Source organism: Myotis nattereri, assembly GCF_964212035.1.
Source record: "Myotis nattereri genome assembly, chromosome: 2".
Lineage (NCBI taxonomy): Eukaryota > Metazoa > Chordata > Mammalia > Chiroptera > Vespertilionidae > Myotis > Myotis nattereri.
The window spans coordinates 165,008,621-165,147,463 of NC_138076.1; the positions used below are offsets into that span (position 1 = coordinate 165,008,621).

The 138,843-nt window shown below is 44.0% G+C and overlaps 1 protein-coding gene and 1 pseudogene across 2 annotated transcripts; one reads left to right on the forward strand and one right to left on the reverse strand.

Moving 5' to 3' along the window:
- Positions 1-16,987: 16,987 nt before the first annotated feature.
- Positions 16,988-95,780, reverse strand: SLC4A8 (solute carrier family 4 member 8). Its single transcript, XM_081082614.1, has 25 exons — positions 95,568-95,780; positions 80,899-80,980; positions 69,578-69,745; positions 68,952-69,087; positions 67,128-67,288; positions 64,118-64,306; positions 62,826-62,917; positions 61,786-61,943; positions 60,838-60,925; positions 59,696-59,842; positions 58,786-58,886; positions 52,178-52,352; positions 51,444-51,577; positions 50,098-50,343; positions 46,399-46,504; positions 45,388-45,549; positions 43,193-43,306; positions 35,297-35,458; positions 34,306-34,557; positions 30,773-30,841; positions 29,466-29,639; positions 26,304-26,441; positions 21,861-21,952; positions 19,679-19,774; positions 16,988-18,585 (listed from the first exon to the last, which is right to left on the reverse strand). The coding sequence occupies exons 1-25, from the start codon at positions 95,610-95,612 to the stop codon at positions 18,573-18,575; spliced, it is 3,300 nt and encodes a 1,099-aa protein (XP_080938740.1). The 5' UTR covers positions 95,613-95,780; the 3' UTR covers positions 16,988-18,572.
- An 18,382-nt stretch (positions 95,781-114,162) lies between these two features.
- Positions 114,163-114,753, forward strand: LOC308513929 (high mobility group protein B1-like; annotated as a pseudogene). Its single transcript has one exon. The product of its transcript is annotated as a high mobility group protein B1-like (transcript).
- Positions 114,754-138,843: the final 24,090 nt, after the last annotated feature.

Genomic DNA, 138,843 nt, shown 5'->3' on the forward strand with positions numbered 1-138,843 from the left:
GCTTGGCATACATTCCTAGCAGTGATGCAGCTGATTGGCACAGGAGGTAGCTGGAGTCCCTCCCCCTTGTCAAGTGGCCCTAAGCTGGGGACACCGAGGGAGAGAAGGTCCGTAGATAAATATGTTACTATTGCAAGGGGGAAACCCTCTGGGTAAGTGTAGGGAAAAAGCACTCAATACAATGACTTCTCCTATCAATGTATCCGTTACCTATTGCCACTCATAAACCACCCAAAAATTAGTAGCAGAAAACATCAACAGTTTATCATTTCTTACCATTCTGTGGGTAGAGAGGGCAATTCTTACGTGGTCTCTCCTGGCCTCACTCGTGCCGCTGCTTTGAGGCGGAGTGGTGCAGAGCGGCCTCACTTGTGTCTGGGGCCTGGGCTAGGGCAGGGATGTCCACGGCCCCGGCCTCTCCATGGCGCTCCTGTCCTGGACGTCTCAGCATGGTGGTCCCCGGCAGAAGCCCAAGAGGGCCAGAGTGGGAGCCGCTAGGTCCTGAGCCTTGCTTGGAAGTCATACATCCCCACCGCCAGGGTCTACTGGCCAAAGCAAATCGAAAGGGCAGCCCAGACTCAATAAGCTCCGTCCCTTGATAGGAAGGAAGAACAGCAAAGAGTGTGCGGCTGTTTTTAATCCACCACGTGATGTGGGGGAAAGTAGCCTTCCCAGGTGGCAGGTCTGCTACACTGGGTTCAACAAAAGCCTCTCCGGAAAGAACAGGGCCAAGCAGCCAAATAACAAACACGGAGCAGCCCTGAGCACCCCAGAGGCACAGACGGGCGGGGCACGAGAAAGCCGGAGACAGTCCGCCCTGAGTGCAATCCCGGCTCTGCTGATTTCGTGCTGTGCAACCTTGGAAAAGTTACTTAACCTTTCTGACCACCTTCTCCCCTTTCACAGAGAGAAAATATTGATTTTCCAGTGCTGCTGTGAAGAATAACATAATCTGTGAGACACACTGTTTGGCACATAGTAGGAACTCAATAAACGTTAGTTTCCCTTTCCCTTGACCCTTACCTGCGACTCAGACGATCACTTGGTTCTTTTTATTTCTCAAACATTTTTATTTATTTAGCATGTATCATGATTAAAACAAAGTTGGGAAGAGGGGGAAAGAGAGGAAAGAAAAGGGAAGTCGGGACCATATCCCCATTTTGCAACTAACAAGGCAAGTTACTACCCACTGAGAGTGAGGGCTGGGCCGCAGACCTTCTGGCTTCGCATGCAAGCCAAGCCTCTGCATCTACCACCTCTGCCTAGCCACCTTTAAAAATAAAAAACCTTTTTATTGCTTTCAGAGAGGAAGGGAGAGGGAGAGAGAGATAGAAACATCAACGATGAGAGAGAATCATGGGTCAGCTGCCTCCTGCACACCCCACACTGAGGATCCAGCCGTGGACTCGAACCGTGACCTCCTGGCTCATGGGTCAATGCTCATCCACTGAGCCACGCCGGCCGGGCCAATCAGCCACCTTTTGAGAGTGGGGTGGGCTGCGGTGTGGAGGCCCAAAGGCATCTCATCTCCCCCAAGCACATTTGCCCTGGGCCTGTTTTTAGTAGGCCACTCCATGTGCACTGTTTCTGTTGGGTTCACTCTCCAGTGGTCTCGGTTGGCTGTTTGTCTTGCCTGTGTGGTGCTATGATGATTCCTACGGGTAGAGAACAGGTTGGGGGACTTTCTCAGGTCAGCTGCCGGGAAACCTTCCCCCGGGGATGAGATCGGGCTCCGCTGCTGCAGCTAATAGGAAATGATGCCGTGGGGCTGGCCATCTGTCAGCCAGAGAGAGGAGGAGAGGGGCCCAGGAGCTCACTCATGCCCAGTCTTTTTACGAACAAGAACTTAGGGTGTACATATGTGTATTATATATGTTACTAGATATATGTCAGTGTGTGTGTGTGTGTGTGTGTGTGTGTGTGTGTGTGTGTGTGTGTGTAAAGGTGATCCAGGTCCAGATTAAGTATCTCCACATCACAGCTTTCAAACTTTTGACTGGAACACCTACTATATCTATCTATCTATCTATCTATCTATCTATCTATCTATCTATCTATCTATCTATCTAATAAGCAAAGTGTCCCCTCAGGAGTTTGACCAGGAGACCGGGAGTTCGATCACTCGCTATGACATGTGCTGACCACCAGGGGACGGCGCAGAATGAAGGAAGGCCCAGCCAGCAGCCAGATCTGCTGTGATCGCAGGCCAAGCCAAGGGACCAGGGACCCTACCTGAGCAAGAATTTCGTGCACCGGGTCTCTAGTAAGAAATATTGCTTATGTTGTACACACATACATCTTTGAAACAAACATTTCCCAAAACAACATCCTGTACTACACACAGTGCATTCTGACGTTTTCTGTCCTATTCCATTTCCTTTTTTACATGCTGTCCCCACCCCACTAATAAGCCTCTCCCTGGGACTCTGCTCCTAGTGACCTGCTCCCCAACTTCGCCTCCCACTAAGCCCTGCCTATTCCCAAGCGCTGTCTCTCCCACCTGGAGCACTCATTGTGCAGGTGCTGCAGTAGCCCACTCCCTCCATCTATTCAGGTCTCTGCCCAAACAGTACCCACCCCAGAAAGGCACTCCCTGGCTACCCAGTCTGAAGTCACATCCCCCAGAATCCTGTCATTCTCCGTCCCTTTCCCTGCTTTCTATAGCTCCGTGGCACTGATCACAGCCTGATATTATGTCACATATATTTGCTGTGTATTTGTGTGTTGTCTTTCTCCCTGACTAGAAAGTCAGCCCCATCAAACATGGACTTGATCTGCTTTTGCTCTGCTGTGTCCTGCCTGGACCACAGCAGCCAGTTTTAAAAATCCTGTGTGTTTCCAGATGCAAGAAGAGATCGCATGGCTCAACATGCATATTCTTGCTTTCCTCCCTTAATTATTGACCCAAGCCCAGCTTCCGTGATCTCTTGCATTCTTGCCGAGTTCTCGGCAGCCCTGCAGTGACCAGGCCCTTCAGCTCCTACCCCACCAGTGTGTGCTCAGCTTTTATTGAACAACCGGCTTCTCTTTGCTTCCACCTGGCTGCTCCTCCAGACTTCGCAGCAATCTCTTTTATTTCCGACAAGAATCTGAGAAGAAGGAAAGGAAGAGGAGGGAGAGAAGGAAGGGAGGAGAACGACAATGCATCAGCCTTCTCCATCACCATTTCTCTTGCAATGAAGCATGTCACACTGGCCCTCAGACTTCTGTAGGGCTGGCTCACTTCAGCTCCCCTGGCTTTGGCATTCTCTCCTGATGTCTGAATTGTCTCTGCATTAAATAACGTAAGAGTTCTCTTTAACTATAACTACCTTCTGTAGCTCAGTGTTTTCTGACTAGACACAAACTGCTTCTACCTCGTGAAGGGCTGTATGTTTCTCTCCCTCCTGGCCATTTTGGGGGGAGGGGTACTAGTAGTTTCCTCATAATTAAGGGCTTTCAAAAGGGGATTTGATCGTTAACTAGCAAAGACAAGGTACATGGTGTATTAATGGCTATGTAAAAGGGGAAAGAGGAGAATATGTATTCGGTTTTTGTTTGTAAATGCAGAAGAGACTCGGAAAATGTACATAAGAAATAAATAACAGTGGGTCCCTCTGGAAGGTCCCTGGGGAACAGGAACACTTTTCAGTTATCTCTTGCAAGCATTTAATCAGCCATTTAATTTTGAGCTGTTGGCCCAGGGGGTGAACAGGAAGGTAAGTTTAAGTTGTGTTTCGGAGGAGGAAACAGCTCATCCACGGGTTAGGAGGTGACGACTGTGATGTCATCAAGAGTGTAACTAAGGGGATGGATGAAACTGGCCTTTGATACTCAGGCCATTTAAGAAACTTTGTAAGCTCCAGGGACGCCTACCTTTATTATATCCAATCTGTCACAGTGCACTCACATCCCACAATAAACATAATTTTGCCCTGAACATTTGAAAGGATTTTTATAATTTTATTTTGGAATTTTTTTTAATATATTTTATTGATTTTTTACAGAGAGGAAGGGAGAGAGATAGAGAGTTAGAAACATCGATGAGAGAGAAACATCGATCAGCTGCCTCCTGCACATCTCCTCCTGGGGATGTGCCCGCAACCCAGGTACATGCCCTTGACCGGAATCGGACCTGGGACCTTTCAGTCCGCAGGCCGACGCTCTATCCACTGAGCCAAACCGGTTTCGGCTATTTTGGAATTTTTTTGGCTCTGAATAATATTTAATTTGCAATTGGCTACGATTTCTCAGAAGTCACCGTCTCTACTCGGGAATTCTTATGAAGTGGGGAAATCTAACCCACAAATCCTTTTCAAACGGAATGACTATCAAAGCTAAACTTTGTGATTAATGAAGCTGACATAATGTTAGGTTCTGCTGACATTTAATTATTTATTACTTTTGCTTTCTTCTCAGTTCTACACAAGATGAAACGCCCCTTCGATAAGTGTCCCCACCTTTCCTTTTGGAATCTCTACCCCCGGGTGAGTGGGTCCTTAGTTCCCTCCGACCTCCCTCCAATGCCCCAACCTTATCTTCAAAAGTGTCTCATGCTCAACTCTCTCCTCCTTCATCCTCTTCCCTTCTTCCATTTCTCATCTTTTTTGCCGCCTAATACCCCATGTCATCAGGACCCCTGAGCTCTGGGTTCTGCTAATCTGCTAATGCCCAAGTGGCCAATGGCTCACAGTTCAGGCAGCGTGTTCACATCTTTTCAGTTACATTTTAATTGGGTCTTTCCAGAGATGCATGAGTTCAACGGTCTCTCTTTAATGATGTAAACTTAGGGTTTGGTTGTAGGGGACATTTCTGGGGAGGTGCAAAATCCTTCCGGAGTAAAGGTCAAGAAAAAAATGATTTTCCTTTGTGTGCTCACTAATTAGTTGGGGAGATAACATGTACTGTGTGCCCGTGACATACGACAGACAGCACCATCCGGGAGGTATACAGGAAGGGCTGTGAAAGCTCACATTAAGGAACTTGCTTTTAACGGCAAGCATCCAGAGGGGGCTTCCTGGAAGAGGTGACGTTTAACTTGGAGCCTGAGGAAGAGTAGGATTTGTGTGGGATTTTGGAAGCCTCCTGCCTTGGGTTCTCTCTCCTGACACTGTTCACGAGTCATCCCAGTAGAGGGCAGGCTGAGCCAAGATGGGATGGGAAGTTCATTGCTCGGCCAAGTTTCATGTTGGTCTCAGCACAGTCAGAACTGTCTGGACAGCTTTCTGGGCTTCCTAAGAAGGGGAGTCCTCTCTGTGTGAATTTTGAAGTTATTTGCTCCGAGTCTGGGCTCCAGATTTACTCCTTTGTCTTTGCCTGGAATCGATATTGAGTTTGTGTTCACCATGGTTCAGGGCGGTCTGATGCCTGGTGCCACCTCTCCTTGGGCACTAGCAATGCCCTGTTAGAGAGGCTGGGCCAGGCAGGTTTGGGCAGTCCAGGATGGGGGAGGGGAGAGGCCGGCTTTCCTCCCCGCCCCTCATTTTGTCCCCTTTCTCTAAAGAACTGTGAGCAGGGCGTCAGACAGACAGCACCAGCCGGAGGTGCACAGGAAGGGCTGGAGAGCTCACATTAAGGAAGTAGGTTTAGTGCTACCCATGCCTCTCTGTCTCAGGTTGGATGACACAGAGTCAGTCACAGTGGTCTACAAGGAAACATTCCCATGACACTCAGTGGGAGGGGAAGGCAGAATAAGGAAATGCTTGATTCAGGCGCAGTCCCAGCCTTGGCCTGATCCTGCAGGGGGCGCTGAGTGTAACTGGTAGCAGGGGATGGTCCCGCCTGGGCCAGGACTGACTGCGCTTTCTCGCTCCTGCCCCATCAGTCCCTCCGTCCATCACTGGCTCCGACTGCCCCAGAGGGACGTAAACTTGCAAGCACTTCCAGTTCTTGGTGTATCTGGGTGAAGTGGCTCTGGTGGTCCATGGTTTTTGTTTGTTTGTTTGTTTGTTTGTTTTTATGGATTTTACAGAGAGACCAAGGGAGAGAGAGAGAAACCTCGATTTGCTGTTCCACTTATTTATGCATTCATTGGTTGATTCTTGTATGTGCCCTGACTGGGGATGGAACCCACAACCTTGGCGTATCAGGACGATGATCTAGCCCCGTGGTCAGCAAACCATGGCTCGCGAGCCACATGCGGCTCCTTGGCCCCTTGAGTGTGGCTCTTCCACAAAACACCATGTGCGGGCATGCATGTACAGAGCTATTGAAACTTCGTGGCCCATGCACAGAAGTCGGTATTTTGTGGAAGAGCCACGCTCAAGGGGCCAAAGAGCCGCATGTGGCTTGCAAGCCGCAGTTTGCCGACCACTGGTCTAGCCAGTTGAGCTACCCGGCCAGGGCCTGGCAGCCCATGTCTTATCCTTTGAAGACAGTTGCTGACAGGAGCCTTTAGGAGGGAACACACAGGAGCTGCAGGATGGACACAGCTGGTGACCGGGACCCAAGGGGGTCAGGGAGCAGCACCAACAGTGTTTGCTACTCTCTCCAAGGGCCCTTCTATCTGTCCAGTCTCCAGGAGACCAAAGCCTCTGTCCCTCAGGCAGTGGCTGTGTGGTCGGGCAGCAGACGGTAGGCTGCAGGCTTCATGGCTGTGGAGGAAGGGGAATCAGTTCTGCACTTGCCATCAGGGTCCCCACAACCGTTGAGTGCTGCCAGGGAGCCCCTCCTGGTGGGCTGAGCGTTCAGCCTCCCCAGGTGATGACGATCTGGGGTCCAGCCACTGGGAGACAGCAGACGTAGGGAACGAGAAAGAAAACAGAAGTTGTTGAGGCTTGTGGGTGCAGGAAGGAAAATATACTCGGGGTCTTGTTAGAGGAGATCGCAAATCAACATCTCACTTGGGAAGGGGGAGGCCACGAAGAGTAACGTAGCGCTACAATCTCAGGGTCAGCGAAGTGTGGGCAGGGGACGGGCAGGAGGATATTGGTGACCAGCGTCACGGAGGTGGGAGAGGAGGTCTGGGGAGGCCTGCGAAGGATCAATGCACTCGCCTTCCCATGGGGCACAGACAGTAGCAGGGGGTGGGAGCAGCTGGGAAGAGTCAGTGGGGGGAAAGGGAGACATGTGATACTTCAAACAATAAAGAATTTAAATAAAATAATAAAATAAAATATACTTTGAGCCCAGCCAGTGTGGCTCAGTGGTTGAGCATCAACCTATGAACCTGGAGATTGTGGTTTAATTCCCGGTCAGGGCACATGGCTGGGTTGGGGGCTCGATCCCCAGTAGGGGACGTGCAGGAGGCAGCCGATGGATGATTCTCTCTCATCATTGATGTTTCTATCTCTCTCTTCCTGTCCCTTCTCTGAAATCAATAAAAATATATTAAACATAAATAAAATATACTTTGAAATAAATTGGCAATAAAGTACACTGTTTTCCTAGGTTCTGTGAGCCACTTTAGCAAGTTACCAAACCAGAGGAAGGGTCATGAGAACCTCCAGTTTGTAGCCAAGTTGCTCTCTAATAAACTTCTCTGTGGATATGGGATGATTTTCCCAAAAAATAAAGAAATCCCCCACAATGTGGGCACGAAATTTCTGAATTTCAAACTATTTCTCCAAGTTCCTATTTCTCCTGAAGTGCACCTGCACTGTGCTCGAACAGCAGGTCAAACCCTGACAGTCAGAGCTCTCTCTTTCTCTTCTCAATGTTGGGGTGTCTGGAGGAGCCCCCAGCCCAGCATGGCCTCTGCCACTCTCTCCAGACTGGGGAAACATTGTGCTTCCTGGTAAGGGTTCTGCTTGAGTCCTTGGGGGCTGATGAGAAATCTGGGTTACCCCTGCCTGTTTGGAGGGAGGTGCTGCTCAGGGAGGGGCAAGCTTCTCAACTCAACCAAAACCAGGAGGTCCCAAACCGAGACCCAGGGCAGCAAAATGAGCATGCCCATCCCCTGTGGGGGAGTATCCGCTGGTCCATCTGGGGAAAGCAGCCAGTCAATTGTATCAGGAGCCTTAAGAATTGCCATGCTTTTTTTTTTTTTTTTTTTTTTAATATGATGGGGGAAGTTTTTTGTTTGTTTTTTTAATATATTTTTTATTGATTTCAAACAGGAAGGAAGAGGGAGAGATAAAAACATCGATGAGAGAGAATCATGGATCAGCTGCCTCCTGCATGTCCCCCACTGGGGATCGAGCCCGCAACCCAGGCATGTGCCCTTGACTAGAATCGAACCTGGGACCCTTCAGTCTACAGGCCTATGTTCTATCCACTGAGCCAAACCGGCCAGGGCTGCCATGCTCTTTATGTCCATAATCCCCATTAGGACTAAAGAAGTAGTGTGACATGCAGAAAACACATATGCACAAACATGTCTGTCACTGTGTTGATAATAATGGGCAAAAAATTAGGCACAACATGTACCTTCAACAATAGGAAACTAGTTAAATGTCATACCATATCCCTTGGTAGGATGCTATCCAGTCGTTAATAATGATGCTTGTAATGACTTCTCCAGGACATGATAGTGGTAAAAAAAATTGATTCAAATGGTAGTAACGTGATTTTAGTAATGCGAAAAAGAAACATGCTCAGAAAAAGACTGGAAGGATATCCCAAAATGTTAGCAAAGGTGGATTACAGATTTATATTGCTGTGTCTTCTTTTCATATTGTGGTAAGCAGAATTCTCAGCTGTCTGTGACTCCTCCCCCCTGTATTCACACCTGGGTGTAATCCCTTCTCCTTGAGTCTGGGAGGAACCTCTGAGACTAGAAGCAAGTGCTTCTAACCCATAGACAACAGCAAAGCTGGTGGGATGTCACCCCGTGACTATGGTACATTACATGGCAAAGGTGAAGGAATTTTCAGGTATAAATTTGGCCAGTCAGTGGCTCTAAGTTCATCAGAAGGGGTTGTCCCGGGTGGGCCTGACGTCATCAGGCAAGCTGGCTGAGAGAGGCCTAGGGGTCAGAGACTCTCTCCTGCTGACCTTGAAGCAGCAGTCGTGTTTGCAGTGGAGGCAAGTAGCCTCTGGGAGCCCAAGGCCACAGCCACAAGGCACTGAATTCTCCCAACAACTTGAAGGATCTGGGAAGAGAAGCCGGAGCCCTGTGAGAGGCCCTGAGCAGAGGACCCTGCTCGGCCCCAGAGACTGTGAGTTCATAAGTGTGTTGTTTAAGTCCCTAAGGTTGTAGTCATTTGTGACAGACCATTGCAAAACCAATACATTTAAACTTCTATGTAACTTCATAACTTTCTGTGCCTCCTTATATCTGTAATAGAGCTATAAAATACATCTTTCTGCAATGCTAGGAATGTTCCACTCTGCTGTCCAGTACACTGGCCACTAGCCACGCGTGGCTATGGAGCACTCGAAATGCAGCTGGTGAGACTAAGGAACTGAATTTTTACATTTAAGAAAGTTAAGTTTAAATAGCCACATGTGGCTAGTGGGTAGCATATTTGACAACACGATTCTATAATTTATTTTTATAATTTTTAAAAATCTGACCCCTGAGACTAACTGCTGGTAGAAGTCCACTTTGCAAGGGTGTGACAGTGTACGGACCGCGACAGGAGGCAATGAGGGACAGCGCTGACTGCTGTGGCCTGAGGGCTCTTATCGCTGAAAGTGAACAACTGCCCTCAAGACAGTCTCAAGGGTCAGCTAAGATGCTACATGCAAAAAGGCTGCGCTGGAGAAAGAACAGCCGCTTAGTCTCCTCCAGTTTGGGACAAACGGATTGAAGAGGAGCTGCTTTCTGGGGAACTTCAGTGCTTTCTGACCCGATGGTGCAGGCAGAGGAGAGGCTCCAGTCCCCCCTCCCCCCGAGTCCTGAGGGTCTGTTCCTCGGGCTTTGCTTGATTCCAGCTCAGGGGCCCTGTGCTTCTCACTCTAAGGCGCCGGCAGATCCCTTTCTTTCTGGCTGTACTCGTCTGGCTGAGGACAGGAGGGTTCTGGCCTCTCCCCCAATGGAATCACACCCCTCGAAGGTCCTGGGGAGCTGGGCTGGGGTGGCGAGCGTCTCTTCCTATGTGTGCAGGCTCTGAGGGTGAGAAGGCAGTAGGATACCGAGTGGAAAAAGCATACTTAGTGTTATGAAATACTTTCATATTCGGATAGTGAGCACCGGTTAAAAGGCTTGCCTTTTCTGGAGGCTCCGGGAGGTAAATGAATGTAGTTGAAGGAGAAAAGGATTTTGGAGTTATATCTGCTACCGAATAGCTTGTGTGATCTTGGAAGAATTACTTAGCATCTCTGAGCCCATTTCTTCGTCTATAAAATAGGAATAACTGTACCTACAATACACTACTCCATAAAAGGTATGTTTCATTTGAGACTATGTATAGCACAACAGCATCCATATACCCCATCCAATTCCAATCCCTGGTGAGGCTGAGTGTAGGAGGTAGATGAGAGAGGAGCTGGAGCAGGAGAGGGCATGCACGGTGGGGGGTTAATATGAGAGGCACCAGGGAGCCCTGGGGCCAGGGGAGCCCTGGGGGAGAATGAGTTCCATAGTGTTCTCTGAGGTATGACTCTTCTCTGCATATCTATCCTGCGCAAGGGGGGCGGGGATGGATGAGAAGGAGCCAGTGGGCAGGATGAGGGTTGAAGATGTGGGGAGGGGCTGTGTTAGAGGAATAGAGAGAAGGATGAGACCGGATGCAGGTAGATGATTAGCTTTCATCACCTCCCCGCAAAGCTGGAAAGAGAGCTGTAGCGAGCCATTTCTCACGTGGACAACGGAAGGCTACTGGGCCGGGGGGCAGAGCAGGGGAGACAAGTCTCTCCCTCTGCAGGTGTTCATTTCCACCTTTCCTGGTTGGGACGCTGCCAGTGGGACGAATTCCAGTTCCAGGGATTTGATCCGCAAGGTCATAGTGTTGTCTGGGGTGTGGCTTTCTCTACAGTAACATGATGCAGGTTCCCTCCAGTTGGATTTTTCCAATAACTCATTAAAGGCCCGCTGCTCAGCGAGACCCTGCTGCTGCCACCTCCATCACTCAGTACATGCACGCTGTGCCAGTCTACTCTGTCCTGGGCCAGGAAAGGCACTGCTTGTGTCCTTTATGGAACCTTTTCTTAAAACCTAGCTCCGTGTCACCTGGCACCCATGCAACCCAAAGACCAAGTCCCAGAGCAGGGGACTCGATGGGCGGGGCTCTCATCACCTTTTTGGCCTTGGAGCAGACCACAGCGTCCCCCTCGCTTTTTCTTCCGCGCACCCACTGTGTGCTCCCTCCACTCGACTCAGACATCTGTTCCCCACCCGCTCCTTCACCACCCTCCCAGCTCCCCTCCTGCCCCAGGCGATGTGGTCTGTCTGCACACCCTCCGGTCCCTGGCACCTGCAGCTTTCCTGGCAGGCGGCCCCTGTGCCCAGCGAGCATCTCCAGTGCTGGACGCTCTCTGGCTTCCGAGGCAGCAAGTCCCCATAGACAAGTCTTGGACAGCGCTGGGCTCAGTTCCCAGCATGAGCCCCATCTGCCTCCTAAGAGGATACCTCGGTCCCAGTCATGCCCTCTGGAGCACCATAAGCAAGTTCACTCCATTTACATGCAGCTTTTCTCTCAGACGGTGACGTCACAGTGATGTTCACTCATGCGTCCCCCCCACCCAGTCCCTTTCCTTTCGTCCCCCTCCTCTGCCCTTCCCTCCATCCCAGGGACCTGTGGGCCTGCTTCAGTTTTCTCCTCTCCCAGTTCTTCCTCACTGCCGCCAGGTGAATGTCTCCCAAACAGCAACAAGCACCCTCTCCCTATGGACAGTGGCCTGGACAGTGCTCACGACCTAACCTGGCATTTAAGGTCGTCTTTCTTCTGCCTCTACTGTTATATGCAATTGCTTCCTCATACGGAGTCACTAGCTCAAGCAAACCAGTGGCATCCACTGGCATCAGAACTTCCCACCAGGGCTTCGACTCTGGGGTCCAGTCTCTAGCCTTTGTTCTCCCTCCTCCATCCTGTGTGGTCCTTGGAGGGCTGTCCACGGGGGCTCTGAAAGGATCTCCTCCAGCTGCAGAACCCAGTCCTCGGCGCTGGGTTTTGCAAACACTGTCTGTTTTTGACGAGTCCAGTTGTAGGTTCTCAGAAAACTGCTTTATTCCCCCACACCCTTTGTAGGTGGGCGCTCCAACTATGAGTTCTGAGAACAATGGTGTGATAAAGCCAGCTGCCAGGGCTCCCAGTCTCTTCCCCATTTTCTCCAAATGTTCCTCCTAACGGCATGCGTCGCGGCATGCGTCGGGCTTGTTCTGCCTGCAGCCTGTGCAGACCACTCAGAGCGCACACCTGCGGTCTGACCAGTGTCGGTGCTGGGAAACCGTGTTCCCTGGGCCAAGGGATGCAGAGGGGTGCAGTGGTTATGATGAAACAATGTGCCGCTGGCAGTGACGTACTCAGGTTCCCAGATGTGATTAGTGCTCGAGTTCTTTACGTCTTAACAATGAGTCCTCAAGTTCTTTGGAGAAAACTCTTCCAGGATTGCTCGGGGGTGGTCACTACCTCCCTTGGCCATTCATTTTTTAAAAATGGTGTCACCCTGGCTGGTGTGGGTCAGTTAGTCGGAGTGTTGTCCCACACACTAAAAGGTGACAGATTCAATTCCTGGTCAGGGCACATACCTAGGTTGCAGGTTTGATCCCTAATCCCAACCCTAACCCCAAATTCCAGTGACAGCAAATTTTTAAAATCTGAATTTCTAAGCAGTGGAGAGTTCTTAAATATTAGCAATTCTTCTCATCAGCCTGGTGGCATCTCCAAAATGGGCTTTCTTTTCATACCGTCCTGTCCCCCTACCCAAACGTAAGTCTAAGCGATCCATGGCTCTGCCCCCAGGAGGCCCATGCCCCTCCCAAGGCCCATTCCACAGACACCCCACATCTTCCCCTCACCCATTTCAGACTCTTCTTCACAAGTTCTGAAGTTGGTCAGCATTGACTCAGCCCCTTGGCCGACGCAAAGAACACCACAGGTGTGAGCAGTTTACACAGACTTTATTTTTCGCCCACTGAGCACAGGACAATCTGAGCAGGCCTAGGCGTTGCGTCACCTCCCCTGGTTCCCAGACAGACTGTGAGACTTGGTGGTAAGGGAGAGGGGTCCTAGTCCTGCCACAGATTGCTGTGGGGTTATCACAACGACATATGATTCCTGGTTCTATTTACACCATGGAGTGTAGAGAGGGTACATTTCTTACACTAAAAATATATACTTTGAAATCTCTAAAACAAAAATATCTCTATCTCTACATGAAACCTACTAGAAAGAACATAGAAAACAGGGAAATGTACCAGCACCTCAAGTTGTCCCCTCCCATGGGAAGGTTGCTCTGCTCTCCACCCGACACCCTTAGTTTGGGAGGGCAGCCGTATCTGACCTCAGACAGACAAATACAGGTAAACAAGAGGAAGGCTTGTCATCTTGGAGGAGTGAACAGGGGAGAAAGGAGTGAGGAGGAGGATTTTGGCCTCTTGCAAAAGGAGTAATTGCACATTCAGTTTGGTACTTCTGTTTCCAACATTATTGCATGTGTGAGAAACCTGTGTGTTGGCGTCAATTGCAAACCTGCTAAGAGAAGCCCTAGCTCTGCTGATTTCGGCTGGGCTCAGAACAGTGCCGTGGGTGGGTTCTCTCTCTCAGGAAATATTAATGCCATCAGCTAGAAGACAAAGCTCTGTATTCTCCGGAGCCGAAAGTGGGTTAGGTTAAAGAAGAGTGTTGTTCCTTTTCAGAAGGATTAGAAACCATTCCATTCCCTTTGAGCACAGAATCTCCTACAAGAATTATGCCTATAGATGAATCATTCCACCTTCTGGGTTTTCCTAGATTTTCCTACTGAAAAGATTCACAGAATTCTCCTTCCCTCTTTTCATGTTTCAAGCGGTGATGGATAGCATGACTCCTTATCTCTTTTGGTTATGAAATAAGCCTCCTTTCTAGTAAAGAAATGTTAACTGAGTCAACTGTCCATTGATGTAAGAGACCAAGGATACCAAGAATCAAAGAAAAGCCACGGATGGGTAACCAAGTTGATTTAGTATTATCCTAATACGCCAAGGTTGTGGGCTCGATCCCTGGTCAGCGCACTTACAAGAAGCAACCAATGAATGCATACATAAGTGGAACAACAAATGGAGGGTTTTCTCTTTCTCTCGCTCTCTCTTACCCTTCCTCTCTCTCTAGAATCAATCAATAAAATCTTTTAAAAAAAGTCATAAAGAATTGGTTTAGTAGAAAAATCACTTCTATTTGGTTTTAGAATGTCTTTTTCTATTTATACTGAAATATGGATGAGCCTGAAAGCTTGAGAATCCATAATCCCTCATCCTAAATAAGAAAAATAACCATAATGTCCCCTATGCAAGAAGCCCCAAACCTCCTCGCCTCTCACCAGCCCCAAAACTGGTGGTGGTTTTTAGAACTTCTTACCAAGAACTTCTTTGCAAGGAGAACTTGAAAGACTGAGGAAAAGGCATAAAGGAGAGGAAAGGACGCTTGAAGAGGTGAGTTAGTACAAGGGGTAGAACTTGGATGAGCTGGCCAGCCACAGCGGCAGGAAGGCATCCTACCTCAAGGGAGGCGCGACAGCTAGGAAGAACGTTCCCTGCAGGGTTGCTGAATGTCCGGCCAGGTGTGACTTGGAAACCTGAGAAGTCCAAGGAAAATGCAGTAACTAACTAGCAAACACTGGCGAGGTCCCAGGAGAAGGTGCTAACTCTCTTACAAAAGAAGTTTAGTGAAGCTGGTAAAGTAGCAGAGAGAACTTCCTGGACAGTACATCTGACGCACGCACGTTCTAAGGAAAGCTAGGGGACCCGGGGTCAAGTCTCCTCCCGTGCTTCAGGAAATCGTGGTGTCTCAGAACATGGACACTGAAAACAATAGAGAAGATCAGGGAGAACTGCTGGCTCCTCTACTAAAAGGAGAGTCTGGAGCTGAGCAGGTGGAAAGTAAAGTAGAGCTGGGGATTGTCTGTCTGGGATGACTAAAAACCACAGATTCCTAGAATCACAGACCTCTTGAAGGTCACAGTGGTCATAGCCTGGGACATCAACCAAGCCTGAGACTTAGCACATACCAGATTTTATCAAACATTTATGACTGGCCAGTGAGGCTCAGTTGGTTAAGCATCGTCCTGTGTCCCTGTCAGGGCACATGCCCAGGTTGCAGGTTCTGTCCCTGTTTGGGGTGTGTGCAGGAGGCAACCAATATGTTTCTCTCTTGCATCAATGTTTCTTTTCCTCTTTCTCCCTCTCCTTTCCTCTCTCTCTAAAATCAGCAGAAACATATTTTAAAAAAACATTTTTTTAATAATTTAAAAGCCAGTCACATCCCAAAGAGAAATAGCAAATGTTCACACCGTCTTTTGGAAATGTATGGCTCAGTACCCCTCTATCCTAAAGGCAAAGTTCTCTGAATAAGGAGACAGGGATAGGAGCTGTATGTGATAAAGACCAGATCTCCTGATTATTCCATCATCAGAAGTCTGAAATCATATATAGCCTCAAAAAGCTAGCCTGCATTTTATGCAACCAAACGCATTTGGCAACTTCATAGCATATTTCTGCTGGTCTGCACCTTCTCTCCAGACCCTCCCTAGAAGTCATGGGCTAGGAAGTAGCACACCGTCTTAGCAATGCCAATTCTTCCTTCCCCCTTAGAACCAAGATTCCACTCGTTATCACTTTCTTAAATCCTGGGCCTCTGTACGACCAGCCCACTGGTCTACCAACACTCAACTGAAATCTGCCCTTGTCATAAAAGAGGTGACTGCTTCTCTGGCCCAAACACCTGGACACAGGATTCATCTACCTACGTGCCTTGCTTCCCAACCCAAGTCAGTTTCTCAACTTTTTCTACAGACTAACCAGTCTATGTTTGTCCTCGAGCTATTCTAGTGGAGACGTCTGAGAGGGGAATCCATAGATGGGGGAATGATCATATTATTTTGATATCCCCACAGATTAGGTGCACAGGCTGACTAATAGCAGCAATGAAAGTTTATGGATAAGCACATATGCATATGCACACACACACATACACACACACACACATATGCTGCAGCTGCTGCTTCACCTCCACTCCCAGTTTCCTATTCTACACACAGCCCAGCTTGACTCTGCCACCCCAGTCACCAGCCAGACCTGAGCAAGGAAGCAGCCAGGACTAAGATTGAGTGTTTGGTGGAGCAGAGAAACAGAAGAGTGATGTAGCAGAAATGAGTCTGGCTATTGTCTGAGAAAAATCTAGTGGCCTACAAGTATTGGCACAGCCTGCGAAAGCAGCTAGAGTTCCTAAGGCGCAGTAATCTGGGAGGGTCTGGTTTGGGACTCCAAAGTGCACATGTGGTCCTGTCACTGCTCTGCACAGTTAACAAAGGCAGCTTCCCTACTCTGAGGAAGCCTAGCAGACACCAAGTCTCGCCAGACACCAGTGTATTAGAAGAGAGATTTTTCTGAGTGATATTGTCACCCAGTTTCATTGCACGAAGGGCTTTTCCCTGTTACATTTCTTACAACCACGCTGAGGCTAGGGAATAGGTGAAGCAGTCGCCAACTTCCCTACGCAGAGGTGGCAGGTGAAGATGGGAGGGGCAAGATGGAGGGACAGGTAGGCAGGCGTGTTCTCCGAAAACAAAGGTGAATAAGAAGGCAGCTCAAGGAAGCAGCAGAGAGGAACAGGGTGAGCTAGCAGGAAAGCTTTTCCCTCCGACAGGTTGCCTTTTGACTTTTCTATGTTAGGTAGGTCGATGTAAATGGGCACAATTACTACATTTATCCTAAATAACACAATGTGAAGCGATGGCCCACAAAGATTTTAATGCCCGTGTAGTTCAAAGAATTTCTATTCCTGTCTGCACCACGTGAAAGGAAGTCGAGGCTTCCTTGTAAGTAGAAAATCAGAAAAACCAGGAACAATTCCCACAACTCAAAGGGATATCATTTTAGCATTTGAAAGCAGCATGCCGTTCAGTCGACAGATCACACATATTGCTTATTTATAGCAGGCGTCCATTCGGAGTGGATGGTGTCCATCCTATGCCAGTTGTTAAATATTTTGAAAATCATCTGTGTAGTAAAATAACTGTGGCTCTAAGAGTTAGGAAAATATGAAAGAATTGCAGGATTCCTTTAATATCAAAGGTCCTTAGAGTAAGCCTAGAATACACTATTATATTTAAAAGTCTAAGGAATGCAAAATTCCATTAAGGTATGTAGCCAATGCTTCACCTATGGAAAGGCGAGCACACTGAGGGAACATCCCATTATACAAACATTTTCCAGGATGGAAAACTAATATGATCAGATTCCTTGGGTGCTGACATGCTTGCTAGTCACATTCTGTGCACAAAAGAAGGGAAGATCTATACACACTGGAGCCCAAACCATTGATATTCACTGCAACAGAGAAGAGAAAAAACTATAAATGTAGTTGTAAACTAAATAAAAGATTAATTTTACCTCTTACAGTTCATTTCCCAATGTGGCTTTTTAGATCTGAGAGCCAGAACATTTGTCAACCAACAGAAATCCATGATGATGAAGAAACCACGCGGCTAAAGGTAACTTGGGTCCATTGAGTTGATGGCGGTTCACTACTAAGGCAGCTAAGGAGACATTACATAAGCACTTGGCTATCTCCAGGAATGCAATCAAATGTGTTCTCAAGAGAGAGTAGCAAGATATGGATGTTTCTACAACATGGCCAATAGAAACACCTTCTCTCCTCTCCACTCACAAACTATTATCAAACCTTTCCCAGACATTTAGAAAGCAGACACTAGGACACATTTTCAGCTTAGGAAGTCCTTCCTAGTGTCTACACTAAATCTTTCTATAGCAATTTAGGTTTAGTCTCTAACTCTATCCTCAGTGAAACCAAGAGAAGCTACTCACCCTCACTTCTCATTATTGATTTTCTCCCAAGCCTTTTCCTGTCTAAGCTAAACAACTCCAATGTCCTTCTTGGCTCTTTCATCACCCAAGGTTCTTGCTGAGTTATGCAAACTGCTGCTAGGGAACAATGGAGGTGCACCCAGGGCAGAGGCGTCTTCTGCCTGCAGTGGTGGGCACTGCCAATGCCCAGGCCGCTGACTCCTGGTAGCCAACCCTCCTGACAGCCTCTGACCAGCATCCCCCAGAGCAGACATTCCAACCAAGGCCCAGGGCTGCCTAGGAGCCCACAGATACTATGGGATTAGAGAGCCTTCCCTTTTCTCTCTGCTCTGCTCCCACTTCCCTACTCCATCCTTTAGGAAAAGGAACCTCATTAACAGAATCCTCAATGGCAGCACAGATCCATCTGGCTTGGCAGGCCAGCAGAGAGTTTCGGAGAAGATGGCAGGAAGATGGGAAGCTGAGTCTTCAATAGTGGCAGTTTTGACGAGAAAGAGAAGGAAGAGGAGAAGTACCAACAGGAGGTGGTCTTCTGCTTCCATGTTTCCATCTGGCTGCTGGCATCGGGGGAGCTGGATGCCCTCCCACACACACCATGAATAACTGAATGCTTCGGCATGGCTTGGACGTGACCAAGGACAGGGCCAGACTTGGTCTTGCTTCTTCTCTGAGAAATTTGCCATCTTCTCTGTAACCAGAACTTCCCTGAGGCATCTTATGGTCCAAATCTTCCATCCGGCAAAGACTTCTAGTTCAAGAGACTGAATAAAAGTGTTACAATTAGACAAAAAGGGAACACATGAGTCATTCCTGCTTTTAACACAATACTTTTGAAGATGTCACCACAATTTGGATCTGGCTATATTTTAAGTCCATTTACAAGTAGACTAATTCTCAACTAAAAATAACCATATGCGTTATACATTTCAACAGCTGCCTGGATTTTCCTCTGAAGGAAACAAATTCTACATTTCACCCACATTCAGCACAGATTTATTTTAACCCACTCGATGAAGAAATAACCAGATTCTCCCCAGAGCAGCCTTCTGAGTGCAGTAGTCCGTACTATTCCCATTTTCCTGCCCAGTAAACTGAGAGCCAGAAACAGTGGCCTGCCAGATTGCACATGGAAAAATAACTAAGCCAGGTCTCCTCCTTGCTACCCTACTGCTTTGTTTTTTATTGACTAGAAAAGTTAATAAAACCTAAGAGCTTCCCATCAGTTATCTGCCTACTTAAACCTAAATGGTGTTTGGACTAAATCATTCCATTTGGGTGCATAGCCTACCTCACTGTAGGCAAAGACACCTCAAGACCGTCCAGTTTCTCCATTAACCTGATAAAATTTGATCTATGCTACTGGCAAATGATACACAGAGTTTAGTTTCCAAAATAAGAAAGCAGCTGCACTTCAACATTTTAAAATCTTTACTTGGCAATAATTCTCATTATGGAATTGTATCAATACTATCAACACTATCTAAATATTTTAGCAATTTCCCAATTTGTGTGGTTGCAGTAACCAGAGAAATGCTCTATAGATTTTGAAATGGGGACTAGAAAGAAGACTAAGGGAACTAAATAGATAAAGCAAACTCACAACCCCAAATAACTCCATCCTGACTTTGGACCTGTATAAGTGGTCAGCTCAAAACAGCTTATCTGTTCAACTAGTTAGAAAACATTTTTACTTTCTTAGGCTTACAGTCATTCTCGTGGGGTTAGTAGCAATCCTAGAAGGGATATTTGTTTGACAAATTCAATTTTACGAATAAAATACCTTTTACTTGCAACATGATTGCTATTTTTAAAAGCCAGAAATAAATAAAAATCAGCAATTATAGTTCTCTTTACCTCTTTTCCTTTGTATTTCCAGGATTCATACTGAGAGCTTTCCAGACTGTGGTTTTAGGCATTTCATCAGATATATTAATCTCAGAGGGGTCACATCTGAAATGAATACTTAGGACAGTAAATGTCAGACATACAAATAAGACATACATCTCAGTCTATAATGACCACCCCTCCCCCCACTAAAGGGAATTTAGGTCTGAAGGAGCTCAGCGAACAGCTCTTAGGAGGACTGGGATCCAGATGGTCGGGATGTAGAGAAGCACGGTGACCTAGAAGGTGCTGGCTGCTGAGGGCTGAGCTGATGTGCCAGGTGTTGGCCAGTCCTACCCCCCACCCCCCGCCCCAGTTCTGCACTCCTTCGAGAGGCCCCTCTGGGGAAGCTGATCTCGGTGCTATAATGCCAATGGTGGTAGCATCAGCTCCCACTTACTGAGCGCTGGCTGTACCAGCCACAGGGCTAAGCACACTTCATTCATTTTCTCACTTACTTGGCCAAATGTTTTTCATTTGTAGTTAACAAAGGACTTTTATATTATCTTAACTGTCACAGATTCGGAGATTATTAACATCCTTATTTGAAGGTACAGAAACCAAAGCTCTCAGCGCTAGTTGACCATCCAAGGTCAAATGTCAGTTAGCGGAGAATCAGGACCTTGAATCCAGTCCTTGGTTTCCTAGAACCCCAGAGTACTGTGAAGTTTCTACAAGCCAAATGGCCTCCTTTCAAAAGGCCAAGAGAGCAGGCAGTATCCTAATAAAGGAAGAACACTGCTCCTACTTTGCTGCCAAAGAATTCAAAGCCCATGGCTCCTTCTAGAACAACCTTCTAGAAAGTTTATTAAGGTCCAAAGACTCCATTCTTCTGGAATCAGTAAAAAAAAGTCAAACTCATAGTAACAGAGAGTAGAACAGTGATTACAAGAGGCTGGGAGAGGGGGGAAAGGGAAGATGTTGATTAAAGAGTGCCAACTTTCAGTTATAAGATAAATAAATTCTGAAGACCTATGAACATCATGGTGACCATAGTTAATTATAATGCATTGTACATTTGAAATGTGCTAAGAAAGTGGATCTCAAGTATTCTCAACACACAAAAAAGAATGCTAACTACAGGAGGTGATGCATATGTTATTAGTTTGATTGTAGTAATCATTTCACAATATATACATATATCAAAATATTACACTGTATATCTTAAATATGTACTATTTTTATTTGTCAAAAATAAATATATTTTAAAAATTTAAATGTTCAAAGAAAAGACTTTCCTCACTTCCCCCTCTGTATAAACCACAATGAATCCAATGATTCAGCAATAAATTATCCAGGATCTAGATGACCCAGATCCCCTCTCTTCCTTTTCTGCCCCTTCTTGACCTCTGGGCCTCTTTCAGCTGCGCCTCTCTTCCAGAGTGGAGACAAAATGCCAGGAGCGAAACCACAAATGGACCCACTTAGCTTCCTGTGACTTGCGGTGAGCAATAGCTTCAATAGAGAAAGGGGCTGATATCACTGGGCATTTCTGTGACCCCAGTTCAGTTCATGGGAGTGTAAATGTCACGAGCCAAGCTGGAATGGGCTGTTTCTGCCCATCCCAAAAGGCTCCCTAACTGTGGGAAGTTCATGCCCACCAGGCTGAGAACTCTCTGAAAACAGAGACCACATCCTATTCATCTTTGAAAAGTAGCTGAGGAAGGCAGAAGAAACACTGGATTGAGGAGTACAAAGACCAGGGTTTGAATCTTAAACTTCCTACTTAGCAGCATTGTGACCTTGGGCAAATTACCTAAGACCCTCCAAGCCCCGCCTTCTTCACTGTGCTAATGTGGACCAAGAGGCTCATAGCAGAAGGTTGTTGTGAAGACTAAATGAGAGCACACGGTAAGTCTTGTAGCACCGTCCTGGCACAGAGGAGATCTCTGTGCACGGGCTCCCCCAGCTCTAGCCTCCCTGTGATTCCCAGCACTAGTCTAGTGCGTCACACATGGCAGGTACTCTGTAAGCCGTGAAAGGAAAAGGTGTTTTCACATTTTCAAACAGGGAGGCAGGCTGAGTGTTGGCTTTTCATGCCAGCAACTACAACTGTGACCCCACCCGACACACACACACACACACACACACACACACACAGAGCCAGAACATTTACAGAACAATCAAAACAGCCAACATCTTGTTTTTTTACCTGAAACTGTTGTTCTTTCCAGTACTACTTAGTAACTTCCTGCTCTCTAAGGGGAACTTGTCTCTCTCCATTTCTATCATTTTCTCAGCCTCCTGGAAGAAAAGAAGACATTATTATGTCTTGTAAAGTAAAAGTATCAAGTAATACTATACGTCTACACCAGTCCATCTTTTTCTATCACTGTAATTTATACCTATTTTTTCTCACATTTACTATAAAAAAGGTATAATTATGTTCTTTCCTACACTTGACTCATCACAAAAAGAGAGACAACTAAATATTTATATCTATGGAATAGTATTTTTTTAAAAATCCTGACTCTGAGGATTTAAACTATCAATTTCCTAGAAACAGAGGGGACAAACAAACATGTTAAATGACACCAAGGACACATTTAATAAAATCTAAATGGTGGGGAACCCTATAGGTCAAAGATCCAATTTCTTCAACAAAAATTAGAAAGGATAGAAGGGTAACTCCTAAAGAGATTTAAGAAAAATATCAACCAATTGCAATATATGGATCATATTTAGATCCTGATTCAAACATATCTATATATATAAAAGCCTAAGCAACCGTTATGACCGGTTGACTGGTCGCTATGACACCCACTGACCACCAGGGGGCAGGTGCTCAATGCAGGAGCTGCCCCCTGGTGGTCAGTGTGCTCCCATAGCCAACCTCCTGCCATTGACAACCTCCTGCAGTCCCTCCCTCTGGCTGGCTGGCCCCGATAGGGACTGGGTGAAATGGCCCCAATGGCTGGCCAGGCCAAAGGACCCCACCCATGCACGAATTTGTGCACCAGGCCTCTAGTTATTAAAATAATAATAAGGCAGTTGGGAGAAATATATACTGAATATTCTTTCTACTTTTGTATATGTTTAAAATGTTCCATAATAAAATGTTTTCTTACAATTTAATACAAAGGAAATAATTATAGAGAAAAATGTGTACAAAGATGTTTAATTAGTCTAATTAATAAAACTTAAAACAATTATAAACTTTAACAAAGGAAGAATGCAGGTTTGAGAGGAAAATCAAGGGATGCCTTTTGGATATTAAGTATAAGGTGGCTAGTAAACATTATATTCTTACATTACAAAAATTCTTTATAAATTATTTTTAAAACCAAATCAAATGAAGAAAATGAAGATTTCACCCCAAAATTTCATGTTAGCATTCAACATTTATGGTCATTTCTTTATGTTCTCTTTAAATCCTTAACATAGTTTTCATATAAGTGTAATAATTGTATATTTCTGGGGAGGGGAGACTATTATATATTCTGATTTCCCCCCTTATCTTGATTTTATGACATTCTCATGTTTCTGTGTGTCCACACAGAACATATATTTGATTCTTTTTTGTGGTTGTTAATCCTTACCCGAAGATATATATTATTAGATAATAATATAATAGAATACTAGAGACCCGGTGCACAAATTTGTGCACTGGTGGGATCCAGCTGGCCCACCCCCAATGGGGAAATCGAGGGCGGGCTGGCTGGAGCGAGGGGCCGTGGGCAGGGCCAGTCGGGGCGAGGGGTCTCAAGCAATTTGCCGGCCAGCCCTGACCCCGATCGGGGTTGGGGGAGCCCCCTCAGGGGCAGGGCCAGCTGGGGGGGGGGGGGCATGGGTGGTTTGCCAGTCAGCTCAGCCCCAAATTGGGGTGGGGGTTCCCGCTCAGGGGCAGGGCCGGCTGGGGCGAGGGGCTGCAGGCGTCCTCGTCGTTCTGTTGTTCAGTCGATCTGCATATTACACTTTTATTATATAAGGATTATGCAGCCATTAAAAGAATAAATAGGAACCCTTATTTGTGTGCTCAGTGGTTAGGGCATCAGCCCGCACAATGAAGGGTCACAGGTTCGATTCCTAGTCAAGGGGACATATCTGGGGTTGCAGGTTCGATTCCCAGCCCCAGTTGGGGCGCATGCAGGAGGCAATCAATTGATGTTTGTGTGTGTGTGTGTGTGTGTGTGTGTGTGTGTGTGTGTGTGTCTCTCCTTCCACTCTCTCTAAAAATTAATGGAAAAAATATCCTCGGGTAAGGATTAACAACCACAAAAAAAGAATCAAATATATGTACTGTGTGGACACACAGAAACATGAGAATGTCATAAAATCAAGATAAGGGGGGAAATCAGAATATATAATAGTCCCCCCTCCCCAGAAATATACAATTATTACACTTATATGAAAACTATGTTAAGGATTTAAAGAGAACATAAAGAAATGACCATAAATGTTGAATGCTAACATGAAATTTTGGGGTGAAATCTTCATTTTCTTCATTTGATTTGGTTTTAAAAATAATTTATAAAGAATTTTTGTAAAGCAAGAATATAATGTTTACTAGCCACCGTATACTTAATATCCAAAAGGCATCCCTTGATTTTCCTCTCAAACCTGCTATTTCTAGGTCTTCCCCATCTTAATAAATAGCACAGCCATTCATCTAATTGTTCCTCCAAAAATCTAAGTCTTGTCCTTCATTCCTCTCTCACCCATCCTCACTATAATTAGCAAAACCTGTCAGCTCTATCTTCAAAATAAGTCCCCAATCCAGCCATTTTCACCAACTCTCCCTTAGCTAGCCTAAGCCAGTGGTCGGCAAACTGCAGCTCGCGAGCCATATGTGGCTCTTTGGCCCCTTGAGTGTGGCTCTTCCACAAAATACTGACTTCTGCGCGTGGGCCACGAAGTTTCAATCGCACCGTATGTGCGTGCCGGTACAGTGATACCAAGGACACATTTAATAAAATATCGACTAAATCAGGATCTAAATATGATCCACATATTGCAATTGGTGATATATAGCCAAAGGAAATGAAATCACTATCTTGAAGTGATAGCTGTACCCCATGTCTATTGCAGCATTATTTATAATAGCTAAGATATGGAAACAACCTAAGTGCCCATCAATGGATGAGTGGATAAAGGTTATACTCACACACACTGGAATATTAACTAGCCATAAAAAGGAAATCCTGCCATTTGTAACAATGTGAATGAATCTTGAGGGCATTATGCTAAGTGAAATAAGTCAGACAGAGAAAGACAAATACTGTATAATCTCACTTATATGTGGAATATAAAAAACCTGGAGTCATAGCAACAGAACACATTGGTGGTTACCAGGGGTTGGAGGTGGGGTAGGGGAAATGGGTGAAGGTAGTCAAAGTGTACAGAATTTCAGTTATAAGATGAATAAATTTTTCTGGGGATATAATGTACAGCATGATGACTATATTTAACAATATGTAAAAACTGTATATTTGAAAATTGCTGAGAGAGTAGATTTAAAAGTTCTTACCACAAAAAATAATTGTTACTATATGATAGATGTATTAACTAATGCTATTGTGGCAGTCATTTTGCAATGTATACATATAGCAAATCATTATACAGTACTAGAGGCCCGGTGCACGACATTCGTGCACTCGGGGGGATCCCTCAGCCCAGCCTGTGCACTCTCGCACTCTGGGACCCCTTGGGGGATGTCCGCCTGCTGGCTTCAGGCGGACATCCCCCCAAGGGGTCCTTAGCACTGCGGCGGAGGCGGGGGTGTGGCGCTCGCCAGTCATAAGCTGGCTCTGGCTGAGCGCACTGACCACGAGGGGGCAGCTGCTGCGTTGCACGTCTGCCCTTGGTGGTCAGTGAGCATCATAGTGACCAGTCATTCCACCATTCAGTTGATTTGCATATTAGGGTTTTATTATATAGGATACTATAAACTTATGCAATGCTATATGTCAATTATATATCAATAAAAGTGGAAAAAATACAAGATTTTAAAAATTCAAGGTATTTTTTAAAAGTCCTTTTAAAAGGCTTTGCCAAGGACACTATTTCAGGCACTAACTGTACTTGGAAACACTTTGCCATTCATTCAGTTCTTGGTCTGATGTTTTCATTTTCATTTTGTTACATATCCTTTCTTTGCATGTAGAGTCCACTGATTGAGGGTCTATTATGTGGGTGGCAGATGCCAAGAGCTGAGGGAAATGAGGAAGGACAGAAAGTCCTATGCAAGTTAACTTTGCATGGTGCCAACCACAACATCATCTGCAATTAGGTACATAAAAAATACTCTCAGAAAACAATGGGTTTTGTATACTTGTCAAATTAGACCTTTGGGGGAGAACATGACCCATTAGACCTGATATAAGAGCAGATTCTATGTTCATATTCTAAATGTGAACCTGGTGAATAGACTAGATAAACAAAGAAAAAAACAACTGGTTATCCAATCCAAAAATGAAGGACAGACAGGGACAAGAGTCCTTAATCCTTTCTCAGCTGAGAACAGCTCTGGAGGAATCTTCCCAGCTCCTAAATCTGACACTTGGGATTCCAGACATGCTGACTTTTCATGGGTCCCTGCCCATGTCCTGTAATGTGAGGCTGCCCCAAGGTGTACAGTTGGTGCAAGAACCCTGACCTCTTCCTCCTTGGCCTTCTGTTTGGCATCATCCAACTTCTTCTTTTTGCTTTCAGGCATGAGATCATCTAACCAGCTCAGCTCTCGCTTCGAGAAACAGAGATCCATGACTTTCCTGACAAAGACCAAGGCCAAAACCTGAAGAAAAGTTAAGGAAGTGAATTAAAGGGACTCATTTACTTCCTGGAGTTAAAAGCACAATCTTATTTTCACAGCTGAATAGGGCATTTCATGCAAAATCAAACTCATAATAATCATTATAGTTGCCTTTTATTGACTGCCCTCTTTGTACCAGAACTAAGGTAAGTGTTTGATATACACTATTTTACTTAACTTTCAGAAGTGTCTGAAGTGGTAGATATGCACTATTTTGAGCCACTGGGAGAGAGGAATAGGTTGGAGAGCAATTAATTTAATTCCCTCATTAAAAAGAGAAAACTCTTCATTTGCAGATGGCCCTAAGACCTACTTTCCCTGACTTCGCAGGAAGGGCAGCAGGGAAGCATGGGGAACACGGCCACAGTGGGTCCAGCACAGCCCAAGCATGCTCACCATGGGTGAGGGGACCTTGAAGGACTATCTGGATCCCTCCAATCCTTTGCCTATGTATTTTCCCCACAAATCCTTGCTTTATGCTCTGCATCATGGATCTGTAGTGGTTTTTATCTTTGTGCTCTGGTCTGGTCTAATACTCATTTTATAAATGGAAAAGTGAGGCCCAGGGAGAGAAAGTAACTTGCCTAAAATCTGATGGCTGATCGCCCTAATAGAAACAGCTCAGGGTGCCTCATTAGCTGCTCCATTTTTCCCCATAAGGGCCTCTTCAGCCAAAGGAGAGCAAATAGCCCAGAATGACCTGCCTGGATTGAATGAGGTTCACCAGCTACCTCTGGTGGATGGACAAAGAATGAGGCAAATCGAGCTTATGAAATTCAACCACATTTCTCCTGAATTTCTGCGACTACTTTCCTAATCGATCCAAAATTGATAGTATCCCTTCCAGGAGTTGTCAGGAATTTGCTACTTTTTTTAACCAAACACTCAACCCCTGAACATAACACCCAAATGCAGAACCCTACAGATATTCTGGCAAAATTGAGAAGCCCATCAGGAGACGATATATCTAGGAGCTTAGAGAAAAAGAAACCCCCCTCCAGTTTCCTAGCCCTTGAATATTCTCCCAGTAAGACAGAGTTCAAAAGTACCTAAACAAGTACCAAACATTGCCTTTTCTCTCTAGAGGTCCACCCTTTAATTAACTTTCAAACAGCCCACTGAATTCTCAGCTTCCTCATGACACAGAGGGAGCCAGAGAGAAGGCATCAAGAGGAGGCGATGAAACAGTCAGGTGGCAAGAATTTCATCACCACTCTAGATTTAGAAAACAGCTTGTCACCTGTTGCTCCACACACAGTTCCCAAGACTGTCCCAGTTACTTAGTGTTAGAACAACCTCTTCCTATCTCCCAGTGGCTCAAAACAGTGCATTTCTACCACTTTAGAAACTTCTAATTGCATTAAATTATAAATTGGAACTCTACTGCTTTGAAGTAATATGCAAATTATTGCAAACATTAAGAATCCTTTCCATGTGCCCTAACCGGTTTGGCTCAGTGGATAGAGCGTCGGCCTGCAGACTCGAGGGTCCCGGGTTCGATTCCAATCAAGGGCATGTACCTTGGTTGCGGGCACATCCCCAGTGGGGGGTGTGCAGGAGGCAGCTGATCTATGTTTCTCTCTCATCGATGTTTCTAACTCTCTATTCCTCTCCCTTCCTCTCTGTTAAAAAATCAATAACATTTTTTTTTTAAATAAAGAACCCTTTCCATGTCAGATTCACACAAAAAAGTAAGGAAGGTGGAGGGAAGAAGGAAGAAACAACAGGCAGACTGGTAACCTGGAAAATAAACCTGGCAAACTGTTGCACACATGTACCCACACCTCAAGGTCCCCAAAATGATGCTGCTCCTACAAAGACCAACCAAAACATAAAACCTCACCATCAATAGGTATTATTATCCAGATTTTATAAAGAACTCCTAAAAAACAAACAACCCAATTAAAAAAATTGGTAAATAACTTGAATAGGCATTTCTCCAAATAAAATATACAAATAGTCAATAAGCACATGAAAAGATGCCAACATCACTAGACATTAGGGAAATACAAATAAAAACTACAATGAGATACCACTTCACACCCATTAAGATGGCTGTTATTTTTTTAAAATGTATTTTTATTGATTTTAGAGATGAAGGGAGAGGGAGAGATAGAAACATCAATGATGAAAGAGAATCATTAATCGGCTGCCTCCTGCATGTCCCCCTCCCCCTCACTGGGGATCGAACCAGCAATGTGCCCGTGACCAGAATCGAACCTGGAACCCTTCAGTCCACAGGCCGACATTCTATGCACTGAGCTAAACCAACTAAGGCAGGATGGCTGTTATTAAAAAAAAAAAAATCCCCAAAACAGAAAATAAATGTTGGCAAAGATGTGGGAAAATAAAATCCTGTGCACTCCTGGTAGAAATGTTAAATTATGCAACCATTTCATGACAGGTCCTCAAAAAGTTAAAAATGGAAGTACCATATGACCCAGAAATCCCACTTCTTGGTATTTACCCAAAAGAACTGAAAGCAGGGACACAAACAAGCGTTTGTTTCGTTATCATTATTCACATAGTCAAAGTACTGCTCACAATAGCCAAACGGTGGAAGCAATCCAAGTGTCTGTTGATAAATGAATAGATAAATAAAATGTGGTCTATATCATAATGGAATACTATTCATTTTTTAAAAAGGAAGGAAATTCTGACACATGTTACAACATGGATGAATCTTGAAGACATTATAAACGAAATAAACAAATTACACAAGGACAAATACTACAGGATTTCACTCATATGAGGTACCTAGAGTTATATTTTGCCCAAAGCCAAATGCAGAGACAGAAAGTAGAGTGGTGGTTACCAAGGGCTAGTGGGAGAAAGGAATGGGGAGTTATTGTTTCATGGTACAGAGTTTCCGTTGTGCAAGATGAAAAAAGTTATGGAGGTGTATGGTGGCACTGTAAATGTACTTAAAAATTAAGACGGTAATTTGTATGTTATGTATATTTTATCACACATTTAAAAATAAGTAATAATCTTTTAAAAACTCACCATCATTGGAAAGACAATGGCAGCTGGAGATGCCTTGATGACCCACAGCAGGACCAGGCAGGTGAGCTGGATGAGGGTGAAGAGGTGCACTTTGCGTAGCGGCACGTGCCGGAGGTAAATGAAATCTGGCTGATGCTTTGCAGGCATCCCGAAGAGCTTCAGCCGATCAAAGAACTGAAAGAAGAGGACTGGCATTTATTTTCAGGAGGTTTCTCTGGGTCAGAAACTTCTTAGGCAAATTCCAGTCTCTTACGTCACCTGCTCTGAAGGCAGGCAATAGCCATTTCCACTGGACAGAAATGGAAACCGAGTCTCGGAATAGGCAATTTGGCCAAGGTTGGTAAATGACAGTGTCAAATTTAAAATTCATCTTTTTCAATTCTAGGTTCAAATTCCTTTTTCCTACCCCACACGGTGGCTCTTGAGAAAGCTCTTTCTCGGGGAGTGTTGAAAATAAAATAAGGCAATTGCATCTTTCTATTATCAAAACCAAATCTCTTCCTGGCTATTGGAGGAGTTTGGAGATTCTCATTATTATTTCTAGTAAAAATATAAAATGAAACCTCATAACATTCTGGATATAGAAAGTATGACTATTTTTATCTTATAAAATGAAAAAAGGGCCCAGAGAGATTAAATAACCTGTCCACAGTCATATTACAATTCAGTATATTAAAAAAAACCACTGGACATTCCATAAAACAAAGAGGAACCAGCCACCAATAGTAGTAGCAGCTAAGTCATTATATCATCTGCGGTAATCAGTGGCAAGCTCCGGAGTTTCTCTGTTCAAAGGACTCGGGGATTAGCTAATAGATGGGAAACGGCAGAGTGTGCCAGGAAGTACTATTTGCTTACCTGGAGCAGCTCCCACTATGCCCCAATCTCTTTACAAAGTGCCCCAGTTAAACCCCTCTCTCACACTTTAGCCTGGCACTAAAACTAGCACTGTCCATGTGTGGTTCTTGACCAACCTTTTATATCTAAGTTTACCAGCACCTGACCAAGCACCTATTATTTAATGTGTGCCTAATAATTGTTGAAAACTATAACAAATGATTGGAACCATGACATCAAGCCAGGCTACTCTGTAAGTTCCAGTACCCTCATGCCAACATGGTTGTATTTTGCCCAAAGTCCAAAGAAATGTCTAAAATAGCTTAACCAGCAAGACTAGGGAAAGGTTTCTCAAGAACTAATTTGTGCTGGAGCTGTCCTGGCCCGCCCTGGACCGCCCCCCACCCCCCCAGGTCAGGACAAGTGAGCTCACAGTGAGAAGACGGTGTCCTGGCTGCGCCATACAGTACCTGAATTCCCTGCAGTGAAGAGACGCCCATGTAGAGGAAGACTCCATAGAGTACCGGCATCGGGATGAACTGCACACAAAGGGCAGAGAGACCAGAGATTACACTTGGTATCAGCACACTCAAGACTATAACAACTTTTAAGTCTCCAAGGGGGAAGTAAAGTCATAAAATCACAACATCAACAACACATTCGTTTCTGCTGCCTTTTCATGATGTAGAAGTAGAGGCAAAACAAGCTGCCTATGATAAAAACTCTTGTTCTGAAATGAAATGATTACACATAAGTATAATATGGTCCTGGTTAAATCATGGGCCTCATGTCTTACCCGTATTTAGCTCTTTCTCCTCTGTGGGGATGGAGACACACACACACACACACACACACACACACACACACAACTTTATTTTTTTCACTAGTGTGAGAGGAAAAGTATATTTTTTTCATTTTTTAAATGTTATTTTTTAATAGTTGACATTCAATATTATTTTATATTAGTTTCAGGTTTACAGAATAGTGGTTAGACAATTATATAATTTATGAAGTGATCCCCTTGATAATTTTACTACCCACCTGGCACCATATATAGCAGTGATGGCGAACCTATGACACGCGTGTCAGAGGTGACACGCGAACTCATTTTTTTGGTTGATTTTTCTTTGTTAAATGGCATTTAAATATATAAAATAAATATCAAAAATATAAGTCTTTGTTTTACTATGGTTGCAAAGATCAAAAAATTTCTATATGTGACACGGCACCAGAGTTAAGTTAGGGTTTTTCAAAATGGTGACACGCCGAGCTCAAGAGGTTCGCCATCACTGATATATAGCATATATAGTTATACAATATTATTGGCTATATTCCCTATGCTGTACTTTTATATCCCCGTGACTATTTTGTAACTACCATTTAGTAGTTCCTAATCCCTTCAGCTTTTTCTCCTTGCCCTCTCCAACCTCCACCCATCTGGCAATGCTCAGTTTATTCTCTGTATCTATGAGTCTATTTCTGTTTCATTTGCTCATTTATTTTGTTCTTTAGATTCTATATATATAAGTGAAATCATGTCATATTAGTCTTTCTCTGTCCGACTTATTTTGCTTAGCATAATACGCTTTAGGTTCATCTCTGCTGTTGCAAATGGTAAGATTTCATTCATTGTTATGGCCAAGAAAGATTCATTTATATATATGTCCCACCACTTTTTTATCCACTCATCTATTGATGGGCATTGGGTTGCTTCTATATCTTAGCTATTGTAAATAACACTGCCATGAAATAGGAGAGCATATATCTTTTCACATAAGTGTTTAGAGTTTTTCAAATATATACCCAGAAGTGGAGTCACTGGGACATTAGGCAGTTTCAGATTTACTTTTTTGAGGACACTCCATACTGTTGTCCACAGTTGCTGCACCAACCTACATTCCCGCCAACATTGTAAGAGGGTTCCCTTTTCTCCACATCCTCACCAATATTTGTTGTTTGTTTATTTACTGATGATAGCCAGTCTGATAGGTGTGAAGTGGTATCCCATTGTGGTTTTAATTTGCATTTCCCTGATGATCAGTGCATTGAGCATTTTTTCATATGTCTGTCTAAAAAGGACATACAGATCCATTTTTAATTGGATTGTTGTTGGGGTTTTTTTTTGGTGTTGAGTTTTATGAGTTCTTTGTAAATTTTGAATATTAACCCTTTATGGTATGTATCATTTGTCAATATCTTTTTCCATTCAGTAGGTTGTCTTTTCATTTTGTTAATCGTTTTCTTTATTGTGTAAAAACTTTTTAGTTTGATGTAGTCCCATTTGTTTTTTTTCTTTTGTTTCCTTTGTCTGAGAAGATATATCAGAAAAAGTATTAGGAAGAGAAATGTCAGAGTGTTTGCTGCCTATTGTTTCTTCTGGGAGCTTGATGGTTTTGAGTCTTACATTTAAGTCTCTCATCCATTTTGAGTTTATTCTTGTATATGGTGTAAGAAGGTGGTCTACTTTCATTTTTTGCTTGTATCTGTCCAATGATACCAGTACCATTTATTGAATAGATTGCCTTTACCCCATTGTATATGTATTTTTTGTAAATATGTTTATTGATTTTAGAGAGAGAGAAAGTGAAAGGGAGGGAGAGAGAGAGAGAGAGAGAGAAAGGGAGGGAGGGAGGAAGGAAAGGAGGGAGGGAGAGAACTATTGATTGGCTGCCTCCTACAAGTCCCTTACTGGGGATTGAGCCCACACCCCAGGCATGTGCCCTGAATGGGAATCAAACCAGTGATCTTTCGGTCCATGGGACGACCCTCAACCAACTGAGCCACACTGGTCAGGACCCCATTGTATATTCTTGCCTCCTTTGTAATATATTAACCATATAGGAGTAGGTTTATTTATGGACTCTCTCTTCTGTTCCACTGATCTATATGTCTGTTTTTATACCAGTACCATGCTGTTTTGATTACTATAGTCTTGAAATATAGTTTGATGTCAAGTAGCATGATAACTCCAACTTTGTTCTCCTTTCTCAAGGTTGCTGTGGCTATTTCAGGGCTTTTTGTAGTTTCATATAAATTTTTGGATTATTTGTTCTAGTTCTGTGAAAAATGCCATTGTTATTTTGATAGGGATTGCACAGAATCTATAGATTGCTTTGGGCAGTGTGAACATTTTAACAATGTTAATTCTTCCTACCCTAGAGCGCCACCAAATGTTTCCATTTATTTGTATCTTCTTCAATGTCTTATAATTTTCCAAGGACAGGTCTTTTACTTTCTTGGTTAAATTTACTCCTAAGTATTTTTTTTTATGCAATTGTAAATGGGATTGTTTTCTTAATTTCTCTTTCTGATAGTTCATTATTGGACACACACATCCCTCTTTTATACAACTGATACCTCTTATTTTATTTTTTATTACAGTTTGCATTCAACACGTTGTATTAGCTTCAGGTATATAGCACAGCACATAAACATTTATATAGGTTACAAAGTGTTCTTTCTGATAATTCAAGTGCCTACCTGCACTATAAATAGTTACATATAATTCTTTCCCACCTAAGAGCCTCACTAGACTGCTGTTCTCCCTTTCCCCCATGCCATCTCCCACTGTCCATCTCACCTTAATTGCCATCTCCTTAGAGACACTAACTAAAAAACAGTACCCCTGCAATTCTATCTAGCACCATAGACCACTATATATTTCCTTTTATCACTTATATTCTCTAATTATTATGTTTGCTTTCTTTTAGTTTTTATTTAAGATTTTTAAAAATTGATTTTTAGAGAGAAAGGAAGGGAGATAGAGAAACATCCATGTAAGAGCAAAACATTGATGGGCTGTACGCTGACTGGGAATCAAACTGGCAACCTTTCAGTGCACAGTCCTACAGCCAACCACCTGAGCCACCTGGCCAGGGCTTGTTTGTTTTCTTAATTAACTTTCCTAACCACATCTTATGTACCTTACCCAATTAGAATATGATCTTCCTTATTTTCAAAACAGGCACTCAATATATTACCTAATAAGTAAATGAATGATTACCTTTAATATAGTCGTCATGAAGACTGAGCAGCCCATCAGCACAAAAATCATAAGGCCTGTCACTCTCTGTTCTCGGATGCCCAAGAACTTGGGCTGTTCTCCAGGAGCGGAGCACTCAGATTCCAGTTTGAGGCTGTTCACATGTGTGATGGACAGGACAGTTGCAGCCACAAACCAGGGCAGGCCCATGATGGAGCAGACACCCAACATGATGGCCACCATTAGCAGGTCCAGGTGGTAACCACAGCCTTTCTGTAGGGAAACAGAGTCTCCATCACCATCAGTCGGGCATAGAACAGTGAGCTAAGAGTATTCCAGCCCCTTCTGGTTTGGAGGGAACAGAGGAAAAAAGGGAAACTTTAGCTTGTCCAAAGCATGCCAATATCCATTCTTTATGCAAGTGCTCTCACACACTCAAATATTCTTTTCTTGGAAGAGTAACCAGAGATCAAGCCACATCTTGACCATTCTAGATGGTAGACATTATAGGGGTTGAAGATAAATGTCCTTATTGGGTTCCAGATCCTTGCTAAATTTGCGTTGCCTACTCTAAGTAAGGAAAGTACAGAGATGAACACATTAAGCCTCTCACTAATACATACATTGGAACTTAGGTTTAGTCTAGAAACACCAGTAATGGACAGCAATGAGAGAATACCTGCCTCTAGGAAACAGTGGACCAAGTCCTGACCTGAACCTCAGGAAGATGAGCCTGACCCAGAGCATGTGGCTAAATAAGGACCACTAGGAACTCTGCCAGCCCAGCTTCCCCACAGGTTTGAAAAGAGAGTAGTGGAGCCCAAGCTTCTTTTGTATCATACCATTTGGCTCCACTCTAGGGATGGTAAACCCCTAGAAACCTCTTATGAGATCCTTCCATGACTTCTTTTATCCAGGTTCTACAGTTCCTGGTCTAAATAGTTTACCCTAAATTTTTTTTAAAAATGTAATAGAATGCCATTAATCCTTTTAGGTCAGAATTTCTTGTTACCTTGAGCTTGTGTTCTTTCCTGTTAATGATAACAGCTGTGATCTGCTGGTCCATGAATATTAAGATAGTGCAGAGTAGAGCTGGGATAATTGCAGCTATCACAGTCCACCAGGGATTGGGGCCAATGGGACTAATAATCCACCCTCGATCATCCCTTGTTGGCTAAAGGAAAAAACAAGGTTTTATTTTTAAATTTAAAGTTAACTATAATCATTAGGGCAAAACAGGTCAAACTGAACCACAATATCTACAACTCTTTTATTCCTGAATAAGAATCCTTTAAAAAAAATAATAATAAGGCATTAATACAGAAACTCTTTTTTTTTTTTTTTTAGTATAAGCTCTATATGCTTGAAAGACAGATTTGTACACATTTCCCTTACCCGGTTCTCTTTACCTACATGCATATATGCTTCCTTATCTTCAGTTACACTCAAGGCGTTCTATATGATTCTATTTAAAGCCAGCCTCTCCAATTCTGCATCTGATTCCCAGGCCTCATACTTAAGAATTCTAACTTTCGTTTTGCCACACTCTTGGTTCTTCATTTTTTCCTTTCTACCAAAGCACTCCACTCAGACATAATTACTTTATAACTAGAGGCCCAATGCACAAAACTTGTGCATGGGTAAGGTCCCTAGGCCTGGCCGGCGATCAGGGCCGATCTGTGGGGTGACCAGCGGGATGATTGGGCCCCCGCCTTGGCCAACCTAGTGCAGGCCACTTGCCGGCCCTGCCCCCTGCCGCTGCCGCCAGTCCCCTCCCTCTGTGGGGGCGACCAGCAGGGCAACCAGGGAGTGGGGGCACCCACTGGCACCCGCCTTGGCTGGCCTGGGGCCTGCAGGCTGGGAGCAGCTCCTGTGTTGAGCGTTTTCCCCCTGGTGGTCAGTGAGCATCATAGCAACCGGTCATTCCACCAGTCGTTCGGCTGTTCAATTTGCATATTGGGCTTTTATTATATAGGAGGATGTCTAATACTTAAAGAAAACTCTCATCTGTTCCTCATGCATACTCCAGAAACTACCCCATCATTGTGTTCTACTCTGCAATATTGTAGTGTACAGCAACTCTTTAGGAAATCTATGACCTTAATCAGAGTCGATCCTCAATTATCAACTTCTTATGGAATACTCAATAGTTCCTCACTTCCTTCTCCTACTCTCCAAACCCCTATGTATAGAGAAAACAAATTTATCTCAATGTTAACCCAAGTAAAATATAATTAACAAAAAAAATTTTTGTCCAGTATAATTTAATAATTTCTAACAATAAACATAAATAACTTTGACTCTCTTCCTCCTGAAGCCATATAATGTATGTCTACAGGACAAATAAAGGCAAAGTAGAGCCAGTTGCACAGAATCTCATGGACTTAGCTTAGAATGGGTTAGGGGCCTTCTCCCATCAGCATTGAAACAGGAGCCCGGGCATAAACTTGAGAGAGGAACCTAATGAGGAGACAGAAGGAAGCTAGGTAGTCAAGAATTGTGATCATGGTGGTGGGGAGGAAGTAGAACCAGGAACCCAGCTAGGTGGAGTTACTAAGGCACCCCAACTGGGCAGGGAAGGAAGGGTGCACTTGGGAGACATGAGCTTTAAAATGTATGAATGTTGCTAAGACAGGCAACTTGCAGATAACCAATCACAAGACAATGAGGCCTATAACCAATCCCAAGGATATTATCATGGCAGAATTATTTGAAAGGACCAATCAGGAGCTAGCAAGGCTGTAAACTGTATCCACACCCTAAATTAAAAAGCGCTTGCTTCTTTCTCTCTTCTCTCTGGTGTGCTGGGTCCCAGGGGGATGCTTCCCTATGCCCATGTGGCTTATGGCCATGTGGGGCTCTACACATGGGTTAATATACTTTAACACCTGGCTATAATATGTAAAGGAAGTTCTGGACACTGGTCTGCTCCTGGAACTCTAGCTGCACCTTTTCCAGGACTGGCTTCTCTCAATAAACTTTGCTTCCATTAACCGTTTTAGTCTGCGAATCCATTCTTTGGTTTTATGATACAACTAACTCAGACTCAAACACCCTACAATTTGGTTTCACTAAGACTGCTGAATCTGGGTACTTGTTTGACCCTTCTAATGCCCCTGTAAGACCACACTGTTCATAAATCTTATTTGGGTGTTCATGGCATACCTAAACTCTCCTAGAACCTCAACCTGCCTCCCCCTTCCAAAGTACTCTGAGGAGGAAAAGTTCACCTTGTTTGGCTAAGCAGTAATCCTATATAATAAAAGGCTAATATGCAAATAGACCGAAAGGTAGAACAACTGGAACAACCAAACCACTGGTTGCTATGATGTGCGCTGGCCACCAGGGGGCGTGTGTGGAACATGGCAGGCATTGGTAGTGGCAGGATGGTAGAGCAGATGAGCGGGAATGCCAGACCAAGGCGAGCGCTGTTCGCTGTCATCGGGGCTAGCCTCTGGTGGTTCCTGAAAATTCTTTGCTCCCCCTTGCCATGGTCTCGCCTGGTGCTTGCACCCACTGCCAGCGCTGGCCTCACTTGCACCTGCAGCCAGCACTGGAGCCGCCGCTCGCACCCACTGCCAGTTCCTGGCACTGGTCCCGATCACTCAGCACCATCAGTAGGTGCAAGTGGTGGCTGCCAGCCCGAATCGCCCCTAAGGTCTTCTCCACCTCCCCACCTCCCTGCTCCTGAGGGGCGATCAGGGCAGCAGCTGCCACACACACCCGCTGCTGGCACCAGCCCCAATCGCTCCGCGCCAACAGTGGGTTCGAACGGGGTGGCGCTGTCAGCATGTGGGAGCAGCGGCAGCAGGAGCGGGGCTGCCGGCAGATAGGAGACCAGGGGCCACGGCAGGAGGGCCCAGGTGGGGGCATGGAGGATGGACCGAGACCTGCCCATGTGCCTACCACAGCCTTGCAGCCCACAGTTCCTTTCAAGGTTCATGAATTCGTGCACTGGGCCTCTAGTGGAGTATAAAGGCCCAGGATACAAACTGGCCCAGAACTGACCCAAACTCAACAAACCCAAGACTGTTATAGCTAAGTATTTGGTTCCATATTTGGTCATGACTCTAGGATTCAAAGACTCTTCAATGATGTCACCAAGTCCCAAATTATAAATGGGTTAGATTATAAAAGTTTACAAAATCTTTTAGTCTCCTTAATAATGTTCTAAGTGGTAACTAAATTGTCAGGCCAACACAAAAACTTATTAAACTCTGACTGACATTAAGCCATTAGTAATAGTACTAACCTACAGATTGGGTCTTGGGGGCTATGTGAAGTAATAGGAAAGGGAAAAAGAAAGAATATTTCCTCTCTGGTTCCTGAAAGCAAGGCCTGCCAATGAACATTTTCTTTGATATTCTTCCATTTCCCTTTCTCATCTTTCTTCCATCTCCCAGAGACCTTCTTCCCAGATGTCCCAGGAATTCAGTGCCTTCTGACTATATTAAGCCTACCCATCAGGGAACCACTTCAAGGACTATTTAATGCTCCCAAATTACTTATTTTTATGCAAAATTCATTCCTCCTGCAGAGTTGACCTGAGCTAGGTAAGAGGGAGAGGTAACTGAAAAAGTGAGAATGACATATTATTGGAAGTATTACAGTTTTAAAGAGGGTGTTTTTTAATCCAAAAATTTCTAACTGGTGACATTTCAGCAAATTTACCAAAATACAATATAAAAATTTCAGGCCTACTTTAGGCAGAGAAAGGGGAGACAAAGGCCATTATAAGTCAAAGACTTCCTTTATTCCTATCTTCCTTTTCCTCCCCATCCTCTCATTATATGATTCTTCTCCAGTCACTGAGTATAGCCAGGTTTTTTTCTCCTCTCCACCTTGTGGGGATCTATGGAGCTGAGTTCAGCTTTTCCATCTTCTCTATTTACTTAGTCAGTGTCCCCAAACAGAATTAGATTTGCAGTCCCACATATTGATCATTTACTTTATTTTTTATATAGGTGTTTGGGAAAATATTATAGATTATAGAGAGTTATGCAAACAATGAAATAGGGTTGAAGACATGTCATGGTTACTCTGGCAGAAGCCCTAGGCTGTGGATGAGGCACCTTCGCTAGCTCACCTCCTCACCTGGCAAGATCCGTTAGGGTAGGACTAAGTCCTACATTTACCTTTCTCACCCTTCCCAGTGGCCTCATACAGTTGGTGCTCAATGAAAATGCCATTAACCAGACTTGTGCCAGAGACCCACATTTCCACACTAACTGGTATGCATTAATGTAAATGTGCACATTCTAGTGATTTAAACCTTAACATTAAAAACAGTTAAGTGGCAGACTTCTGGTCAAGATGGCAGCATAGGGAAATGTGGTACTTGTATCCTCCCACAACCACATCCAAATTACAACTAAACTATAGAACAACCATCATTCAGACCACCTGGAATCTAGCTGAATGGAAGTCCTAAAACTAGGGATTTAAAGAAGGCACATCAAAACTGGTAGGAAGGGCAGAGATGATGAGTGGGCTAGTGCAACACCCACGTGTGGAAAATGAACATCAGAAGGGACATCTTGGTTGTGGAGGAACACCCTGAGGAGTGAGGGGTTCCAGCCTCACACCTGGCCCCCAGTGTGAGGGTTCTGGAGCTGAGAAATTCCCATAATATCTGGCTGTAAAAATCAGCAGGAATTGAGTTGAGTGAGATGAAGGGCTGCTGGAGTCCCAGGCAGTTCCGCTTAAAGGGCCTGGGCACACACTTACTCTGACTCACTCTTCTGAACTCCAGCACTGGGATAGCAGCTCAAAAGGCACCAGGGACATTAGGGGAGGAACTGAGTGTCTGCCATCAGGCTGAGAATTGGGGGCACAACTTTCTCTCAGACAAAAGTTCTGGCAAATGCCATTGTTCCTTTGATGAGCCCTTCCCCAACAGAGCCAGCAAGTAAGCACCATATTTGAGACTCCATCAACCTGGCTATCACTGTTTGCCCTGCCATGGAAATTCCTTGCGACCCCACCTCACCAAACTTTTAGGCACAGCCAAGCTGTTTCCAGTGCCTTTCCATATGAATGACATGTCTTGGCTTGTGCTTCAGACTTTCCCAAAATATCTCAAACAAATAGCATTTGGCCTCAGTGTGCCCCATACCTCTCCCTAAGTGGCCCCAGGCCCCAGGCCACCATGGTTCACAGCTTGGTCTCTCTTGGGCTGTGGTTCTCAGCTTGGCCTCTCCTGGGCACCTCCAAGCCCAGCACAAGTAGCACCCAGTTGCAGATTGCTTGGTAGCTAAAGCCAGGTGACCCTGGGCAGAACACAGGCAGGGGCTGACCTTGGCCTGCATCTTCCAGTAGTCCCCAAAGCTAACCCACCTGGTAGACATCTTCAGACCAGGTCAAAATACCACTCAACCAGCTTCACGGGGGCAAACTCAGTGGGCACCAGAGCCCCACTGAAATAAGTCCTGCTCTGTGAGGTGGGCCCCTGCACAGCTGATCCTCCACAATAACTGGTGGGCCCAGCCAGTCCTTGCAGCAGATTGGTGTGGGGGTAAATCCCTCCCATTGGTATGCTAACTGTAATCAAGGCTCAACTACAACAGGAGGATGTACACAGCCCACATTGGCGGGGGGTGGGGGGTGGAACGCAACTGGAGTGCTCAGCTTGGGTGATCAGGTAGGCTGTGTCACTAAACTGTACAGGACACCTACTATATTAGGCCACTCTACCAAGCCTGGGAGACATAGAAGCTCTACCTAATACATAGCAACATACACATGGAGGCTGCCAAAATGAGGAGACAAAGAACACATCCCAAATGAAAGAACAGAACAAAACTCCAGAAAAAGAACGAAACAAAACAGTGACAAGCAATCTACTAGATGCAGAGTTCAATATACTACTTATAAGGATGCCCAATGAGCTTAGGGAAGGAGTAGCTGAACTTAGAGAGAACATCAACAGTATTAAAAAGGATGTGAAAACCATAAAAAAGAACGAGAAATGAAGGATACACTAACGGAAATGCAGAATATTACAGGGAATCAACAGTAGAGTAGATGAAGCTGAAAATCAAATCAGCAATTTGGAATATAAGGAAGCAAAAAAACAACAACAACACACACACAAAAACACCCAATCAGAAGAGCAAAAAGAATTTAAAAAAATGAAGATAGTGTAAGGAGCCTTTGGAAAACCTTCAAGCATTCCAATATTCACACCATGAAAGTACCAGAAAGAGAAGAAAGCAAAAAATGGAAAACCTATTTGAAAAAATAATGACAGAAAACTACCCTAACCCAGTGAAGGAAATAGACATATAAGTCCAGGAAGTACTAAAAGTTCCAAACAAGATGAACCCAAAAAGGCCACACCAAGACACATCATAATTAAAATGCAAAACGTTAAAGACAAAGAGAAAATCTTAAAAGCAGCAAGAGGAAAGCAGTTAGTTACTTACAAGGTAGCTCCCATAAGACTGCCAGCTGATTTCTCAACAGAAACTTTGCAAGCCAGAAGGGATTGGCAATAAATATTCAAAGTGATGAAAAACAAGGACCTACAACAAGATTACTCTATCCTGCAAAGCTATAATTTAGAATCAAAGAACATATAAAGAACTTTCCCACCCAGTCACTGTGGCTCAGTTGGTTGAGCACCTTCCCATGAACCAGGAGATCACAGTTCAATTCCAGTCAGGGCACATGCCCAGGTTGTGGGCTCGATTCCTAATAGGGGTCGTGCAGGAGGTAGCCAATTAATGTTTATTTCTCATCAATGTTTCTATCTCTCTATCTCTCTCCCTTCCTCTCTCTGAAATCAATAAAGCCATATTTAAAAAAAAATTTTTTTAAAAGAACTTCCCAGACAAAGAAAAGCTAAAGGACTTCATCACCAGCAAACCAGTATTACATGAAATGTTAAAGCGTTTTCTTTAAGAAAAAGAAAGGAAAAAAAGATAAAAAACATAAACAATAAAATGGCAATAAATGCATATCTATTAACAAATGAATCTAAAAAATAAATGAAGAAGCAAAACAGAAACAGACTCATAGATACAGAGAACATTTTGATGGCTGCCAGATAGGAGAGGAGTTGGGAGGATGGGTGAAAAAAGATGAAGGGATTAAAAAGTACAAATTGGTTATTACAGCAGAGTCATGGGGATGTAAAGTACAGCATAGAGAATATAGTTAATATCCTAATAACTATGTATGATGTCAGATGGGTACTAGATTTATCGGGATGATCACTTAGTAAGTTATATAATGTCTAATCACTGGGATGTATACCTAAAACTAATATAATATTGTATGTCAACTATAATAAAAAATGAACAAAATAAACTGGTGTACAAAATAGATCCAGAAGCATGAAAGCATGGAACAGACTGACGAATCTCAGAGGAAAGGCGGGGAGGAGGGGTGGGGTGGGGGGTGGGGGTGGGTGGGGGCGGGCAGGGGGGGTGGAGGGGGCTGGGGGAGGCGGGCGGGGGGGCGGGTGGTGGTTGGGGGGAGGAAAGAGATTAACCAAAGAATTTATATGCCTATAAGCATAACGCTTAAACACAGACAATAGTGCCATAGGCCTGGGGGTGTGGAGGGTAGAGGGAGTCAATGGGGGGAAAAGGGGAACATCTGAAATACTTTCAACAATAAAGGTAAATTTTAAAATAAATTAATTTAAAAATAAAAACAGTTGAGTTGCATTAATGATAATAAAAAATACTTTTTGTTCATTAAATGAACTGAGGCTTGCTCCTTTCTGACTTGAACTTAGCCAAGCCTGACAAGCTCCCTTTTCTAAAAGTAAGGCATAAAGAGCACGGTTCATAGAGGACTGAAAAACTCAGGATTTGGAGTATGGAAAGAGGCCTTTGAAATTAACTCCAAAGCAGATCCTATGAAATTACATGAGGCACCAAGTACCCTGAGATCTGTTTACCTTGAACACACTTGGAACTTGAAGTTTTGGGGATGGGACTCCAATCAAAAAATCAATAATCACCATTGTGAAGATTGTGAGGAAAACGGCAAAGTCACTCACCATGGAGCGGACCTGGCATGCAAAAGAATTAGAAAAGTGCTTTAGTAGGTTGAATGCAGTAGAAAAGTATTTAATATTGCAAAAGTTTTAAAAATCCTGAGGAGAATGCTTTAATTTTATACTTGAATTAATACAAGCATATTTAAATAACAGGAATATGTTAATATGCCCAAGTTAATGTCTCCACCAAAACCCTGAAATGGTTGCTCATTTCACTGAGTTAAAAACCCAAAAGGCCCTCTTGGCCTATGAGGCCCGCACTCACTGGCATCATTACCTCTCTGAACCCAGCTCCTAATGCTCTCTGCTTGCTCACTCTGCTCCAGCACACAGACCTCCCTGTTGTTTCTTAAACATGCCAGACTCACTCCCACTTACTCATCCTTCTATCTCGAATTTTTTTCTCCAGTAATCTCTTGGGTCGCTCCCTTACCTCCTTTATGTTCACCCAAATACAACCTTCATGAGATCTTCTTTGATGACCCTACTTAAAATTGGTTGCCACCTGCCTCCCCAGCTCTTCCTATACTCCTTTCCTGCTTTATTTTTCTCCATAGCATTTATCACCGTTTTTTCCTAAGAGGACTAACCCACTTCATAGTTTAGTGTAGCTTTAATAAATACAATGTGCCTGAAATGCTCAGTGCCTGTCTTAAGCTAAACTTCCAACAGAAATAGAGCAAAATATATCTCAGCCATGTTTAACATCACTACTACCTGAACCTGACTTTGCTTTCCTTTGAAACCTGAGTTTTCCAGCTCCCCCTCCCTGGTTTTGTTAGTTCTCCTCTGAATGTTACATAAATTCTCTGAACATGTAGCTGTCCCCACCATGAAGCCCATCTTGACCATCCTGGGGCCCAGTGACTCTTCTCTCCTCTGAACTCCTATGGCACTTACATCCAACTCTTTACTACTGTCTCATATGACCTGGTTGTTTCATATGTTTCCACTTCCTATCCAATCTTTTGCATCCCCTACAGCACTTAACCACACCTGAGCTGGTAGTCAGTACATAACTGCCATTTGTTCACTATTTGTCCAGACTGGAAACAATGACCCAGAGCATATCTAGGATGTATCTCCTTAATTACTGTGTAGATCCACTGAAGTCTAAGAATGTTTTAGTGATGTAGGTGTAAATATCCAATCAACTGACCCCTTTCCCTATTCATACATCCTGCCCTGCAAACGTGCCTGGTTGAAACCTCACAGAAAAACCACCAATTCCTCCTGATTCAAGCTCCTTTTCAAAGCAATAGCCCCTTCAGCCACTCTAAACTTGGCCTATAATTCTGTCCTGCCATAACTGGGCATGACAAACAGTGTCAGCTGCATCAGGGAGAGCTTGTTGAGGCTTCAAACAGTCAGGCAAACCAAGTCAGGAGCGTTCTCACTGCTGGAGTCAATTTAACAAGTGATTTCACAAGCTATTACAAGAGCCATTCCTGAGAGGAGACTTTGGGACCCCCTACCTAATCCAAAGCAATCATCCCAATTAATTACATTAAGTAGCCAGCCCTATTTATTTCTATTGCATTCTAGAAATACAACTTAATAGCATTCCAGAAATGAGACTTAGTAGCTGTTAGAGAACACTACTCCATCTTAAACTCACCTGTGCTTTTAAATCAAAAATCTTTTACATATATTAACTCCTCATTCCACACCACACATTTATGAAAGGGGCTGTTGGTCATTAGAAGAAGAGATGCTGCAGTGTGGCTCATCAGGACATTTAGAACTCTCCACCTGCCACTCTACTCAGCAAGCAGCATGGAGGCTGAGATGAGGCTGTTATATTAGAACTAGAAGCCTGGTGCATGACATTTGTGCACTGGGGGGGGGGGGTTCCTCCACCCGGCCTGAACCCTCTCACAGTCTGGGACCCCTGGGGGGATGTCTGCCTGGGCTTCTGGCTGAGTGGGGGAGCGCACTGACCACCAGGAGGTAGCTCCTGCATTGAGCATCTGCCCCCTGCTGCTAAGTACATGTCATAGCGACCTGTCGTTCCACCATTCTGTCAATTTGCATATTAGCCTTTTATTATATAGGATTCTAACACAAAAGAAATGTATGAACATGCTACTTACTCTGGTTGGGAAATAGCGGCTTGTCTTAAATGTCTTTAAGGTGCTTGAAAGGATGAAGGTGGTGAAGAAGAGAATGCAGGACCAAAACAGCACATCAGGAGTATAGGGTCCATGATGGCCACATGCAGGTCCTGTGAACTCTCCATGCATCTCCTGGCATTCCTGGAGAAACAAACATTCTGGATAATGAAAAGCAGGCCGGAGGGAGAAACTAGAGGCTGCCTTCTGAGTCCACCACTCACTGTGATCCTGCAACTGCTGGATAGCATATGCTGCCAGCAGCATTAACCTTCATGTAGTTGTGCAGGTCTCACTTGCATAGGACCCTTCCAGGTAGGGTGACTACTTATGGTCTGAACTAAGACATTTTAAAAATATATATTTTTTTCATTGATTTCAGAGGAAGGGAGAGGGAGAGATAGAAATATCAATGATTAGCGAGAATCATCAATTGGCTGCCTCCTACATGCTCCCTACTGGGGACTGAGCCTGCAACCCAGGCATGTGCCCTGCCTGGAATCAACCCAGGACCTCCTGGTTCATAGGTCAATGCTCAACCACTGAGTCACACTGGCTAAACCGAACTAAGACACTTTTGAAAATGAAACCAGAACTGTTTCAAGAAAACACGAGGTTCTAAGAGGGCCCCAGAAATTTGTACTATTTTTATTACAGAGGCCTTGTTGATTTGAATGTCCTTCAAGCTCCATAAAACCTGGATCTACTCCCCAACCCTGCCTGGTTTCATCCCCACATATCTTTAGTGCAGGGTCACTGGATAGGGGGTAGCTATTGCATGTGAGAGAGAAGTAAGAAATAATATTATTTTATCTTTATGTGCAAGACAATTTTGAAGGGGGGAGGGAAGTCAGTAAGAATAGTTTAAAAGAAGAAAAATATTTTATTTCTGTAAATGTCAGAGCTTGCTAAAGGGCTACCCACTTCTACCTAGAAGACTCCCTTAAATCTGGTAGTCACAATGCTAGGCCATCTGGCAGCTCCCAGACTTACAGTAACAGTCAGGTTAGCCCAGTGGACTTCTGTTGTCACGATGTTTTGGTCCTTCCAATACTGTAGTGTGTGATTGTTTGGATTCTCTGGGACAGTACACCTGCAGCTGGAGGGGGAAAAAAGATTCCTGAGGAAAGCAGCCAACTATTCAATAGAATATTTTTAGCCATGACTGGGTTAAAGGCTTTAGTATCAGAGCCTGCTTTGCTTCTCCTATGCCCACTTGAGATTCCTGAGGTTGATTCTACTGGATGAGGCCCAACCACACCCTGGTTTTTCAGTCAGTCATTAATAAATATGGACTCAAATCAGTGTGTGGGTCTTGGATTCTATTGTATTGACAACCAAGCTTAGCATCGGATGCACTCAGAATGAGCCCTGGTGGTTTCTTAGTTTCTATCTCTTAGGCTTGTCCTATGGAATTCAATCTACACAGCAAGGAGGACATGATAACCCACTCTGCGCCCAACAGTTTTCTCTAAACCTGGATGATTTGCTCCCTATACCCGTCACATGATTGCTCTAAAATTCAGTCTCCCAGAATCATGATGTAAGCTCTTCCTAACACTGTGTCATCCCTGGTAATCCACTATCTTGGCCATTCCCTGGCTTCCCAGGTCTCTTCCTCTAAACCAGACCAGACCAGACCTGTCCCACTGGCCACCATGCTGCCTCCAAGTCTCAGCATGCTTCATGCCTGAATGGCTCCCTGTACATTCAACTGACATAGCCATTCCCACCACTTTCATTTCATATAAGAATCTAATGACCATTTCTTCTAAGGATACAGCATAAACAGAATTAAAATTCAAAAAGATCTCAACAGTTTATAAAATAGGAGCAATCAACAAAATGAAAAGTAATAGGAAATCTATAAAGTCCTGGATTTAGGTATAAAAAAATCAATTCCCAACTTGGAAGCAACAGAGTTGTCCTTCAGTAGGTGAATGGATGTACTTTAGTATAGCTAGACAAAAGAAAAAACCTAAGGGTCCTTCAATGGACAACTGAATAAAGATGATGTGGCATATGTATACAATGGAATACTACTCAGCCATAAGAAAGTATAAAATACTGCCATTTGCCACAACATGGACAGATCTTGAGAATATTATGCTAAGTGAAATAAGTCAGACAGAAAGAACCACATGATTTCACTCATACGCGAGATATAAAACAAAAATTAACAGGTGAACAAACAAAAACAACAAACGAATTTATACACATAAACAACAGCATGGTGGTTACAAGAAAGGGATAGGGGTGTGGAGGATGAATAGAGTAAAGGGGGTCAAATAAAGGGTGGGAGAAAAGTAGGTTTATAGTTGTGAGTACCTGAAACACAGAGTTTATTATTATTTATTAGTTATTGTATCATTATTTATTAATTACTAGAGGCCCGGTGCACAAAAATTTGTGCACTCGGGGGGAGGGGGGGGTCCCTCAGCCCGGCCTGTGCCCTCTTGCAGTCTGGGACCTCTCGGGGGATGACCACCTGCTGGCTCAGGCCTGCTCCCTGGGTGATTGGGCCTAAAATGGCAATCAGACATCCCTCTGGCAGCCCGGCAGCCCTCGGGGGATGTCCACTTGCCAGTGGGGAGCAGACCTAAGCTGCAGTCAGACATCCTTAGCACTGCTGAAGAGGCAGGAGAGGCTCCCACACCACCGCTGTACTGGCAGCCATCAGCCTGGCTTGTGGCTGAGCAGAGCTCCCCGTGGGAGCGCACTGACCACCAGAGGGCAGCTCCTGCATTGAGTGTCTGCCCCCTGGTGGTCAGTGTGTGTCATAGTGACCAGTCATTCTCAGTCTTTCTGCTGTTAGGGTCAGTTTACATATTACCTTTTACTATATAGGATAGAGGCCTGGTGCACAGGTGGGGACCAGCTGGTTTGCCTTGAAGGGTGTCCTGGATCAGGGTGGGGGTCCCGCTTGGGTGCCTGGTCAGCCTGGGTGAGGGGCTGATGGCTGTTTGCAGCTGGTCACACCCCCTTCAGGGTGGGGGTCCCCACTGGGATGCCTGGCCAGTCCATATTGTATGATTTTGCCAAACTGTATGACGTTGTGGAAAAGGCAAAACCATGGAGACAGGGTAAAGATCAGTGGTTGCCAGGGATTGGAGTGGTAGGGTAGGATGAAAAGGCAGAGTACAAAGGATTTTTAGGACAGTGAAACTACTCGGTATAAAACTACAATGATGGAAAGCTCTTATGCATTTGTCAAAACTCACAGAATGTGTAACACCAAGAGTGAACCCTAATGTAAACTATGGACACCGGATAATAATGATGTATCAATACAAGTTCATTGATTACAACAAATGTACCACTTTGGTATGGGATAGTGATAGTGGAGAAAGCTATGCATATGTGGGAGCAGGAGGGCATATGGGAACTCTCTGTACTTTCTGCTCATTTTTGCTGTGAACCTAACTAAAACTGCTCTTTAAAAGAAATTATATTTTAAAAAATCAGTTCCACACATATTAACATAAAATCATTTAAAGAGTTGGAAAGTTCTAGCTTCACATCAGCTCCATAGGAACCAACAGTAGAATGCAAATAATAAAAATACTATTTGAGCTTTATTAACAAAGAATTACAGTATCCAGACCCAAAGTCTACTCAGTGCAGGGCTGATTACTTTTGTCTGTTGTCTCCCACTTAGATATACGTCTCATGAGGATAGATCCTTTGTCTATCATATTCATCGCTTTTTCCAGGGCCTAAAACAGTGCTGGCACATAGTAGATGATCAGCAAATACTTGTTAAATAAATAAATTATAAAAAAGGTCAAAGAATGAACTTACTCCACTGCCAGTGGGCAATTCAGAGCTCCAATGCCAACTGACAATCCACTAGGCTTCAAAGATTACACTCCCTAATGGTGGTTATTTTGTGATAAAACAATTTTTATAAATCCTAATAAATTTTGTATAAATTTTGATTTTTTAGGTTGATGAACAGATAACTAGAATCTATAAAAGTGTATCTGTTGATAGTTAGCAGACCCCTCCATTCAGTGCGCTCTATCTACCCAGGCAGTTTCAGGTTGAAATTGTCCACTTCACAACCAGACCCTCCAGATCAGAACTGTACAGCCAGAAGGAATGGAATTTGAGGCACAGAACTAAAGGATGAAAGTCTTTAGTTACAATTTGGAGAATACTATTCCAGAGAAGAAATGTTGTATAGGACCAGACTCTTCTTAATGGTTGAAAACACAAATACTGTGTTTCTTTTCAAGCTGAACCAAGCTATGTTGAACATGTGAAGAAAACACAGTCTCTTTAGTTGAAATCTAGGTAAGTAAACAATTTCTAGATGCAGTATCTTGATAACATGGTCCCAGGATCTCACAAGTCCCTACAAAAAGTAGTTCTTCCCAACAACTAAACTGAATTATCCCTGCTGCTTTAGCAGCCTATTTTTGTCTCAATGCCTGGAACCAAAAGACATGCTTAGAAAGCATTTCTCAACTCCCATCTGAGTTTCACTCTTAGTCCATCTTCTCTGTCATCAATGTTGACTGTTCTCCTCTGGCAGGAGTCTCCACATCCATATCTGAGCTCTGTTTCCCAAAGGGCCAAGATAGTTCCATCACAGAAACTGTAAGCACTGCCTGGCATACTGTATCAGTCATTAAACTCAGGCCCTTTGCTCAATTAAAAAAAAAAAAAGACTTGCAGAAGCATACTTACTAATACAGGCTAAGGTGGTCCAACTGGCTATGCATGTGGATGGGGTAGGTCTCTGCCAGGTGAATCAGCTTTTCTATTGCTTCATAGATGAAAATTATGCAAATTAAGGAGGCAAATGCTTCTTCAGTGAAGCGAGTAATGTAGCAGACAAGGGAACTGGCATCAGTTGCCACAAGAACAATACATAGGAAGGCAGTCCACAGTCCAATACAAGCACGCAAGGAGAGGTACGAAAGAGCATAGTCTCTGAAATAAGACAAAAGTTCATCAAAAAGCATGGAGGGATGGCATTAAGAGACAAAGGGTCAGAAACATGGTTAATTCATCTCATTTTATCTGACCAGTATTGCAACCCAATTTCTCCCGAATTCTGACTGTGTTTCACTTTTAAATGGTGCCTTGGGACAGTTGTGACAAAGATTTGCTTCATGGGTGGTATCTGCTATCGCAAGAACATGGAAAATGCAGAACTGTCTCACACACATTTCTGCCATTACTGCCCAATGTGATTAAGATCTTATTATTGCAGTTAAGACAAAAAAGCTGGCCCAGCTGGTGTGGCTCAGTGGTTGAGCATCAACCTGGAGATCACGGTTCGATTCCCAGTCAGGGCCCATGCCCATGTTGTGGGTTCGATCCCCTGTAGGGGGCGTGCAGGAAGCAGCTGATCAATGAGTCTCTCTCATCATTGATGTTTCTCTCTCTCTCTCTCCCTTTCTCTCTATAATCAATAAAAATGTATACATATAAAAAAGCTACATAGCTCTTGTTCCATATGCTCCTATTTCTAATACAAAAGTCTATTTAAAAATCAGTTCTAGGAAAAGTAGGGAAATTAGGGCATTGCAATCAGAATATAAAAGGATATATTAGGCCAAATTTAAAACTGAGTTGAAATGGAAATGGGAGGAGTCTGAATTAGCGAGGGAAAGTTTTTTTAAAGATAAAGTGAAGATGCGGCTCAGTCAGTTGGAGCGCTGTCCCATACACCAAAGACTGCTGGTTTGATTCCTGGTCAGGGCACATACCTAGGTTGCAGGTTCAATCCTCACTGGGGGTGCGTACAGGAGGCAACCAATCGATGTTTCTCTCTCCCTCCCCCTCTCTCTAAAAATCAGTAAAAACATATCCTCTGGTGAGGATTAAAAAAAAAAAAAGACTAGGAAATCCGCTGTTTTAGGTACAGTACTACTTGGAGGCAGGACAATAGACCAAATGATGTTGATTCTTCAGGTTTTTACTGCCAAGAATGCTGTTTGCCTACTTATACATATGTGACCCTGGCATTGAAGCCTAACAGCCCAATAACACATCCATTAGAGTTTTCAGTAAACCAAATGTCTTACTTGCAGAATTTGAACAAAATCTTTTCAAACACAAGCACTGGCCCAGTGCTTCCCAGGATGGTGAGAGCCTGTCCTGCAAACAAGGAATAGGCAATCCCAGTCATGGAGGCTCCGAACAAGGATTCAATTGCACTCTGAGAGGGAAAAAAAATCATCACTGAGTCCACAGCCTGTTGCAATGAGTAATGTGGGCTTATGTACATTCCTGACTTAGTTCTCATGTGCGCCCCAACGAATCATCTGCTTGTATTTCATCTTAGCAAGAGTGATATGTACACACTGTCTAATACTCCTGTAAATGGCATCACTTTGATAACTCAGAAGCCCAAATCCATCTACATATGGTTCCTTAACTAAGTCCTGTTCTGCAGTGACTCACTTCAGTATTTAACAGATTCAGAAAGCGCAGTGATACCATTCACACAACGATCTGTCATACAGTCACCTAAATCTTATTTTTAAATGACATTAATATATTATTTTCCATCCTTGGGGCAACAGGCAATTCAACTGGGCGATCAGCTACAGAAATTGATATTCAAACAGAAGTGAGTCTGCTCTAAAGCAAGAACTGTGTTGCTGCTTGGTATGAAATCAGAATACATAGTAATTCAACAGAAAGACTCTGGTGTCCTTAGTCCTAGCCCACGCAATTTCTCCCCCAGTGGACGTGCCAGCCACCACAATATGTTGTATCTTCTTTGGGACCATGACTAGTGGTTAAAAGTTCTTACTATGCGCCCCTCAGTGGCTTCTCCGAGCAATCCCCCAAAGGTGATGACAGGTGACATGCAGGCACAGTACAGGAACAGAAAGGAGGCCAAACACTGCAAGCTGAGTGCGTCCTGGTAGTCGCTCCAGTACCAAGGGGCCTTCCGCTTGATGTCCAGCACCAAGCCTCCGAAGAGCCTGTGGGAACACAGCAGACAGGCCTCTAGTACAGTCCCTCTCTCAGAGAAGCATGTGAACAGCACACATTTAAAAGCACTTCAAATGTGCTCTGCCCGGAGGTAGTACTTTGGCTTCAATTTGACCCCAAGTACAAGACTCAGTTGCACTCTGAGAGGGAAAAAATACCATCACTGAGTCCACAGCCCATTGCAATGAGTAATGTGGGATTATGTCCTCATGTGCGAACCAAAGAATCATTTGCATGTATTTCATCTTAGCAAGACTACCGTCTGGAGTCAGTACAGACTCTGTTTGCAACCAAGATCATGAATGTGAATGGTTACCCTACGCATAAAAAGAATTAATTTAGTGTATATTACCCATTCAATAGTAAGTTCCAAAAAATAACGTGAAATTATTAGTTTCAAACTTCAAATTTGAGCTGTTATGAGGAAATGTGCAAAACTAATTCAAAGAATTAAATTGTTAGTTTTATTACATATTTTCTAGATAAAAAGCCTCTTTCACATTCATTTTTCTACTCTGAACAGCTACCCACCTTATGCTTGAGAAATTAGCATAATAATTCATTCATGCAGTTGATAAGTAGCAGCAATTTTTGGTGCCAGGCACTGGGCCAGGTACTGGAGATGCAGCAGTGAGCAAAACAAACACAGGACCAAAGACCTAGTGCAGGAGACAGGCAGTGCTGTGAGGGCGCCATGGCAACACGGGACACGGAGGGGCATTTTATCGAGGGCCCAGTGAATGGACCAGGAGTTAGCCTGATGAGGCAGAGGGGCTAGCATGGATGAAACCTAGAAGTGAGGGCACCTGGCAGGCTCCAGATGCTGAAAGAGATATGGCTGGATAAGACAGTGTGACGGGCAAATAGCCGAGGCTGGAGAAGCTAGAAAAGCTGAGCCACAAAAAGCCTTGGAAACTGTTTTAAGGAATTAGACCTTTATCCTAATGGTATGTCAAGTCACTGAAGGTTTGTAAACTGGGAAGCAACATAGTTAAACCTGCATCCTGGAAGGATCACTCTGGTGGGGGTATAAGGAATGGAACATGGGGCAAGACTGGAGGCAGAAGTGGATGGATTCAGGGGCTAATCAGGAGTTAGAATCAACAGGACTTGGTGGCAAGACTTCAGTTCCCCTCTCCACCTCCCAAAGATGAGACAGATCAAGTGCAATATATCCCACACCGAGGTGAGTAGTGTTCCCGCACTGAGTCACTTCTAAGAGTGGAGTAGCTGTACCACGGTGAAAGTTGGTAGGTGACTAAGGAAAGAGCCATTCAGCATTCTACAGGACAACTGGCCCAGTTGCTTCTACAAATCAATGGCATAGAAAAAAAGGAGGGAGGGCTGTGATAGAATGGAAACGTAATAATCAAATGCAACCCTTAATTGAATCCTATGTCACACAAATTAATTCTAAAAAGATGTTGCTAAGACAATCACAAAAAGCTGCATATGGACTGAGCAATATGCAAATTTAAAGAATTATTGTTAATTTTGTTAGATGTATAATGGCATGATAGTTGTTTGTAAACTGTCCTTATCAAACAAAGATACATATTGAAGTAGTTACAAGTAAAATGACATGCTACTGGTTATTTGGTTTTAAATAATCTAGAAAACATAAAAATAAAACAATTAAGTGGGAGGAAATAGGTGAAACAAGACTGGCAAAATGTTGTTAACTCTTGATGGGCAGATGGGTGTTCATTATATTATCCTCTCTTCTATATTTGAAATTTTCTATAATAAAAAACTTTAAAAAACAATCTACTCTCTCATAAAAGGAAATTTGGCCCACCCTTCCTTTCTTCCTTCCTTCCCTCTCTCCCTCCTTCCCTTCCTTCTATCCTCTTTTTAGGAGTCTGGAGGTGTGCCACAAGGTCTGGGACCTGTATGCCAGGGGAAAAGGCACAACAAGCGCTCTCTCTCTCTCTCTCTCTCTCTCTCTCTCTCTCTCTCTCTCTCTCTCTCATCTCGTTAGGTACAATAAGTACCTAACTGGTAGACACTGGAAGACACTATTCTATCAGACCCACTTGCTCTCTTCCTCTGGTTTGGGTGAACATAGCTGGAATTCACCCATTCTCAATTTACAGCAGTAACATCCCAGTGTGGATCTGGGCTTAGGAGAGAGAAGCAGAACCAGCCTTGTGACCTGCTTTGGATTTAGCCTGTCTGGCAAACTCAGCTTAAGAAGGAGCTACAGGGTCCAACCTAGAACACAAGAGGTCCATCTCAGGATTTGGGACCAAGACTACAGTTTGTAATAAAGTGCTTTTTCTTGCTTTCTCCTCTGGGTAAATACCCCTTCAAGGAAATTACAGGCAGCTGCAATTAATCTGGGGCAAGATTCTATTGTTTCTGGGTCCTTAGCCAATATAGAGTCTTAGTACCATGTGAGTATCACCTCTCAATCACCAATGACCTTCCTCTGAAGGGTATTTTTCTGAGAGAAGAATCTCCTTCTGCAATAATGAGCCTCACCCCACTGAGGCAACCTGAGATGCTGCCATGATTGGTCAGCTTCTGGGCACAGGAGGCACCTTCAGGAAGGAGTGAGTGTCTATGAGTAACAGACAAAAGCTTTATCTGCAATGGATTTATGAGAGCCATAGAAAGGGAGGACATCTGTCTCCTAGCTGTAATTAAAAGGGGAGAGAAAAGATCTGAGGCTCTTATTGATAGTATAATTATAAATTACTGAAATGATTTCTGAATACTATTTTTTTCAATATATTTTATTGATTTTTTACAGAGAGGAAGGGAGAAGGATAGAGAGTCAGAAACATCGATGAGAGAGAAACATCGATCAGCTGCCTCCTGCACACCCCCAACTGGGGATGTGCCTGCAACCAAGGTACATGCCCTTGACCGGAATTGAACCTGGGACCTTTCAGTCCGCAGGCTGACGCTCTATCCACTGAGCCAAACTGGTTAGGGCTGAACACTATTTATGGAGTCAGCACATACCTCACTGAAGCATAAAATCAGACCATAATTGCACATCTACCACAGGTATTAATAGATATGGATGCGTTTTCCACATTTTAGACTTCCTTTCCCTTTCAACACTACCCTTAATGTTCAAATTGGGGGTGGGGCAGGAGCCACACAGGAATATGAATGTAAGCTTGATGCAAGAAAGGACTTAGCTGTATAGAGGGTCACTAGGCTCTGGGGCACTGACCTAGGGAGCCCTTCTCTGGAGGGCTTTAGGGATAGGCCAGCCAGCCATTTGTCAGGTATGCTTTGGAAGAAACCTGTCTGAAGTTGGGGGGTGGGGGGGAAGGATCACTGAGACAGCAGCTCCTAATTCTTTTTTTTCATTAACCCTTCCCAAGAGTGGCACCCACAATTAAGTACATAAATCTACTTTCCAGAATATCTCTCTGCTGTGAAGGGTCTGGCCCAGGCACTCTAATCAGACTTTCCTTTGTTACATACAGGAATGCACTGGCATCACTGCCTACACCAGCCTCAGGGAGGTCTAAGACACTGTCTGAGCCCTGGCTTTGTGATCAGGTAACACAAACCTCAGAGTACTGTTCTCAACTTTGTCTCCTTTCTCTCCGTCTTAGAGTCTACGCTCCACATCTTCAAACACCTCTATATCCAAAGCGGATAATATCCTCTAAGTCTCCAAGTTCTGTCCCAGGTTGTGCACCATCTCAAAGAAACACCACTAATGGTGTGCAGAATGATAAAACCCAGGCTAATGCATTGTTAGTCTATACAGTCCTAGAGGATCCAGAAAGTTCTAGGGTGTCCTTCTGCAAGGTTCACATTCACCCACTACATAAATGAGACTGAGGAAGGGGCTAGGGTTGGCATGGAAGTATGGTCCCTGATATAAGCATTAGGTCGGTCGCCTGGCCTAAAGGGCTACAATGGGAGCGAAGTGTCTTGAGGTCTTTTACAAAGGGCTCTGAAGAAAACTTCAGGAGCTTAGGAAGAGAAAGCATCTCCCACACCAAGCATGGACACAGGGCAGAGACTGTTCCATAATACCCACTTGCTTCCTCCCTCCCTCCCTTTCTTCCTTTCATTCAAAAGCTCTCTCTCTCTCTCTCTCTCTCTCTCTCTCTCTCTCTCTCTCTCTCTCTCTCTCTCTCTCCCTCTCTCTCTCCCTCTCTCTCTCACCTGGCTAGGTACAATGAGTGTATAGGTGGACACAGGGCAGACACTGGATAAAACTATCAGAGAGCTCAGATAACCCTTCCAATTTCAGCTTTGTCAATTCCAGAAGTTCCTGACATGGCATTATAGAAGAACTTCCTCAAACCCCATTTGAACTTGTGAGTGAAGTCATTTGGCGTTAATAGTTAAACATGTGATGTCCTAGCTATATAGGATTTTTGGCGGAATGTTAGGCACCATTTCTGAGATTCTATAACTATTGAAATCCAATCTAATGGGTCTCCTAAACCCCCTATGAAAGTGATTATAAGTGACTCCCACCCAAAAGGCCTGGGACCCTAGTTTCTTCTCCTCCCTCTGACACCAAAAGAAACCTGAAGTCTTATCTCTGCATGATTATCTGTTTGGAGGAAACCTTGCTGTCCTCATTTCTTTTACTTTCAACTTTAAATTCTGGAGTGTAGACACCCTTTATAGTCCAAAGATAAGTCATAACTCTGAAATATGATCAAGTCCATGCCCTGAGACCCTTCCCCTTAAAAAACACCACCTCCTCTAAGACAGTCTCAATCCTGGAACCTATTCTAAGGGCAGATGCTTTCCTTGAATTGCCTCTCAACACCAGGCCTCCCCACCCAGCACAGACCCCACACCACTTAAAAGAAAATATGAAACTTACTCTTAAAGGCTGCTCCCTCTTTTCAGTGGCCCCTTCCATCAAAGGGCTCCTCCTTTCCTCAGTGATTCCTCCCCAGGGCCTACTTATCTTCCACCATCCTCAACACATTCCTCCAACCAAGACACATACTCCCCTACCAGGACACTGCTAGTTAAGTGTCATTATCTCCTGCTCCTCAGCATTTTCCCTCGATGACTTTCCAAGAATGGAAAAATAAATCACTCCCCACAGTTAAAAAGCAAAACAAACAAACAAACAAAAGCACAACACCATGACTTTCCACTGGGAAGGGTACTGAAGATAGAAAAATAAGGAAAGCAATTTTAAGCAAGGAGGAAAAAACTAAAGTGAAAGCAGGGGAGTAGAAAATGTTAAAGCTTCTTTCCATGAGCTTAGTCTTGTACTGAGAATCTCCACCCAGCAGATCATTCTTAGACAACCACAACTTACAGAGCCAGGACCAGTCTCAACCTTCTCCCATGATCTGGGGGCATCACCAGATATCATTCCAACCCAAATATCATTCTCTTTTACCATCTTCCTCCCTGGCAAATAAAACCTCCTAGTCTGCCCTAGCCAGTTTGGCTCAGTGGATGGAGCATCGGCCTGTGGACTGAAGGGTCCCAGGTTCAATTCCGGTCGGGGGCACATGCCTGGTTTGTGGGCTGGGTCCCTGGTGGGGGGCATGCAGGAGGCAGCCGATCAATGATTCTCATCATTGATGTTTCTCTCTCTCACACTTCCTCTCCATTCCTCTCTGAAAGCAATAAAAATATATATATTAAAAAAAAAATACCTCCTAGTCTGGGCACCTGCTTCTCTCGCCTACCACAGAGAACCTCCTTTTTAGACATCATTCTTTAAAATCTTGGCCTAGAAGAGTAGACTACCTATTCTGAGACACACATCTAAAAGAGTACCTATTTTTCTATCCTAAGGGAGTTTCTTAAAATAATCACTCAATACTTATCCATACCTAGTCCATTCATGTTTCTAAACAGGCAGCATGCTAAAAGTATTCATTCATTCATTCTATATTGAGTGCCTGCTCTGTGCAGGGCACTGTGCTGGGTGCTAGGAATATAATGGGGTCCCTGCCCTTATGGAGCAAACGTTCTAGCAGGAAAAACAACGAATCAAGCAATAATAAGGAAGTATAATAAGAGCTGTAACAGGGGGTTGGTGGCAGGATGGCAGGATGGCAAGCAGGCAGGGGACAGAGCTCAAAGCTGTGACACCACATAGCAGGAACACCTAACCTCATTTATAGAGAATCTTGGAAGGCTTTTCAAAAGAAGTAACACCTAAGCTCAGACAAAGGATAAATAGCAGTTAGCCAGGAGATAAGGGAAGATTCCCTCAAATCAGAGGGGACAATGTATGGGAAGAACTGGAGGTGAAACAGAACATGGTAGGTGGTCTGAGAAACTTGAATGATACAATACTTGATATATTCGTAATACTTACAGTCAATGGTTCCACTTGAAAAGTCATTCCCAAACAATTAAGATACCACAGAGAAGAAGGCTGAAAGCAAAGAGGATGACTCATTCCTTTACACATCTGCCCAGCAAGCAGTGTCAGCTGTGAATTATCCCAGAACTTACCGCCCAGTGCGCTGAAGTTCTGGCCCGCTGTGGCCCCCATGTGGTTCTGGTTCTATGTGGCAAACGTTTCCATTTGGAACTCCAGGCATTTTTCTTTTCTCCTTTTAACAGATGACCACAAAATTAGCAAAGTCAGCCATCTATCCTGTTCTTTCTACTAACAGGGGCGAGTAGTAAAATAATCCAAAAGCAGCCAAAAATACCCAAGTGTTTGTAGTTTTCAAATGCATTAATTGACTTGGGGTAGTTTATTGACTTTCTGGGGGCGGGGGGAACCACAAAAAATGTAATTTATCTTCCTCTCCACTAGTGCCTGACTTCTAACTCTGCCTTGCTCAGAGACAGAAAAAACAGAGGCTTTGGCATCAGTTTCAAATCTGCCTCTGTATAATCTTACTTTACCTTAAAACCTTGAAGATAATTTTATTCCTTATTTGTAAAACTAAGGATAACAATACCCATTGGGGGCTGTTGCTGAGAAGATTGAATTAACATATGTAAAGCATCTGGCTTACTGTCCAGTGCATAGTAGGAGTACCCTTCCCGTCTTTAACCTATGGGGAACTCTATTTGTTCTTTATATACAACTTGCTCTTTTAATTTAAAAAAGCTTCATTCATGTTACACTCCCAAAAAATGTCCTTCCCTCTCCTCTCTGCCATTCCACATCAATTCTTCAAAAGTTGGCTTAAAATTCATCCTGGGTAATTCCGACTGACCCTATCACACCTGAGCCAATCTCTATTATTGCATATTCATTTTTTCACTACTGTTCTGACATCCTAGGTGCCCCAAAACAGGGCCATGTGTTGACTTATTTAGCATATACCCTACGTGGTCTTTGCTTTGTCCATGGTTGGGCACTCAGTAAGTGACACGAAGCCACCATCAGCTAATGTGCATACATTACCTGGGAAGGGACGTTTTTGGGTGGCTCAATTCTAATGGAAGGGTCCCACTCCCCTGGAGGGAGCACCGTCACCTGGTCTAGGAACTCATCAATCCCCGCCAGGAGATCATCTCGATCTTTGGCCTTATATGCCACATCATGAAAAATCTACAGAGAAGAAAAAACCCTCAGGAAAGTTGAAAATGACTTTACTTAAAACAATCACCAATGGATATGGTGAAGAATGAATACAACCTCTTGATTTTTGTTTCTGTCATGGGGATCTGAAATGTAGAAAACTTTTAGCACTTAGAGAAGTATAAGGTTAAAAGGATTTTTAAAAATGAACCTAAAGATGAGATAAATCAAAAAGAACTCAATATATGTCTATTTGTATAAGAAGAGATAAGACATTTGTATAATTCTTTTAATTGTATAAGACATTCTATAGTCCTACAGTTGTATAATTCTGCTATCTCCTCAAAGAATGGAATAAAGGGGAAGATGCATGGGAAAATTTTCCTGATCATATGGTTGGAAAAAGTGGATGGAATTACTAATGAAGGTTCTGTGTGAAATAAGCCTCCCCATCAAAGAGCGCTAATAAAGCACAGCCTCCACCTCCTCTGCCTGCTAAGGCACATGCCTTGAAACTCCTGCTTTGCAATTTACAAGAGAGTGAAGTCCTCACTGGGGTATGCAGTGGGGATCAGCCAAAACGTCTGGCTGCCTTGGTACATTCACATTACAGTGCTGAGCATAAACCCCTAATTATACAAACTGGTCTCATTTATGTGGAACTGGACTGAGGTTTCTGTATGTAAAGAGGTTGATGCATTTAATTAACAATCATCTCTAGAAAGTTAAGTCAGCCTTAATATCTTTCTCTCTTAGTAGTTTACTTGGCAATAATAATTTCCCAAGAAAAAGATTTTTCTGAATCCTTGATTATTCAAAAAGGAAGAGATGACACAGGAAGAAAAATCCCCCAAAGCGCTCAGTCCTCCCACAATAAGAATTCAGAGAAGTGACCTGAACTGCTTCCAGCCAACATTGCAATTGTAATTATTTTATCCTTAATAATTAGCACAGTGTCTGGCACGTAGTAAATACTCAATAAATATTTATGAGTTGAATGAAGAAAAAACAGAAGTGGTGCATACCTCGTCTGTCATGATGGTGGCCATGGATCTGCCAATCTCATGGTACTGCTGACCCTTCCCTACTGGACCCAATAGGATAAATAAAAATCTGCCAACACACACAAAGGACGAAAGTATGTAAGTAAAATTAAAGAAGTGGCATCTTACTCCTCTCTAAACAGCAGAACATTTCTCTTGCCTATCAAGCAGAAATCATCGCGGTACCTTCAATAAAAGGAGGCAGACTAATGATGGAGCAGTATGAACTGCCTTGATCTAATAGCTCCACTATGGACATTGGAAGCTATTTGTATGACTCCATTAATAATGTGGCTGTAATTCTTAGGATTTTCATGGACTCGATTCCTTGTTATAGAAAAGACACTTTTTCAAAACATGGCATTGTAATGCAAATTCAAGGTCATCTGAATCTGATGGCTCTAATAAGAAAATAATGGGGAGAGGAAAGGAATAAGGAAGTTGAAATTATCAAGCCTTGGAGAGGAGTCTAAATTATATTCTGGACATGTGAATACTCTGTGAGTCATCTGAATCACCACCTCAGCTGCATGAATAGCCTTTTGAACAAATGTGGACATATCTGCAAGCCAAACAAATCCTACCAGACTATGGAAAGAGACATCAATGCCTTAGCTCACAGACATTTCCCTGGGATACGGCTCTGTAGAACTGGGAGGGCAACACAGCCTTTGCTATGTCCTTTGAATGCTCTTCAGTTCTCCATTTCCAAGGCTGCAGGTACTGTGCAGTCATAGCCTTAAAAGTTTTAGAATTCTGCATGGAGGTTAACCAAATATACCCCATTGAGATCAGTGCTGGATTTTAAGCAGCATTCCCAAAATTAATTAATTATCCTAAGTTTTAGCATTCACTTGCTTCTTCCCCCAGAGCTCACACAAATCTGTACTTTGGATATAATGCACTGAGTCGTGCTGTTTTTGTCTTTACCTTGTTGGGATGGGCACTTCTGTCAAGCCTGAGAGAAGAACAGCTGGAGAAAGCCTCACAAAGGCAACGATGGGGCGGTCCAGAGTATCCACCTCACCAACCAGGACGTTCGAGGCCTCTGCCCCAGTGGGGATTTTTTTCATGAAATGAAGGTCCACCTGAAAGTCCAAGAGAGCCTCTGAGGACCTGGGAGCCATTACCTCAAACGTCAATACCCTCCCCATGCCGTACATTCACATCATTTGATGATTTAACAAATGCTTTCTCACCCTGTTTCATTGGATCCTTACAAGAACTCTGTAAGGTGGATAAGAGTTATTTTTTTTAAATGAAGCAACTGAGATGCAGAGAGGGGAAGTTGACTAGCTCAGGACAAGAGCTTTTCAGAGAGAATTTAAATCAGGTGGTGTGATTTGAGTCCATTATACCATGCTTCCTCAAAGAAAATTGTTTTTGAAGCTCTAGGTCAAATTTTCCTCATTTTAAAATACTTGAGTGCTTTGTCAGAGGTTCAAGTTTTTATAAGGCTCCCTGCCTCATGAGCAGAGACATGACCTGACACTATCTGTGTTTTAGAAAGACAATGTCAAGGGTAGACTAGAGCAAGAAGAGGCTGGAGGCAGGATGGCTTGCACCAGAAACTGAAGTGAGGCCATGGATACCAAAGTCACAGTCCCAACCATGAAGGAGTTTTGGGAGATAGTAGCAAATGCATTGTTTTGACAAAACTTTTGCAGGCAAGAAGGAGCTGCTAGAGAGCAGGTGCCAAAATAAATCTGAAAAAATGAGGTCTGAGTCAGGGAGGGTGTCAGTGGCAAGTCTCAGTTTCAGCATGTTGAACCTGGTGAACCTGGTGGAACAAACTGATGAGTCAGCCCCATCGAGGCTGGAGTAGAAGGAAGAAGACTAGAGCAGATGGGCCTCCTTTTCTACAGAGGGAGCTCTGGTCTTGGAAAAAGGGTGTTGAAATACCAAAGCTTACTCTGGGTTCCTAGAGATACTCTTAGACCTATAAGCCAACTACCCATGTCTCCACTCACCTTACTTAAATCCACAGGACTGTGTTCACAATTCACTCCATTCTTTACTTCAAGGTTTGTAGTTGGAACAGACTGAGGAGACACAGTTTGACCTATTTGGAGAAAATCAAACAGAATTCTCTGAGTCCCTGCCCTTTCCCCCTCTGACACACCTCATCCATGATCGTTTAGCTATAACTATCTCCTGCAAAGCCCACATAGACAAGAGGTTAAGATGATTAAGAAGCTAGGACCACACATGCCTATCTCCCTACCTACTAATCAGTGGTAAAGGGAGGGCACTTACTACTCCTGCACCTTCTTCCTGAACACCTTTGTAATCCTCTTTTCTTCCTCTATTAAGGTAGTAATCCTTAGGCAGGAATGTATATCAGACTCCCATGAAGAACTTTTCAAATATATTGGTTCCCAGGCATATCCCCTGCACATTGTGACTCAATAAATGTGGGGGCAAGATCAATGTAGGTTACCCTGCCAGGCCACAGAAAACAAAACCAATCAGCAGCTGAAATTCATTGAGTGCACCTGGCTAAGGGCCTTACATGAATTAAGTTACTGAAGCCTCACAATAAACTTATGGAGTTGAACCTATTATTATCCTTATTTTACAGAGGGGAACATTAGACTTAAAGAGGTTTAGAGGTTTCCCAAAGTCACACACTTTTCAAGTGGTGAAGCCAAAATCTCAAGCCTAGAAGTCCAACTCAAGAGTCTACACTAGCCCGGCCGGTGTGGCTCAGTGTTGAGCATTGACCTATGAACCAGCGAGTCACAGTTTGTTTCACGGTCAGGGCATATGCTGGGGTTGCAGGCTCGATCCCCTGCCCTGCTCGGAGCACTTGTGGGAGGCAACCAATCGATGTGTCTCTCTCACATCAATGTTTCTCTCTCTTTGTCTCTCCCCGTCCCTCCCTCCCTTCCACACTCTCTAAAAATCAATGGAAAAAATATCCTCAGGTGAGGATTAACCATAAAAAATCTCCAATGTACCTTCTCTGGCCCCAAATTACCCCCAAAGTGGGTATCTCCCAAAAGCCATATTAGTTCTGAGGCCACTCTGCGCTACAAACCTCTCCCCCTGGGTCCACTGAGGTCTGAGGCAGGCATCCCTAGTGCACAAGAGCACCAGTCCCAGCCACCCATCCGTTGATCACAAAAAGTACTGTGTCTAAGTGAGCATGGAAGCATATTAGATAAATATAGCCTAACCCTCTAGTCACTTAGTATCTACAGTTAATGCTGAAATGTCTGATTAATAAATAAAAGAAAACAGTCACTCCTAATAATCTTACCATTTTTATCCATCGAATGTGGATCAGACTGCTTCTTGCCAACCTCAGCAAAGGAGCGAACAATGGGAATGAGGTTACTTCTCTTCTTTTCATTCTGATGATGATGCTTTTTGAGAAGGGCTTCCCGTACTTTAACCCTCATGCTGTCACTCAGGTCACTGAACAGTTCCTGCTGGTCCAGGACCAGATCTGGAAAACAGATGCTAACATGAACACCCTGATGGCCAATGGACCCAAAGAGGCCAACATCAAGTGGGTTAAGGGGAGTGGGGGGGCCAATGAGCATTGGGACGCAATTCAACCAGTGTCACTGAGATACAATTTCCTGAAATAGTATCTTTGATGACAGCAGCTGTGGTAAGTTATACTTTACTCATATAACAAATCATTATTATTAGAAATAGAAACTATTGAACACTTTGTATGTGCCAGGAATTATACTAGATTATCTAATCTTATCCTCATAAAAACTCCAAAAAAAATGGCTTATGTAACAATTTCTACAGATCAGGAAACTGATGTCCAAACATGACAAAATTCCTCAGGGTCTCACATCTAGTAAGTTGCAGAGCTGGGATTCAAGCATAAGACAGTCTGAGTCGAAAGCCTACAATATTACCCATTTTGTTCTGTCATCTACCATCTACCAAAGGTCCTCTATATTCCCTTCCTCCAAGGTTGTTTTTTAATCCTCACCCAAGTAGTGAGGATATTTTTCCATTGATTTTTTAGAGAGAGTGGAAAGGAAGCAGGGGGGAGAGAGAGACATACATCGATTGGCTGCCTCCCGCTCACACCCCGCTTGGGGCTAGGGATTGAACCTGCAACCAAGGTATGTGCCCTTGACCAGGAATCGAACCCACCACCCTGCAGTCTGTGGGCTGATGCTCTAACCCTGGGATGGGGAACCTTTTTTCTGCCAAGAGCCATTTGGATATTTATAAAATTATTAACTTAAAAATTAGCCTGCTATATTTGGTCAAACATTTAATTAATTCATCCCTATTGCCTTAGCAGGGCCAACCCAAATGACTTCTTGGTCCTTATAGGGCCCACTGGCTGGACAGTCCACACTCTGCTTTAACCACTGAGCAACTGCCCAGGGAGAACATTTTAACATTGCTGTGATTCATCACTAACATGAATACATCAGGTACCTAATGTGGAGAACCATAATAGTTTTACTTCAATCCTATATACCTACTCCCAAGCCTCCCCCAAACTTCAACCTATTCTCAACTCCAACCTCATCCATAACTATCCAAATGCTAGTAGTAATAAATAAAGAAAATCTATTTTAAATATTCAAGCCAAAGATCCATGTTTTTCTATCTTTAACCTTTGTATTGATTGTTTCCTTGCTCCGATATTATAAACATGCTTCAGGATCCTTCATCTTGGAAAAAAAAACAAAAACGAAGGATAAGAATATGCTCCCCCCCACGTCCCCCCCACAGCTGGTTTGGCTCAGTGTATAGGGCGTGGGATTGAAAGGTCCCGGGTTCAATTCCAGGCAAGGGCACATGCCTGGGTTGCAGGCTCGATCCCCAGTGGGGGGCGTGCAGAAGGCAGCCAATCAATGATTCTTTCTTATCATTGATGTTTCTATCTCTCTCTCTCTCTCTCCCTTCCTCTCTGAAATCAATAAAAATATATTTTAAAAAAAAAGAATATCCTCCCCAAGTCCTCCTTTATCTATTTCATCTATTTCTATCTCTCTCTCCCTCCTCCTCCATCCTTCTTCTTCTTCTTCCCCTCCCTCTCTCCTATCACTTAAAGTTCTCAAAACAAAAATTCTTCAGCCCACTGTAATTTGACTACCACAAAGAAACTGCTTTTGATAAAATAATCAATAACCTTCCAGTTGCTCAATCTGATAGATGTTCTAGTCCTTACCTAACCTGACCTCTCCATAGCATTTGACACTGGTGAATTAAAACTCTTTCCTTTTGGCTTTTGTAGTGGGTTGAATGGTGACCCCCTAAAAGATATGTCTATGTATAACCTGTGAATGTGATTTTATTTTAAGGGTCTTTGCAGATGTAACTAAGCCTCTCCAGATGAGATCATCCTGAATGATATTGACAAATATCTTTATGAGAGAGACACAGATCCTTATGAGAGAGACACTAGAAGCTGTAAGCTAGAAGCATCAAGAATAACTTTCCCCTAGAGTCTTTGGAGAGGACACAGGGTCCTATCAGTGCTGACCTCTCCCTCGGGTCCCATGTGATCCCAGAGAGACAGAATTACTTGGATACTTTAAATGGAGAAAAGTTTGGAGAAATCCTTATTTAACCTCTCCAGCCAAATCAAGCCAAGCTGAAGGGGAAAATCCTCACATGCACCCATATGCCAAACTCCATTCCCATAACGTAACACTCAACCACTCCATAAAACTTCATCAGACATCTCCCTTTCATATCTTGCTGAAGAAGTAGAGGTACTTTGACACAATTTCTTACATGTCTTCCTAGCTGCCATATTTTAAAAATATTTAACTCCCTTTTCTCTGCACAACTCCTAGTTGCCCCTTTCTATAATTATTGTCAAAATACATCTCCCATTGTGGCACTTATATTAATTGTTCTATAGGTATTTTCCCCACTAAAAGATGAGCTTCTTTAAGGTAGAAGCTGTATTTTATCTTTATTCCCTGTGGCTAGGATATAATCAGGCATAAATAAATAAAAATAAAATAAATGTTTGCTGAATGAACAAAAAAATGGAAGACTAAGTACCATGTCATTTGAATTCCATAAGCCTGTGAAATAGGTGATGTCTTAGTTTGAAACCCATCCCACAGCTGAGAATGTTGAGGTCAGGAACGCTAAGTGACTTGCCTAAGCAAACACAGCCACTTGATTCTTTCCTCTATACCAGCGGTCGCCAACCTCTCGGACCTCAGAGACCATCAGTGGTCCACAGGCCACCAGTTGGCAACCGCTGCTCTATACCAGACTTCTTAATTTACACAAACATTCCTCTGCTTTCCTTCACCTAACCTTACCTGAAATTTCTTCTATGCTATTTGCACGCATATCCAGAAGGACCGTTCCATTAATAAGGCAGCTCCTTAGCTCAAAGAGACTGTGCAATGAAAGGGTTGCCACATAGGGCTTGCTCCAGCGTTCCCCACCATCTTCAACATCTTCTTCAAACTTCAGCCACCTGAAAGCATTACAAAGAACTAGATGCCAAAGATAGAAAATGAGGACTTTTTAAGAGTGAATCTTTAATGTAAATCACAAAAAAAGATCTAAATAATCACACTGAACATTGTAATCTACTCTCTGTGTTCAAGGTACATTGGTAAGTGAAAACAGCAGACTGTATAACAGTGCAAGGTTGAGTAGAGTTTAATTCCATTTTTATTTAAAGAAAATTTTAAAAACATGAACACATCCATGTATAAGACACCAAATATTATATTCCTCATTATCCCTGGGGTTTTGCACATAATTTCCATTTTCTTTTTATTTATCTTTATTTTCTAATCTATATATATAAAAGCCTAAGCAACCATCACAATTGAACGGACAACCGAACAGGCTGCATGGGGTGACCAGGCCAGCAGGTGGGTTAGTGAGGCACGACCAAACAACTGATCGGGCCTAAACTGGCAGTCGGACATCCCCCAAGGGGTCCCAGATTGGAGAGGGTGCAGGTTGGGCTGAGGAACAATGCCCCCAGTGCACGACTTTTGTGCACCAGGCCTCTAGTTTTTTATAATGAGCATACATTACTTATGTAATTAAAAATAGACCCAATCTCTATCATTTGGATATACTGACAAATCACATTAATAAAATGATTTTTTTCTTTCTTAAAGAGCCTATCCATGTGACCTTTAGCAGTTTACAAAGACTAAATGACAAGATTAATTGCCTTTTCACCTGGTATCAGATGGCTTGGCTTGTTTAATCCTTTCTACCTGTAGAAAATATCCATGGAGACAGCAGGCATCAAGGAAGAGCTATTCTGATGTGAGCTGGAGCCATGCTTTGCTAGTTATGCACACTGCCTCTTACCCTGAGGCTCAGGCCTACTGGTCAGTTACTAGAGGAGCCCAGACATGGCCCTGATTAATCTAAGGCAGGGGTCCTCAAACTTTTTAAACAGGGGGCCAGTTCACTGTCCCTCAGACCGTTGGAGGGCCGGACTATATTTAAAAAAAAAAACTATGAACAAATTCTTATGCACACAGTGGCGGCAAAAACACGCGGCGGGCCAGATAAATGTTTTCGGCGGGCTGCATGTGGCCCGCGGGCCATAGTTGGAAGACCCCTGATCTAAGGGCTTCTTGGGTTTGAGCCTTAGGCAAGCACGGCCACGCTACAACTACTTCAAAAAGCCTACTGTCAGACACTATAATCTCAAGGGTCTATGAAGTTGAACTGTCCCGTAAGAAGTTAAAATCTCAAAAATTATGTGAATTCCACTGAATTAAAACCGAAATGACTCTCTGGTTCACCTGTAGAAAAATCTGGACCTGTGCTCTGTCTTCTTGGCTAGGTCCAAACCAAGGTGGCCCCGTCAGGCATCCTCTAAACCAGACCTATAATATCAAGATAGCCCATGAAGTACTCTGGGCCCCCCCAAAATAAGAAGGGACCTCAATTCTAGGCTCAAAGTCATTTGGCATAGGTGTGACCAGAGACACCACAAAGAGATCAACATCAAGACTCTCCAAAGAACACTCTCAAACATCAGTTCCCAAGTCAGTCATCACTTGTCCCATGAAGAAATAAGAGACAAGGCAGGCCTGTCACTTGCTGAAAGGTACCACTGCCTACCCAAGCAAATCTTGACCCAGTTTATTTTAGAAAGTTACCTGGCTGTCTCTTTCCACTCAGCATCTTCTCCCTCTTTCATACAGATCTCATCCAGCTCTGTGAACAGCTCATGAGGCACGTGCTCCTCATCCTCCTCAGTGCCAAGAATGAACTGAACACGCTGAGATGGTGTGTCTGGAAAATCAACCACAGAGAAAGGTCTGCTCCCAGCCTCAACTAGAGCAGAGATAGAATTCTGCCATATTTATCACATCTGGGGGCCTTAAAACTTCAGCAATGTATTTAAGATAATCCTGAGCACAGATTAAAAAAAAATATTTATTCCCAGAAATTTTTTTTTTTTTAAATCTCTTCTGTGAAAGCATTTTCACGGGAGGAAAAAAATATTAACTAAGACCACTTGAAAAAAAAAAACCCACAACAAACTGGAAATCTGATGAATCTGATCCAAAGGAATGGCTAGTTCTCTAGCAAATTATTTCACCTATTATGATATTGATTTGGGGTCTGAATTGTATAGTTTTCAGGAAGATACTTTTTATTCTTAGAAGCGTTTTTTCTTCTTGGAAGCAAGCTCTAAAAACTCTATAGAAGGGGTAGAGAATCAAAACCATCTGCTTAATGTCCCTCAGCCTCACCAATCCTCCCGGCCATGGACACCCACCTTCTCTCCCAAGGGAGATACCGTGTGCCAGGGCCTCTGGGCCTTCCTCCCCTTGGCCGGCTCCTTTACCCCGGCCTCGTCTCCGGTGCTTCTGGCCATGAGTTCGATGATGCCGATGGCTCTGCCGGCCCAGTGGCATCCGAACCCCCACGTACAGAGTCCTATGACCTAAAAAGAAGCAGAAGGTCTGTAGAGAAAACCCCTTTAGAAAAAGAGTCTAGCATATTTAAGGGGGGGGGGGTAGATTATAATTCTTTGGGCTGGTCACAATCCTGTAATGATAAACTTCAAAAACTTCCAGAGCTAAGAATACAGAGATCTTAGAATTCAAAGGTCACTTGCATGTGGCTGCAAACCTCCAGGACTGTTGTTAAGATCAAAAGAAACAATGTGCATGAACATTAAAGGCCAATACAAATGCTAGTTGTTGTTACAACAACAATCCGATCAATTATTTTAAAAAAGGCACTACAATCACTCTATGACAACTGCAACAAGTCTTAGCAGGGAGGCAGCTTAGAAAAGTGCTCAGTTCAACCTGCCTGGGTCCAAAACTTCACCTCATCATTCACAAGCCTGTGACCTTGCACAGGTTATCTCATCTCTCTGTGACTGCCTTTAAAAGGAGTACTGAAAGTTTATTATTTAAACTCAGAGGGGTTTTGTGAACAGTAAATAGCATATATGTAAAATGCTTAACATGATACCTGGAATAAATTTTAGCAGCTAATACATTCTAGGATCAGTTTCCTTTTTTCCCCTGCACTGTAGAATAGCATGAGAGACTAGTTACAAACCAGAGGGAGGCTAAGACTATAGGAGAGATATGAAATAATTATACAAAAAGAGGAGAACATGAAAAAATGATTCGAAAGCATTCCTCGCTAGTTCTTCCTTTCCTTCCTCCCTCATTCCTTCTACAAACCCCATTTTGTTCTGTTAATGACTTCCAGGCCTCTGTCCCCGCCACCTGGCTGCACTGGCCTTCCTGCCGAGCCTGGAGTCCAGAATCAGAAGCCGCCAGGACGCTCCCACCCCGACACCCAGAGCCTTAGACTTCCCTCATTTCTGCCCAGTTACTGCGGCTCAGCACTCTAGACCTCAGACGGACTCCCAACATCTTCCCTCACAAAGGCTGTTCCAGTCTTCGGTCACTGTCTTCAAATCCACAGCCTTCTCCACATTTCCTCCCTCTGAGCAGGTGGCCTCCCTTCATGTTTTAATGGGAAAATTCAGGCCTCTCTTGTAAGATCCTCCGCCTCAGCCTGGCTCACTTTCCTCCCCCAGCTTCCCCGCTTTGCCAGGCTAAGGAGCATAGCCTCCCACCCCTCTGGAGTTCTGCTCCATCAGCGATCCTCCGACTCTCCTTTCCATCCATCCCCTCCATGAGTTTCTCCTGCTCAAGTTTCTTTTATCTTAAAAAGAAACTTCCCCAATGCAGTGCCACTCTCCCCCATTTCTGCCTTGTCCTCAGCCCTTCTCCATCAAACCACTTTTAAGAACCATCTACCAACCTAGCTCCCTTTCCTCTTCATCCCCTTGTTCCACAGCCACTGCACGTGACCACTCTCCACTGACACTGCCCTCTCAGGGACACCAAGACCACCTCATCTCTATCACCAACTCTATCATCTTACGTCTCTCAGTTCAGTGAAGACTTTCTTGAGAGCCCACCATGTTCCATGCAGTCTCCCAATCCCGTGACCACTTCCTCCCCTTGGTGCTCTGGGCTCCCTCAGCTCCTGTCCCACTGCCCTCTCCGACTCGCTTACACGTCTCTGGCTGTGCTTCTTCGTTGCTTCCACAATCCCACAACCAAAAGAAGGCTCCCCGGTTTTCCCTCCTTGACCCTTTTTTCTCTTCTTTTAGTAATTTTTACTCCCTTCGTTTCAAAATTCACTTCTACAAATGACCCCCAAATAGTTATCTAAATGATTCAAAGCAAACCACCGTGCTTCATCCCAAATGAGGCTCACACTCATTTCTTCATGCTTCTGTCCACGGCATCGCCATTCTCTCAACGTTCCAGGCTTGGAACATCAGAATTACCTTAGATTTCCACCTCTACCTCTTTTTTTTTTTTTTTTAATTAAATCTTTATTGTTCAGATTATTACATTTGTTCCTCTTTTTTCCCCCCATAACTCCCCTCCTCCCAGTTCCCGCCCCACCATCCGCAATCACTCCCCACCCACTGTCCTCATCCATAGGTGCACGATTTTTGTCCAGTCTCTTCCCGCATCTCCGACACCCCTTTCCCCCCCAAGAATAGTCAGTCCATTCCCTTTCTATGTCCCTCATTCTATTATAATCACCAGTTCATTCTGTTCATCGGATTATTTATTCACTTGATTCTTAGATTCACTTGTTGATAGATGCATATTTGTTGTTCATAATTTGTATCTTTACCTTTTTCTTCCTCTTCCTCTTCTTAAAGGATACCTTTCAGCATTTCATATAATCCTGATTTGGTGGTGATGAACTCCTTTAGCTTTTCCTTATCTGTGAAGCTCTTTATCTGACCTTCAATTCTGAATGATAGCTTTGCTGGATAAAGTAATCTTGGTTGTAGGTTCTTGGTATTCATCACTTTGAATATTTCTTGCCACTCCCTTCTGGCCTGCAAAGTTTCTGTTGAGAAATCAGCTGACAGTCGTATGGGTATTCCCTTGTAGGTAACTGAGTTTCTTTCTCTTGCTGTTTTTAAGATTCTCTCTTTATCTTTTGCTCTTGGCATTTTAATTATGATGTGTCTTGGTGTGGTCCTCTTTGGATTCCTTTTGTTTGGGGTTCTCCGCGCTTCTTGGACCTGTAAGTCCATTTCTTTCACCAGGTGAGGGAAGTTTTCTGTCATTATTTCTTCAAATAGGTTTTTAATATCTTGCTCTCTCTCATCTTCTGGCACCCCTATAATTCTGATGTTGGTACGCCTGAAGCTGTCCCAGAGGCTCCTTACACTATCCTCGCATTTTTGGATTCTTTTTTCATTTTGCTTTTCCGGTTGGGTGTTTTTTGCTTCCTCGCATTTCAAATCATTGACTTGATTCTTGCGCTCCTCTGGTCTGCTGTCGGGAGTCTGTATAATATTCTTTATTTCAGTCAGTGTATGCTTAATTTCTAGTTGATTCCCCAATATAACATCGAGGGTCTCATTAGTTTTCTTGTAGATCTCATTAAGTTTATCGGCGGCTTCTAAACAGTTCTTGAGAGACCTTAAAAGTGTGATTCTGAACTCTAGATCTTCCATTGACAATTTTGTCCTGTTTCTTTGTTTCCGCATTTTGTTATGCTTCCTTGGTGCACCCCCTAGTGGTCTTTGTTCGTGGTTTTATAGTTAAATCTTGATTGTTGTAGCTAATTCCAGGGAGGGTTTGACCTCCAGGCCAAGTGGCTATGAGAATCAGCTGTGTCAGCAGTGAGAGAACTTCTGTCCTCTAGGGAGGTGCTAATCTGGCGTTTGCCTGAGGCTATCCGGCAAATGCCTCTGTGCAGGGCTTGGGCGGGGCGGGTCGCACAGTATCAATAGGGTGGGCCGGAGAGAGCAGTGATGGCGGCTCTCAGTCCTGTCCCCAGGGGCTCTGCCTCTCTGAGTCCCAGCACCCGCTGCAAAGCTCGGAGAGAAAGCTGCACTCGCTCTGACCGAAGCCAGGCAGTCCCGCTTCTCCCGTTTGAGTCTGGGTCCCTAAAGACTCGCCCGGATCTGGAGCTCAGAGTCTGCGACTCCCTCCCGATTGAAAACGCCAACCGCGCCCTCCGCCGCCAGCCCGCTCCGCGCGCGCACTCCGCACCTCAGAATTTGACTTCAGCACTGCGCCTCCTCTGAGTGTCCGTATGCGTTTCTCTTTCCTCCTAGTTGTAGGACTTCCATTCAGCCAGCGTTCCAGTGGTTTTGGGTGATGTCCGTTCTGTCTTTTAGTTTCACTTTTGAAGTAGTTGTTCAAAGCAGCAAACTCCGGAGTTAACCTATGCCGCCATCTTGGTTCTCCCACCTCTACCTCTTGCCCCTCAGGGTTACATCATATAGATTAGGGCTGTCAAGCCTTGCTCTCCTCTCACTTGGACAACAGCAGGGCCTTCTTCCTTTCTCCCACATCAATTAAATCCCACAAACCAATCCTCCTGAAGTGCTGCTCTGGAACTGCTCACTCCTTCATGCTCCGGCATGCTCGGGGTCCCAGCCTCCTTTCTAGTCTTTTCCTCCTCTGGAACAAATTATACATTCAACAGGAAAATAAAGGGAAAGACCTCTAAGAGAAGTGAGTGATCATCAGCTCAAGAGAGATAAAAGTTAAAATCCTATACATGCTCACATCAAATAAATGTTCAGGGGGAGGGTATCTAGAGATGCTCACAGTCTGCATCTTGGCAACTGAATGGCTTGGTTTTGACTCTGTCTCCTCTTCATGACGTGGCTGCTACACCCACCATCATCTCACACTCTTCTACCTAAACCAACCGCTATTCCATAAATGTGCCAATGCTTTCTGGACACTGATGTGGCTAGCTCCTTCAAGATTCATTGCAATGACCTTCCCTCTTGGTGTTATTTCTGATCTCCCTGATCAGATATGACTCCTCCTTCCTCTAAATCCCCAGAGTCCCTGGCTAGCATTCTCTTGTGTACTCATTTTATGCCTTGCATTAAAGTTAAGCCTCTATCAGTGTTATCTCCCACTATTCAATTACAAGCTCCTCAAGGTCCCAGGTCAGAACTTCTTTTTCTTGGAGTCCCTCACATAACAAAATACACAGTGTCTTATATATGGTCATCCCTCCACATATCCAGAAAACAGAATATATCCTAAGTGCCTCCACTAGGAGCACAAACCCCTAGAATCTCCTCAGGAGAACATAATATGACCTAAGAAGGCCTCTAATTTGAAGCGGAACACAAAAGGAATGAGTAACTAAAGTGAACATATTTGTGGTGATGAAATACTCACCAGGGCACGAGAGGATTGAGAAAATCCTAGCCAACCTGATAACTAAAAGCTTACTTGAGGAAGACTTCCTAGATAATGGGACTTTATGGGAAGAGTTACCAACTCCTCATTTTCTTCTCTCCCCAGCAATGGCATTTCCTAAAATTGTGCTCAACTTCTTCTTTAGGAATTCCTTAATAGTGCTCTCCACTTCCAAGTGGTGTAAAAGTTCCTGGGGTGCTGCTCTAACACCCCTTACTTTATTTCTCCCTCATTTTCTTTGTCCTCCCCTGTCTCTCAATTTCCAAAGTGATAAAGCAAAATAAAAAAGTAACAGTGATGATTAGATGAGATGATCAAATATTTGTTAGAGTGTTGAGAGGCAGGCAGGATAATAAAATATTTAGTGTCTGGAAGAATCGCACCTATTATACACTAACTGTCTCAGGACAGTCCTGTTGACTTGGGCCCACCTCAGGACATTTTTGACAGGCAGATTTCAACACATAATGTTGTTATCTTGAAACTTCAATGAAACAGAAATACAGAGCACGAAGAGGTCATTTGCTAAGATGTGGGACTCTGGACCTCTGATATAATCAATGAAAACTATAAACCATGAAAACAACTAAATTAACTACCACTTTAATAAAATACCATCTGTTAATAATGTTTGACTATATTTTTTTTTATTTTTTTTTAAAATATATTTCATTGATTTTTTACAGAGAGGAAGGGAGCGAGAGATAGAGAGTTAGAAACATCGATGAGAGAGAAACATCGATCAGCTGCCTCCTGCACATCTCCCACTGGGGACATGCCGCAACCCAGGTACATGCCCCTGACCGGAATCGAACCTGGGACCCTTCAGTCCGCAGGCCAACGCTCTATCCACTGAGCCAAACCGGTCTCAGCGACTATAGTATTTAATTAGGTCCCTGTAGTACACCACTCAGGTCAACCCAGGCTGGCGTTACCTAATTGTACCAGGTCCTATCCCAAGGGCTGGGGATACAGCAGTGAACAGCACAAAATCCCTGTCTTCAAAACACAATTCTAGTGGGGGAAGACAGACATCATAAAAACATTATTTCAAATATTGACAATTTTTGTGAATAAAATACAATAAAGTGCTAGAATATCTATGGTAGGGGATAGGATGGAGAAGGGAGACTTTAGCTAAGATGATTAGAAGAGACATCCAGTGATGAGAAGGAGAGGTCATGAGAAGACCCTGGAGAAGAGCATTCCAAGAAGAGGGAAGATCAAGTACACAGGCTCTCCAATGGCAATGTGTGCGTCTAGTTCCAAGGGAAAAGGACAGCCAGTGGGACCAGAACAAGGTGAAAGAGGAGAGGAGAGGAGAGGGGAAAGTTAGAGACAGACAGGCACAGACATGAAGAACCTGTGGGCCATGAAAAGCATGTTTAGATCCTAGAGAATCCAACCATCCCCTAAAATAGTGACCTAAGTGTTGTAAAACCAGGTGTGTGCAGGTGAAGAACAGTCTGAGGGTAACTTTCAGTCCTTCAACAGAGCCACCCCAACCATATGCTTCCTCTTCTGAGCAAATCCCCCAGGTTACCGGCCAGGTTAGGACCTCTACTTCTTAAGCACACTCCAAATATTTCTGCTGGGCTCGTGCTGGTATAATGCTAGTATTATTTAATTTTAACTACATTCTAAAGAGAAAGTGAGAACACAATAATTAGGTATTAGAATCGATGTTATTAGACTCGTTTTCTTGGTTAATTTATTCACTGACACTATTAAAGTAAAACAAGGAAGTTGGACCAAATGACTTATCAGGTCTTGTCCAAATGATGGCTAGTCCAGGTTCTAATGTTAAGACCTAGGAAAGGCTCGGGCTAAGGCTTTCTTTGGAGAATTCACAATGGTTCCATTGTTCTCACTATCTTTACTTATTGCTGCAAAAAAAGATTATAAAAGGACCTCAGTAAATGTTGTTGAGTAAATAATGTATGGTTTTGCTTGATATTTAAATTCCTTCTAGGCAAGTCTGTAGCATAACAGGCAAGACATCCTACAGATGCCTTTGAGGACTCTGTAGGAAGTAAGGTAAAGCTTAAATCTTTAAGAAGACTCCTCCTTCTCTAAGAAGTTCTTTTAGTCTAACCAGCTCTCACAAACATTAGCCAACCACAGTGCCTGCCTTCTTTTTTATATATATTTTTTTATTGATTAAGATATTACATATGTGTCCTCATCCCCACGTTATCCCCTACCCTCCCCCCCCCCCCCATGCGCTCACCCCCCTGTTATCCGTGTTCATTGGTTAGGCCTATATGCTTGCATATAAGTCCTCTGGTTGATCTCTCCCCCTTACCCCCACCCTCCCCCACCTTCCCTCCAAAAAAAAAAGGAGGCAGGCACTGTGGTTGGCTAATGTTTGTGAGAGCCGGTTAGACTAAAAAAACTTCTTAGAGAAGGAGGAGTCTTCTTAAAACACCAGCGAGACAAGCGTTAATGAAAACAAGTCCCAGCAGAGGTCAGACCTAGTAAGTCCAAGTATCTATCAGAAAAGTAGGCCTCAGCTTCTACGCTGGAACTCTGAAGCAGAAACTTGGATTTTGTGAATGAAATCAGCAGGAAAGAAGACTAACACATGGACACTAGGAAATGAATACAGCACTAGTAACATCCAGTCCTAACTGGATTTTGGCATTGTGATGACTTCACTAAACTAATCCTGTGGTCACTTTGCTGGTCATTCAACCCTCTCCTACCCTCACAATCTTCATCCCTTCCATCTACCAATCAACTCACCAAAATTCTACCTTCTTCCCATCCAATTCTCCATTCTTTCCTCCAGTATTTACTACTCTTCAGAGGCTATCTGTATGCAAATACAAGTATTAATTTAGTAAAAACTTATAGGAAAGATGTAACAGTGTATATATTTTTAAAATAAGTATGTATACACTCCCAGCTGGCATAGCTCAGTGGCTGAGCTTTGACATATGAACCAGGAGGTCATGGTTCAATTCCCAGTGAGAGCACATGCCCAGGTTGCAGTCTCAATCCCCAGTGTAGGGTGTGCAGGAGGCAGCCGATCAATGATTCTCTCTCATCACTGATGTTTCTATCTCTCTCCCTCTCCCTTCCTCTCTGAAATCAATTTTTAAAAGATAAGTATGTATACAAATGCAGAGAACAATCCTTAGTAAACTGGGACTGAATCTTGTGGAGCAAGACAGAAACTGCAGGTGAGACCCACCCTCGAGATGGAGGCTGTATTAACATTCCATACATGCTGTTTACCAAGAGTGCAGACAGAAGTCATTAGCACATACAAAAGGTGTTCCACTCCTCTGGGCTACAGGTTGACTCAAAGTCAATAACCACAGGGGGGAATCTAACATGTGGAGCAGATGCAAGTCTTTTCTTTTTCTTTTAACTTATAAATATGAGCAAATGGCTCTTACACATTTGTTAAAAACTTATTAGAAGGCACTAAACTTACTCTAGGATTCATAAATCTAGTCGTTAACCAGGAATAATGATCTGCCAGAAAAAATGGAAAAATCCATTCTTCTAACTAAAGCAACTGCTCGTGTTCCTTTGAGACTGGGAGAGTCCACTGAAGCACATCATGGACTATTATTGTTCTTCATGAGTTTATCTTTGGAAATCTATTCTGTTTGCTTTTGACTCTTCAAAAACAATGTCATGGTTTAATGCACTATCTCCTACTGATGAAATTAATGTACGCAAAAGGCCTACATTTACAAAAGTCTCTCACAATGTCCAGAGACTAAATCTCAGAGTAATTCTGAAAATGAGTGATGAAATGGTTTATGTCACGTGGGGTAGACATATGGAATAAAGGGGAAGGAAGACCAGGGATTTATCTGCAGCCACAAAACCTTGTATCATGGCATACATATCAAACCAAATATAATTTTATCCTACACCTTCAAAAGACGATGTCACTCTGAGTGCAGCCTCACTGAGTCCCAGAGCTGACCTCAGAGTGAGTCGGGGTAGAGCCCACAGCATGCCCAGCCCCACAGCAAATTCCTCTCCTCTCCAGAGCTGCTCTAGAACCACATCAGGCCTGAAAAGTAGGCAGCATTTGTCCTCCATTTGTCTAAAGTGCTTTTTAAAAATAGTGCTAAAATAAATAAGATTCTAGTTTTCAAAAAGGTCTATGTATAAACAACCATTTCCCAACACATTACTCTCTAGTAATGACATCATAGATTACTATGTTTTATGGCAAAATGGAGAATGCATAAAGAATAGATGATGACATCATAAGAATCTGATGCTACTGCCAATTACTCAGCTGACCTCTGTGGGTGGAACACAGTCCTCAGGATTCAAGAGAGTTTGCACAAGTTTATTATTCTACTCACAAGGAGACAAAGAGTGTTTATAAACAGTTATCTCCTTGCTGAGGACAAAGGTCATGTGGGCCCAAACTACTAAACTGAGAACAACATTGCCCCACAGGGCAATAAGAGGGTAGAGAAGCAAGAGAATTATCTGGGCAGAAGGAGGGCTAATACATAAACATGTTTATATAATGGAACAAAATGTTGAGGTTGGGTAGTTAATGCTGGATACTGTCCTCCCTTGCAGATGGTGTGGTAGAGTGGAAAAGCCGACTTTCGTCCCATATCACCTGCCATCAGGCTAATCAATGATTTTCAACTGGTGTCACATCAGTGTGCTGCAAGAAATTTTTAAAACTTACAATATCTGACTATTTAGGCAGGGACACTGACCTCTTTTCCCTTAGATTGTCAAATTAAAAAGTGTAAACGGCTCTGGCCAGGTGGCTCAGTTGGTTGGAGCATCAGCCCATACACCAGGTATGCAGGTTCAATCCCCAGCTGCGGCGCATACGGGAGGCAACCAAAAGATGTTGATCTATCTCTCCCCCCCCTTCTTTCCTCTAAAATCAATAAAAAACATATCCTTGGGTGAGGATAAAAACAAAATGAGGACAACACAATAGCTGTCTGGTGTGAATGAATCAAAATATACTTTTGTGTGTGTGTGTGTCAGATTGGCAAAACAATATATTCATTTTTTGGTGTGCCACAGAATTTTAGTAGTTAGTTTGTGTGCCATGAGGTGAAAGGGTTGAAGATCATTGGACTAGATGACCTGAAGTAGGTATATAACCTACCTGGCCTTGTATTGAGAAGATAAAAAAGACAACTTGTTCAAAGACCCCAGTCAAATGTCTAATCCACAAGGGTCATTTAACGAATCTTAGCCTCCCACCCCCCACACCCTTTTCTTCTCCCACTTCTCCCAATTGCTGAAACCCACATTGGCTCTTCCATCTGGTTAAAATAGTTTGGAAAACTTGACCTTGATCTAGCCAAACCCACTGACCTCCACAGAGCCACCCACATAAGTTCTCATGGTAATAGATCCAGAGACTGAGTCAGCCTCTCTAGAGCTTTCACTCTCCTCATCCTAAGGACAAGTTTTCTTGAGGGATTGTACAACTTTTATGATGAAAAAAAAAACAAACAAAAAAAACACGTCACGAGAACAAGCAGTACAGAGAGGATTTTTCACATGCTGTCCCAGTCATTAGAAAGTTGCTGTATCGTAGCCTTCAACATTGAGAGGGTGCTGCAGAGAGTTCACAAAGGCTTTTGAGCCAAATGTGGGTTCTCATTAAAGTTCTACTAAACAGGAGCCTTTCTCTAATAAAATCAAGCATCACCACAAATCAGGAAACTAAGCCTCAGGGGAAAAAGGAAAACAGGACACCACACGTGGTCATGTGGGGAGCTGGGGCAGGGAGGAAGGAAGAAGAGCCTTAATAGGGTACACTAGAAATAGCAGGTCATTAACAATGCCCTTCCTGTCCACTTCAGTTGGATTTTTATGTAACTCTGTGCTGTGACTCCTAAAGAATATGTTATAGGTACATATGTGTTTTCCCTTGTCTTGTTTAGATGAAAACACCAGGCAGAAATGGGTTTAGTTAGAAGGAAAGAGCAAACATTATAAATGGGGTACAAACAGGATTTTATAGCCAAACTGAGTTTTTAAAATTATTTGTAATTTTTCTTTTAAAAGTTTGCATGTATTTATATTTCTAAGCAGTTGTCAAGAATCAATAAACTGAGCTGAGTACTTCACATTCTCGTGGAATAGGTCATTTAATAATGTTTATATTAGACTTCACAGGGCTCAAAGCGCTGTCTCACATGCTGTCTATTGGGTATTACTATCCTACTTTTATTTAACAGACAAGAAAGTTGAGGCTAAGGGAAATTAAGTGATCTCCCCCAAGGTCTGACAGCTAGTGAAAGTTAGGACTCAAACCCCAGCCTCCTGATGACAGAGCTGTCCCTGCCACAGGCTGCCTCTCACTGTTTCCCCCATTACATGGAACAGCGGTTCTTACCTTCCAACTCTTCTTTCTCATAGTGAATGTTGAGAATTGTGCTGGTCCCACCCTGATCCACCACAGCTTCTTCATCTGGTCTCTGTGAAAACATAAATATGTAGTCATAGTAATACCCACACATTCATTCAAACATTCAGTTAAGTACCATGTGTCAGACGCTTTATGCAACACTTGGAAGAGAAGCACAATGGTTTATATATTTTTTAAATTTGAACCTCACAATAACTTTGAGATACAAATATGGTAGCCATTCTCTTTCTTATTTTATAAAATGAACAGCCTGAGACTCAGAGAACATACAATAATTATTGCGCAAGGTTACAAATGGGGTAAAAGGCAGAAGTAGGACTGAGCCCAAGTCTTATGACTGCAGATCTCATGCCTTTTCATCTCTGCACCCCATCTATACATCTGTATAATGGCATTCTGTAAGTGGTGTCAACCACATTGTGTCATTTGGTGTAAACTGGTCGGTCTCCTTGACCTCTGCAGCATCTAAGCCTGTTTAATACTCTGTCCTTTAAATTTTCCATCCTGCTCCCTGCCCAAATCTTCCCTGTCTCATCCTAAGGCTCATCTTCTTCCTCTAAATATAATTCCCAAGGGAGTGCGGTCTACCTTTCGTTTCCCTCACTTGAGTATTACAATTTCAACAGCACCCTGAGATGGTGTGGCCCAGTATTTGACAAACCAATGGGATGCCACACCTCAAGACTCAGGTGTCTAAAACCAAATTAATCTTCCTTCCAAAACTAGCAGCCTGTTCTCATTTACTTACTCCTTCCTATGGCACCATCATTTCTTAATCCACATTTGAAATTTCAAACATATTTAGTCATCTATTTCATATATATTGAGTATCACTTATATGCCTTCAGAGAAACAGTTTTCTTTTCTTATCAAGACCTCCTTTGCAATTTCCCTCAAATTCACTCTCATCTCACATCCACTCTATCCCATACTGTCCAACACTTTCAGTCATACTGGACATTTTTTATCAGTTCTGGAACCATATTTCCTTTCTTCCCTGAGTGCTGCTCCTTCTAGAGCAATCACCCTCTGCCTACTATCCCCACCTCCACCACCAGCAACTAATACTTATTCATCATCCTATGGATCTCAATCTAAATGCACTTCCTTGGAAGCTTTTCCTGATTACCCCTCTTATAAACTAAGCTAGGTCCTCCCATTTTTATGTCTTCACTAGAGTCTGGTGCACGAAATTCATGCACTGGGGGGTGGAGGGTCCCTCAGCCCAGCCTGTGCCCTCTCGCAGTCCAGGATGGCTCAGGGGATGTCCACCTGCCAGCTTAGGCCCACTCCCACACATCCTCTTGCAGTTCAGGACCCCTTGCTCCTTACCCCTCGCCTGCTCACTGCTCCTTACTCCTCAGCTCACTGCTCCTTAATGCTGCTGTGGAGACAGGAGAAGCTCCCACCACCGCTACTGTGATCACCAGCTGCTCTGACAGAGCGGCGTTCCCCCTGTGGGAGTGAACTGATCACCAGGGGGCAGCTCCTGCTTTGAGCATCTGCCCCCTGGTGGTCAGTGTGCATCACAGCGACTGGTCATTCTGGTCATTCCGCTGTGACAGTCACTTAGGCTTTTATTATATAGACTAGAGGCCCAGTGCACGGTTCGTGCACTGGTGGGGTCCCTCAGCCTGTTCTACAGGGATAGGGCCGAACTGGCTCTCCAACAACCCCCAAGGGGTCCCAAATTGTGAGAGGGTGGTTCTCGGGTGATGCACCCCAGAATCAGGCTCCCTCCTCTCCCAATATTATGTCACTTTCTCTCTGTATCTGTCTCGCTTCTTTCATCTCACTTTACCCTAAGTTTGATGACTTGTGGGCATTTAGCTGCAAAATGCAATTATTTAGCAAACAGGATTTACTTAACCTGGAATCCAGTCTGCCTAGGGCAGGACCCTGCTCAATGTCAGGCTCCTGCCAAGGCCCTTCTGCCTAGGCAGTCCTGTGATGGTGAGAACCTCCTTCTTCCCACCTGAGCTACTCCTTCACCTTCTTCCCTCCCCAGAGGTTGCCCGCTGGCGCTATTGTCCACCCAGAAGGAGGGAAGCCTCATCCAATTTCCCAGCTGAGAGTGGTAGTGGGAAAATTTGCTGCCTCCACTGGAAATTGATATTAAACAGATGGGCCGGCACAGGGGCAGATGTCGGGGCCACAGCCTGTAGGTCTTGCACGTCTCATCATTTAGCTAATCAAGTCGAAAAGTTTCTGTAAGGGCCAAACCCACGACCTCTGCAATGGGCTAGAGGCCCGGTGGGGAACCAGACACAAAGTGGGGAGCCAATGGGCTAGAGGCCCGGTGCATGGATTCATGCACCAGTTGGGTCCCTCAGTCTGGCCTGCGGTGACTGGACTGAAACAGGCTCTCTGACATCACCCAAGGGGTCCCAGATTGCGAGAGGTGGTTCTCAGGTGACACGCCCCTGAATCGGGCTCCCTCCTCTCTGGTTCTAGGTGCATCACCCAAGAACAGGAGCTGCCAAGTCACCGCAGCTCAGCAGCTCCTGCATTGAGCATTTGCCCCCTGGTAGTCAGTGCATGTCATAGCTACCGGTCAGATGGTTGGTCGGATGGTTGCTTAGGCTTTTATATATATAGATCACACACTGTACTTCTCCTTAGTAATGAAATGTTTCTGCTCCTTAAGGGAGAGACCATATCTGTCTTCCTTTCCACTGTTTCCCCAGCACTCTGAAGACTTTTCACATAGTGGGTGCTCAATACATCTTTGTTAAAAGAATGAATATAATGGTACCTACTTTATCAAGACCTTCACCATACCCTGAATTATTTCAAAAAATATCTGAACTGATTTCCTTACTAGTCTATTTCCTTTACCAAACCTGCAGCTCCAGTCAGGCTTACTGATCCTACAGGCACCGTGCACATTCCCACCTTCATGCCTTTGCTCATACTGTCCAGTCACCTAACACTCCCCTTCCCCAACTCTCCAGCACAGCAAACCCTCACCATCCTTCCAGATCCAGCTCAAATTTCCAGTTTACTGTTCCAATTTTATTATTTTGTAGTTATCATCTATGCCCCCAAATAAGACAAGCCTGAATATAAAAGAATCCATTTTTCTAAAAAGAAGATTCAAAAAAAGTTTTTGAGGCTAACTTGAATAAATAAACTTGTAGGAAAGTAGATGAAATACTCGAATGTCTACTTATAGTATTTTATTTAGTTTTATAGACATATTTATAAAAACATATATTATTACTACTATGGAATAAGCTCCAAGATATAATATCAAGTTTAAAAAGTAAGGTGGAAAGCTGTATAACTGTTGTCTAAGAAAGGGTTTTGAACCATAAGTATCTGCTTATACTTAAAATATATAAAGGAAGAATAAGCCATAAAAGATGTTTTTAAATAGTTACCTATAGAAGGAGGGAGGGCATAGAGGATAGGAGACAAGGATAGAAACTAAAATTCTGTGAATATACCTTATTTTATATATATTTTACATAATTTTAAAACAAAATTAAGAATTTAAAAATCAATTCCCAGAAATCAAAAACAAAATGAAAACAAATACCAAATTGATGGCATAACTATTCTAAGAGAAATTATTCCAAATAACTTTAAACATAATAAATTGAACATCCTTAGTAGGATATACCCTAAAAACAAAAAGAATTGAAAAAGATCCTAAACTGCTTTTTAGTTACCATATTGTTGCTTGTAGTGTTGGTGTTATCACTCTGAGATTGTTGTGTATTGTGAGATAAAACAAATAATTATGTGAACTTTTTCTGTCACTCTCAATGTGTCTGAGAACTGGAATTCTCAGCTGGGGTGCAAGGAGATACAGTTGTAAAATAGAAGTTAAGTAAAAACCAGTGCAATCCTGAATTTGAATTGGAAGTATCAACAAAAATATACGACATATTTTTATCTGTAAGTATTTTTTAATTGATAAATTTATATTTTCTGGCTCTGTCCACTCAAAAGCCCTAGAAAAAAAATGGTCAGCCACTAGCAATGAGTATCATTAGCATCTAGACTGTGGTCTCTTACAGTGCCATTTTCTACTAAAAGGCACTCAAAGACAACTAGGGTTGTGTCACATGGACTCAGTAGACAACTTAAAGAGGTCCCTTGCCAAAACTAGGACAATATGCCTGGCCGTGTGTCTCAGTGATTGAGCATCAATCTATGAACCAGGGGGTCACGGTTTGATTCCCAGTCAGGGCAAATGCCCAGGCAGAGAACTTGTGGGTTTGATCCCCAGGCAGCCAATCAATGATTTTCTCTCATCATTGATGTTTCTATCTCTCTCCCTCTCCCTCTCTGAAATCAGTAAAAATATATTTTTATAAAAGAGGACAAGTTGAATCAATAAGGGTAATAACTGCAACAAACTGAATATATCAAATACATATATTAAAACCCACAAGTTCACAATGTCACTTTAAAAATTAACTAATTGGCCCTAGCCAGTTTGGCTCAGTGGATAGATCATCAGCCTGCAGATTGAAGGGTCGCAAGTCTGATTCTGGTCAAGGGCACATACCTCAATTGCAGGCTCAATCCTTCGCCCTGGTCGGAGTGTGTGTGGGAAGCAACTATTCAATGAGTCTCTCTCACATTTATGTGTCTCTCCCCCTCCCTTCCACCCTCTCTAAGAATGAATGGAAAAATATCCTCGGGTGAAGATTAACAACAAAAAATTGACTAATTGGTTAACATTGGAAGATATGCTAATAAGTTAACTGGTTGCTTTGAAGGCTGGTAAAAATTAATCCGTTTCCCTATATAAATTGTACCATAGAATAGATGAGAGAAGTTTCTTATTATTAAAAAAAAATAAATGGAAAAGGAGTATTAGAATTAGAACATTGCCATTTTGCAGTACAAATGGACTGCATTGATTTTCAACAGCCACTAACATCACAGAAACAGCCAGACATTATATGCCTCCTAATGGAAGACCTTATCACCATCCATGAGGCAATCTTACCAAATAAATTGTCCCTGAATCTGATCAAGCCTCTAAATTCAAATACCAATTTACTGAAAATACAGTGAATCAGAGCTCTACAGAAAAACTACACCATGGGAATACAATCAGCAAAATCCAGACAGTGAAAAACCATATAGGACAAATCCTCCCCTAGCCTCTTTTTAAAAATAAATAATTGCAAAAAGAGAAAGAGAGAGACAGAGGGAGAGGAAGGCAAAACCAACAGGTTAAAAGAGACAATGAACCAACCACAATGTGTGGACTTTAGTTGAATCTTGACTCAAACAAACCAACTGAAATAAATTTTTTAGTTATTTTTTAAATATCTTCTTAAAGTCATGACATTTGACCTAGCCGGTTTTGCTCAGTGGATAGAGCAGGGGTGGGCAAACTTTTTGACTCGAAGGCCACAATGGGTTCTTAAACTGGACCGGAGGGCCAGAACAAAAGCATGGATGGAGTGTTTGTGTGAAATAATATAAATTCAAAGTAAACATCATTACATAAAAGGGTACAGTCTTTTTTTTTTTAGTTTTATTCATTTCAAACGGGCCGGATTCGGCCCGCGGGCCATAGTTTGCCCACGGCTGGGATAGAGCGTCAGCCTGTGGACTCAAGGGTCCCAGGTTTGATTCCCGTCAAGGGCACATGCCTGGGTTGCAGGCTTGATCCCCAGTAGGGGGCATGTAGGAGGCAGCTGATCAATGATTCTCTCTCATCATTGATGTTTCTGTTTCTATCTTTCTCTCCCTCTCCCTCTCTGAAATCAATATATTAAAGTTATGACATTTGAGACAATTGGAAATTTGAATATTGACTAGATCTTTTATGATATTAAAAAAATTATTGGTTTTCTCTTTAGGTGGTACTGTGCTTATTTTTTAAAGAATCCTTATCTTTTAGTGACACCTACTGAAATATTTATAGATAACATTGAAAGATTACAGATATGCAAAATAATAAATTAACTTAGAAATATTACTTACTGTCACACTTTATAAACGTTATTCAAAATCTTCAAATACATCTTTAACATCAATGTCCTCCTCATCCCCATAGGTGCTTTTTTTGAGTCAATTTTCCAAGCATGTCTGTTTCACTTCCATCTAAATTGTAAAGACTCTCATATAAAGTCCTATTTGAGGAATAACTTATAGATAGAAAAAACTTGCCTTTGTTTTAGACTTATTTGTTCATCTAGCTTATGATTAAGATCATGAATTTCCTGATAGCAGGAGCCACATATTTTCGTCTTTATGTTCTCCCAGAGTCTAACACTGTAGCTTACCATTGTAAGTAGCTTTCATGCCTCTGAGTCCCAGGAGGGTATGTACTTATGTTCACTCCTGTGTACCTAGCACCTAGTAAAATGTCCAGTATGTGGTAAATATCCAATCAATTTGATGAATAAATACTTATTAGTTTTCTGAACTTGTTATTTAAGTCATATAACGTATTTTCTCATAATAAATTTTCAGGTTTGTAATATCCAGAGGACAATGATCAATTAATTAGTATGCTTAATACTGCCTACGGCCACATGCCACAGCATAGAACACAGCAGGAATCTGGATAAAAGGGGGAAGGGAGGGATGATTGATTTTTTTAACTCAAAAACTATGAAAGCAAAATATAAAGAGCAAGGTCAACTGTCTGAAAAATTCAGGTTGAAAATCGACTTGTTGTTTGTTTCCTTAATTTAGATTGGTTAATCACAGCCTAAATTCACTGAATAAACGTTCATCTACTTTCTTTGTCTTGCCAAAGAAAACAGTCACTGTCAAACACCATTAGCCAGGGCATTTAAAAGGTCAGGCTTGAATGTGGATCCTGATTCAAATAAGTCAGCTATTTTAAAAACTTATAAGGCACTCACAGAATTTTAAACAACTAGATGGATATTTGATTATATAAAGAATATGTTAATTTTAAATGTAACAATACTATTGTAATATAGTGGTTATGTCATCTTTAAAAATGGTCCTTAATCTTTAGTGATACATACTGAAGTGCTTACTGATGAAATAATATGATGTCTGGAATTTGGAGAATGGGTGGAAACATAGATGAATCAATGCTCCTTGTTGAAGCCAGGTCATTGGGTACGTGGTGATTCATTTTTACAAGTCTTTCTTACTTTGGTACATGCTTGAAATGTCCCATAGACTTCAAGTATATGTGAGGTTTGTTTAAAATCATAAAAATGAAAAGAAAGGTACGTCAAGTCTCATTGGTCTGTTCTTATTGCAGAGTCCTCACCAGTTGGCTATTATTTCCTCTGATACCATCATTATTTATGGCAGAGAAGATCTCTCAACCATGGATTTCTAGGGTTCCTATGAATGGGCTTCAGAGGATTATGTGTGCGTGTGCATTTTTCTTGGGAAAGGGCTCATAATTTTCACCAGATTCTCAGGGGAGTTTATGACTCAGAAAAAGATTAGAGTCATATGAGCCACATTATATAAGTTTAGGAGAAAAAAGAAAGAAGGGAGGGTGGAAAAGAAGAATGAACTAGAGAAAAGGCCCTGTTTCTAAGTCTCTTTTCTGTACTTCCTCCTGACTCACTGACAAGAACCACTGTGGATTTATTTGGATGCCTATCACAAGAACACGATAAGATAAAAAGAACTAAAGGAGTTAAATAAACATTGAAACTGCAAGGCACATGGTGAGGGAGAAAGCATTGTTATGAGCCTTGAAAAATGAATGAATTATAGCTGAGTAGCAAACCAGATTCTCACTTACAGTTAATGGACAAATTAAAAGGCAGGGGCAGGGCTGAGTCTTACATAATGGCTCCTGCTCCTAGAAGCAGCCACACAGGCTGCAGGGGAGGAAGAAGATGGCAGGCAGTGGAGCCCACCTTGAGCCCTCTACCTGACACACCTCTACTGTTCAGCTCCACATGTGTGGTTGTATACCTGCCAAACTCAGCCCCACCTCTTTTCTGGCAGTCAGTCTCAGATATTTTACCTCTAAAGATCGCTTTCATCTTTTTTCCCTAAGGTTCCAATGTTTTCAGAGATTGTAAAAAGCAGGCTCCTACCCCTCTACCTTCCCATCCTCCCCTGCCCTGGACAATAAAAAGTCAAGCATTTAAGTTCTAACATATTTAACCAATTCTTTAAAATCAACAAATATATAAGTGGCTTCCAGGGTTTCTAATCAGCAAACTGAGTTAATGCAATTAGTATTAGAAGCAAATATTTATGAGCACTTACTAAATCATAGGTCTAGCATTGTGCTTTACATAGATTACCTCACTTAATCCTCACAACAGACCTAAATCAAGGCTAAGATCTCCCAAGAACTAAATGGGATAGGAAGAACTCAAGCTTCTCTGTATTCCTTATATTAACATTATACTCTATTACTGCTAAAAGCAAAGAACCTGGGTTGTTTTTGAGAGTTCATGTCCACAGCACAGCTCAAGATCCACATTATTACCTTCTTGAATCCTTAGTGCTCCTGAATCTTGTCCCTCAAACTGCCCCAAGACTTTTTCAATAGTTCTCCATCTTTTTATTCATTTCCATCTTCCTCTTCATCCAGAAAAGTCTGTGAATTCTGGCCCTTGAAGACTCTGTCACTGGCCCAGTCCGGTGTTGCCCAGTGGATAGAGCACTAGCCCGCGCACAGCAGGGGTCGTGGGTTCGATTTCCAGTCAAGGGCACAAGACAGGGTTTCAGGCTCGATCCCTAGTAGGAGACGTGCAGGAGGCAGCTGATCAATGTGTTTCTCTCATTGATGTTTCTCTCTCTTTCCCTACCCCTTCCTCTCTCTCTAAAAAATCATTAAAAACATATATAAAAATATATCTTTTTTTAAATATATTTTATTGATTTTTTACAGAGAGGAAGGGAGAGAGATAGTTAGAAACATCGATGAGAGAGAAACATCGATCAGCTGCCTCCTGCACATCTCCCACTGGGGATATGCCCGCAACCCAGGTACATGCCCTTGACCGGAATCGAACCTGGGACCTTTCAGTCTGCAGGCCGACGCTCTATCCACTGAGCCAAACCGGTTTTGGCTAAAAATATATCTTAAAAAGAAAAAAAAAAGACTCTGTCACTGAATATGACCCATAAATCCCCAACTCTTGAATGACTTCAATTTGACTTCCTCACTGAATGCAGCCACCCTATAGGAAAAAAAAAAAAAAAAAGGGTTCCACCAGGATTTATCACAGCTGTTCCAGACCTCTTCTGGGTAGCCATGAGCTCCTGAATACCCATGATTTTCTTCTTCTGACTCTTCAGCAGCTTTCTAAAGGCATAAAATTTCAAAGTAGTTCTGGTTTCTCAGTGACTCTTTTATTGAACCCCACTTGGAGTCACTCACTCCTGTCCTGTATAGATTACTGGTTAATACATAATGGTAGGCAGAATAATGACCCCTGAAATAAGGTTGAAAATGGAAGTAAGATTGTTAATCAACTGAATTTAAAAATAAAGAGATTATCCTGGACTCTCTGGTGGGCTCCATGTAATCACAAGGGTTCCTAAAAGTGGAAGAGGGAGGCAGAAGAGTAGAGTCAGAGAAAGATATGATGCCAAAGGCAGGGTCTGAGACACACTATATTGCTAGCTTTGAAGATGGAGGAAGGGAGCTATGAGCCAAGGAATGCAGGCAACCTGGAAAAGCTGAAGAGATCAAGGAAACAGATTCTCTCCTAGAGCCTCCAGAAAGAACTCCAACTCCACCAACATCTGATTTTAGCCCATTGAGAGACCTTGTTGGATTTCTGAACTACAGAACGGTAAGAGTAGCAATTTGTGTTGTTTAAGCCACAAAATTTGTTATGGAAGCAATAGAAACTAACACATACACTAAGGCCGTGGTCAGCAAACTGCGGCTTGCGAGCCACATGCGGCTCTTTGGCCCCTTGAGTGTGGCTCTTCCTAAGTCTTAGGAGTACCCTAATTAAGTTAATAACAATGTACCTACCTATATAGTTTAAGTTTAAAAAATTTGGCTCTCAAAAGAAATTTCAATCATTGTACTGTTGATATTTGGCTCTGTTGACTAATGAGTTTGCCGACCACTGCACTAAGGCTTTCTAACTACCAAGACTAGAGTAAATGTGTTACTACCTTACAAGAAACAAGCACCCTCTCCATTATCTAAGATTTGTTGCTGTTACCTAGCAGCAGATTTAGAATAAACACAGTTGCTTTGCTGTGTCCTGGTTACTACTGCTCAGGCTTGCCTGAGAGCCCTGTCTACCCTGCCAAGGCAAACCATGAGCTAAGACAATTATCTACAAATATTTGAGGCAGTAAATTTGTAGCCTGAATTGTTCCCCTGACAACCTCAATTCTCTGCTTGGCAGGACAGCCCACACCTCTCCTACTGAAGTTTCCCAATAGAACTGGTAAAGCCAGGTAAAGAGAATTCTCACAATTTCCCCAATTCCCATGAAGGGAAAGAACACCCAGCACTTCTTTCTGCTCAGAATGGAGTGCTGATCAGGAGAAATCTTAGGAATGTTGAAGATGTCCCCAATTCCAGTCCAAACTAGGCTTCCCTAAAGCTTTCTTATCTTCTTTCATTGCTACACCCTTTAAGGGCTCACTGACTCCTAAAATTTCAATAGTAACCTCTAGAGATGTCATCAAAATTCAATAATGCAGACCTTCATTGACTCATCCTAAATGACAGCCTCTTAACTGGCCCCCTCGTTCCAGTCTCTTCCCACTCTAATAATATCCTTTGTACACCTTGCCATACATACCTTACCAAACATTTATTAAATGCTCACTCTGAGCCAGGCACTGGTCTAGGAATCAAAGACAACAGCTACAGTAATGCAAAGTGATTAAGGAGACATCTTTGAAGAGGGGCAGCCACTTATTAGAAAAAATTGCTTAATCTTTTTACATCTTGGTTTTCTCATATGAAAAATGGGGATAATAAGAGCACGTAGCTCTCAGGGTTATTGGGAGACTTAAATGAAATAATGCATGGAAAGCACTTATCACAGTGTCTTGCACATGGCAAGCACCAATAAAAGCTTACCTAAAACAACCTCCTCAAAGGGAGCTGCCAGGTTAGCAGTAGAAATGAACAGGTATATTCCATAAGTAAGGGGTGGGAGAAAAAACAGACCTTGGTGGGTGTCTGAACAGAGAAGACAGAGTGATGAATTTTGGTAGTGATATGAAACTTGGGGGTTAAAATGGGATATTTGGAAAGGATGGGAAAGATTTTCCAGCTGGTAACATCTGAGCAAAGACACAACAGCACAGAAGGGAGAGCGTTTGTGTCATCCAGCAATGACCGGCTGTTGCCCTGTGCTAATCCTGACAAGGCCACAAGCTCCTTAAGGAGAGGCACACCGGCTTTGACTAGGGGAGAATCATCCATTCTATAATATAGAGTCACGGGCCTGTACTATACCTGGCACTGTGCTAGATGAAAATACTGTGTGCCTGGTCCCTGCCCTCATGAAATTCTATTTGAAAATAAACAAGAAATCAAAATAAGAACCCTTTGGATGAATTATATGTGCTTTAAGAAAACAAAAGAGTATCGTATGAAAGGGAGTGACTGTGTTTAAAGGTCAAGGAAAGACACTCTTGGGAGGGGACACTTGAGTCCTGAGAAGGCCGAGGTAGAAAAATGTCCTGGCAGAGGGAACAGCAAGAACGAAGATCCTGAAGCATGAAGGAGCGGGCCACATCCAAGGAACAGAAAGCCAGTGCAGGGATGCATAGACAGAGAGGGGGAGAGAGGCCGTCAGAGAGGTTGGTCATGGCCTTGATCATGTTAAAGCTTGACAAGCAGTTTGGATTTTATTCTAAAATGAACTGGAAATTCACTACAAGGTTGCAAGATAGATATGACATAATCTGATTTGTGTTTTTAAAAGCTCCCTCTACTGCCAGGCTTGAAGTAGAATGGCTAGAGAGAAGGCAGAGGGAATCATGAGAGGCTATGCAACAATCCAAACCAGAGAAAACAACACAGACTTAGGATATTTAGATGTGATGTCTGGAATCTCTGTTTGGAGAAGTTATACAATCTCCTCAGTTTGCAAGGTCTATCTCCCTTCCACACGGCCTACTTGGGAGGATTAACTGGTAATTTTCAGTTGGCTGATTGTGTCTCCCACAAGTCAGACTGTTTACTTTCCTCCTTCCACACTCATTTCTTTTCCTCCCTATATCCGCATTCCCATTTGTCTATCACCTGACTCAGCCTTCATGAGGTCCTACTGTTCCTACTCTATTTTCTTCTCCTCATCCTACCACTCATGAAAGTTTCATGAACTAGATGTAAAGGAGGTAATTATTTTCTATCTTATCCCAGAAGCACTCAGGAATTATCTGTTTCACAGAACACTAACAGAAGGTTAGGGGTTATTATGACCTTGACAATATAACCTGTACACATTCTGCACATTAAGGACACTGTCTCCTCACATTCATTCCAGCCTGTTCTCCCACTGCAGCCAGAGAAATCTTTTTTTAAATGTTTTTTATTGATTTTTTTTTAGAGAGAGAGGAAGGTTGAGGGATAGAGAAATAGAAGCATCAATGAGAGAGAAACTTCATGGATTGGCTGCCTCCTGCACACCCCCTACTGGGGACTGAGCCCACTACCCAGGCATGTGCCCTGACCAGGAACTGAACCAGTGACCTCTTGGTTCCTGGGTCAACACTGAGCCATACCAGCCGGGCAAGAGAAATCTTTTTAATAGGAAAATCTAATCTCTCATTGGCTCTCGCGCGCTCTCTCTCTCTCTCTCTCTCTCTCTCTCTCTCTCTCTCTCTCTCTCTTCCTCTCTCTTCTTTTGCTCTCTAGAGTGTCTTCCCCTTGTTCCTCAGAGAAATGCCAGCTTCCTCAGCATGGGCTACAAAGGCCCTGTATATTATGACACCAGAGTATGTCTCACACCATTCCCCTCGTTTACTCTCTGTGGCTCTAGCCACACAGGCCCTCTTTCAGGTCTTGTAGCCAGATGTACCCCCTTCTGCCACAGGACTTTTGCGTATAGTGTTCTTTGTGTCCCCAAGGCCCTTCGAGCTCCCTTATTCTTTGGATCTTTGTCCATATTTTGTCTATCTTTCTTTCAAAGAACTTACCACAGTTTATAATAACACATTTACTTGTGATTATCCCCCCAAAACACACACACACACACACACACACACACACACACACACACACACACATAGATGAGAAGCTCCCCAGAGCAAAAACATTGCCTATTTTTGCTCATCATTGTATTCCAAATGTAAGTGAATAAATACACTTAATAGGCCTTAACAGATTAGATAAGGATTTTCCAAAACCTGAGATAAGGTTCCTTTTTGACGGAGCAAGCAAAGAAGGAATGACAGCTCTTCTAGTAGCAAACTACTACAGGGAGGAGAATCAGTATCTGATGCCCATTTTGCTGCAAACTCCGAGTGTTTTCGCTGACCCCTTACAGAAACCATCCCTGATGTCAACGTGGCGCCTGTTTCCAAGACCCATCCTCCTTCCCAGGAAGGTCCACATTCTCTTCACCGCCTCCCACTTCAGACTAGGCCACAGCGGTTCCCCACCTATGGGTCGAGACCCCTTTGGGGGTCCAACGACCCTTTCACAGGGGTCACCTAAGACCATCGGAAAACACATATATAATTACATATTGTTTTTGTGATTCATCACTATGCTTTAATTATGTTCAATTTGTAACAATGAAATTGGGGGTCACCACCACATGAGGAGCTGTATTAAAGGGTCGAGGCATTAGGAAGGTTGAGAACCACTGGCCTAGACCCTCTCTTCAATCAGTCCCTCTCTCGGGGCAGTAGCTACGCCCCTGATGGCACAGGAACAGGGGTGGTGATAGTAGAGAGGTGAGTAAGGTAGCACTCACTCACTGCTTGTCTCACAGTGAACATTTCACAAAGCCCTTTCACAAACAGCACCTCGCTCTGCCCTCAAACCAAAGCAGACACCGTCACTCCCATTTCACTAGATGGGGAGCTGAGGTCAAAGGAGGCAAGTGGCCCGCTCAAGGTCGCCAAGCCTGGGTGAGAACTGAACCTACGGACTCTGACACACAGTCAGCCCAGTGCTTTTCCTGACATTCGCCACCCCTCAGCTGGGTCACCAGTGCTTACACCTGGTTTCCTCATCCCCTTAACTGAACACTGCTCCTGACTCCTCACCGCCCAGCCCATTTCCGCTCCCCACCCAGAACTTGCCAGATGCCTGCGCAATGGGCGGGGGGAGGGGGGCGGGTGTCAGAGCGCGGGGCTCACTACCAGGGTTGGGCCCCCGGCCCCGGTCTTTCCGGCGCTTCCCGAAACCCCCAGAAATGGCACAATGAGGAGACCCGCCTCACCTAAGTATGGCCCCTGGCTACTCTCCCACGTTCCTGCTCGACGCGGCGAGGCCAGGACAACAGGGAGCACCCCGGGAGGCCAGAGGTCCCCGCCGGCGCACACGGGATGCGGCGGTGACCCGCCAGCTCCCGGACTCAGCCAAGGTCACCCTCTCGCAGCCCCCGCCGGCTCCCAGCCTCCCGGAGCGCCCCCTGCTGTCCCGGGACGGCCTCCCCTCGCCCTCGGGGAGTGGCCTGGGCGTCCAGCTGGGGGGCAGGGGCGGGAAGGTGGACAGGGGGTGAGGAGGCTGAGCCCGGGGAGGGGCGGGAGGCGGGCCCTACCTGATAGCGGAGGACGCCGTCGGGCTCGTTACTCCCGGCGCGCATGGCGGAGCCGAGCACGGTGCCGCCCGCGGGCTCCAGGCCGAGCGCCAGCAGCACGCACCCTCCGGTCGGGTCTGAGCGAAGCGCCCCAACGGCGACCCCGACTCTGGAGCCAACGGTCAACCATCGACCTCCTCCGCCTCCGCGGCCACCGGCCCGCGAGGCATCGCCGCGGCCAATCAGCGCGCGGCCTGTGCAGCCAATCAGCGCGCGGAGCACGGGAGGACGCCGGCCGGCGGTACCCAGGGCTACCGCGAGGAGGGGGGCAGCCCGAGGAGCCCAGGTTGCCGTGGAAACCGCCTCCCTCCCTTCAGGGGCCCCTGGGCTTGAAGGTCCTTCCAACTGCTTGATGGAAACTGAAAATCTCATGCTTCTATTTGCAGCTGCCCCTCACCGTGGGAAAGTGAGAAAGTGTTGATCCTGTCTATTCTGATTTTATTCTTTGGATGATTTTTAAATTCTGGGGAAACGTCCCTTGGGGGTTGCAGAAGGAAGTAATTGAGGATGAGGGAAAAGGATGAGAATACTTGTTCATCTCTGAGCTAGTGGCCAGATTAAAGAGCATTAAAGCTAAGCAGACTGGCAGTGATCCTGTCTCCTCTACAGACTCGCTATGACTTAGGTCTCCTCCTTGGGTCTCGGGTTGGCAGCAAAAAGCACAGGGTTGAACTGAAGATGGTTGTTGAAGTCATAAAATAAAAATGCTTCCAACTTTTCCAAGAAGGCAAATTAGTATCGAATAACGAGAACTATTGATTTAAGGCAACGTTGGAAAAGCATGAGTAACACATTCCATTTGATAAAGGTTTTAAAGAGAAGAGAGGCTGGCCATCATCCAACCAGTCCTCTGTCCCCAAGCGGAGGGAAGGGGCCTTTCCCTTTGTATGTACTATTACATCAGACAGTAGGCGAGTCAGAACAAAAAGAACTGTTGCAAATCATTCTCCAGTCTCCACAGAAGCTACACCTGAAGATAACTAGTCAGGGACATGTTAAAATTTCAACCCTGCATACCACCCTTGCACTGTCCCTGAAATGTGAAGCAAGGTTGTGCTTCAGTGTAACTGAGGCAGAACCATATTTCTAATCTTTTTAAGCTCCTGGTCCTGTTTCTGAGTCTTAGCATTCATTGCCACAGGCTCTATCATTCGCTGCACTAAATATGTCCCTTGACTCTGGCATTCACCCCCCATCATTTCCCATCAAATTCTTTTTTAAAAAAAAAATATATCTTACTGATTTTTTACAGAGAGGAAGGGAGAGGGATAGAGAGAACATCGATGAGAGAGAAACATCGATCAGCTGCCTCCTGCACACCCCCCACTGGGGATGTGCCTGCAACTAAGGTACATGCCCTTGACCGGAATCGAACCTGGGACCCTTGAGTCCACAGGCTGATGCTCTATCCACTGAGCCAAACCAGTTAGGGCTCCCATCAAATTCTTATCCTTTCTTCAAAGTCAATATATTTTAATTGAATATTGGGGTGACATTGGTTAATAAAATTATATAGTTTCAGGTGTACAATTCTATAATACATCATCTATATATTATACTAGAGGCCCGGTGCACAAAAATTTGTGCACTCGGGGGGAAGTGGGGGGTCCCTCAGCCCGGCCTGTGCCCTCTCGCAGTCTGGGACCCCTCGGGAGATAACGACCTGCTGGCTTAGGCCTGCTCCCGGGTGACAGAGGGCAGGCCCAATCCCTAGATGCAGCCCCTGGTCGGGCTCAGAGCAGGGCTGATTGGGGAGTTGGGGCGCCGCCCCTGTCATGCACAGAGCAGGGCGGATCCGGAGGTTGCGATGCCACCCTCAGTCATGCTCAGGGTAGGGCCGATTGGGGGATTGGGGCACCGCCCCCTGTCACACTCAAGGCAGGGTCGATGGGCAGGTTGCGGCGCCACCCCTTGTCACACACAGAGCAGGGCCAATCAGGGGGTTGGGGCGCTGCCCCCTGTCACACACAGAGCAGGGCCCATCAGGGGGGTTGGGGCTCAGTACCCTGTCACGCACAGAGCAGGGTCGATCAGGGGGTTGTGGAGCTCCCCCCTGTCACTCACAGAGTAGGGCCGATAGGGGAGTTGGGGCACCGCCCCCTGTCACACACAGAGCAGAGCTGATCAGGGGGTTGGGGCGCCTTCCCTGTCACAAACGAGCAGGGTGGACAGGGAGGTTGTGGCCTGTAGAGGGCTTCCAGGGAGGCACCTAGGCATTTTCTTATAATTATTGTCAGCTGAACTCAGAGCATAGGCAGAGCCACGCCCTGGGAACATGCTTCCCCAATTAGGCTGGACATGTTAATCAGGCAGGGGCAGAACTAGATATGTAAATCTAGGCCTTTAAAATAAATCTGCTGTGTGGCTCAGCCCACTTTTTGCCGCCTCTCCATCAGAGAGGTTGGCGCCCACCTGGCCCCAGCTTAAAACCTATTTCTGAGTCTTGGTCTTTCTTTAATTTCTTAATCCCCAGCTCCTCCACTCAGCAAATGGACTGTTTCCTTTTCCATGCGGGACATGGAGAAGAGAGAAACAGCCCCCCACAGTGGCCCTGCCCCCTGTCACACACAGAGCCACAGGGCAATCAGGGGATTTGGGCACTGCCCCCTGTCACGCTGATCCCAGTGCCGGGAGGCATATTAGCCTTTTACTATATAGGATAGAGGCCTGGTGCACGGGTGGGGGCCAGCTGGTTTGCCCTGAAGGGTGTCCTGGATCAGGGTGGGGGTCCCCACTGGGGTGCCTGGCCAGTCTGGGTGAGGGGCTGAAGGCTGTTTTCAGGCTGGCGGGTGACTGAAGCTCCCAATCGCTCCTTTTTTTCTTTTTCTTTTTATTCTGGGCCAGCTTTAGCTCTCAGGCTTGGCTCCAGCTCTTAGGCCTCCACTGCTGAAAGCAGGTTTCTGGCCTTTGTTTACCTTCTGTATTTGAAACAATGTTGCGATCCTGCTGGCTGAAGCCCGGCGACTAAAGCAGGTTTCTGGGGTTTTGTTTAGCTTCTATATTTGTAACATAGTTGCTTAGAGTTCCAGCTCAGAGGCTGGCAGCAGCAGACGGGGAACATTGGAGTCCTCCGTCACTGAAGCAAGCAAGCCTCATGTTCACTTCCAGCTGCCTGGCTGCAGGCCGCCATCTTGGCTGGCAGTTAATTTGCATATCACCCTGATTAGCCAATGGGAAAGGTAGCGGTTGTACGCTAATTACCATGTTTCTCTTTTATTAGATAGGATGGTGTGTTCACCACCCCAAGTCAAGTCTCCTTCCATCACCATTTATCCCCCCAAACCCTTCTCTACCTACCCCCACCACTCCTTCCATCTGGCAGTCACCATGCTGTTATCTGTTTCTATGAGTTTTGGGTTTTTTTTGCTTAATCCTTTCACCTTTTTTACCCAGCCTCAAACTCCATCCCCTCTGACAGCTTTCAGTCTATTCTTTATTAGTCTGTTTCTATTGTGTTTGCTAGTTTATTTTGTTCCTTAGATTCTACATATGAGTGAAATAACCTGGTACTTGTCTTTCTCTGACTGGCTTATTTCACTTAACATAATGCTCTCTAGGTCCATCTATGCTGTCATGAAGAGTAAGATTTCATTCCTTTTTACGGCTGTGTAGTATTCCATTGCGTAAATGTACCACAGCTTTTTTATCTACTGACCTACTGATTATCTATATATATAAAACCAAGCAACCGCAACGCCGGAATGACTGGAACGACTGGAACAGTTGGTTGCTTTGACATGCACTGTGGCCCCAACCACCCGAGGCCCCTCCCCTTGGCTGGCCAACCTCCTGTGTCCCCTCCACCCAGCCAGCCTGGCCCCTATTGGCTCCAATCAGGATGGGCCAGCCAGACCCCACCCATGCATGAATTCGTGCACCAGGCCTCTAGTTGTAAATAACGCTGCAACAAACAGATGGGTGCATACACTCTTTCGAATTAGTGTTTCAGGTTTCTTCAGATATATTGCCAGAAGTGGAATTGCTGGATCAGAGGCAGGTCCATTCTTTTTTTTATTTTTTAAATATATTTTTATTGATTTCAGAGAGGAAAGGAGAGGGAGAGAGAGAGAGAAACATCAATGATGAGATAGAATCATTGATTGGCTGCCTCCTGCACGCCCCCTACTGGGGATTGAGTCTACAACCCGGGCATGTGCCCTTGACCAGAATCAAACCTGGGACCCTTCAGTCTGCAGGCTGATGCCCTATCCACTGGGCCAAACAAGCTAGGGTAGCAGGTCCGTTCTTAATTTTGTTTAGGAATCACCACACTGTTTTCCACAGTGGCTGTACCAACAGTACAACAGGGTTCCCTTTTCTCCACATCCTCACCGGAGGCAACATATCAGAAAAAAAATATTGCTATAAGAAATGTCCGAGATTTTACTGCCTAGGATTTTTATAGTTTCAAGTCTAACATTTAAGTCTTTAATCCATTTTGAGTTTATTCTTTAGTTTGGTATAAGGAAGTGGTCTAGTTTAGGGGTTTTTTTTGCATTTATCTGTCCAATTTTCCCACCACTATTTACTGAATAGACTATCTTCACCCCATTAATGTTCTTGCCCCCTTTGTCATATATTACTTGACCATAAAGGCATGGGCTTATTTCTAGGCTCTCTATTCTGTTCTATTGATCTATGTCTCAAAGTCAATCCCAAAGGCCACTCTTCCAAGAAGCCTTTCTCATAGCAGATGCTGTGATTATTTAATTACATTGTATGTTGACTTTAACTTACTGTAATATTGTACATGTTTGAAGGCAATGGTTATTTTTCTTAAATCTTCTGTATACTTCACAGAGCTTCAAAGAATGCTGGCCACATAGAAAGTAGTTAGTAAATAGAACACCTACTATATACAGGCCCCAATGGCATAGAAGATGCAGAGAAATCTAAAATAAAATACAGCCCAGTCAGCATGGCTCAGTGGTTGAGCATTGACCTATGAACCAGGAGGTCACAGTTCCATTCCAGGTCAGGGCACAAGCCTGGGTTGCTGGCTCAATTCCCAGTAGGGGGCGTGCTGGAGTCAGCCGATCAATGATTCTCTGTCATCAATGTTTCTATCTCTCTACCCCTCTCCCTTCCTCTGTCTCTAAAAATCAATAAAAACAGCCCTAGCTGGTTTGGCTCAGTGGATAGAGCACCGGCTTGTAGACTGAAGGATCCTGGGTTTGTTTCTAGTCAAGGGCACATGCCTGGGTTGCAGGCTCGATCCCCAGTAGAAGGCGTGCAGGAGGCAGCCAATCAATGATTCTCATCATAGATGTTTCTATCTCTCTCTCTCCCTTCCTCTCTGAAATCAATTAAAAATATTTTTAAAAATCAATAAAAACATATTTAAAAAGTAAAAAATATGTAACATAATACATATCTCCAAGGGGCTTACAATTGAATCAGGAAAACAGGATTTACTGTATGTTAATATAATGACAAGCTAATTGAACATAGAATAAGAACCCTATGAGTAATATAAACAACAAAGATTGTAAAAATTCAAAAGAGAAATGTTCTTTATGACTTGGGGCACTTTAGGAACATGATACACAGAATATGGATTTTATCTAAATCTGAAAATAGTTGCGCCAAGGTAAGGAGAGTAAGCATCTTAATGCTTAGGCAAAGACTTAAGAATGCACGTGGCCCATTCAGGGTAGCAATGATTTGGACCAAAGGTGAAAGTTATAAAGAGGGGCAGTAGGAAGTAAAAAAAAAATGTGGTAAAGAAAAGCTATGGCCAAATTTTGGAGAGTTGGCTAATTAGTCCTGCTTTTATTTTTCTCACATGATAGAAAGTAAAACACTGGTCTTAGAGGGCACCTCCATGCATCAAGACCCGGTTTCATAGTGCAAATACATTGTGTCATTTAATATTCATAACGTCATTATTTCTCCATTTCACTGGTAAGAAAATTGAGACTCAGAGAAGTTTAGCAGCTTTCTCAGAGCTAAGCAGTCTTTAAGCTGGGATTCAGTCATTTATTAATTCCAAACGTATTTACTAAGAATCTATGTATTCAGCCCTGTGTTGGGTGTTCGGGAAACCGCAATAAGACAAAAACAGGGTCTTACCCTCTTGAGCCTTACCATCTAGTGGGGAGAGAGCGAACAAGATAATTACAGGCTGTGGTCGTTTCAGTGAAGTAAATAACAGGTCATAATGTAGAGAGTAACTAACACGGGGTTGGGGAGAGCTACTTTATTTTATTTTTATTTTTTTCTTTATTGATTAAGGTATTACATATGTGTCCTTATCCCCCCATTGCCCTCCTACCCCCACCCCCCACCCCCCAAGAGGAGAGTTACTTTAAATGGGGTGTTTAGGGAGGGCTTCTCTGAGGAGGTGAGGAGAGCTTCTTCTGGTGAGATGAGTCAAGGACAGGTCTGTCTGATTCCACTAGTTCTTGGCCTCTATGCAACATATCCATATAAGTGGTACCATTGCCAAAATCTGCCATTAGGGCCAAGCCAGTTAGAGGAGGGGGGGGGGGGGGGTATCAGACTAGCTCTTGCAACATGGTAATTCAAGAGGGGCCAAGGACAGTGACCAAAGGAAAAATATGCCCACATTTTCCTCTCCCCAGAAAGACAGCTCCAGGCCATGGGAGTGGGCTTGAGTGGGCAGAGTAAAGAGAGGATTGAGGAAGTAAGTAGAGGGTTCCCCGGAGCTCTGATGGGTCTGATTTCCCTCCAGTTCAAGCATGGAACAAGTCAGAGCCCCTGGCCCTTGACTCCAGAGTCAAGAGCGCCATCTTCTGGTCTATTGTGAAAATTACAAAAGGAACTAGGCCACAGAGTCGGCTTCTGAGGCTGCCTGGGGCGGCTGCCACCTGGGGCGTTGCAGCCTATAGGCCCTGCCCCCCAAAGCCCACCCCCGGACTAATTTAGTCTCATTCCCTGAGACACCCTGGGCTCCAGGCTCCAGGTTTCTAGCTTTTATTGCTCCCTACACTGCTTGGAAAAATGCAAATATGCTGCTCTCAGCCCAGCCAGCAAGCTGGGGGAGCTGGGAGGACATTCAGTCAAGGACACCGCCTCACGCTTTTACTGTTCTAAAGAGAGCAGGAAGAAGACAACCAAATAGCAGGACATAACTCAGCCTTCTGGGGCCTGCGCAGGATGCTTGGCCTGGAATGAGGCATACCATTCAAAATACACATAGAGATAGACTGCACACATCAACAGGGAAGCCAGGAGGCATGCTACATGGATAGCTTTAATTAATCCTTGCACTGATTCTATGAAATATGTTCTATCATCCCATATGAGAAAACTGAAGACTGCAGCTTAAAGGTGTAGATTGCCCAGATCACACAGCTGGCACAGTTAATAAATGGAGACGCTGGGCTCTGAGATCAGATGTATCTGATGTAAGTGCACATGCTTAACCACCTACTGCCTCCCATGGGGCTGCCTGGGGCCTCCATCCTTCTCGAACTTCTATAGGCTCCAACCTCCCTGCATGGCTTCCAAATGTGGCTGTCCTTCCAGATTTGTATCTCTAGATCCTTCTTTAATACCAGTGGTGGGGGGTAGGAGGGAGAGTAGGTCTTGAACCCCCTGTAAAATATATGGGACTCTCCTTTCAGATAAGTACACGAAAACCCCAAATTTTGTATATAATTATAAGGCTGTGTTCACAGCCTTTCCAGGGAAGCAGTAGGCACCTTCCATGTATTATTATCTTTAAATATTGGCTGAGAAACATTGAAATTCTCCTTATTCAGAGGCAAAAACACAAGAAACTCAAAAGGTCTAAGAAAATGTGCTCATATAATTGCAACCAACTCTTCCTTCCAAAGCATCTCAATTCCTCCATCAATTCACCATGTCTCTTGCCCTGTTTACACTGTCCAAAGGGCCACCAGGGCAGAGGTACTAGTCCAGTGATGGCGAACCTATGACACGCGTGTCAGAGGTGACACGTGAACTCGTTTTTTGGGTTGGTTTTTTCTTTGTTAAATGGCATTTAAATATATAAAATAAATATAAAAAATATAAATCTTTGTTTTACTATGGTTGCAAAGATCAAAAAATTTCTATATGTGACACGGCACCAGAGTTAAGTTAGGGTTTTTCAAAATGCTGACACGCCGAGCTCAAAGCGTTCGCCATCACTGGTATTCTTTCCTTGCCATTAAGTACTCCCAGTTCCCAGCTGCATCTCATACCTGACTTACTTTCTCCCTCTTCCTCTTAATTACACATCTAAACCCAAGAAAAGGCTGGTGGAAAAAATGTGGAGATTCAAGGAAAGACTTAATTAAGGCTTGTTTGTGCTGTTGTCTGGGAGAATTTCCTTTGAAGGGAGGGGAAGTGGGAAAGAGATACCATTCTTCACCAAGCTAAAGAGGTTACGCAGGTGCACGATTTGCCTTCAGCCCTTGCCAAGTCACAGCACAGCCAGAGACTACAGAACACAAGTTTCTTTGTTCACGGCATGCTGCCAGCCTGGAACACGGCACATCCCAGGGAAGAACAATGAAGCACCACAAAAACTGACTCTTGACTGGGCAAATCAGCCCCCTCCGTTTGTCATCACCAACATTATTCATAGAAATTCCCTGTATTGTACTCACTTACATCTTGCTCCAAACTAAGTGAGACCAAACACAAGTAAAATAGCAAAAACCTACACTCTGCCTTCTCTGGAACCATGGGAATCTCTGGGCAGAGGCAGAGGTGGCGGGAAGGACCACTAGAAGGGGCAGACAAAACAGAAAAGCAGGCCTTGGATGTAATATGTCATGGGACTTCCAGACCCGTATGGGAAGTAGTTCCAGAATTTGGGAGAATCAAGTGTTAACCAGGGACCACTTGCCAAGTCCTTGATGTCAGATCTGAACACATTTATATTAATTAAATACATCTATCTTATCCGTTTCTAACCCAACCAAGCCCTGCTTAGAAATCAGGTCTGTGTACTGTAGTTTCACCCCACATTTTATCTACCTGGGGATAAGGCCTCCTGAGCTTGTTATACAAGTAAGAATAGGAAAGTTCCTACTTTTAGCCAATAGACCTGGATTTTCCTCAGGGCAGCAGCAAATTCAATACCTCATATTTGTATAATTCTATATACTCTTAACTTCTTTATCACCTTATCTCATTTCCCTTCAATGCATCTGCAAATGTACACAAAACATTTCATGGACTAGGAAGCTGCAATGTGACCAGCACAGGGACTTGCCCAGGTCAGTTAATAGCAGAGCTGGGTCAGGAACTACGGATGCTGCCCAGCTATGTGGCTCAGTGGTTGAATGTTGACCTATGAACCGGGAGGTCACAGTTTGATACCTGGTCAGGGCACATACCCAGGTTGCAGGCTCGATCCCCAGTGTGGGGCGTGCCGGAGGCAGCCGATCAATGATTCTCTTTCATCATTGATGTTTCTCTCTCTCCCTCTCCCTTCCTCTCTGAAATCAATAAAAATATATTTTAAAAATAAAATAAAGCAAATCTCAGGCCTTCTTAAAAAGAAAAAGAATACTTACCTGGCAGGGGAGATACCATGATCACAAAAAGAAAAAGAAAAGAACCACTGATGCTTTCCACTTTATTGAGTAGCTTCCTAGAAATACAATTCCATTCAGCCACTTCTTGCATAAAATTGAATTGGTTTCAATGGAATAGTGAAAATACGAATTTCTTTTAGAATTGACATGAACTCCCCATGGCAAAATCTCAAGGTTTCTCCTCTGTTACTCTTTCCTTTCAGATGACAGTTTCATATAATTTTCACTTTGGAAAGCTTGTCAGTGATACCCATTCATTAGTTTACTTAACAAACTCATGAAGTTCTGAAAATAACTATTACTGCTTTTTATTCAGGAAGCACATATCTGACTTAGATATAAATTCAGTCCAAGCTACTCTTATTACCCATGAAACATCCCTAGAGGCCTTTTATTTTGCAGTTAATAAAAAAGAAAAGAGATCCATTCAGACATTTGAGCTGGGGCAAGAAAGAATAGGTATAGAATTTGAAGGTATTTCAATGATTTATCTTTGTTTGTTAGTTTTATTTTGTGGTTGTTTTGTTTGTTTGTTTTAACTCCTACTATCAAATTGAAAAGGCCAGCCTCCTCTTTAAAGAAGGCAAAATTTCTCTGTACTTTCTTTTTTTAAAAATATATTTCATTGATTTTTTACAGAGAGGAAGGGAGAGGGATAGAGAGTTAGAAACATCAATGGGAGAGAAACATCGATCAGCTGCCTCCTGCACACCCCCCACTGGGGATTTGCCAGCAACCAAGGTACATGCCCTTGGCTGGAATCGAACCTGGGACCCTCAACCAAGTTACATGCCCTTGGCTGGAATCGAACCTGGGACCCTTCAGTCCGCAGGCCGATGCTCTATCCACTGAGCCAAACTGGTTAGGGCACTGTACTTTCTTATAAAAGAAAGAATATATGCTAGGTTTACTAAGAACTACCCAGGCTATGAGATGGTCAGCCAATAAATATCAAGGGGAAAACAAATCCAGCCTCAAGACAGAAATAGACACAATCGGCTTTGCTGGGTAAACAAAATGAACAAGAGCCATTACAATTGGATTGTAACCTAATGATCAGTTTGGGCCTCTCCAGAATTTCTTGTCCCTGTCCCCTTAAAAGTCCTATAGACCAGTTTTCTATTCAACACAATTTCTCTCCACAGCACCCCTGAGAAGGGTCCATCCAATTTCCTGGATATTTCCAGTGACCGGGAGCTCACTGCTGATTATTGGCCAGTGGCCACATTCCTGGTTCAGTTTGTCTCCTTGAAACTTCCACTCTTTATATTCCAAATGCTCCCCTCTGTAGTTCCAAAGAGAAAAGTCTGCTCACTCTTCCACATGGCGGCCCTTCAAATAGTACAGCCAGTTAGGATACCCTCCCTCGTTCTTGTCTTCCTGAGAGGCCATGGTCAGGATGGGATTGCTGTCTCCAGCAAGCCCCCTGCGATTCTAGACCCCTGGGAGAACTCCCAGCAATGACATACAGAATTTAAAAAGTTTCCACTATGTTTGTTTTCGTATGTGATAGTGGTTGTGAATAATCTTAGCAGAGGCACACTGTAGTATTTAGGAGTAGTGTATCATGATGCATACTAGTTATTTTCAAATATTATAGCAGTATAGATATAGAAATAGATGGATATGCCTAGGTAGAGATAAAAAGAGAGAGAAATAGAAAGTAAATATGGAAAGATGTTAACAATTGTGGAATCTAGTGGAGGCTTTACAGATGTTCATTGTCCTTGTTTTACATCTTCTCTCTATGTTTGAAATTTTTCATAACTAAGATTTTGGAAATAGAAGTGGGGGATTAAAGAGAAATAAAGATATTTTCAAAAACACAAATCATCAAACAAAAAGAGACCTCCATCCAACAAATTCTCAGGTCAGTGAGCACTACTTCAGAATACCTCCTGCCCCAAGCTGGCCAAATGCCAAAAGTACAGATTATCCCCAAACTATTAAGAGTCATGCCTAAAGCAAGACACTCAGACAGTTTATTTATTTATTTTTTTAAATTAAATCTTTATTGTTCAGATTATTACATTTGTTCCTCTTTTTTCCCCCCCCATAACTCCCCTCCTCCCAGTTCCCGCCCCACCCTCTGCCCTCACTCTCCACCCACTGTCCTCATCCATAGGTGCACGATTTTTGTCCAATCTCTTCCCGCATCTCCCACACCCCTTTCCCCCACAAGAATAGTCAGTCCATTCCCTTTCTATGTCCCTGATTCTATTATAATCACCAGTTCATTCTGTTCATCAGATTATTTATTCACTTGATTCTTAGATTCACTTGTTGATAGATGCATATTTGTTGTTCATAATTTGTATCTTTACCTTTTTCTTCCTCTTCCTCTTCTTAAAGGATACCTTTCAGCATTTCATATAATCCTGGTTTGGTGGTGATGAACTCCTTTAGCTTTTCCTTATCTGTGAAGCTCTTTATCTGACCTTCAATTCTGAATGATAGCTTTGCTGGATAAAGTAATCTTGGTTGTAGGTTCTTGGTATTCATCACTTTGAATAGTTCTTGCCACTCCCTTCTGGCCTGCAAAGTTTCTGTTGAGAAATCAGCTCACAGTCGTATGGGTACTCCCTTGTAGGTAACTGAGTTTCTTTCTCTTGCTGTTTTTAAGATTCTCTCTTTATCTTTTGCTCTTGGCATTTTAATTATGATGTGTCTTGGTGTGGTCCTCTTTGGATTCCTTTTGTTTGGGGTTCTCTGCGCTTCCTGGACCTGTAAGTCTATTTCTTTCACCAGGTGGGGGAAGTTTTCTGTCATTATTTCTTCAAATAGGTTTTCAATATCTTGCTCTCTCTCATCTTCTGGCACCCCTATAATTCGGATGTTGGTACGCTTGAAGCTGTCCCAGAGGCTCCTTACACTATCCTCGCATTTTTGGATTCTTTTTTCATTTTGCTTTTCCGGTTGGGTGTTTTTTGCTTCCTCGCATTTCAAATCATTGACTTGATTCTTGCGCTCCTCTGGTCTGCTGTCGGGAGTCTGTATAATATTCGTTATTTCAGTCCGTGTATGCTTAATTTCTAGTTGGTTCCCCAATATAAGATCGAGGGTCTCATTAGTTTTCTTGTAGATCTCATTAAGTTTATCGGCGGCTTCTAAACAGTTCTTGAGAGACCTTAAAAGTGTGGTTCTGAACTCTATATCTTCCATTGACAATTTTGTCCTGTTTCTTTGTCTCCGCATTTTGTTATGCTTCCTTGGTGCACCCCCTAGTGGTCTTTGTGCGCAGTCTTATAAACCTTGATTGTTGTAGCTAATACCAGGGAGGGTTTGACCTCCAGGCCAAGTGGCTATGAGAATCAGCTGTGTCTGCAGTGAGAGAACTTCTGTCCTCTAGGGAGGTGCTAATCTAGCCTTTGCCTGAGGCTATCCGGCAAATGCCTCTGTGCAGGGCTTGGTCAGGGCGGGTTGCACAGGATCAATAGGGTGGGCCGGAGAGAGCAGTTATCGTGGCTCTCAGTCCTGTCCCCAGGGGCTCTGCCTCTCTGAGTCCCAGCACCCGCTGCAAACCTCAGAGAGAAAGCTGCACTCGCTCTGACCGAAGCCAGACAGTCCCGTTTCTCCCATTTGAGTCTGGATCCCTAAAGACTCGCCTGTATCTGGAGCTCAGAGTCTGCGACTCCCTCCCGATTGAAAACGCCAACCGCGCCCTCCGCCGCCAGCCCGCTCCGCACACTCCGCACCTCAGAATTTGACTTCAGCACTGCGCCTCCTCTGAGTGTCCGTATGCGTTTCTCTTTCCTCCTAGTTGTAGGACTTCCACTCAGCCAGCGTTCCTGTGGTTCTGGGTGATGTCCGTTCCGTTTTTTAGTTTCACTTTTGAAGTAGTTGTTCAAGGCAGCAAACTCCGGCGTTAACCTATGCCGCCATCTTTGTTCTCCGGCCAGACAGTTTAAATGATAAAGAATGTGCAAAGGTATGTAAAGGGAGAGGGGAGAGGGGAGAGGGGAGAGGGGAGAGGGGCAAAAGGAAGAAGGAAGGAGGAAGGAGGAAGGAGGAAGGAGGAAGGAGGAAGGAGGAAGGAGGGAAAAGGGAAGTTATGACCTAAAGTCTGTCCTTCTGGTAATACTGACTTCAAGATAAAAGTATAGGCACTTTATAACAATAAACATTTACTTTACAATAAAGATCTAACAAATATCAAATAACATAATAATAAATATACAAGGAAGAACTGACACACATAGTATTATGAGAAGAGCTTATTTTACCTCTCTCAATCTGTGACAGAGCAAGACAAACAATAAGTAAAGATATATACTTGAGGAACATAATTGATATGATTGCTATATATATTAAACACAATATTTTGAAAATAAGGAATATATCTTTTCAAGGGCTTATGAACTATTCACCAAAATTGAGTATTGGACCAAAAGAAAAATAATAAATTCTGTAGAGTAAAGGATATTCTATTATCATACTGTAATAAAACTTTAAATCAGTAACAAAATTTTTTAAACTCTACTAAATGGATTTTTTAAAAATCTTAATTAATTCATAAGCAAAAAAAATTAAAATTGACACTACATAAGACTGAGACCAAAAATATTTTATAGCTTTAAATAATTTCACATATAAATATGAAAATGAAAAAAATGAATTAAGCACCCAACTCAAGAAGTTAGAGAGCCACAGAAAAACTAAAGACTTTCAAAAGAAATTATTAAATGAGAAAAAAGAAAAACAAAAGAGTTTATAAACATATTCAAGAATATTTCAAATTAAATTACAAAGCTATAGTCATCAAAATAGTATGGTACTGGCATAAAAACAGACCATAAACCAATGCAACAGAATCTAGAGCCTAGAAATAAATCCATGCATATTTGCTCAACTAATCCTTAACAACAGAGCCAAGGATACTCAACGGGGAAAATAATAGTGTATTCAATAAATGTGGTTGGGAAAACTGGATATTCACATGCAAAAGAATGAAATTGGACCCTTATCTTACACCACTCACAAAAATTAGCTCAAAATTGGTTAAAGACTTAGATATAAGACCTGAAACCATAAAATTCCTAGAAGAAAACAGAGAGAAAAAGCTCCTTAACATTGGTCTTGGCAATGATTTTTTTGATTATCACACCAAAAGCACATAGTACAAAAGCAAAAACAGATAGGTGGGACTACATCCAGCTAAAAAGTTTCTGCACAGCAAAAGAAACAATCGACAAAATGAAAAGGCATCCTATGGGATACATTTTCCCTCAAAAATTAAAAATAGAACCTATGGGAATGTAGGAAAATAGCTGCAAACCATATATCTGGTCCAGGATAATATCCAAAATGTATAAGGATCTGGGAGGGGCTATCGTGGGGTCCAGGTCTCTGACGGCAGGAGCTTTGGCCGTGGCCTGGGATCACTGGCCCTGCTGCTGCTGCTGGCCACTCTGGGGCTGGGTCAGCAGCCACACCCCACACCCGGTCTCTTTACTTTTCGTCTTGCTCTGTCACAGACTGAGAGTAAAATAAGCTCTTCTCACAGGCATAGCTATGACTGTGGGGCCAAGGTCACGCAGCTGCTGGTGTTCCCTTGGGAAGGCTGGACGATTCAATCCAAGGTGATGGATGAATTTGGGAACCAATCTGAGGTGAACGACTGCGCCAGCTGCTACGACTGGGTTACAGCCTGCAGTCCTCTCTGCTGGTGACAAAGGCGGCCACGTGCTGGAGAAGGAAGGGCGCTCCCAACTGGGAGTGTCCACAAAAGCTGTGCCGCCCGACGGTCACGTAGCACGAAATGTTACTCCGGTCTGTCCCAAAACTGGCCACACCTGGAGGACACCAGACGGCCACTGGTGCCACCCATCACATTCTCACTCTCTACCCTAAAAATAAAAAAAATTATAAGGTACTCATACAACTCAATAGCAAAAAAACAAATAATTCAATTTTTAAATGGGCAAAGGACCTGAATAGACATTTTCCTAAAGAAGACACGCAAATAGCTAATAAGTACATGAAAAGATGCTCACTGATCATCAGGAAAATGCAAAGCAAAACTAAGTGAGATATCACATCAACCTATTAGAAAGGTTATTATCAAAAAGACAAGAGACTTCCACAAACTGGACACTGGCTTCTCCACATCTGCTTCCAAGCCACATCTGCTTCCAAAGAATGCTTTGAGAAGGTAAGTCATCCCATGTGCACCAACAGCTTCCCAAAAGAACCACGGTTGAAACTCACTTTTAGCATTTCAAAGATGACTATGTATAAAAGGCAAAACACCAATTATGCTTGCATTCATAAATATCACTCTGAAAGTTTTGTTTTTGTAACACTGGCCTAAGGCTTTTTCACATGGTTAGTTACTAACATGAGTCCTTTATTAGTAACTTCTTGATGAGGAGCTAGTGTTTAGAATGCTTAGCTCATCTCTTTCTTTGATCATGTTTCCAGTGGAAGGAAGCACTCTTCGTACCCTTACTTGAACCGTCATGAACATCAGAGTAGTACCACAAGTATTGGAAGCTTCTGATCAAGGGTCCTGAATTTTTCTTCTTGATTTTCTCTGTATTAAATTAAATTGCCTTTTAAGGTAACAGAGATCATAGTGTTAACTTGTTAGCATCAGCTGTCTAATTTAACTCTTGGAGTGGATGTATATGTGATTGAAACAAATGTGAATCGTGTTTTTTAAAGTACAAGGTGGCAAAGTGACTTAACTGATGTTGTATATTCCTCATCCCTGAGGTTTCTAGTTTACATAGTTATTTTATTATTTGTTAGCTGACTTAGTGTCTACATACATTTCTAGATATTGATTGAGTATAGTTATAAAGGATATTTATTTAATCCAGGGATTGCATTTTGAAATCATTCTAATTATTTTCTTTTCTGAGGTACTCAATGTAAAATATATAATAAAATTTTTAAAAAAGAGTTATCACAATCACCATTATTACTTAATGTGTCAGGAGGGGATTAGCCAATGGAACTTGACAACATAAAATAATAAAATTTATGAAACATCAGAGAGAAAAAGATTAAATTATAACATTGTAAACCTGGAAAACCTCAGAGAATCAACTGAAAACTATTGCAAACAATAAGATAATTCAGAAAAGTGGCTGGACACAAGATTATTATGCAAAAAAATCAATAAATTTTCCTATAAAACAAAGTACAGTTGATTAGATAATAGAATGAGAGAAACTATTCCTGTTACAGTAATAAGCAAAGAAATGAAAGACTGCCCTAGCCAGTTGCTCAGTGGCTAGAGCACCAGCCCGAGGACTGAAGCGTTGCAGGTTCGATTCCTCTCCCCTTCCCTTCCACTCTTTCCAAAAATCAATAGAAAAATCCTCGGGTGAAAACTTAACAACAACAACAAAATAATAATAATAAAAGAACAAGCAAACAAGTAATAAGCAAGAACTACATGAAAAAAAAAAAAAACGATTACTGAATGGCACAGAAGTCTTGAGCAAATCGAATGGCATACCCTGTGTCTGGTAGGAAAAACTCCACTTTATTAAAGCTGTTAATTCCCCTTACTCTTCTGTAAATTTCAGGACATCACACACATTACCACGAGGGTTTATTTTTTCATGGTCAAGCAAAACTATCCAGGAAAACTGAAAACACAAAAACAAAACCAAAAAAACTGGATAGATTCCTTCCTTACCTCCCACCTGCTCTGGAAGGAAAATGCTCCAGAGTGAACCTTACACTGGGAGCCTCTTTTCTTGAAGAATGACTACAAAAGGGCCCCCCAAATGGCTCCCCTGACAGAAACTCCACACCGCCCTGTTCCTCATACTGAACATCACTGCAGCTGGCAGAGCTCCCGCTCCCTGCAGCCCAGCCTTCCCACAGCCACAACCCTGGGCAGCGGGCATCTTCAAGCAGAGAGCTGTAAACACGAAGCTCCTGAGCTGTCACCCTGAGCAGCATGTAGAGCACTGGGATCTCCAGGCCTTGTCATCTGAAGGCTTTGCCGTGTGAATGAGAGATGCTGTTATGGGTTGAATATTGTGTGCCCCTCACGCCCCCCCCCCCCCGCAAAAAAAAAGACATGTTGAAGTCCTAACCTCCAGTACCTCAGAATGCGACTTTATTTGGAAACTAAAGGCCCGGTGCATGAATTCGTGCACCAGTGGGGTCCCTCAGCCTGGCCTGCGGGATCGGGCCAAAACTGGCTCTCCAACACCCTCCAAGGGGTCTCAGATTGCAAGAGGGCACAGGCCAGGCAGAGGAACCTCACCGGTGCAAGATCAGGGCCAGGGAGGGACACAGGAAGTTGGCCAGCTTGGGGCGGTGGGGACTGCGGGAGGGCTGCAGGGCATGTCCAGCCCATCTCCCTCAGTCCCAATTGGCCGGACTCCAGCAGCAAGCTAACCTACTGGTCAGAGCATATGCCCCCTGATGGTCAGTGCACGTCATAGCAAGCAGTTGAGCAGCCTTAGCATATCATTAGCATATTACGCTTTGATTGATTGGACGGATGACCAGATGACCAGACACTTAGCATATTAGGCTTTCATTATATAGGATGGGGTCATTGCAGATGTAATTAATTAAGATGAAGTCATACTGGAGTAGGCCCCCTAATCCAATATAATTGGTGTCCTTATAAAGAGATGGCCATGCAAAGATGGAGGATTGGAGTGACATCTACAGTCCAAAGAATGACAAAGAGGGACAGGAAGAATACATTGAGCTCCATAGAGACAGCACAGGGGCAAGTTCGAGCCAGATGGGCACTGGGTGACTGTGTGCTTGCTGAAGAAAAGTAATTAAACTTGGGCAGCCCTGACCGGTTTGGCTCAGTGGATAGAGCGTCGGCCTGCAGATTGAAGGGTCCCAGGTTCGATTCCGGTCAAGGGCATGTACCTTGGTTGCGGGCACATCCCCAGTGGGGGGTGTGCAGGAGGCAGCTGGTCGATGTTTCTCTCTCATCGATATTTCTAACTCTCTATCCCTCTCCCTTCCTCTCTGTAAAAAATCAATAAAATATATTTTAAAAAAATAAATAAATAAACTTAGGCAAATGAGGTCCTTAGAAGCTGAGAGATAAAATGTCAGTGTATGCATTTTTTTAGCAAACTTTCTGGGAGGAGCATAAGAAGAAGCATCCAAAGGCTTCAGTCAACTCCTCAGAGTTTTCTAAGAAGTGCTCAGAGAAATGAAAGACTAACGAGAAAGGAAAATTTGAAGACATGGCAAAGCTGGACAAGGTCATTATGAAAGAGAAATTAAAACTTATATCCCTCCTAAAGGGGAAACAAAAAAGAAACTCAAGGGTCCCAAAGCACCTAAGAGGCCCCCTTCCACCTTTTTCTTGTTTTGTTCTGAGTATCACCCAAAAAATCAAAGGAGAGCAGAGAGCATCCCGGCCTACCATTGGTGATGCTGCAAAGAAGCTGGGAGAGATGTGGAATCACACTGCTGCAGATGACAAGCAGCCTTATGAAAAGAAGGCTGTTAATCTGAAGGAGAAATATGAAAAGGATATTGCTGCATACCGAGCTAAAGGAAAGCCTGATATGGCCAAAAAGGGAGTTGTCACGGCTGAAGAAAGCAAGAAAAAGAAGGAAGAGGAGGAAGACAAGGAAGATGAAGAGGATGATGAGGAGGAGGGGGATGAAGAAGATGCTGCTGCTGAATAAGTTGGTTCTGGCACATTTTCCCTCATCTATAAAGCATTTAACAGCCCTGTACACAACTCATTCCTTTTAAAGAGAAAAAAAAACTGAAATGTAATCTGTATAAGATGTTTTTAAACTGTACGGTGCTTTTTTGAATGTGTATTTATTTGTTTGTTTATTGTCGTTAATTTTCACCTGAGGATATTTTTTTCCATTGCTTTTCAGAGAGAGTGGAAAGGAAGGAAGGAGGGAAAGAGAAACATCAATGTGAAGAGACACATCCACTGGTTGCCCCCCACATGTGCCCCATTTAGGGGCCTGGGATGAACCTGCAACCCAGTTATGTGTCCTTGACTGATTTGAGCGATGCCACAATTCTTTGGTGCCTGGCCTGAAGCTCCAACCACTGAGCCACACTGGTCAGTGCCAAATGTGTCTAGATAGCCCTGTCCTGGTGGTATTTTCAATGATCACTAACCTTGCCTGGTACAGTTTGGGGGCTGTAAATTGGCATGGAAATTTAAAGCCGGTTCTTGGTGCACAGCACAAATCAGCAATATATGAGGATGGTAGTTTTTACATCTTCAGTTGTCTCTGATGCAACTTACACAAAATAATTCTTGTTCTGTTAACTGAACAAATTACCACTCTGTAATTGCAAAATCAAAAATTGCAGCTGTTTTGTTGACATTCTGAATGCTTCTAAGTAAATACAATTTTTTTAAATTAAAAAAATGATTGCCAGGAAGAAGCATAAAGGGTTCCTCTATACTATAGGTTTTAGATGGAGCATGGCTCTGCAGATTTCTCCAGAACCGTGAGACAATAAATTTCTGTTTTAAGCCACACAATTAGTGGTACTTTGTCACAGAAGCGCTAGGAAATTAATACAGATGTCTACAGTCAGAATCTGTGCATTCCACACTAGGCAGGCAGCTGAGCACCTGGGGGAAGTTGTCAATAGTTTTAAAAGGAAATTCTGGCCCAGCCAACATGGCTGAGTGGCTGAGTGTCCACCTAGGAACCAGGCAGTCACAGTTCGACTCCCAGTCAGGGCACACGCCCGGGTTGGGGGCTCGATCCCTTGTAGGGAGCTTGCAGGAGGCAGCCGACCCATGATTCTCTCTCATCATTGATGCTTCTATCTCTCTCTCCCTCTCTGAAATCAATAAAAATACATTTTAAAAGATAAAAGGGAATTCTGACTGTCCAAGCTAGAATTGCAAGGATCTCACGTTTGAGAGACACACCCGGGGGGCAAGACATGGCTTTCACAGGCCTCCTAACTTTGTGCAGCCTCCACCTTGAGGACTTACTGGCCTGGGCTGGCTCCCCCTCATTAAGTGCAGTCTCCTGCCGCAATGAGCCCACTAGCCAGGACCAAGCTGGCTCTGTTATTACATAACGCTAGTAACCCCTAGGATCCTGGGGACAGAGGGCCCCAGACCGACTTCTGGATCTGATACCGCTGCACGTGGGGCCTGGAACACTAACTTCTGGAGAGAGCCAAGGCATGTCACCTGCAGCCCAAATTATGGGGGCCACCCGGTCACATGTGTCCCTCACTATACCTGCGTCTCTCCCACTTAAACCCACCAGGCTAATTGTTACTCATTCTTCACTAATCTGGCCATGTCAGCTCTTCCTCCAGCAGGTAAGCTAACCACTCCCTCCTGGGCCTCCCATCTACATGTCTCTGATACGGCTCTTATCACACTCTAGAGAAATGTTCAGGAGACTGGGAGATAGAGACTAGTCTTTCTCTCTGACTCCCTCGTACCTAGCACTGTACCCCACACCGATAACACTTTGTGGTTTCCACAGAGCTTTCATATACATTAACCTTTCCAACTGTGGACAGAATGTTAGAATGTCCTTGCTTATCCCAGGAAGAAAATCTCTCTCCTGGAATAATTTTATTTGTAGCTGGTGATCTCCCTCATTGTACAGAGTTCCCTGAGAGGGACATGCTGGTTCTTTGCACTCCTCTCGTCCTAACCCCATTTACACAGAAGTTACCCTTAGTAAATGCAACTGCAGCTGCTGCCACCACCACACTTCCTATTTTCAAGGAGACATCTGATAACCCCGTTCTGTCTCTCTGGTGTTTTCTGTCTCATGAATCTCCAGGCAGTCCAATTTGTTTAATACCATGTGATCTGCTGCACCCAGACCACATTTTATGGTCTTAATTTAATTTATTATAGACATTGTGGCATGTCTGTTTTTTTCAGAAAAACAGGCCACCTCTTACATTAGTTATTTGGCCATCAGCTCGCTCCAGGTTGACAAGGGCAGGAACTTTTTATATCTCTTTTTCTAGTAATGGATAATATTTCCTCCTGGAATAAGAATCAAAAACCTTAATAATGTTCATAGCCTTTGATCCAGCAAGTTCCACTTCTAGAAGTTTTACCCTAGGAAAATCAGACTTTACAGCAGCACTATTTATATGTAACAGGGGAGACTTCATTGGGGAATTTGGTGCCATCTCTCCAAATCAAACACGAAGGATGTGGTTGGCCACCGAAGATCAACAGGCCTGAGTTGTAATGAAATGAAGAAATGGTGATCTCCCAGGCTCACCCAGCACTAGCGGAGGTTGAGATACAGCTTGCTCTGGGGAGCTGGGAGATAGACCAGGCACTGGACCAGCCTCTTGCCTCAAGTCTTGGGGTCACTTCCTCTGCAAAGGGGAAGTCCTTAGTTCCCCTGGTTTCTCACGTATCTCCCAGTCCTGCCTGGGAAATTGCCTGGTGCAAGGGCATCTTACAGGATAAAGCCTAGAAAAATGGGAGGTCCATCCTTCCCAATCACTGCTGTGATGTGTCCCCACCTCCCCACAGGGAGGCACCACTCAGCTCTTTCTCTGCTCTTTAGAGAGTCTGAAGCATCATTTCCTAGGTCTTTCTTGGGAGTTTCTCTCTGCTTCCTCCCTGCCAGACCTGCATTCCTCCCCACTGGCTGCCAGCACCACCACACTCCGCGGGATGCCTCTCTAAGAATTGACACAAGAGGCCAAGGGAACAGCAACCACCACCAGATGTACCCTTGTCTCATTTCCATTCCTTGCACTGCTTTCATTTGCTTTGGGAGTAAACCAAAATGAAAGAAATTTGAGCAGGATTCAAGTCCATTCTTGCCTACCTTCAAATCCAGACCAAACTTCATGGATCAGCCAAACTCATGAATGATCTGTACGGTCCCTGCCCCAGATCAGAAAACAAGTAAGTAAAGCTTTCGGGTAGAGTCACAGGCACATACTAAGAAAGTCACATGTTGCCTCCACTGACATTTGAGGGTCCCCAGTGCATGTAGTAGAGTTCAATGGCTCTCCTGTCAGCACAGGGAAGTGGCCCCGGTGCCTACGTTGCTATTGCTAAACTTTGGAACATTATATTCTGAGTGATTTACATGCATTACCTCATCTAAATTTCAAAATAGATTCATATCAACATCCTCTTTTTAATAAGAGAAAATGGAGGTTTAACAACTTGCCAACAATTAGTGCCAGCTAACTAAGGGACTTCATGCCTTCACTCTGAGAGTCTCTCCTTTGTGGGGAGGAATGCTAGCAGGGCCTCCCAGCCCCATACACTGCAATGTGCCTCCCCCATAGGATCAGGCCTGTGACGAATGGGTGAAGTGACCTGGCACCTCTGGTTCCAAAGGCATGAAGTACATGAGTCCCAGCACCAGGACTTCCCTCCTCTATGAGGTCTCAGAGAAGCTGCTCACATATGCAGCAGGCTAGATTCCCATTCAGACATGGCTTTCTCAGCTTTTTAAGTCAAATGATAAGATTCACACTGGCAGTAAGATTCTCTGGTTTCCTAGGTAGGATTGTCACATTCCAGGTTCTGTAGAAGATCCCGGTTTTGGTAGACTCAAAGCAAAATCTTAATGCCCTTGGAGGAAGTCTGGGTGCCTTTGGGCTGGTAGTACCCCTATTTTCCCTTTGCTCTCTCCCTTGGCTCAAGAATAGTCCACTGAGTTCTCCCACATAACAGACATCAGGGTGGGGTGGATACCAAGAGCAGTCTAAGCTCCAGCTCAACAGTGTCAACAGGAGCCCCAGTTCCATCATCCCTCTGCTTCACCCTGTCACTGTGTGGGTGTTGTCCTCAAGTAGGCTTCTGATGGACTGTCTTATTCTTATCTCTGTTTGTTGTTGTTTTTTCCCAAAGAATTTAAAAGCTTTCCCAGAGGCTTCCAGCAGACACTCTTCTTTGCCCATTACTGGCAAGGAGCATGATCACCATATTGAGCTTGGATTAATGACCAAGGAACCAAAAAATGCCAGGAGGTCAAATGCCCTGACCACCATAACCTTCAAATTTAGCGCCTGTGGGTTCATCAGGCTGTTGAATGCCAGGTCTGGAAAGTACATTACAGAGCCCATCAGGGTGTGAGAGTCCATCTCCAGCTCTGAACAGTGGGGCTGCTGCTGCTTCTGTTCTTGAGGCATCCTTGTTTTGTGCCTGTTAAGTCACTCAGTGGTTTGGCAAGCCTGCAATAATTTCCCATAATTCTCTTATCACAGTTAACCCCCAATATTTTGTCTTGATAATTAACAAGCAGAGCCATTTTTTTTTAAAGTTTGAGCTCATCCTTGTTGTGAAAATATATGCCTGTCACATGTTACTGTGGTCTGGCAGAATGGGCATATTTTAAAGCACCACTTGGTCTGTCTTCTCTGGGCAGAATGAGATATGAAGGAGTATATTCATGCTCCTCTAAGGTCCTGCTGAAAAAAATTATGTCATGTAAACAAACTGGATAATCCACATCCCCAATCCAGTTTTTCATGGAGTGGTTGAAGGGATCAAATGATTTGGGGCATCCCTTCAAATTGACAAAACTCCATGGACAAGTAAGAATTTTATTTTTTCCCCTCACTAACCAAAGGTTTTTCTTAGTATCACTCCTCGCCAAATATCACCAACTCCCTCTCTGGCAGTGGGTCCCAACTCGGAGAAAACCTATAAACATCTCCATTGTGTAGGGCTATTTAGGGCTGGGGGTTACAGGACCTCACTGATAATCAGTAGCTCTTCAGAAAGTTTCTGTAAATCCTCGATTTCAAACAAAATCTATTTTAATCTGCTCTCAGCAAACTTAACTCACATTCCATTCATTAATAAAGAAAAGATTATTTTCGTTTAGGGCTTTCTTTTTAGTCTCTTCTCCTGATCTCTGCGTCCTTAGAAATCCCTGAGATCAAAGCCCTCTGGCTTTATCCACACACAGATTCAGGTGGAACAAATCCAGGAGAGTGCAGAGGGACAGTGCTTGGCTTTGTGTAGCCTCTGCCCACTCTACCCACCACACCTGGGGGAAGGACCACTTTGAACCTACATGCTGCCTTTGGAGAGTGCCAATATTTTATAAAGGCTGGATTTAAAATTAGATAGCAGGTAACTGGAAGAGCCAGGACTCGGCTCAGGTCTCACTTCAAAACTATTTTCACTTACTTTGTCAAAACCATATGCTGTTGATGCGTTTGTCTACCTATACACCCAAGAGAACCAACTAGAAACCCATCAGAGCCACAAAGAGAGCTCAGTAAGTTGACTGCTTTTAAAATAATTTTAACCATTTCAGACAATATCATGAAAAAAGTTACTATTTAAGGTACTTAATAAAATCAGCATGAGGCATTCTCTGGGGAGTAACAATAGCTGCCTCTGGGAGGAAAACTGGGTCACCAGGGGTAGTAGAAAGGAGACTTACACTTCACAAGGCTTTTGAACTTTTCATTCTTGTGCCATATGCACATTACCTATAGAAAATAAAGAAATAAGGCTATATGGGAATTAATAAGTAGTATGGCAAAAATTTCAGGACATTAGAGTGTTGTCCCATGTAACAGGGCTGATTCAATTCCTGGTCAGGGCACATGCCCAGATTGTGGGCTCAATCCCCAGTAGCGGGCCTGCAGGAGGCAGCTGATCAATGATTCTCTCTCATCATTTATGGTTCTATCTCTCCATCTCCCTTCTTCTCTTTGAAATCAATAAAAACATTTTTTAAAAAAAAAAGAAGAAGAAGACATCAGGACATTAGAATAGGTATTGAGTTCTATTTCCTCTCCTTTACCTTCTTTTTTTTAATTATTATTTTTTTCAATTATTATTTTGCATTAGTTTCAGGTGTACAGCATAGTGGTTCCACAATCATATACTTTACAAAGTGTTCCCCTGATATTTCCAGTATCCCCCTGGCACCATACATAGTTATTACAATACTAGAGGCCTGGTGCACAAAATTCGTGCACTGGGGGGGGAGGGTCCCCCTCAGCCCAGCCTGTACCCTCTCCAATCTGGGACCCTCTCATGATCCGGGACCACTGGTTCTTAACTGCTCAACTGCCTGCCTGCCTGCTTGGTCGCCCCTAACTACGCCCCTGCCAGCCTGATCACCCCTAACTGCCTCTGCCTGCTGGCCTGATTGCCCCCAACTGCCCCCCTGCCAGCCTGGTTGCCCCTAACTGTCCCCCCCCCCCACCAGCCTGGTTGCCCCCAACTGCCACCCCTGCCGGCCTGGTCGCCCCACACAGCCTGCTGTTTGGTTGTTACTGTTACTGTGACGTCATCCCAGACAATTTGCATATTCCTCTATTATTAGTATAGATGTTGTCCTTTATATCTCCATGACTATTTTCTAACTACCAATCTGTACTTTTCAATCCCTTCACCTTTTTACCCAATCCTCCCTCTCCTCTGGCAACCATCAGTTTGTTTTCCGTATCTATGAGTCTGTTTCTGTTTTGTTTGTTCCTTTATATTGTTTGATAAGTTCCACATATAAGTGAAATCTATGGTATTTATCTTTCTCTGATTGATTTATTTCTTAACACAATACCTCTAGGTTCATCCATGCTGTTGAAATGTTGATATATATATACTTTAATTTTATTTCTTTTTTTATCCTCACCTGAGGATATGTGGATATGTTTATTGATTTGAGAGAGAAACATCAATGAGACAGACACATTAACCAGTTGCCTCCCCTATGTGACCTGACCAGAGATCAAACCTGAAACCTAAGTATGTGCCCTGCCAGAAATCAAACCCCCCACAACCCTTCAGTGTATACAGGATGATACTCTGGCCAGAGCTACACCACCACTTTTTTATCCACTCATCAACTGATGAGCACTTGGGTTGCTTCCATATCTTGGCTATCGTATATAATAAAAACCTAATATGCTAAGTGTCTGGTCGACCAGTTGGCTGTTCAACCAAAGTGTAATATGCTAATGATATGCTAAGGCTGCTCAACCACTCACCATGACATGCACTGACCACGAAGGGGTAGACGCTCCGACCAGTAGGTTAGCTTGCTACTGGGGTCTGATCAATTGGGACTGAGTGAGATGGGCCTGACATGCCCTGGTGCCCTCCCTTGGTCCCCCCACCAACCTAGCTGGTCAACCTCCCACATCTCTCCCCAGCCCCAATTGTGCACCAGTGGGTCCTGCTGCCTGGCCTGTGCCCTCTTGCAATCCGAGACCTCTCGAGTGATGTCAGAGAGCCAGTTTCAGCTCAATCCCAAAGGCCAGGCTAAGGGACCCCACTGGTGCACGAATTCATGCACCGGGCCTCTAGTTAGAAATAATGCTGCAATGAACATGGGGGTGCATATATCCTTTCAAATTAGTGTTTTGGTTTCTTAGCATATATACCCAGAAGTGGAATCACTGAGTCATAAGGCAGTTCCATTTAAAATCTTTTTAGGAACCTTCACACTGTTGTTGTTTTTTAAATAATGTTTTTATTGATTTCAGAGAGAGTAAGGAAGATGGAAACAGAGATAGAAGCATCAAGTATGAGAGAGAATCATTGATCAGCTGCCTCCTGCATGCCCCCCTACTGAGTATCAAGCCCACAACGTGGGCATATGCCCTAACTGGGAATCAAACCGGTTTCCTCTGGGTGATGAGATGACACTCAACCAACCAAGCCACACCAGCCAGGCCTCCGCACTATTCTCTACAGTAGCTGTACCAGTCTGCGTTCCCACCAACAGTGTAGGATTCCCTCTTCTCCACAACCTTGCCAACACTTGCTGTTGGTTGATTTATTAATGATAGCCATTCTGACAGGTGTGAGGTGAGATCTCATTACGGTGTTTTTAATTTTTTTAAATTTACTTATTGGTTTTTAGAGAGAGGAAGGAAGAGGGAGAGGGAGAGAGAGAAACATCAATTTGTTGTTCCGCTTATTTATGTGTTCATTGGTTGCTTCTTGTATCTACCCTCACCAGAGATCGAACCGGCAACCTGGGCATATCAAGACAATGCTCTAAACCAGGGGTCCTCAAACTTTTTAAACAGGGGGCCAGTTCACTGTCCCTCAGACCGTTGGAGGGCCGGACTATAGTTTTAAAAAAAACTATGAATAAATTCCTTTGCACACTGCACATATCTTATTTTGAAGTAAAAAAAACAAAACGGGAACAAATACAATATTTGTATTTGCATGTGGCCCGCAGGCCGTAGTTTGAGGATTCCTGCAGTTTAAACAACTGAGCTACCATTGTGGTTTTAATTTGTATTTTTCTGATGATTAGTGACTTTGAGCATCTTTTCATCTACTGTCCATCTAAATGTCCTCTTTGGAGAAGTGTCTATTCATGTCCTTTACCCATTTTTTAACTGGTTGATTGGTGTGTTTTGTTTTGTTTGTTTGTCTTTTTGTGTTGAGTTGTATGAATTCATCATAAATTTTGCATATTATGGGATGTTTCATTGGTGAATATCTTCTTCCATTCAGTAGATTGTCTTTTCATTTTGTTGATGGTTTCCTTTGCTGTGCAAAAAGTTTTTAGTTTGATGTAGTCCTATTTATTTTTTCTTTTGTTTCCCTTGCCCAAAGAGAAAAAAATGTTGCTAAGAGAAATGTCTGAGATTTTACTGCCTATGTTTTCTACTAGGAGTTTTATTGCTTTGAGTCTTACATTAATGTCTTTAATCCATTTGAATGTATCCTTGTATATGGCATAAGAAGGTAGCCTAGTTTCATTTTTTGCATGTACCTGTCCGATTTTCCCAACTCCATTTATTGAAGAGACTGAATTTACCATATTATATGTTCTTGCCTCCTTTGTCAAATATTAATTGACCATATAGGCACGGTCTCTCCTTTGCTTTTAATTCAAAACAATACTGAACAACATTCAGATGCTATCAGATAGATGCAACCATTTCTAACGAAATTCATTGTTTTTTCAAACACTAAGAAGATAGGAATTTCCTTTCTTATTTTTCAGGGATAGATAACAGGTTTTGCTCTTAGCTGGTTCGTGGTTTGCTCTGGGGGATAGTTTATTACTCCTTTTATTACTTTCCTTTGAGCAAAATAATTATTAGGTTGAGATCCAATTACCTCTGTTTCAGAAGGTTCAGTGTGCATACCATTTCTTTAGAGAGCTATTAAGCAATCAGATATCATAATTTTAGGAAGAAGGAGTTCTCACAAAACCTTGCAACATTTATGTGTTTTATTCTTCACGATTATTAAATGTCTCTTTTGCAAAAGGTACACACAGATCCTGGACATCTTGAGTACTTTTAAGGAGAAAATCTTGTGTTATTTAAGTAGAAAAGTGCATAGTCACAATTTGCCAATCCCACGTGTTTCCCAAGAAAGGATAAAGTATTCACTGTATGAAATGAGACTTCTGTTATATTTTTGAACATGGACCAAGAGTCTCCCAGAAAATATAATATTTACAATAGGAACCAAAATATAAAATACTGAGGAGTAATGCCAATAAGAACTGTGCAGATTGGGGAGGGAGAGCACCAGAAAATTTTCTGCAGATCATAAACTAAGGATTCAAGTAAATGAAGGGACTTGCAGAAAGTAGTGGTGAAGAGTTAGACCCTGGGGTCACAGGGGCCTGCTGTGCTTATATACTGCTCGCTTGGGGGAAAAAAAAAGGGGGGGGGCTATTCATAGTACCCATTTTTCTACTCCTTCCTAGAGAAGGGGCACTGTTTCCTATGATGCTGTCTCTGTCATACCAGGTTTCATATGGATAAAGATGCCAGCACTTTCTGCAGCAAAAGGGGTAGAGGCCAAGACAACTGGGCCTAAACTTGTGAAAAGCTGTATTTTCAAGTGGAATCTCTGCTATGAGTTCTTGTCCAGTGTCCACAGTCTTATCTCATGCATGGTCACTGTATTAGTCATGGTTCCCTAGAGAAACAGAACATAGATTTATTTTAAAGAATTGACTCACGTGACCAAGGGTGCTAGCAAGTCTGAAATTTGTGGGGCAGACCAGCAGGCTGAAAACTCAGGTAGGGTTTCTATGTTGCAATCTTGAGGCTGAATTGATTCTCTCTCCCCACCCCCTTTCTACCCCCCAGACCTCAGGCTTTGCCCTTAAGGCCTGGATCTGATTGGATGAAGTCCACTCACATTGTGGAGTGTAATCTGCTTTACTTAAAGTCAACTGATTGTATATGTTAAGGACATTCACAAATGCCTTTTAAGCAACCTCTAGACTAGTGTTTGACCAAACAACTGGGCACCATAACCTAGTTAAGATGACACATACAATTAACCAACACAGCCACCTCCCAGCTATAAAGGGCCTCCTTGACCCACCACTCTCTCAAACTACATTTCTTTTCCTTATTCACCTCCAAGGGGTTAGTTAGCACTTCTCCCTTTAGATCCTCCTAACACAAAGAGACTGATAAAAATCTCTTTCCTGTAGGCTCTGTGACTACCTTTAGTGGTCCCCTCAGTGCTTCCCAGGCTAGCTCACACACACACACACACACACACACACACACACACACACACACACGTGTGCACATGCTATTTCTTGGGGGGAAAGGAGCTATGTCAGGAACTCAAGCTGATTTATCTTATAAATGCCAATGTAAGTGATTTTCTGACTCCTCTCTCACTTGAGGTGGGACAGAGAGGGAAGGAAAAACCTGTACATGGACTTAACCTCTAGTGGGACAGCCAGCTACATATAATAGAAAAAAAAAAAAAAGGAAAACAACCTAATGTCCTGTAATGACTGATTGGTTAAATTTAAAAAAAAAAAAAAAAAGATTTATCTACATAAAGTGATTCATGATCTTATATGAGAGTTCATCACCTTGAAAAATATATAATACAGTAAATTAAAAAATTCAGGTCATAAAACAGTATATTTGATATGATTCCAATTTTGTAATATACATAGTAAGTACATACCTATGTAATTTCATATATATGTATACATATAATTTCATGACTATACATATAGTCATCTAATATAGATTAAAGACAAATCATTATTTTATACTAGAGGCCGGGTCCACAAATTCATGCACCAGTGGGGTCCCTCGGCCTGGCCTGCGGGATCAGGCTGAAACCGGCTCTCCGACAGCCCCCGAGGTGTCTCGGATTGCAAGAGGGCCCAGGCCAGGCAGAGGGATGTGGGAGGTTGGCCAGCCAGGGAAGGACCTCAGTAAGGCTCCAGGGCATGTCCAGCCCATCTCATTCAGTCCTGATCGGCCAGACCCCAGCAGCAAGCTCACCTACCGGTTGGAGTGACTGCCCCCTGGTGGTCAGTGCACATCATAGCCAGCGGTTGAGTGGTCTTAGCATATCATTAGCAAATTACGCTTTGATTGGTTGAACGGCCAACCAGTCGACCGGACACTTAGCATATTAGGCTTTAATTATATAGGATATCAGTAAGAAAAAACAATGCTAATTAAATTATGATACCAACAATTTAAGATACATTCTGATTTCAGAAATGTTAAAAAATAAAAAAAATATGCATCTTAGAATTGATGGAATACATGTGTATGTGAATTATATAGAATAGAGGCCCGGTGCACAAAAATTTGTGCACTGGGGGTGGGGGGGAGGTCCCTCAGCCCGGCCTGTGCCCTCTTGCAGTCTGGGACCCCTCGGGGGATGACCACCTGCTGGCTTAGGCCTGCTCCCCAGGGGATTGGGCCTAAGATGGCAATCAGACATCCCTCTGGCAGCCCGGCAGCCCTCGGGGGATGTCCACTTGCCAGTGGGGAGCAGACCTAAGCTGCAGTCAGACATCCTTAGCGCTGCTGAGGAGGCAGGAGAGGCTCCCACCACCACCGCTGTACTGGCAGCCATCAGCCTGGCTTGTGGCTGAGCAGAGCTCCCCGTGGGAGCGCACTGACCACCAGAGGGCAGCTCCTGCATTGAGCGTCTACCCCAGCCATGGGCAAACTACGGCCCGCAGGCTGGATCCGGCCCGTTTGAAATGAATAAAACTAAAAAAAAAAAAAGACCATACCCTTTTATGTAATGATGTTTACTTTGAATTTATATTAGTTCACACAAACACTCCATCCATGCTTTTGTGCTGGCCCTCCGGTCCAGTTTAAGAACCCACTGTGGTCCTCGAGTCAAAAAGTTTTCCCACCCCTGGTCTACCCCCTGGTGGTCAGTGTGTGTCATAGTGACCATTCATTCCCAGTCTTTCTGCTGTTAGGGTCAGTTTGCATATTACCCTTTTACTATATAGGATAGAGGCCTGGTGCATGGGTGGGAGCCGGCTGGTTTGCCCTGAAGGGTGTCCCGGATCAGGGTGGGTCCCGCTTGGGTGCCTGGCCAGCCTGGGTGAGGGGTTGATGGCTATTTTCAGGCTGCCCGCACCCCCTTCAGGGTGGGGGTCCCTACTGGGGTGCCTGGCCAGCCTGGATGAGGGGCTGATGGCTGTTTTCAGGCTGGCCACACCCTCTTTAGGGTGGGGGTCCCTACTGGGGTGCCTGGCCAGTCTGGATGAGGGGCTGAGGGTTTTCAGGCTGGCCAAGCCCGCCGGTGACTGAAGCTCCCAGCCTCTCCTTTTTTTCTTTTTTTTTATTCTGGGATTTATTTATCTTCTATAACTGAAACTTTGTTGCCACTCCAGCTCCAAGGCCAAGGTCTGCTGAAAGCAGGTACCTGGGGTTTGTTTAGCTTCTATAATTGCAACTTTGTTGCTTAGAGTGGAGCTCAGAGCCCAGCCGCAGCAGGGAGGAAGCTTGGCTTCCTCCATCACTGGAGCAAGCAAGCCTCTTGCTTGCTTCAGCTGTGTGGCTGCCGGCTGCCATCTTTGTTGGTGGTTAATTTGCATATCTCGCTGATTAGCCAATGGGAAGTGTAGCGGAGGTACAGTTAATTTCAATCTTTGTCTATTATTAGATAGGATTAGAAAAAATAGAATGTATTATACCACAATAGTAACAGGGGTTATCTCTAAGTACAATAATTATGGGTAGTTTATTTTCTTCTTTGTGTTTCTTTGTGTGTGTGTGCTTCTAAACATATGATATTTGGGTAAGTAATAAAAACAATAAATACTATATGACCCACCCTCCAACTCTTCAAACCCTCTCCCTTTCTCTTATTTCCCCCTCCATTTTCTCCAGGTTCTTTGTCCAGACCCCAATCCAATGCCCTGCTGAGCTATATTGGAGCCTGAGGAAAAAGAAAATTGACTTTAATGCAAGTAAACTCACCAATGATACTTTCAAAATCTAATTCTTTGCTTATTTCATTTTCAGTTGAGAAACTGCCATGTTTGAAAATTTCTCTTGACCAAGAGATGATCTTAAATAAATTTTAATTAATTTAAACTGAAGTAAAATCAGTAAATTCTGTTTGGATATAAATAAAATATTTAAACTTAAATTAATGTTGGGAATTTTAATACACCTACTTTTTAAATTTTTTAATATTTCTTCAACTACAACTATTAGAAAAATAACTATTTAAAATATACAGAAAAACATGAATATGGGGTACACATTTTTTTAAATTTTGCCTCAAGCTCCAATATGGCTCAGCAGAGCACTATTCTTTACTTTAAAATAGAGGCCCGAAATTCGTGCAAGGGGCTCCGAAGGCCAGGGCGACAGCAGGACTGCTGCCCCAGCTCTTGCAGCAGCAGCCCAGGAAGGACGTCCAGAAGGATGCCTGGTCTAATTAGCATATTACACTTTTATTATTATAGATTGTTGATATTTTCTTTGTCACAGATTTTTTTTGCATTAATTTTGATTTTTAAAAAATATTTCATTACATTTTACTTGATCATTGAGTTTTGGGGTGCCCCCTTCAATTTTGCATCCAAAGCAAGTGCCTCACTCACCTTAGCATAGTCCTGGCTCTACACCAGTCATACTCCTTTCTACATTTATCAACTTCCTTTCCTAGACTATAGATGTCCTGTGGAGAAAGGTGTGGTTTATTTACCCTTGTATCTTTGTGTCCTACCCAATGCCTAGCACAGAAGCTACCCACGGTGGGCTTCAACATTGTTTTATTGGAGGTAGACAAGGAAGAAGGGCCCACCTGGCATGGCTCAGTGGTTGAGCATCGACCTATGAACCAGGAGGTCACTGTTTGATTCTCGGTCAGGGCACCTGCCCGCGCTGTGGGCTTGATCCCCAGTGTGGGGCAGGCAGGAGGCAGTCAATCAATGATTCTCTCTCATCACTGATGTTTCTCTATCACTGATGTTTCTCTTTCTCTCCCTCTCCCTCTCTGAAATCAATAAAAATATATTTAAAAAAAAAAGAAAGGAAGAAGGAAAACAGCTAATGATAATGACTAACATTCTGACCTTTACTGAATGCTTATTGTGTACTAGGCAGTGGGTTAAACATTTCACTTATTTTAAACTGACAACTCAATAATAAAATTAATATTATACTTATTTTACATATGAGGAAATTGAGGCAAACAGAGGTGAGTGAACTGTATGCATAAATGATTATGACAGAACTTGAAACAGCTCTGCTTAGGTTTTTTGCTTTGATGGTTTCTCTTCTGGGCATGGGAATGAGATGAGAAGGAAGGGGGAACAGATGTAGTAGAAGAACTAAACTGTCACACTTTCACCTCAGTTATCTGCCTGAGTTTCCTAACAACCCTAGGCACCATCAACCCCACTTGACAAATAACAACCTGAGATGTAAGAAGGATAAAGGGACTTGCTTGGTTCCCGGTGTGGTTAGCCAGCCTCCCTCCGGAGTGGGGGAGGAAAGTCGTGAGCAGGGTGGACAGGTTGTCAGCAGGCCAGCTGCCTACCTCCTAACCTCCCAGGCAAGCTCGGGTCAGCTTCTCTACAAACTTTTCCGGCTAAGTGAAGCCGGCAGCACTCCACCTGAGGGGCAAATCTCCCTCATTCTGCCCGCACAGAGGTGGGTGTCTCCTTACCAAGAACTGCATGTGGAAGGAAGATAAGGGCCAAAGCTGATGTCAGTAGCCTCAGCATTACTCTTGTCTCACTTGCTCCCACTGATCTGCTCCCTGCCACATTTCCTGCTGCATGGTGGGGGAACTCCCTGAAGCACGCTGATGTGAAAAACGAAACTCAGAACACCCAAAAACAAATCCTAAAATGGCCCAGAAATAAAAATAAGATTGTGAGAGAAAAAATGAAATTCACAGGACTTCCTGAGGAGCAGGGAATTCAGGCATGTCCTGCAGAAATGCTTGATGATAGGAAGAGTGTGTCATAAACACGCATAGATGATTTCTGGCGAGAAGGAACGAAGGTCTAGGGAGGAAGGAACTGTATCTTTCATTGTATACCTTTTTATAGTGCTTGATTTCTTTTTTTTTTTTTTTTTTGGTAACTATGTGCCTATATAAGTTTTTCAATTAAAAAAACAAACAAAAAAAAACACAAAACACTTTCTAAAAGTGGCCTGCCACCAGTGGCAGGCTGAGATCACAGTCACTGTTCTGTGGCGGCTCATCTCCAGACCTTCCTGGAGCAGAGGCCTGGGAGCCCGAACCGTCCTCCCTGCTAGGAGAGAACAGCCCAGGGCATGACACATTAGGGGTGGGTCCCACATCCTGTAGACTGCATGTGCCTGCAAATTAGACAGCTAATGATTCTGACGACTCAAAGTCACGTTTAAAATCAGAGTCAGCTGAAGTAGCATTGGATGAGTAATCTGCTTCTGGAAAGTGGAGCACTCCTTGGGAACCTGGAACACCAGGATGCGGTTGGCAGTCACGACTCTGTCCTGGGGAGAACAGAGGCTGTGAATCCAGCCTAGCCCAACACCCTCAGGTCAGGCTGGGTCCTGACTAAGGCTCCAGGGCCAGGTCAGAACCACGTGGCCCATGGGGGTCAAAGAGCAGAGTTAGGGGAAGGCTAGAGCAAAGATAGTAGGGCCAGACCCACACAGAAGTGTCCAGTCCCCAGAAAGAGAGAAATGCCGGGCAGCGTCCTACAATCTCTGATAGAGAATGTCCTTATTCTGAGAAAGATGGGTGTCAAATAAGGCCAATGACAAGAATGGTAGCAAGGGGAGCAAGGGGAGTGAAAATGAGCCCTGAGTGTCTGTAAAAGGGCTAAAATGGATGATCAAGGTAAATGCTACAGAAAGTCTTTATTTGGGAATTTAAATCCAGAAAGTCTCCAGTGTGAAAGAAAGGGAGTTGGGGGTTAGAGGATTAGTCAGGGGAGCTAGGTGGCCATGCTGAGAGAGTGGGACACCTCCTTTTCTATGATTGGGAATGTCCATCTTTCACCATTCCCCTGACCTGGTGTAGCCGGGCAAGATCTCCCTGCTCCACTGGCCCTGTCTCTCCAGACTCGATCACTGGAAAACCGCTGGCCTCCTCCCACGGGGTCCCAGATTAGAAAACAAGATTACTTCTTCATCCAGCTGTTAGTCTCCAAGTGGCTTCCCTGCCTGTCCCAGTTCATGTCAGGACTGTCTTCTTGCTCAGATCGTCTCACCCAGACCCCTGCTCACAGGTCCTATGGACTTAGAAATACAAATCATTTAGCCCAGCTGGTGTGGCTCAGTGGTTGAGTGTCAACCTATGAACCAGAAGGTCATGATCCAATTCCAGGTCAGGGCACCTGCCTGGGTTGTGGGCTCAGTTCCTGGTGGGGGGCATGCAGGAGGCAGCCTATCGATGATTCTCTCTCATCATTGATGTTTCTCTCTCTTTCTCCCTTCTTCTCTGAAATCAATAAAAACATACTTTAAAAAAGAAATACAAATCGTTTAAATATCAAAACAAAAGAAAGACAAAATTGGTAGTCTACGATTCTACCAGAGAAAATTTCCACATGATTGGCTATTTGGAGTCAGCCATGCTACTTCTCTATTCCTATAAGGACCCAAAGATACTATCACAGAACCTTAGAGCCGGACAGGACCAGTGAGCAGCCCTGGAGGGAGGGATGATTCAGAGCATGGGTTTAGGAATTAAATTGACCTGGATTCTAAAACCAGCCCTGCCAGTGTATGTTCCCTGGTTCTCAGAACGGAGTGTACACCAGAATCACCTGGGAGGCTTTTAAAAACACACATCGCTGGGCCACATCCCCAGAGATTCGGGTTATTTAGGTCTGGCTGGGGTGGGACCCAAGAATCTACAGTTCTAACAAACTGCCTGGTGCTGCTGCGGCTGCTGGCCCAGGAAACCACCCTTTGAGCATCACCGTGGCTGTGTGACCAGCCACCTACCCAGGGTACTCTGGACCGTCACTGCAGGTACTTGTCAGGGCTGGGGTTTCCCTACGACCTGGCATAGGGAGCCCTCCGCATTGTTCGTGGCGCACGCTCATAGCTGCTCTCGCGGTTCGATGGAAGGAAGGAGTCATTTGCCCAAGGCACCCGGACGAGGAGAAGCAAACCTGGGACAGCGCCCCTCGCTCCTCACTGCCTGGCGGCGTTTGCACTCTCCAGCGCTGCCTCGCTGCCCCGGGCTCCGCGCGCTCCAGCCTCGCCGCCACCAGCAGGCGGTTCCCCGCGCTCGGCGTCCGCGCCACGGGCTGCGCCGCCGCTGCCCGTCGTCTTTGGGGTGGCGGGGACCCTCCCATCTTCTTCGGCGCGGAGAGCCAGGGCTGTCAAACGGAAGAGGGGATGTGGAGACTGCACCCTGGGCTGGGCTGAGCTCTGGGGAAGCCGGGCTCCTAGCAGCGGCCAGCGGGAGGAGGGAGAATGCGAGGGGCTGGGGCCTCGGCCCCCCGCCTCCTGCCGGCCCTGGGAGCCGCCGGGAGTGGCGCGGCCAGCGGCGGCGATCCGGGGCCCCGCGGGTGGCCGCCGGCACCTGGCCTGGAAGGGGCGTGTAGAACGCGCCCGGGTGGCTCGCAGGCCCTGCCCCGGCCCCGCCCTCGAGGACGTCCCGTCGGAAAACCCGTGAACTGCTCGGCGGCGCGGCTGCGGCTCTGCCCCGGCGCGACAGGTAAGCGGCAGAAGCGGCCCACGACCCTCCCTGGCCCCCCGTGACCCTCTCCCAACCCTGCGACCCTCCCCCTGACCGGGAACCCAGAGCTGCCCCCCTTCTCGGGACTTCCCTCTAGTCTCGCGCTTCTGCTAAGTCTTTGCTCTCTGCCGACCTTCTCTTCCTCCTCCTCTTCCTCCCCCCCCCATCCCCCACAATAGAAGGAAGAGGGTGGGCCAGACTGGCCCTCATCTGTCGTGGTGGCCTCTAGCTTCTCCCTCGGTAGGCTCCCCTCCACCTGCGTGCCTTCCTGAAAGGATGGATGGAAGGAAAGCTCGGACCTCTGTGGCTGGTAAGGGGGGGGGGGGGGGGGAACAAGCCACAGCACTCCCTCCGGGGCTCTGCACCTCTTCCCTGCACCCACCCGTGCTGCCGCCCCATTCCTGTGTGCCGGCTCTCAGGCTGGGCTGCCCTATGTGCCCCGCGACAGAAGGTCTCAGACAGGCTCCCTCCCCAGGGCGAGTCCCCTGAGCAGGAGAGGCCAGCGAGAGAAGCCTCCTGGTGGGCCATCTGGGAGGGCCTCCCTCTTGTGCAGACGGGAGCCGTGTGGTATTGTGGGAGGGAGTCTGATGTGCGTTCGTGACTGTGACTGTCACCAACTTCCCCATTTCCCCGTCATGTGTTCCAAGCCCGGGCTAACCAAGAGGAGAGACTGTGATTTACTCCCAGGGCGAGTTGTCCTAGACCCCGACCTCAGCAGAGGGTAGGACAGAGCTCTCCTCTGTGTGTGTGTGGGGGGGGGGGGGGGAGGCGAGGAGTGGCGAGGAGTGGGTTCAGTTTACCATCAAAGCTTAGAACAGACCCTCTCTATTGGCCAACAGCTCGTTGCAACAGTCCCAGGGAGGGTTTTGATGCTATACTCTCAGGACACCCCAGACCCACAGAGGTTGGCTAACAACTCCACACACCAAAGACCCTGGGGCTGTGTTCATTTAACCAGAGATGTGTGTATACTACCCAGGCCCTATTCTCTCAGAGAGATCAGCCGTATCCCTGCCCATCACAGGAAGGGTAAAAAGGATGAGATGGGCAAATTCATGTGATGAATAATACATTCTTAAGGCAGTGGTTCTCAACCTTCCTAATGCCGCGACCCTTTAATACAGTTCCTCATGTTGTGGTGACCCCCAACCATAAAATTATTTTCATTGCTACTTCATAACTGTAATTTTGCTACTGTTATGAATCATAATGTAAATATCTGATATGCAGGATGTATTTTCATTGTTACAAATTGAACATAATGAAAGCATGGTGATTAATCACAAAAACAATATGTAATTATATATGTGTTTTCCGATGGTCTTAGGCGACCCCTGTGAAAGGGTCGTTCGACCCCCAGGTTGAGAACCATTGCTCTAAGGAGAGGGGTTTAAAATATACTTTGCTTCACATTATCCAGCAGAAGTCAGCATCATTGCAAGTACTACCCTAAGTTCCCGTTCCTCAGGAACGCCATTCACTTTAGGTACCCAGAGGTCACACTTTAAGGGGCACAGGGCAGGACTGTCAAATGGAAGAGGTGGTCTGGAGCTGGTAGGAAGGAACCATGAAGGATACTGGACTGCCCAAGATGGCCTCATCCTGGGTAATCATTGCCCACAGTTGGCGGGACAGCTGACTCCCGCCTGTAGCAGCATAGAAGCGCTCAGGCATGCGAAGGGAGGTCCTGATACCTGTCAGATGCCCTGTGAGATCAGAAACATCTTAGCCCACGCTCAGGAGGGAGAAACCTGGACAGGAAATATGACCTTGGGCTTAGTCCAGGTAGCCATTGCCTAGAACAGAAGTCAAGAGGAGCAGTTAACCCTGACTCCCAAGGCCTCTCAGTTTGAGAAGGCAGTGGCATAAGGAGGCAGGCAGCCGTTCCAGCCCGGTCGCTAATTTCGCTGTCTAATCTTGGCCAAAGCACATAAACACTCCCTGGGTGGAGAGCAAATGAGAAGGTGGAGGGAAAGTGCTTTGGCAAAGCTCCAAGCACCGGCCTAATGCACGGCCGTGTGATGTCATGGTTTAGGCAGTGAGTGGGCTTTGGAGAGACGTGGGTCTGAGTGCAAATCCTGCCTCTGCTACTTCCTCGTTGTGTGACTTGGATCAAGTTACTTTATCTCCCTGTGCTTCGGTTTCCTTCTATGTAAAAATGGAGAAGATAACTGTTACCTGACTTGACGTGGTAAGTAGTAATTTAAAAATTGGTGGTCTTGTCCTAAACTAACTCTGGTTGTCAGACATATTCCGACGTCTCCAGCCCTAGAAGTGAAGCTGAGGACCAGAGTAGGTGTCTGCACAGCAGAGGGCCCGGTGAATGGCTGTGCAGAAGACGCGGGTGAACTTAGCTCTTCATACGGCCCTCTGCTCCTCTCTGGGAAAGCCCAGAATGTCCGTTCTCATTTGATGGGAATGAGAGTGAGGGTTTGAATAAAGCAGAGGTCAAGTACAGGGCAGTGACTGTCTCTGTGTGAGCTCAATGCTGTAATTGTGCCATGTAAATGGCTTGCACAGTGAACAAGGATGGGTTCAGTCTGGGGAGGAAAAGGACTGTGGGGTCAGATTATTCTCCTGTACTCTGTGCAGTCTGGTCCTGAGCCCTACATAGAGATTGGAAGAAGGAGGAAACCCAAACCTCACTCTCAGCTCTACATCTGACTAATGGAGAACAAAAGGCAGGCAGATGAGAGCAGCGGAAGAGCATAACCAAAAACCTCGGGGCAGAGGGCTACCACAGGGGCTGGAAGGCTAGGTGGATTGCATGCCAGAGGCAGAAGATTAGGACCAGGATTTAAGGACTGGGAAGGAGAAAGAAAATAGGATCTAAGTGGCCTAGTGTCTAGGCCTGTTGGTTGTCCCCCATCAATCTAGTGGGGAAGTCCCACATAGAGAAACGTGGGTAGTGAAACTTGGAAACAAATACGGGGGGCAGTGAGATGCACCTTAGCCTAAGAAGCCTTCTTGGAGGAGGGCAGTTTCAAGTAGGAATTTGAAAAAGAAAAGCGACTTGCTTAGCAAAAACATAAGGGGGAGTCTCTGAGGAGGAAAAGATAACCAGTGAGGGTGAGTAGCAAACAGGAAGCAGATTGCCCAGGCCATGTAGAAACATGCCATCAGATGGGGCTAAAGAAATAGATGTATGGCTGTTCGGATTGTGAAAGGGAGGGAGGCCTGAGGCGAAGGCGGAGGGCAGGCAGCTTCTGCTTATCCTACAGATGCTGGGCGATAAGGGCCATTCTCAGATGAGTTTTGAGTAGAGAGGAAGAGGAGAATCCAGGAGGCAGGGAATGAATCAGCAGAATTTGGCAGTGGGCACGGGGTAAACCTGAAATTGGGAAGGGATTCAAACTACACACCTGGGAGTGGGGCAGGAGCAGAGGCTGTTTGTAGGATTTCGATGCTACTGGCTGCAGCGGGCAAACTGGGAACGCTGGCTAGGTTAGGGGGTAGGGCACAGACCCTGAGTTCAGGGTGTGGCATGTTGAGTGTCTGGTGGACCTGAGGAAAAGGCCTACAGCCAGGAGCAGACTGTGGGTTGAGGAGAGGAGGAAAAACTTCAGTTCTGTCCTCTCCTATCACCCCCACCCCAATCTGGAGACCAGTCTAAGCCTTCAGAAATACCTCTCTTAACACTCCCTCTCTCCACTGCCCCAGCTGACCGATGTTAAAACTCAATTCAAGTTCCCTTTTTTTTCTTTTTTGCCTTCTCACAAACCCAGCCTGTTACCAGAGTTTAGAAAATCCCACCTCACACCCACCTGAAGGTTTCTCTTTTCATCCCTGGATTCCTAGGAGCCATCAGTCTCAACGCTCAGTTTGAGTACAGTTGCACATCCCTGCCCCACCTGTCAGGGCCTGGAAGCAACTCCAGTGAGATGTTGTGAGCTAGCTCTTGAACTTCCTCTTGGATTGCACATTCGTTTGATTTTCAAGGGCTTTTACAAATTTGTAATAAAAATCAACAAATATTTGCTGAGTGTCAAGCACTGTTCTAGGTACATAGTGTGAGTAAAGTTGGGTAGGTTATTTCAATTGAAAAATCTGTTTGGATAATAAGCTTAAAATGTTATGCAAACATAAAATGAACCTAGATGTGGTGGGGGAAACACTTGATAGACGAGCTACAGAAATAACTTCCAGTGTGTCTCTCTGGGAAAATAAGCCACAGCAGCTGAAGTGTCTTAAAGGTGTAATTATGGAGAAAAGTGAAAACCTCCCCGCATTCTGTAATCAGAAGGGTCAGCGTTGGGAGGAGGGGCTTGAAGGGGATCGTTTGCTACTTTGTGCACAGCATGAGAACAGAGGAAGTGAAATGAGTGCTGTGTTTGATGGCAAGGAAGAAAGGGATGATCATGTAACCAAAGCAGCCTCTGGGCCCCCTCCCCCCACCAGTAGCTTGAAATTGACCTGTCCCCTCTCCCAACATGAGGTCCGGCTCCACACACCTGTACCTTGGGTGAGCGTGGCGGCAGTCATCTCTTTTCGAAGAAACCCTGTAATCGGGCCTTAGTCTGACTAACTTGAACAAACATCCCTGTGGTGGTGTCTTACTTCCTGGCTGCCACGTCTCCCGGAGGTGAGCCGCTCAGCTGATAAACAGAAAGAAACTTTGTTACAAAGAGGCCACCTGGCCAGCAAGGGTGTGTTCTGCCTTGTTTACCCTGGCTTTCATAAAAGCTGAAAGTTTGCTTGGGACTTCTAGTTTTGGCATCTCTGTAGCCTGGAGTGGGAGGTGGGGGTAGGGGTGGGGGAGGTGGTGGTTCTGAGAGTGAAGTAGGGATGCTCATGACAACAGCCCTGCCCCAGGCTCAGGAGAGCCAAACCCAGCCCCCGAACTTCCCAGGGGACCTCCAAGGGGTAAGTAAGATGTGGGAACAGAGCCGTGGCCTGGGAGTTAGGAGATTGCCATGTGCTTCTGGGAGCCACAAGCCGTGTGACAGTAGGGAAGCCTCACCTGTGAAATGAGGGTGCTAGACTCACAGACCCCGAGGCTTAGCCACAGAATGCCATGTAACTCCATGCTTGTTAGAATAAGCGCATTCAAAACATCACTTGGCGAAGACAGTGCTTACCCTTGTAGCTTTAACCTGTCTGTCCTCATCTCATTTAACAAGAGTTTATGGACTATTTCCTACACACTAAACTTGCATGGGATTTTGCAAGTGATAAAGAGGTGAAAACAGCCTGGCATCTCGTCCAGGCGTTCACAGAGGTGTGAGAGAGGAGTTCCCCACACAGGGAAGGCTGTGATGGGGCCAGGGTAGACATATAAAGTCTGCTGAGGGGCACGATGGGAGAGATCTAAGAAGGCCTCCTGTGGGAGCCTAGGGTGTAATTGGATGGTGTCAGTGGCTTTCAGATTTCTATGACTGGACCAACATAAGAAAAACATTTTACAACAAAACTTCATACCCACTTAACATGTGATAGGGTATCTCAAAATTCTTAGGGGCAATTTTACACTTAAATCACATCAGAGGTATGAACTCTACAAACTAACCAAAAAAACACAACTTGAAAATGTAATAGTTTCCATTTTTTTACCTTTATGAATTTTTAATACCAAATTTTCAATTTAAGTTTGTATTGGGAAGTGTCTATCACCAATGGATTGAGACAAACATCAAAATAAAAACTTATTCAAAATTCATAAAACTCAAAAAGATAAAATAAGTAAAAACTTTCAAATGATGTTCTTTGAAAGTCTGTAGCATTTCTGTTTCTGAAGTTATTAAAGCTTAAAATTGCACTAAGACTTTTGAAACACTCCTTAGATATATATATACTAGTATATAAAAGCCTAAGCAACCTTTCGACTGGGGGGCAGACGCTCAATGCACAGGCATGGAAACATGGAACAGACTGATGAATTTCA

Bases quoted from the DNA above. Each gene is read 5' to 3' on its own strand.
- SLC4A8 (XM_081082614.1), bottom strand. From the start codon at position 95,612: ATGCGCGCCGGGAGTAACGAGCCCGACGGCGTCCTCCGCTATCAG. The intron at 59,843-60,837 runs GTATGCACCACT...TCTTCTCTGTAG, and splicing joins CCACCATCATGACAGACGAG to ATTTTTCATGATGTGGCATA. The intron at 46,505-50,097 runs GTAAGTATGCTT...TTCCCCCTCCAG, and splicing joins GACCACCTTAGCCTGTATTA to CTGCAGGTGTACTGTCCCAG.